Source organism: Phaeoacremonium minimum, assembly GCF_000392275.1.
Source record: "Phaeoacremonium minimum UCRPA7 unplaced genomic scaffold PA7_03_scaffold_560, whole genome shotgun sequence".
Taxonomy (NCBI): domain Eukaryota; kingdom Fungi; phylum Ascomycota; class Sordariomycetes; order Togniniales; family Togniniaceae; genus Phaeoacremonium; species Phaeoacremonium minimum.
The window spans coordinates 1-101,179 of NW_006921462.1; the positions used below are offsets into that span (position 1 = coordinate 1).

The 101,179-nt window shown below is 51.9% G+C and overlaps 28 protein-coding genes across 28 annotated transcripts; 14 read left to right on the forward strand and 14 right to left on the reverse strand.

Annotated features, from left to right (window-relative positions):
- Nucleotides 1–213: 213 nt before the first annotated feature.
- UCRPA7_7876 (putative hsp70 family chaperone protein) lies at nucleotides 214–632 on the forward strand (the record flags this gene model as incomplete). The annotated part of the gene is made up of 2 exons (XM_007920396.1): nucleotides 214–393; nucleotides 459–632. 2 exons carry the CDS (start codon nucleotides 214–216, stop codon nucleotides 630–632), a joined length of 354 nt encoding a protein of 117 aa, XP_007918587.1.
- A 4,992-nt stretch (nucleotides 633–5,624) lies between these two features.
- On the reverse strand, nucleotides 5,625–6,443 carry UCRPA7_7877 (putative pyridoxamine 5 -phosphate oxidase protein; the record flags this gene model as incomplete). Its single annotated transcript, XM_007920397.1, has 1 exon — nucleotides 5,625–6,443. One exon carries the CDS (start codon nucleotides 6,441–6,443, stop codon nucleotides 5,625–5,627), a length of 819 nt encoding a protein of 272 aa, XP_007918588.1.
- A 1,258-nt stretch (nucleotides 6,444–7,701) lies between these two features.
- On the reverse strand, nucleotides 7,702–14,629 carry UCRPA7_7878 (putative bifunctional pyrimidine biosynthesis protein; the record flags this gene model as incomplete). The annotated part of the gene is made up of 4 exons (XM_007920398.1): nucleotides 7,702–7,758; nucleotides 7,819–11,397; nucleotides 11,475–13,942; nucleotides 13,990–14,629. The coding sequence occupies 4 exons, from the start codon at nucleotides 14,627–14,629 to the stop codon at nucleotides 7,702–7,704; spliced, it is 6,744 nt and encodes a 2,247-aa protein (XP_007918589.1).
- Nucleotides 14,630–20,516: 5,887 nt separating this feature from the next.
- Nucleotides 20,517–21,110, forward strand: UCRPA7_7879 (putative cation channel family protein; the record flags this gene model as incomplete). The annotated part of the gene is made up of 1 exon (XM_007920399.1): nucleotides 20,517–21,110. The coding sequence occupies one exon, from the start codon at nucleotides 20,517–20,519 to the stop codon at nucleotides 21,108–21,110; it is 594 nt and encodes a 197-aa protein (XP_007918590.1).
- A 569-nt stretch (nucleotides 21,111–21,679) lies between these two features.
- On the reverse strand, nucleotides 21,680–21,961 carry UCRPA7_7880 (hypothetical protein; the record flags this gene model as incomplete). The annotated part of the gene is made up of 2 exons (XM_007920400.1): nucleotides 21,680–21,842; nucleotides 21,912–21,961. The coding sequence occupies 2 exons, from the start codon at nucleotides 21,959–21,961 to the stop codon at nucleotides 21,680–21,682; spliced, it is 213 nt and encodes a 70-aa protein (XP_007918591.1).
- A 2,472-nt stretch (nucleotides 21,962–24,433) lies between these two features.
- Nucleotides 24,434–26,793, forward strand: UCRPA7_7881 (hypothetical protein; the record flags this gene model as incomplete). The annotated part of the gene is made up of 3 exons (XM_007920401.1): nucleotides 24,434–24,436; nucleotides 24,488–25,321; nucleotides 25,384–26,793. 3 exons carry the CDS (start codon nucleotides 24,434–24,436, stop codon nucleotides 26,791–26,793), a joined length of 2,247 nt encoding a protein of 748 aa, XP_007918592.1.
- Nucleotides 26,794–27,146: 353 nt separating this feature from the next.
- On the reverse strand, nucleotides 27,147–28,244 carry UCRPA7_7882 (putative type 2a phosphatase-associated protein 42 protein; the record flags this gene model as incomplete). The annotated part of the gene is made up of 1 exon (XM_007920402.1): nucleotides 27,147–28,244. One exon carries the CDS (start codon nucleotides 28,242–28,244, stop codon nucleotides 27,147–27,149), a length of 1,098 nt encoding a protein of 365 aa, XP_007918593.1.
- A 1,417-nt stretch (nucleotides 28,245–29,661) lies between these two features.
- On the forward strand, nucleotides 29,662–34,506 carry UCRPA7_7883 (putative rnase3 domain-containing protein; the record flags this gene model as incomplete). Its single annotated transcript, XM_007920403.1, has 5 exons — nucleotides 29,662–30,219; nucleotides 30,269–31,243; nucleotides 31,377–32,064; nucleotides 32,395–32,858; nucleotides 32,911–34,506. 5 exons carry the CDS (start codon nucleotides 29,662–29,664, stop codon nucleotides 34,504–34,506), a joined length of 4,281 nt encoding a protein of 1,426 aa, XP_007918594.1.
- A 6,671-nt stretch (nucleotides 34,507–41,177) lies between these two features.
- UCRPA7_7884 (hypothetical protein) lies at nucleotides 41,178–41,669 on the forward strand (the record flags this gene model as incomplete). The annotated part of the gene is made up of 2 exons (XM_007920404.1): nucleotides 41,178–41,535; nucleotides 41,614–41,669. 2 exons carry the CDS (start codon nucleotides 41,178–41,180, stop codon nucleotides 41,667–41,669), a joined length of 414 nt encoding a protein of 137 aa, XP_007918595.1.
- A 293-nt stretch (nucleotides 41,670–41,962) lies between these two features.
- Nucleotides 41,963–42,770, reverse strand: UCRPA7_7885 (putative ubiquitin carboxyl-terminal hydrolase protein; the record flags this gene model as incomplete). Its single annotated transcript, XM_007920405.1, has 2 exons — nucleotides 41,963–42,333; nucleotides 42,401–42,770. 2 exons carry the CDS (start codon nucleotides 42,768–42,770, stop codon nucleotides 41,963–41,965), a joined length of 741 nt encoding a protein of 246 aa, XP_007918596.1.
- A 468-nt stretch (nucleotides 42,771–43,238) lies between these two features.
- Nucleotides 43,239–44,555, reverse strand: UCRPA7_7886 (putative atp-dependent rna helicase suv3 protein; the record flags this gene model as incomplete). The annotated part of the gene is made up of 1 exon (XM_007920406.1): nucleotides 43,239–44,555. The coding sequence occupies one exon, from the start codon at nucleotides 44,553–44,555 to the stop codon at nucleotides 43,239–43,241; it is 1,317 nt and encodes a 438-aa protein (XP_007918597.1).
- Nucleotides 44,556–46,202: 1,647 nt separating this feature from the next.
- On the forward strand, nucleotides 46,203–46,888 carry UCRPA7_7887 (putative vesicle-associated membrane protein 725 protein; the record flags this gene model as incomplete). The annotated part of the gene is made up of 2 exons (XM_007920407.1): nucleotides 46,203–46,217; nucleotides 46,280–46,888. 2 exons carry the CDS (start codon nucleotides 46,203–46,205, stop codon nucleotides 46,886–46,888), a joined length of 624 nt encoding a protein of 207 aa, XP_007918598.1.
- Nucleotides 46,889–47,952: 1,064 nt separating this feature from the next.
- On the reverse strand, nucleotides 47,953–49,227 carry UCRPA7_7888 (putative retinol dehydrogenase 13 protein; the record flags this gene model as incomplete). Its single annotated transcript, XM_007920408.1, has 1 exon — nucleotides 47,953–49,227. One exon carries the CDS (start codon nucleotides 49,225–49,227, stop codon nucleotides 47,953–47,955), a length of 1,275 nt encoding a protein of 424 aa, XP_007918599.1.
- Nucleotides 49,228–49,607: 380 nt separating this feature from the next.
- Nucleotides 49,608–50,303, forward strand: UCRPA7_7889 (putative g-patch domain-containing protein; the record flags this gene model as incomplete). The annotated part of the gene is made up of 1 exon (XM_007920409.1): nucleotides 49,608–50,303. The coding sequence occupies one exon, from the start codon at nucleotides 49,608–49,610 to the stop codon at nucleotides 50,301–50,303; it is 696 nt and encodes a 231-aa protein (XP_007918600.1).
- Nucleotides 50,304–50,648: 345 nt separating this feature from the next.
- Nucleotides 50,649–56,748, reverse strand: UCRPA7_7890 (putative activating signal cointegrator 1 complex subunit 3 protein; the record flags this gene model as incomplete). Its single annotated transcript, XM_007920410.1, has 5 exons — nucleotides 50,649–52,438; nucleotides 53,030–55,781; nucleotides 55,840–55,942; nucleotides 56,039–56,227; nucleotides 56,339–56,748. 5 exons carry the CDS (start codon nucleotides 56,746–56,748, stop codon nucleotides 50,649–50,651), a joined length of 5,244 nt encoding a protein of 1,747 aa, XP_007918601.1.
- Nucleotides 56,749–57,343: 595 nt separating this feature from the next.
- On the forward strand, nucleotides 57,344–58,522 carry UCRPA7_7891 (putative snare ykt6 protein; the record flags this gene model as incomplete). Its single annotated transcript, XM_007920411.1, has 8 exons — nucleotides 57,344–57,364; nucleotides 57,449–57,531; nucleotides 57,606–57,688; nucleotides 57,889–57,929; nucleotides 57,981–58,042; nucleotides 58,101–58,257; nucleotides 58,317–58,431; nucleotides 58,482–58,522. The coding sequence occupies 8 exons, from the start codon at nucleotides 57,344–57,346 to the stop codon at nucleotides 58,520–58,522; spliced, it is 603 nt and encodes a 200-aa protein (XP_007918602.1).
- Nucleotides 58,523–65,227: 6,705 nt separating this feature from the next.
- Nucleotides 65,228–65,960, forward strand: UCRPA7_7892 (putative profilin protein; the record flags this gene model as incomplete). Its single annotated transcript, XM_007920412.1, has 4 exons — nucleotides 65,228–65,247; nucleotides 65,375–65,459; nucleotides 65,599–65,745; nucleotides 65,826–65,960. The coding sequence occupies 4 exons, from the start codon at nucleotides 65,228–65,230 to the stop codon at nucleotides 65,958–65,960; spliced, it is 387 nt and encodes a 128-aa protein (XP_007918603.1).
- A 546-nt stretch (nucleotides 65,961–66,506) lies between these two features.
- On the reverse strand, nucleotides 66,507–67,202 carry UCRPA7_7893 (putative got1 family protein; the record flags this gene model as incomplete). Its single annotated transcript, XM_007920413.1, has 4 exons — nucleotides 66,507–66,803; nucleotides 66,858–66,873; nucleotides 66,933–66,981; nucleotides 67,175–67,202. 4 exons carry the CDS (start codon nucleotides 67,200–67,202, stop codon nucleotides 66,507–66,509), a joined length of 390 nt encoding a protein of 129 aa, XP_007918604.1.
- Nucleotides 67,203–68,140: 938 nt separating this feature from the next.
- UCRPA7_7894 (putative yl1 nuclear protein) lies at nucleotides 68,141–68,752 on the reverse strand (the record flags this gene model as incomplete). The annotated part of the gene is made up of 1 exon (XM_007920414.1): nucleotides 68,141–68,752. One exon carries the CDS (start codon nucleotides 68,750–68,752, stop codon nucleotides 68,141–68,143), a length of 612 nt encoding a protein of 203 aa, XP_007918605.1.
- A 301-nt stretch (nucleotides 68,753–69,053) lies between these two features.
- UCRPA7_7895 (putative dash complex subunit dad4 protein) lies at nucleotides 69,054–69,509 on the forward strand (the record flags this gene model as incomplete). Its single annotated transcript, XM_007920415.1, has 5 exons — nucleotides 69,054–69,056; nucleotides 69,110–69,166; nucleotides 69,231–69,275; nucleotides 69,334–69,418; nucleotides 69,481–69,509. The coding sequence occupies 5 exons, from the start codon at nucleotides 69,054–69,056 to the stop codon at nucleotides 69,507–69,509; spliced, it is 219 nt and encodes a 72-aa protein (XP_007918606.1).
- Nucleotides 69,510–69,970: 461 nt separating this feature from the next.
- UCRPA7_7896 (putative aaa family atpase protein) lies at nucleotides 69,971–72,223 on the reverse strand (the record flags this gene model as incomplete). Its single annotated transcript, XM_007920416.1, has 1 exon — nucleotides 69,971–72,223. One exon carries the CDS (start codon nucleotides 72,221–72,223, stop codon nucleotides 69,971–69,973), a length of 2,253 nt encoding a protein of 750 aa, XP_007918607.1.
- A 1,308-nt stretch (nucleotides 72,224–73,531) lies between these two features.
- UCRPA7_7897 (hypothetical protein) lies at nucleotides 73,532–74,161 on the forward strand (the record flags this gene model as incomplete). The annotated part of the gene is made up of 1 exon (XM_007920417.1): nucleotides 73,532–74,161. One exon carries the CDS (start codon nucleotides 73,532–73,534, stop codon nucleotides 74,159–74,161), a length of 630 nt encoding a protein of 209 aa, XP_007918608.1.
- Nucleotides 74,162–74,662: 501 nt separating this feature from the next.
- UCRPA7_7898 (putative gtp-binding protein sas1 protein) lies at nucleotides 74,663–75,993 on the reverse strand (the record flags this gene model as incomplete). Its single annotated transcript, XM_007920418.1, has 3 exons — nucleotides 74,663–74,979; nucleotides 75,077–75,344; nucleotides 75,964–75,993. 3 exons carry the CDS (start codon nucleotides 75,991–75,993, stop codon nucleotides 74,663–74,665), a joined length of 615 nt encoding a protein of 204 aa, XP_007918609.1.
- A 390-nt stretch (nucleotides 75,994–76,383) lies between these two features.
- On the reverse strand, nucleotides 76,384–77,655 carry UCRPA7_7899 (putative atp synthase regulation protein nca2 protein; the record flags this gene model as incomplete). The annotated part of the gene is made up of 1 exon (XM_007920419.1): nucleotides 76,384–77,655. One exon carries the CDS (start codon nucleotides 77,653–77,655, stop codon nucleotides 76,384–76,386), a length of 1,272 nt encoding a protein of 423 aa, XP_007918610.1.
- A 2,640-nt stretch (nucleotides 77,656–80,295) lies between these two features.
- Nucleotides 80,296–81,411, forward strand: UCRPA7_7900 (putative c-4 sterol methyl oxidase protein; the record flags this gene model as incomplete). Its single annotated transcript, XM_007920420.1, has 4 exons — nucleotides 80,296–80,306; nucleotides 80,376–80,481; nucleotides 80,545–80,688; nucleotides 80,758–81,411. 4 exons carry the CDS (start codon nucleotides 80,296–80,298, stop codon nucleotides 81,409–81,411), a joined length of 915 nt encoding a protein of 304 aa, XP_007918611.1.
- Nucleotides 81,412–83,601: 2,190 nt separating this feature from the next.
- Nucleotides 83,602–85,214, forward strand: UCRPA7_7901 (putative amidohydrolase protein; the record flags this gene model as incomplete). The annotated part of the gene is made up of 3 exons (XM_007920421.1): nucleotides 83,602–83,813; nucleotides 83,979–84,565; nucleotides 84,721–85,214. The coding sequence occupies 3 exons, from the start codon at nucleotides 83,602–83,604 to the stop codon at nucleotides 85,212–85,214; spliced, it is 1,293 nt and encodes a 430-aa protein (XP_007918612.1).
- A 10,607-nt stretch (nucleotides 85,215–95,821) lies between these two features.
- Nucleotides 95,822–98,298, reverse strand: UCRPA7_7902 (putative chromatin remodeling complex subunit protein; the record flags this gene model as incomplete). The annotated part of the gene is made up of 4 exons (XM_007920422.1): nucleotides 95,822–95,848; nucleotides 95,925–97,678; nucleotides 97,732–98,052; nucleotides 98,118–98,298. The coding sequence occupies 4 exons, from the start codon at nucleotides 98,296–98,298 to the stop codon at nucleotides 95,822–95,824; spliced, it is 2,283 nt and encodes a 760-aa protein (XP_007918613.1).
- A 1,090-nt stretch (nucleotides 98,299–99,388) lies between these two features.
- UCRPA7_7903 (putative eukaryotic translation initiation factor 2 alpha subunit protein) lies at nucleotides 99,389–100,534 on the forward strand (the record flags this gene model as incomplete). Its single annotated transcript, XM_007920423.1, has 5 exons — nucleotides 99,389–99,466; nucleotides 99,522–99,684; nucleotides 99,734–99,791; nucleotides 99,852–100,001; nucleotides 100,051–100,534. 5 exons carry the CDS (start codon nucleotides 99,389–99,391, stop codon nucleotides 100,532–100,534), a joined length of 933 nt encoding a protein of 310 aa, XP_007918614.1.
- Between the last annotated feature and the right edge of the window lie 645 nt (nucleotides 100,535–101,179).

The window sequence follows — 101,179 nt, forward strand, 5'->3', positions numbered from 1 at the left end:
AAAAAAAAAAAAAAAAAAACATAAATCCGGGAAGACTGACATATCTCGGAGGATTATTTGATTCTGTCAGGCGGACTGGGAAGCTCAGAATATGTCCGAGATCGCCTTCAGCAAGACTTGGTGGCACGACCGCATCCTTGCGCTGGCAACCTCAAAATCATCCAAGCTCCTGACCCTCAGCTCGTGGTTGTCAAAGGACTACTCCTTGACCGCATGCAGAGGCTCGATACAGGGATCAACTCGGTGCTTCTCACGCGCAAAGCGAGAGCGAGCTATGGCGTCATAGGGATGGTGAAGTATAACGCCGAGAAGCATTTCAATCAGGATATCTACGAGGACAAGTTCGACGGACAACGATATGCGTTGAATCAAATCAACTGGCTCATCAAGAAGGTAAGCAGGCTTACTTGAAGTGAGCGTCCCGTCTTGCCATGTTACTTAACTGACCGGCTTGTCAGGGGGACAACGTCGATCCAAATGTGCCTGTTGCCTCTCCTTATACCTACAACATCGACTCTAAGAAGAGTATACGCGAATGGGACTGTACATTCGTGATCTCCCAGAGCGACCCGGCATTTCTACCTACTAGTGCAAAAGACAGTAAGCAATCCATTGACTCCTTCCCGGTATGAGGAAGTGTTCTGAGACCAGGCTACACAGTCGCAGCTAGCAAACTCTGTACTGTCAAAAGTAACCTAGCTGGCATAAACGAAGACTCCTTAACGGTCGAGAAGAAGCGAGTTTGGTATGGCTTGAGAAAGAAAAAGTGGTTCGTCTGCGAATTCGAAGTACGTGCTATCGTAGCCCCTGCCGACCTACGCTTCGAGCTGTGGTTCGACGGGCAGAGATTCTCGGGTAACCACGAGCCCGTCAGCGTGACTTGGGAGGAAGAAGGTACTCAGCTAGGAAACCCATGAGTGGGGGAGAAGAGAGAAGGAAGAACGCCTATAGAACGAAGCCGTGCCTGTAAGCGTAGATGTAACGACCGATCAAAATCTATAGACCAAGTGTGGTAAGATGGCCTTGAAGTACATGTTCGTCATCAGCATTTGAACATTACCATTATTTCCATCAACGTGGCTCGACTATGAAATTCTCCAAGTGCCAATAGTAGCTTGTCGAGTCCACTAGATACTTACCATATGGGTCTAAGACACGCGTCTGACGATTCTCCAAAGCCCTTCCGTTCCCAAAATAGCGCACAACTCGGTAACTTCCCAACGGCCGTTGAAAGGGCCCACCGATGGCCGAGATTTGGTGGCCACATCTATGCAAATGGCAAAGTAGTATACTATGCATGTCGTTAGTTATAATGGTACGAACTGTTCACTGGAATCGGCTGAAATGCCGAAGTAGTCGGTATGCGTGACACCTTAGTAGACCATATTCGCCGTTCTACGGGGGAAAAAAACATTGCCAGATAGCCGTAATGCGTTCGTCTCATCGTTGTAAGCTTGAAGCGATATTTGATTACGTGCGCGGTCACTATGCCCAGGATAATTGAAATTTGCACTTGGGTGGCGTATCACTATGTCTTGCATGTCAGTTGCAGCCGGCGGCGCCATCTGGGATCGATGCCGTGGGAAGAGACTGCCGCAGAGACCGAAAGTCTTTTCATTGGACTCCCTGACATCTTCCAGAAACTTTTCTGGGCTGATGCGACCTGGAGTGCAGCGTGTCTCACGGTTCAAAGTCCCGAAGTGTGCTGCATGTTCGATCCAGTGGCGACCTGACAGCGGCATCCCGGCAAGACCGTGAGGCTCTGGCGGCTGGCTAAGGTACCTATGGAGGTATGTAGCAACACTTTTTGCTTCTGCGAGCGAGGATGGCTGGCGAGTTGCAATACGAAGTGGCTTTGTCTCTCCGAGACATTCAAAACCAAAAATGCGAAGAGCCCTTGAGAGAGGTGATATGTCTTGCAGTGCAAAAATAGAAACGGTCTGGGCGATTGGGGATACATTTGTTCGAGGATCGGCACGTGGATTAAGAAAGATTTCGATGCAAAGCACCGACGATCTGAGGTCGGCTCAGGGCTCCGGCCTCAGGGGTGCCCAATTGGCTGTGGTCATGCTGTGAATTTCCTGATCTGGATAGGTATGAATCTCAGGTTTGGAGCACCACGGAAGATTTAGCAAATCCCTCTTCATTTCCTGTTCCTGAAATATACATCAGCCTTAGGTAGTCGATGCCGAGATTCTTGCGTCATCTCTCTGGCAGATATTGAGGTAAGGTAAGCACGAACCTCGTGTACACGTATTATGGAATTATGGGCAAGCGCGACTCGCCATCCTTTTTCGTGATCGGAAAGGGCGGCCATTGCAATACGAAAAAGCGACACTTAGACGCCAGTAATGGGCCCTTGCCCCTTTTGGCCGTCTTTCTTTTTTGGCAAGAGCTTACGACTCCAAGGGATCAAATCTTCCCTTTGTCAATTGTACACACCTTTCACGCATAGTAGGTACTTGGAATTGAGGAGCGTCAGCTGTAAGCAAAAAAGAAAGACGGGGAGAGTTGCCAGAATCAGGCCAGGTGGCCGATGCTCGAAATTTCCACTGACGGCACAATATATTCTGTTTAAGCAGCAGCAGCATGGTAGTAGGTAGTGAGCATCTTATGTAAAGTAGGCAGTCGTCATCAGCTCTTTATTCAATGCATCCAATGCAGGCCCGTTAGTGTCTCAATACCCGGTAGTTGCGACCTTCCAAGCCTCTTGTCCTTTTCTTGTCCCTGCAGTGGTTTTACTCTACACTACACAGCATAGTCAGGTCTCACCACCTGCCTCCCTTCACCACCACAGTACTCTACTTGTACCTCCCTTGGACTAATTTGACTCATTTGGCTTGCGTGTCAACAGAGCGGCCGCAGACTGACAACATCGACGCATATCAGAGGCTTCTGGTACTACTTTCGCAGTAACAGTAGCAGCAATAACAGCATCGGTCAGGGTCAGGGTCAGGGTCAGGGTCCTGGTTCAATATCTCCACACCTCCCCCCTCCGCCCTCCACATCTGCAATGGCCGAGTGGATCGTGGCACCAAGAGTCTGCCTCACCGCCTGCCCTAACGCTATCCATTTTGCGCCGATCAGCGACACGAACTGTGTGGTTTCAGGGGGTCGAGAGTCTCCAGCTCACTCTGGCGTGACTGGTGACTGGCAAGACCGGGACACGACCAGCGCACTGACGGCTGATGCTGCCCTAAGCTCGACACTGCCGCCCGAGTTTCCAAGATATTCAGAGGCGCTTTTCCCTCGTAATATTGCTCGGACATGATGCAAGACCACTTCCCATGCTGGCTTGCAGAAGATCACTTTATCCGCGTATTTACGCACATTTATTCTTCCCAATTGTTCCCGGGAACCCTCGACCTTCCCCGCAACCTTTGCCGCCCTGGTCGATTCACCCGTCCCGAAAAACGAGCTCTGCCGTCCCTGCTTGCTATAAGTCGGGACATCTGATGCCGCCTCTGTAGCCATTGAGTGGGCTGCATCGCGAGACGCCACGGCTGAAGGCCATTGTCTTATAGCTGCTCGCCTGTCCCATCGCCGAGGCTGACTTTTTCTTCTCCATTGCCCTAAAGAATCGCCATTGTCTGAGACTACTACGCCCGAGCTAGCGTTGCGGCGTCGCTGGGCTTGCATACAGCTAGGTGGAGAGCCCGGACTCCCTCTCTGCACACCGACCACACCTCTCAGCATCCCCCGCCCAGTCAAGGGCTCAATCCTCAAATACATTGTGTACACAACTACGCTGTGGCCATAGCTGCTTATGCACGGTTCATAAGCTGTCATATATCCCTTTCTTCTCGACGCGAAGAGTATCCCAATCAATTCCAGTTCCTTCCCCTCTGCTTCCTCCTGAGCATATATCACCACCGCTTCTCCACGCGAGCCACGAGACCGATTTCCTTCCGATCAACGACTTCATATGCTTGCCTACCCTAGGATACCAGATATATTGGTCTTGCACTAATATGAGCACGGCTCTTGCTGGTATTTGATCAAGGAACGGAGGTGTTGGCAAATCCCGGGAACGGGTCAGCCGGACTCATGGCTTCATATAAATACAACTCGGTCGACGAGGACAAGTTCGACGAAGAATACTTTGCCCGTACCTACAGGCCGCTTTCAAATCTACCAACTCCTCCACCGTCATCTAGAAATTCTTCTGCCGTTCAAAGTCCCATCGCTGGCTTGGACGATGGCAAATATCTCGATCCAAATTTGTTGGGTAAGTTTTCTGCAATTTCTGTCTGGTGTCTACTTTATGCTAAAAGTATTTACAAAGGGGCGTCTATTCACCTCGTCAACTTGCTTCCCCCATCAGCTTCCCTGGTCACCCCTTCGGTAGCTCTAGTCCACACAATCCTCGATCGAGCCAGGCTACCTCAAGATATCATAGCTTTGGCAGTCTGTATCATGGATACTCTCGACTCAAAGTTCTCCTTGAACTGGAGATTAACCTGTCCGTTACGTTGCGAGTCCTTGTTAGGTTCTTCAAAGCGGCACACCATTCCTGCGGGAACAGTCTCGATTGAGCAGTTGCATATTGACTCTGTCAATCCTGAGGTTATCATCTTAAGCTCCCTCATGATTGCTTTCAAATTTTTGGAAGATTGCAATGAACCAACACGATACTATGCGTCGGAATGGGGACAAGGCGTGTGGTCTTGTGAGCAGATCAATGCTACAGAACGGTGCATTATGAATTGCCTCGAATATCGAATCCTACCGCTGTGGGACAAGGATCTAATCGATTATGCTCTCGAGGATATGAGAAGAGCCGGCAAACAAGCCGAACAGCAAAGAATTAAGGCATCAAGTTACGAGACCGCCCGTCCTTCGAGCAGCCCAATGAGCTCAGGGCAGGCCGTAGTGGGACTTGGTCTTCAGCTCACACCGGCTGACACGCCGACTGAGGAAGTGCCCTATAGCTTACTCTTGTCTCCGGTTATTCGTACAGCAGACGTTTTCACCATGGCTTCTACGAAAGTGCAAGAATCTCTGTATATCCCCAGAAGAAAGACGGTTGCTTCACGATTGGAAGGTCTTATCGATGGGATGACACATCCTTAACACTGGCTTGCTTTACGACTATCATCATATAATGGCGTTAGGGTTTGAGCGCATTGCCTTGCTTATATCCTTATTTTAACCGACGATTCACAATCGGGGCGCAGGACTCAACAGATTGCAATTCCGCAGAGCATTGGTGCTTTAGGCGTTCTTATGAGAAACAAATATATTGCTCCTTTCATTCATGACGAGGTGGAATCAAGGCGCTTGCACAGCATGAAAAACTTATACCCAGTATCTAATCATAGTATAGTCTATTCTAGCATCCGCGGCATAAGCGACAGTCGCTGTTGAGCAATAATATTAAGTTCAGGCTCAAAAGTATTGCTTTAAAGACCTCGAAGACCATTTCCCAGTTCACCTTTCTCTGCAAGACAATTGTATGACATTGTGATATTGTATAGAATATTTCAGTTCGAAGCACCACTCTCAACGCCTTCCATGCAAAGACTCTCTGGGTTGAAAGTAGAATATGGTGCCTGCAAAGCACCCCTTTAAGAATGCACTCCCATCTCATGCTGCACGGCATAACATCATGTACTTTGCTGTCTCTACGGGCTTAACCTCTCAAGCGTCCACTTTGCCGCTTCGCCTTCGCCCTCCTTCTCGTACACAAACCTGTCGTGCAAGCGGCTCTCGCGGCCTTGCCAGAACTCCACCCGCTCCGGGACGATGCGCAGGCCGCCCCAGAACTCAGGCACGGGGATCTCCTCCTGGCCCTTGAAGCGCTCCTCCGTCTCGCGCACCCAGCGGTCCAGCTGGGCGCGGCCGTCGTCGCCCTCGACCGCCGGGTCCGGGCGCAGCACCTGGCTCTGGCGGCTCGACCAGGCGCCGATGCGGCTGCCGCGCGCGCGCAGGTCAAAGTAGGCCTGGCTCTCGTCGCGCGGGAGGCGCTCGGCGCGGCCCTCGACGCGGACCTGGCGCTCCTGGGCCTCCCACCAGAAGACGAGCGACGCCCAGGGGTTGGTGGCGAGGTCGGCGGCCTTGCGGCTGGTGCCGAAGTTGGAGTAGACGACGAAGCCGGTGGCGTCGAGCTCCTTGAGGTAGACGACGCGCGAGGAGACGCGGCCGCTCGGCAGCGCCGCCGTCGACAGCGTGCACGTCTCCGGGTGCCCGATCTGCCCGGAGCGCTGCGCGAGCGTGAACCAGCTGTGGAACTGCGTCACGGGCGACGCCGGGTCGAGGTCCGCGCGCCGCAGGCCCAGCAGCTCGTGCTTGGTGAACTGCTCGGCCTGCGTGTTGACGGCCGTGCCGGCGGGGGCGACTATGAGGCGCACGGGGTGTGAGCTGCTGATGCTGATGCCACTGGTCGTGGTGTTGGGGGCCTTGAGTTGGGCAGAGAGCTGGGCCAAGCGCTGCTTTGCGGGCATGGGAGGATTTAAGTGTAATTGAGATGCTTGACAAGAGGTGGGTAGGACTAGGCTATTCCCAAAGATTGTAGGGCTCAATAGAATTGAGTACCCCGGGGTTGTAATTGCTAACTTCGAATCACTGGCTCTCACTTGAGTAGGGGATTGAGATGTAATGAGCCAAAAGGGGCGCAGGGGCAGCAGTAATAGTAACACTCAGGGTTGAATCTCGTGACACTTACAGATGAGTTTGGACGAGTCTGCTTGGTGGAGAGCCATCTTTCTAATAGTCGGGGCGAGGCGAGTGAGGCGAGTCGTAGAGGTAGCGTAGCGCATTGAGTCTCACGACTATGTTCTTCGAGTCGTGAGATGTAGGCCCTTTGAGAAGAGGCTATCTGTATTACAAGAAACCTCCCTCTAGTCGAGCGATTCGATGATTTTGAGGACGAGAGGATTTTCGATGCCTGGAAGTAAGCGGCTTCTAATTGCCAGTAACAAGGCGTTAATTCATCCAGTCCAGAGAGTGAATACTGAGGCAAGTGCAATGAATGACAAGGCTGAATGTAGAAGGCCGACTCTCATGACCGTCTCATGACGTTTGCATCTAGCGTGCGCCGAATTCGCAAATCAGATGAGTCCTCTCTTCTCGCAGCTCAACCTGCCTTCTCGCCCCGGAAAATGGCCTATTGCTACCGCCACCCACAGTGGCCGTTCCGACTCGGGACCGCTATTCTCACACTTTCGGGCGGCAGCGCTAGGGCTGTTCTTAGTGGAGCAGCGATTACTCATTGAGACACGAAATAAACGGTAAGACACACTGCACGGAAGACGAATTCTGAACGCCACGAAATAATCGTTTGAATTATACATAAACGTACGTACACAACGTACAGACCCAATACCCAAACCCAAACGTACGGAATACACGTACGCATGCCTACACATAACGCCCTGTAAATGCTATACACGTACGTACATAACGTACTTCATGCTGGTATCATACTCATATAGATATCCCCAGAATCATTCACTCATAATAGAGGTTCGCCTGTGCTAACTTTGATGTTCTAACCTTTCGCGTGGCCTTTTACGTAACTTTATATCGGTTGATGATGATGTTGCAGTCTTCGGTGAGAAGAAAAAGCAGAAGGAATGACAGAGAAACGAAAAAATGCTAACGGAAAGATCAACAACTTTTCTATCCCGTCCCGGTACAAATAATCAAGCAGATCTTGACAATCTGGTAGATGTGTAAACGAAGAATGAAAAGGAAATCTCTCTATGAAGACATGACAAGAGCCAAGAGAGCCATTCTCGTGTAGAGACCGTATCTCATCTGCACATTGTGTTAGTCTGGAAGTGCCCATGCACAAGCGCAAGGGGATAAACAACATACCTGTCTGAAATATGCCGCCCTCTGGTCAAAGTCCACCTCCTCCGCAATCTCATCGTTCCTAGGCAGAGGATGCATGACTACCATCGAGCTCTTCGCGTTCTTGAGTGTAGCATTGTTAATGACATATGATCCCTTGACCTTCTCATACTCCGCCTTGCTTGGGAAGCGCTCTTGCTGCACACGAGTGCAGTACAGCACATCGCTCCTCGCCAGAATCTCATCAGTGAGCGTCTCAGACTCGCAGAGGAGCTGTCCAGACGCGATAAGTTGCTCCCGGACCTTGGGCGGCAGGGCTAGAGAATTCGGTGAGACCAGCTGCACCTGCACCTGGTAATGTCGCAGAAGATACACTAGGGAGTGTACTGGGCGACCATAGAGGAGATCTCCCAAGAATGTGATTGTCAAGCCTTGCACAGTTCCAAGTTCCTCACGAATTGTGAAGAGGTCGAGGAATGCCTGGGTTGGGTGCTCCTTTGAGCCGTTTCCTCCGTTGATGACGGGGACGGGGCAGAACCTCCGAGCGACGTCCACGGACTTCTCATCAGGGTGACGGAGTACAACAGCATCTCCGTAGCATGCGAGGGTCCTCAGAGAGTCCTGAAGGGTCTCGCCCTTCTGGACTGAAGAGAATGAGGTTGCAACCGCGACAGTCCTTCCTCCAAGGCGCTGCATAGCAGCGTCAAATGAAGAGGATGTACGCGTAGAGGGCTCGTAGAACATGGTGCAGAGTAGGCGGCCAGAAAGGACGTTCAAGATGCCCTCACGCTGAACACCCATCCGCATCTCCTGTGCGACAGTGAAAAGGAGATGCAGGTCTGTTCGGGTGTATTGTGTCACGGAGAGCACATGAGCATTCTTGAATGATGATGGTCCAGCAAGCAAGTCCTGGAGTGATGAGCGGACAGGCGGATGCACTTGTAGAGCAGGGCCAAACTCCTCCGTAACAGACCTTCTCGCTGGGGGAGGGAGGATTCCAAGGGCTGTATCGAGCGTCTTAGGCTTCGCGAAAGACCTGGAAGACGAAGCAAGAAGTGACTGGCGTCGTCCGCCAAAGGGGCTATCCGGTATTTGAGGTGATCCCTTGATCAGTGGCGACGACGGCAGTGGCGGCAATGCTCCATGAGTTGACATGTCCTTGCCTAGAGGCGGCTCATCAAGAAGTTGTCCATCCAAGCAGACTACCTTGTCCTGCAAGGTAACTCGCTGAACAGCTCCTCGCATGACGCGGCCAGCAAACGGAGTCCAGGCACCGCTATCAGAGACAGTGTATGGGCGCTCAATCTCCACTTCAACAGATGTACCGACCTGGTCGTGAAGTTCGAAAATCTCCACTGGCTTATCATGCAGGCGAGTCTTGATGTCCTCAATGGTCAGCTTGCCCTCCGAAACTGATGTCAGGAGTAGAGGCAGAGCATCGGCGATACCGATTGACAAATCCGCATTCTGACCCATGGTGCGAGCAAGCTGGTATGGCAAGCTGCCGATGGAGAACACATCAATGCTGTCCAAGTGTTGCCACAAAGCCGTTTGATCTTCGATCGTTGGCAGCAACTGGCAACCTGGGAAGTCCTTCTGAGAAAGGTAGAGCGAGTAGATTGAGACATCGCAAGTGACCTTGAGACCCTTCTCTTTGCTCAGCGCGATGAGTTTGATGTCATCCTTTGTGGATACCGATGTGACGTGGATGCGCCTATTGTGCAGGCTAGCCAGGAGCAAGATGGATGCAAGATCAGTCGTCTTCGCATCGGTGATGATAGGCTTATGCGTTGGCCAGGCATCAAAATGAGCAGTCACAGCAGCCACCTTGCTGATGTTGTCGGACAGGTGGTTGAAGGGAATGAAGAGAGATCCCACTTCACCGGCCACATGGCTGATCTGATTAGCGTTCGTCGAGGTAGCTGTAACCGAGAGGTTGAAGTCACAGTACGCGCCACGTTTGCCATTTTGCTGGGCAATCTGCAGGCTTCGCGCGTCGGTGATAGAGCCTTCGACACCAAGGGGCATGACCCTGATCATTCCGAACCCAGCAGCGATCGAGGCCCTGGTGATGCTCTGCAGATCTTGGCTCCTGTCGGAGACAATGCCTGGGACGAAGGCGGCAATGTTGACGAGACCAGGGAGAATAATGGTGCGATGGCTCGTCTGGTAGTCTCGAACGCTCACATCAAGCTTGAAATACCGAGCAAGAGCTTCAACAAGGATTTTGGCGTTCTTGACATTTGTGACCAGTGGAATTTGGTAGTCGACAGCCATTCTTCTTGTTTGGTATCCCTTGCTCATGTAATTTGCGGGACGGCGATATTTGTTGTTCGATGGGAGGTTGATGTAGAGATCGATCATATTCTTGGCAAGATGCTGGGTCAGTGAGAACTCTGACTTCTGATCGTCATCTTCCTTGCCAAGAACCTCAAGGTACTGCACAGGGATGTTGTGCTCCTGCAAGAAATCGGCAGTTCCTGCAGTAGCGAAGAGCTTGTAGCCCATCTTCTGCAACTTAGCAACAGACGGCAGCATCTCCTTCTTGTCCTTGTACGATCCAATGGACAGCAGAACATTGTTCTTTGGGATCTTGAATCCAGTTGCCATCAAGCCCTTGAGGTAGGCTTCGTACTTGTCGTTTCCAAAGCAGGCGACCTCACCTGTCGAAGCCATTTCTACTCCGAGAACCGGATCGGCGCCTGACAGACGCGAGAAACTGAACTGAGGAACTTTGACACCAACGCTGTCCGCAGATCGCTCTATTGCTGGATAAGCTTCGAACGGAACACCCATGATAGCCTTGGTGGCCATCTCAATGAGGTCTACACCCATGACCTTTGAGACGAAGGGGAATGAACGAGATGCTCGGACGTTGCATTCAATGACCTTGATATCGTTATCCTTTGCAATAAACTGGATATTGAAGGGACCAGTGACATTGAGGGCAGCGCCAATCTTCCTTGTAGCCTCCTCAATGCGCTCAATTGTTGTCTTCTCCAGATCCTGAGGCGGCAGGATCAAAGTCGCATCACCGGAATGCACGCCTGCATTTTCAACGTGTTCCGAGATGAAGTGGCCGACCATTCTACCATCATGTGCGACAGCATCCATCTCAATCTCCTTGGCATTCTCGATGTACTTGGTAATCACCACAGGATGCTCCCTAGAAACATCCGCAGCTTGCTGCAAGTATGATTCAAGATCTGCCTCTGAGTAGACCGTGTTCATGGCGGCACCTGAGAGGACATAGGAAGGTCGTACAAGCACGGGGTATGACACGGACTTGCAGAACTCCTTTGCCTCTTCGAAGCTGGTCAATTCCTTCCAGGTTGGCTGATCGACATCGATTCTGTCAAGCATTCGAGAGAATTTGTAACGGTTCTCTGCAGTGTCAATCATCTCTGGAGATGTCCCGAGAACCTTGACTCCAGCACGGAAGAGGTTGAGTGCGATGTTGTTGGGGGTCTGACCACCCATGGCACCGAGAACTCCACTGGCTGCCTCCATTTGATAGATATCAAGTACAGTCTCGATCGTGATGTTCTCAAAGTAAAGCTTGTCCGCCTCGTCATAATCTGTGGATACGGTCTCTGGGTTATACTGTTTGAGCCATGTTAGTAGTGGTATGACAAAAGTAGTCAGACGAAAGTAGCTGAGAATGAAATCAAGTGACTCACATTGACCATGATTGTCTTGAAGCCTGATTCGCGAAGAGTGCGAATTGCTCTGACAGAGCACCAATCGAACTCGACCGATGAGCCGATTCGGTAGACTCCGGAACCAAGGACCATGACTCCGTGATCATCGAAGCTGACATCGTGCTCTGTGGCGTTGTATGTCAAGTAGAGATAGTTGGTCATGGCAGGGAACTCGGCAGCAACGGTATCAATCTGTTTTACGAAAGGGGTGATCCCAGCCTCCAGACGCATCCGACGAACAGCCAATTCGTTTGAGCTCCAGAAGTTGGCCAATTGTCGGTCAGAGAAACCCAGCCTCTTCGCCTGGAGTAGAAGGTCAGGGTGGCCAACCATCTCTGTTGTGTTGAAGTTGCGCATCTTCCTGCCGAAATCACTCAAACCCTTCAACTTGTTCAGGAACCACTTGTCGATCTTGGTCATCTCCCAAATCTTATCGACGGAGTATCCTTGAGCCATTGCGTTGGCAATTGCGAAAAGACGTTGATCCGATGGCGTCTGGAGCTCATCATCGATCGACATCAGGGCCTTAGTCTCACCAAAGCCCAAGTTGTGGAAGTCAATTGCACGAATTGCTTTCTGAATGGCTTCCTCGAAGCTTCTACCAATGCTCATGACCTCCCCAACGCTCTTCATAGAGGAGCCGAGTTGAGTTGACACTCTGGTGAATTTCTTGAGATCCCAGCGAGGCATCTTCACTACAACGTAATCCAAAGACGGTTCGAAGCATGCACAGGTTGACCTGGTGACCAAGTTGGTGATGTCCTTCAATGGAATGCCAAGTCCCAACTTTGCTGCGATGAAAGCAAGAGGATATCCGGTTGCTTTGGAAGCCAATGCTGAGGATCGGGACAATCTGGCATTGACCTCGATAATGCAGTACTCCTTTGAGAAGGGATTCAAGGCATATTGAATGTTGCATTCGCCAACCACTCCCAGGTGGCGAATGACATTTACTGCGGTAGTTCGAAGCATGTTGTAGTCTTCGTCCGAGAGCGTCTGAGATGGGGCAACCACAATAGAATCTCCGGTGTGGATACCGAGAGGATCGAAATTCTCCATGTTACACACAGTGATGCAGTTGTCTTGAGCATCTCTGACAACCTCATACTCAATCTCTTTCCACCCCTTCATACTCCTCTCAATCAAGACTTGAGGGCTAGCGGCGAGCGCCTTGTTGCATAGGTCGAGGAGTTCGGCTTCGTTGTTTGCAAAACCACTGCCAAGACCACCAAGAGCATAGGCAGCTCGGACGATGACGGGGAATCCGATGTCTTTTACAACCAGCATTGCCTCATCGACACTGCTGGCCGAGGCAGACTTGGCACACTTCTCACCGATGGACTCCATGCTTCGAGCGAAAAGCTCACGATCCTCGGTGGTAATGATTGTGTCAATGGGTGTGCCCAACACTTTGACACCAAGTTCTTCGAACTCATCCTTCAGCTGAATACCAACTGACAAAGCTGTTTGACCTCCAAAGGTGCAGTAAATGGCATCCGGGCGCTCGTAGAGAATGACTTTCCGAACGAAATCGGCATTGACAGGCAGGAAGTAAACCTTGTCCGCAAGTCCCTTGGATGTTTGAATGGTGGCAATATTGGGGTTGATAAGAACGGTATAGATACCCTCCTCCTTCAGGGCTTTGATGGCCTGACTTCCGGAGTAGTCGAACTCTCCAGCTTGGCCAATGCTGAGACCACCACTTCCCAGAACGAGAACCTTCTTCGCATGCACACGAGGATTAAGTCTGTCATTCTCCTCGGCGGTGCCGCCGGGAAATTCAACTGGCTGTGCAAGCAATTTTGAATCAGAGGCGCATTTTACGACCGTGCTGATGAAGACATCAAACAGGAACTCGGTGTCCCGAGGCCCGGGTGTGCTTTCAGGGTGGAATTGAACACTGAAGTACGGCTTGTCTTCGTGCATAATACCCTCATTACTGCCATCATTGGCATTCACGAACAGCTCTTTCCAGCCAGTGGGGAGACTGTTGCTGTCCACAGCGAAACCATGATTTTGAGAAGTAATATGACATTTACCAGTAACCATGCTTGTGCAGGGAATGTTATGACCACGGTTACCGAACTTCATCTTGGTTGTCTGGGCACCTGCAGCTCGAGCAAGAAGCTGATGGCCCAGGCAGATACCAAAGATAGGTGTACGGTTCTTTGAAATGGCAGTAGCAATGTTGCTGACCGTGTTCTGGAGAACAGCCGGGTCACCAGGTCCGTTGGAGATGAATAGACCATCGTACTCATCGCCCGCCTGGGCGGCGAGGTCATGATCCCATGGGCAGACCAGAACCTCAACTCCGCGTTTCAAGAAGCATCTCAGCTGGTTGTATTTCATGCCTACATCGAGACAGAGAATGCGGATGGGGCGTCCAGACGGGTGTAACAGAGCAGTGTCGACGGGGGGCTTATACAGCTTGGGGGTCTTAATGGACACTAAGTAGAGTAAGTAGATGTCAATGCACAATGCCATCGCAACTCACCCTCTGCTACAAGGTTCTTCTCGTTGGGGTTGACCCAATCGATCGTATCAAAATAAGGTCTCCATTCCTTCATAGCAAGAGGGCTGATGGTCCCGTTGGCGCCGTTTGTCACGCCATTGGCGGTTCCATTGGTCAGATTCTGCTTCTGCAGCAGCATCCGGCCAAGCATACTTCCCTTCTCTCTTATCCGCTTTGTGAGGGCTCTCGTGTCAACTCCATACATGGCAGGAATGCCCTGCTCCTTGAGCCATGTGCCGAGCGATGAGGCGGCTAGATAGTGGGAGTAATCCTCGCCCGAGTACGAGGCAGTCACGAGACCGGCAATGTGGATTTGAGACGATTCGAAATGGGCTGGGAGATCACCGAGGAGTTCGTCCAGTGTCTCCCTCGAAGGCACACCATAGTTTCCAACAAGAGGAAACGTGATGACGAGGATTTGGCCGCGGTATGAGGGGTCTGTCACGGACTCAGGGTACCCCACCATGCCCGTCTGGAAGACCAATTCGCCGGCAATGTTCTTGCGAGCGCCGAAGCTGTAGCCCTGGTAGGCTGAGCCATCTTCGAGCTCGAGACAGACAAGACCATCATCGTCTGAGCCGACGACGCGTGCCGATGCTGGAGGGAACGATGTGATAGACATCGTTGCGGTAGCGGCAAGGAGCGAGGGTACGGTACAGGTACGGGCTGAAAGACGGCGGGGGAGTAAGCAAGCCCGAGGACGAGCTCTCCGTTTGGCGGAAGAGAGGCGCCTTCAGAAGAGTGGTGTTATTAGATGGCAGCAGTGTGATTCATGCTTCGTCTTCCCGTGACCGCTCTACAACACAAGAGAACAGAATTGTAAATAAAGAGGAAGAAGGATGTTTTCCCAGAGAAAAATTGAGTCGTCGGTGTAGAAGAGAGCCAGGGAGTACCTAGGCCCCGCGAGACGCGCCTAGCACGTACCTGCACTAGGAACCAAAACTTTTTTTTTCTGCCCGCAAGTCCGCCTTCGTCACTGGTCAATTGACCCGCCCAGCACTGAGGGGCGATGACGGTGAAGGCAGGTTAGGGCACCCAATAGCAAGCAAAACTTGACCAAGCTGGAGGGGTCGGCGGGGCAAGATTCGCAGTGCTGTCCCGCCTAACCTCGTCCCCAACCAGAACTGCAGTGCAGGGCAGATGCATTTCACGGCGATTTCCATGCACCTTATGCACCACCGATCGTAGGGCGAATCAAGCACTGCATCTCGCATGGGAGCAGCTGGTTTGACGGGCATTACCGACTGGAGTGCCAGCCGACAGGCAACTGGTACCCAAACTTGCACATTTCGATTAGGTAAGTCGTGTCTAAATATATTAACAGGCAATTTGATCACTCTCTGCCATGCTATAACGTTGTTAAGAAGCCAATATCGTGTACTGGCTAACCCTCCAGGTACTCTAAGTGGGCACGCGCGCTTAGGATCGGTAGCCCTTGTCTTACGTGAGAGGTCACAAGCCGGGCGCTGACCGACTCTTCCATTCAACGCACGCCTTGGCTGGGGAAGCATCTCGCAATCACAAAATGATACATCACCCCGACTTTGCGGTTGCAGCTCACACAAGTCATGGGATGTAGAATAGATATGCCATTGAGGACCTTTCGGTCACAAAATCCTGTTGATAATATTTTGCTGGGCCGTGGGTCGAAAGACTTGTATGACAGCAAACTTGCTGTGTTAAGTGAGGGAGCATGAACCTGAGCTAACAGCACGAGTCAGGATACTACAGGGTAGGCGTGTTTCGGGGCGCTCTTTGTTCCAGACAAGATTGACCGTTCTTATATTGAGATTGCGCTGGGAACTCAATCATATTGTGATATAGGGCAACAGTGAAGCGCAACCTCTATACACTCTGATCCGAGGTGTCCCAAGTTCACAATGGGTGAGGGACCCGTGAAACGGGACCGGGCTTCGGCTCCGATCCCAAACTGCAACCATATGCCGAAAACTAAACGTCTGGGAAACTATTTATCAAAGTGAAATATGATGGTGCTGCAACTGTCCTCTTTCGGACATGAACTTATCTCACAGACCATCGGAGAAGGACCGCTTAGACGGAGTGTCTGAGTCAGGAAAAGAGCAATAGACAGAGAGCTATGCTGCATGTCGGCACGGATTGGTGCTTATAGTGTGGCGTCCTAAGTGCCCTCCATAAGTGAGTCTGTTACATTAGGAGCTTTCTCTCCCTGCCTAGATACTTAGCCTCTAGGCTCAAGGATGTCTCAATCATGCGACGCAACACCTCTCCCAAGCAATTGAAAGGCGTCTCTTGAGGTGAATAACCATGTACTTAACTATCTTTCTCAAAAGTGCCGGGCATATAACTCCGCGTGGAACTTCATGGACTGCATTCCAATCTACGTTAGTGAGGACAGGTATTCGACACCGCAAGTTTCGGTCTCCAGATCCACTGGCACCAGGTGCTTGATCACAGCGAATCATCGCGCCGCATGTCGACCTGCCGCTGCGACTCGGTCGCCTCATGGTGTGGTAGCGGTCCAATGACTGGCTGAGCTGCAGCAAACATGCATATTGGAGCACACCTTACGACGTCTTGTCTCACAGTTAAGCAACCCTAAGGCAGAGGTCATGCGCTTCACCGTGAGGCAAAAGTTGGGGGAAGTATGGGGGCAGGGCGTCCTAGCGCAATGCAAGATAAAGCAGCTTCAACCGCGAAGAGAAGACTGTCCGGTTGCAGCGTGATTCTTTTCTTTGCTGGGAAGCGGTAAAGACGACGACTGTGTTTTTTTCCTATTTTGGGTGCGAGCCTGCTCGAGGATTGGCCGGTTCTATATCAGTCTCCAACATCCCGTCTCCATTGAATACAGGTAATCTGCATCTCGGTGGGCCACTGATGTTGTAATGCAAGTAGGCCAAAGTGGACGCTTTCCTCATGTAAGTCACGACGCCAGCATGCAATGTAAGTCAAGGCACCCCGGCCTCACGCTAAGGGGGGACTGTTATTTCGATCTCCTCCTTATCACCAACACCACCCCAGGCCCCCCCAGCATTGGTTTCATTACCATGGTCGCGCTTTAGGCGGCCTTTTCCCTAGGATCTTGGACGATCTAGCATTGTGCTAACCCTGTCAGTGGTATATTTGTAGTGGTTCCCGGCATCCGTGCAGTGATTTATTTACTTCGTACATGTGGGGAACTCGGCTCAAGTCGAGCTGCACCCAAGCATTGTCTTTGCAGTACACGGCTTCTCGCAGCTGGGACACAGCACAAAAGCCCGATTGTGCTTCGGACGTTATTTGCCTCCTGAGGCCTTCCTGACGTCCCCGTTGCCTTTTGAAATCCATGGAGCGGTGATTATCAAAGGCGTTGAGCTGGGCTTAGACTAGCCGGCCGACAGAATGCTCTCCAGGCTACTGTCTCCCTTCGCGTCCGCATCGCGACGCGACGGCGAGGAAGATGAAGACAGCCCTTCACCTGGAGCCTCGAACCGCGATTATGCTCGGCAAAGACATGCCACCGCCGACTTCACCGAAGCAGATGATGACGACGACGAGTCCAACGAGGATGAGCAGGAACAGTACCGTCCCAATCGCCCTGTCCAGGAAGACGAGGATGGCCTGCCTCACCCCGGCGCTGTTTTGCCGCTCTTTTCCTCAACACACCTTGGTACAGTCCATCCAATGGCTCTGAAATTGAGCTTACTGACTCCTTGAACAGACTCGTTGCCTGTCTACAGCATAACACATGCCATCCGAATGATCGTCCAAACCCGAACCGAAACCACGTTGACCTGGGAGCAATTGAGATCACCCCAGGTCTCCCAATTTCTTGTCAAGCCAATGCAACAGCAGATTCGGACCCAACACTTTACTCGGGCTACCATTTACGCGCTCATGGCCAACTGCCTGCAGTTCGGCAAGGAAGGTCAAATGTACCCGGGCAATGCAGGAACAAGCAGCACTAGGGCGAAAGTCTGCGAGCTCCTTGCAATAAAGCTACTGAAGGAATACAGCACGCGGGAGCTCATAGATGCTCTTTCGTATGACTTCTACCCTCTCCAAGGCTTACCAGGTAACCAAACGCCCATTGCGCCCCGAGATGCCAAGGGAAAGCCACGGCCTGCTGCCGCCAGGACATCCACGCTGGAAGTCGCGATACGAGCCTCTGCAAAGAACTTTCTGGCTCACCCCCTGGTTGTCCAGCAACTTGAGGCTATCTGGAATGGTGCCATTAGCTTTTATTCTGCTGCTGACAATATACATCGTCAGACATCTGTATCATCAACCTCCAGCGGCAGCAACTCAAGGAGACAGAGTGGTTTAAGAACGCCTCTACTAGGACAGCAGAACCCGGGCAAGGAAGACCAGTCTCGCATGCCATTCTATGCAGCAGGGCGGCGAACTGTCACCCTCTACGATCCCAGAAATGCGTCTCTATTCAAGCTATCAAGGCTCCGAGTACCACGCTATAGGCAATTTCTGTCAACATGCTCATTGGCTGTCCTGATCGGTCTATTTCTCGCAGTCCTAATAGCGAGGTCAAATCGCATCACCACTCTCGAGCTTATCTTTTGGTTCTGGAGTGCCGGCTTCATGCTGGATGAGCTTGTTGGTTTCAACGAGCAAGGCTTCTCGCTCTATATCATGAGTTTCTGGAACATTTTTGATCTTGGGATCCTGCTCCTGCTCATCGTTTACTACTGCATGCGTCTATACGGAGTATTCCTTGTCGATGCTCGAAAATGGAATGACAATGCATACGATATGCTGGCCGCCAACGCCATCCTGCTCCTTCCGCGGATATTCAGCGTTCTCGACCACTATCAATACTTTTCACAGCTTCTCATCGCATTCAGGCTCATGGCCGTCGATCTGATGGCCGTGTTTGTGCTCGTTGTCATTTCTTGCAGTGGCTTTTTCGTATTCTTCACATTGTCGAGGAATGACAATGATGCCGCTGAAGTTGCGTACAAGATATTTCAGCTGCTCATGGGATTCACCCCTGCCGCTTGGGAAGTGTGAGTAAAGTTCTTGGAATGCAACTCTCCACACCTGAAGCACGCTGCGTTTTTCTATATTCTGTCAAGCCACAGGTACTAACTTGGACATAGTTGGCCGAATTATGATTGGCTTGGGCGAACATTGATGGTGATCTTTCTCATCATCTGTCACTTCGTCATTGTGTAAGTCCTACGGTGCTGTCTGGTACTATATATATTAATCTTCTACATCTAGTACCATTCTGATCACAGTTCTTACGAACTCGTTTATGGCGGTTGCCTCTCATGCGAACGAGGAGCATCAGTAGGATTGTCCATTTTGATGTCGTGGAATTATGTCTGACAGTGACCAGGTTCTTATTCGCCATCAATACCATTTCAATGGTGAAGAATGACGCGCTGTTTTCTTACGTCGCGCCTGGCAACATCTTTGCATGGATATTGATGCCGCTGAGATACTGTATGCCTTTGCAACAGTTCGTCTGGCTCAATCGTTTATTTATCAAAATCACTCACTTCCCTCTATTGTTCTGCATCTATTTCTATGAGAAGTACTTCTTGGCTTCCTCGATGTACGAGCCTACAGACCTGGTGGAACACCCAGGACGAGGTCGTCCAAGACAATTCTCCTTAGCAGATCCAACAAGCAGAGCCGCTCTGTTCAGTCCCAACGTTCGAGTACGTGAAGAATCGGTCGCAGGGTTTCAGAAGGACCGCGCCTTGGAAGAGGTGTTCCGACGAGCCCCTGACTACGCGACTTTACGGACTCAGCGTAGGGAAGAACGTAGGAAGGCCCAGACGGCTATTAGAAATTGGATGGACCAGAATGAGACGATTGCGGAATCCCCTAATAACTATTCGACCATTGACAGCAGGGCACAGCAAGACTGGCGCCGAAAGCTCAGTCTGGGCCGGGATCGCCAGAGCAAACTTCGTCAATTCTCAGAAGCAAGGTCCGTTGCCAGCGATCCGGCAGACTTGTTGTCGAATCATGGCTTCCGTGGCGCCTCGAATTACTTTGATAGCATATCTCGGCATGATTATGCGATGCAGACTGAGATCAAAGACAACACCGATGCGGATGGTGACGACGAGCTTGTTACGAATGACGAGGACGAAGAGGACAATGCCACAAACACCGCCGAGAGTAGAAGAAGCCACCGACCGCAACCAGTTGAGGAAGAAGATTATTTTACCACTCCCATTGCAAATCGCTTCAGCAGAAATCCTCCAATGTCGGCATCTGTGCATTCATCCACAGCACCACTGAAGCAGACTCCCCCACAGGCATCACCTCGTCCACCACGCCGCAACATGCACAGTCGAACGCTTTCTACGAATACGATTCTCTATAATCCGCCAGGGCAGTCACAGCACCAGCAGGACGAGAGCTCGGCATCACCAATGCCAACTTCTCAGGTGCGATCTCGGCCGATGAGCAGCCGTCACACGCCGGCTGATAGCCCCGGACCTGGACCGGGCCGCCGGTCTCCTCGCCGCACCGTATACCTGGCTTCGCGTCCAAGACCAATCCTTCCGCCTCGTGACATGGCACACACAGCTCCCAACCGAGCGGCACTGGGTCTGCCCATGGAGCCGCTCGCCAGACGCAGTCAGCCTAGGAGATTATCGTCGCTGGACCTCGCAGTGGACAACCAGTCAGACCTGGCCGGGCTGGCGGCGGCGAACGACACATATGGCGCAGTGCCATCTAGTTTCGCGACGCAAATGGCCATGGCGACCGGCATGATGACGCCTGCCGGTCTCGGTGGGGGTCCTGGCCTCGGCCGGCGCGACAGCGACCGCATGAGCCGGCTGATGCTGGCACGTATGAAGACGCTGGAGGAAGGGTTCGCGGACATCGTGCACGAGATGCGCGTCATGCGCAGCAGCGGACACCCAACGGCGAACAACTCCGCATCCGAGGGCAGCTGGAAAGGCAGGTCGGTGCCCGGCCTTGCCACGATCGAGATTGCGGGACACGACAGGGGCGAGCGCAGTGGGCTGAGGAGGGTCAAGACTGTGACTTCGAGACCTGGCAGCGGCAGGGGCAAGGGCAAGCAGGTCCAGCAGTCGGACGCCGACGACTCGGATGATGGCGATGGCAACCAGACGTTTGCCACAAAGGGGAGTTCTTTATAAGCTTGTGCCATCTTCTTCTACAGGGAAACGAATGGAGGCGTAATCTGCATACATGTACACGGCGTTCAGTTTGCGTTTTTGTTTTCGGACCGCAGTATATGCATTGGACACGGGGCGTTTTGGATCGTTTTGAGCATTGAGAATCTCTCCATTCTAGATACCTATGAGAGCACCCATTTGGCAGCTCCGCTTTGGCTCGGACGCAGCTTTGGGAGCAGCTTCTCCATTTGCAGCACATAATTCATAATCAGACATTGCGCCACTTGAGCACCCACGACTTCCTTCTAAAGACCACGACCCGAGACTTTGTCTAATATCGTCATTCGCCGAATATCCCCCCGCCATGGTTGATTTCTCTAGGCCTGAATCCGTCCTCCTGCCATAAGCGTTGTCCGCGTAGTTGCGCCTTTCAATTGATTTGAGCACTTGAAATCCTGATTGATACTCCTGACTCCTTCCTTCCACCTGTGGTATAAGCCGTAGACCAGTATATCACCATCCTTCCTCTCGGTCATCATGCTCCGGCATGTTTGAAGTGTCCATTGGGTCCGACTGGGTTGGCTGTCTCTTCAAATTCCGCCTCCGCTGCGGTCTACGCTGACGTAGAAGTTGGGAATGGCCGAGTTCTTCTGGGCGAGCTCGTTCTTCCTGATCTGCTCGGCCTTGTAGCGGACGGCCAGGGCCACGCCGGTGGCGGCGGCGGAGGCAAGAATGAGGCCTCTGTGACGGGTGCTGCTCCCAGCAGCATTAGTTACGTTCAAGGACAGACAGATTTGGGTGTTAGGAGACCAGGTTACTCACGTAAATGGTCGGACCTGGCCGCCGTTCATGTGTGCTCTCGCCGAATCCATGTCGTTGTGTGTGGCGACTTGTTTTGTTTCGAGGCGGTGTGTTTGTCGAACAGCCGAGGTTAGGTCGTTCCGTTCAAGTGAGGGATAGGCGAATCTCTTGGGCAATCAGCTCTAATAACAAGCACATGTGGCTCCCTTTTAAAGAGCTTCTACAATTGAGAGTTGGAGAGACAAGAAGGATCGGGACAAGAGATGGGAGGGTAGGGAGGTAGCTTAGGAGCTATGATAGGGTTTCTGTCTGCCTACTTATCTTGCCGGCAAGCAATCGATCAAGTAATGAATTGTTGGGGATGTGGATGGCGAAAGATCGGGATCGAACGATGCCTGGGGGCTTGAGGTTAGTGAGCACGCGACACCACACTGGGGAAAGCTGGAGATGGGTCTCCGACTCCCAAGCAGCACCCTGATCTGCCCACTAGCTCTGGCGGCCGCTCTGATTTGCGGGGAGGTGCTCCGGGCCAGTGGCTTGTGGAGAAGATAGGTAGCTGGTAGCGTAGCATATAGGAGGTAGGTACTGTAGCACAGCAGCGAGGCGGCGGTATACACATGATGGTAGATACAAATTCAATACATAAGGCGGCGCAGATGCATGCCTCATTAGGTACCTAGGTAGAGACAGCTGCAGCAATGCCGTGTCAAGAGGGAGGCCAAGCTGCTCCGTCAACTCCCGAATGTTTCGTCCACTTGCACATTTGATGAAGCCTCTTCACTTCCCATGTCGTCTTAATCAACTTGCCCTGCTTTCATTTGTGTTATCAATTCGGAAGCAGAATGAAGGTCTTGGGTCTGGGTATTCGACTTTAAGTTCAAAGTATCTCCCTCTCCCTTGACATCATGCCCTGGGAACTGCGATTCAGCTTCTTGATATGAGACAGACGTTTGCCACATTGAGTTCGAGACCTGTTGAGACCACCTGGGCACCGGGAGCTCATCCGCGCCATACTGTGACCGTGGCTAGCGAGGGGCGGGGGCGGTAGTGATAAGGAGAGTCTTGGAGCTGATTAGCGTCGTCGGGTGTCTTGGTCAAGAACTGCCCCTCTCCTGTCCTTATAACGGAACCTGGAAGCTCACTAGAAATGTCTTAGAACTCATTGGCCAACATCTTGCATAGAGCACACCTGCATCTACCTCCACCTGCAGGTGGGCTGCTACCTACCAGCCTCTAGTATCTCACCGATCGCCTGTTTCCAACGCCGTTATTGCACAACCTACAGCTCTTCTATCCCGCGTATAACCATTCGCCCACCACCTGCAAAGCTGCGGTTCACACCTTGTGTAAGTGCGCGGAAGCCGGGGTCGTATGAGTAGCTCCTACGAGGTCGGTCGGTAGAGGCTCGAGAGGGTACCGGTAGCGTACTTAGGTATATATGCGAGTATGCGTATGTGGCCGATCATCTCTCTACCTACCTACCTACCTAGGTACAGTACACAGTTGATGGGCCTCACGCATTCAATCAACTGCAGCACGCCAATGAGAAGACTGGGGAGCGGCCAGGTCACCATCATTAACCTGAAGCAAGTGCCAGGCACCTCTCCTCGACCCGAAAGCCGGGCAGACTTCCATTGGCTCGCTATGCAGACCTGGGAGCTCCAGCTGCACCTGGGCATGCGATGAACCCAGTCATTGGTAACTGCCCTCCTGCTCTCACCTGGGCATGTCTGACTCTTTGCAACTCTGGAACCCGCAGGCACTCGGCTGTGCCTCATTGATCGGTACATGTCCCAGTGCCGTACATCCAATGCCCAGAAATGCTCGAAAGAGGCCAAGTAGGCTGAGAAAGTCCCGTCACATGGCAGCTTATCCGAGAAGCTTTCCTTGCCGCAATACAACCAACATACGTGGTACAAGCCATGTCAGATCTTGCATCTGTCCATTTCATTTAGTCTATCTCTTGGGTCAAATTCTCGGATTGAACTACCACATATCAGTACTGTAATTCAGCAGAGCTTGATTCTCTCCTGGTGTCGCGTTGTGTGTACCAGATCCTCGACCAAGCAACTTCTTTCTTCTTCACCAGTCTGTCTAATGAAATGCCGACGAGCATTTCTCAAATTCATCATACACAGTCTCTCTATCTACCGTAGCCAATAGACAAAGTCGCCTTCTCCACACATATCTTCCCCGTTACCAGCCCAGCCGACTCTCCTTCCTTCAGGCTGCTTGGCTGCCTTGCGGCTCGCAGCACCCCTGTCCCCACGTATCCATCATCTGACATCCCACCTCAGGAAGGCTGCCTGAATTACGGGACCATTCTCAACAGCACGCACACACAAAACATCTCTTCATCGGGTCTCAAGATATTCAAAGTGAAGCCAGATCAAGATCTAGCAAACGAAGATACTGCAAGTATTTGCATACGATTTACACCATATAGCAGGCAAGAAGAGACGATAGACACTTCGCCACACTAACCTCCGCCTGCCCCTCACTTGTAAGCACTTCACTCGGTGTGATTGAGCTGGCAAGTCGCCATGGTAAGTTGAACATATCATTCATCCCAATCAGTATATGCTCACAGATCTCAGGACCAACAAGATCACATGGTCTCGCCAGAGGCCCTTGATGCCGCCATCCGAGCTCAGTTTCCTGATGCGATACCTGAGGCTCACCCCGAGACATTCGCTGCCAGACACTTTCATGACCAGGAGCAGTTCAGGACACAGAATGGCCTGCAGAACTCACCCACCGGCGACGTGCTCGTCATTGTCAAACCGCCTGACTATATAGAGAAGAGAACGAGCTGCAACGGAGCCCCGTTCAAGGAGGCCCGGCTGCGCCTCGACTACGACGCCATTGTCAAGACGGGCTCCACGGATCTAATAGACAAGCTGCAGAGCGCCAAGTATCAGAATAGGATGAGGCGGCGCATCAATGACATTTCAGAGGGTGTGACACATGTCCTCGATCTATCGCCCTCCCTGGAAGAAGACGACTGCTCTCTGGCGCTGCAGGACCTGACCATCACAAAGGGTATCAAGCTATGGTATCGCACCATGTACGGAGCCGAATCAGTGTCCGCCCGTCTCGTTGGCGGCCACGACGATGTCTGTTTCTGCCGGGGGGAGAGCGATGTGGTCGAAGCGCTGCCAAATCCCATCCGAGTCACCCCTATGATGAACCTGCAGTCTCCGCAGTCTTCTTCATCGCTGGAGGAGTCCAAAGACGACTGCATCTACGATATGAAGCCTCTGGCAGTCTACCGCGATATCAACGACTATTGCCCGATACGGCAAGCGGCAAACACCATACGGCTCTTCCGAGCTATCGCTGGCGAGGACCTGTTGATCGACTCTGCGCCGAGGATGTGGACCTTGGTTGGATTGTTCAAGATGTTTGGCATGACAAATCATGATTTACTCGTAAGTGGTTCAATTTGGAGGTTTTGTAAAGATATCTTTTGCTGACTGAATCCAATGGCTAGCGCGACAGCATCACAGCGTGGCTCATGGCCGATCCGAATTCCATGTTCATGGAGATCCTGCCGGAGGAGACGCTCCATGTTGCAACAGTGTTGGAAAGCCAGGCGATTGCCGAACCAGCTTACAGGATTCTTGTTAACGAGAGAGCCATAGCAGTGGCCGGAGAGCAGTTGACAAGACAACACTTAGCGCAGACCGTCTTCGGTCGACGGTCGTCCGACTGCCTCTCTGGATCAGAGTTCGGCGATTCGGTGCTGCGGATGGTGGAACATGCCGGAGTCGCAATGGCAGACCGTGTAAGGACCGCAGTGGACCGCCTCCTGAGCGACGAGTGCTTCAGCGTTCTTGGAATCCAAGAGTGGAAGAAACTGCTCGCAGTGGGCTTTACCATTAAACAGATAGGTCTGAGCCAAGACCTCCCGTTCGTCAAAGCCCTCGGGGTTTTGATAGAAGGTCTACGGTACTCCTTCCACACAGACGTCTATGATGCTCTCTCCGATGTGCTGCCTCCGGGCTCGGATATCTTCGCCGACAGAGTGCGTCGGCATTACATCTCGCCTGTAACCATGTTGAGCTTCCGCGATGTCTACAAGTTCCTGAAAGAGCATCAGCGCGCTCTCACACCGTACTTCTGGCAGCAGCTATCCAACAAACCTGCCGGCTGGCTCAAGTACAAGTCAGCGCTCGGCCCGACCCACTCTCTCGAGTCGCTCACCACGACGTTCAACAAGGAGCTTCGGAACGCTCTGGAGCCCGCCGGTATCAGCATCGGCGAGTTCCACCTGTACGAGTTTCATACGCAGCTGACAGCGGCTGTCCGTCGATACATTGCGCCTTACATCAAGCAGGAAGGCCAGTACCTAATCACACCGCACCTCCTCTTGACTCTCAATGACGAGGAGATGAACTTTCTACGGCTAGGCAGCGAGGCAGTCTTCGACGACAATGTTCCTCCCACGTGGATGGGACCAAGCGGACCCGGCCCCGCGTACCATACCGGCCAAACAATCGGTAGCGTCTCTGGCTCGTCCACTACGAGCTTCGGCATGGGAAAGCTTGCCATTGACGATGACGACGACGATACGGCGACCGCGACAGGAGTTCCTGGGAGCAGTGTGGCCCAGGACGGAATCTCGACAGTCTATGGACGACATCGGGTTATTGCTCCAAGTGCGCAATCCATTGTGTCCGAGCAGTTCTCCGCCGGCGACAGTGAGTATGCGCAAGCGCAGTTTGCGGTGCCGGACGAGCGGCAGGGCCGCGGTAAAGCCCTCGCTGCCCTGGTTGAGGAGGATGACGATGACGATTATGAAAAGGAGTTTGAGATGGCCGACGACAGCGACGACGAGACGATGGGAGATACCTCGGGGGAAGAATCAGAGGCCTTCTCCTTTGTAGAGAGTACGACCTAGGGTGGCTCACTCAATGAACCGGTAAAAGAATGGCTTTTATGGGCTGGCTAGCTACGACGGAGGCGTTAATAGTGCATCGGGAATCAGAGCGCTTTATGATCACGAATCTTCTCTTCACTGTACATATAATAATACTTGGGAACTTTAGCATGAAATCATCTCCCTATTACGCCCGAGCTTTTCTAACCCATTTTTCCACCGAGCAATAATGCTACGCAGAATGTACCCCTAAACATATGCTATGCCATTCCTATTTGGTATGCTCCCCTGTTCTCGTCTCGCCGTATACTCCTAAATGCACAATCATCAAGTTGTTTGATTACCGCACTGTCATACAGGGGAATACTGTGCCGTCAACCCCTGTTCAATGTGTTACCGCTGCCTTTTGGGTTCGCCTCGGTGAACTCATCCCATTCTCTGGCCTTCATAGTCTCTGCATCGGCCTTCTCGTAATTGTCCTCATCTGGCGTCGGTTGTCGGCCGCTCGCCTCACCACCTCCCTCAATGATGCCGCCTCTCCGCCTCTCCTCATCCAGGTACTCGTCGATCGTCATGGTCGGCAAGTTGTGGCTCGGCCTGAACACGCCTCTCTGGATCTCCTGCCTGTTACCCAGCAGCGTGAACGGCCGCAAGGGCTTCCCGTCCTTTGCGAGGAGCGGGCCGTTCCCGCTCAGCGACCCCAGCCTCCTTAACGGCCGGTCCAGCCGGTCCGAGAAGCCGTCCTCCTGCATGCTGTCGGCGCGCCGTCGCTCGTCCTCCTCGACGGACGACGTCTGCGGCAGCAGCGGCACCGGCGCCTGGGCCAGGATCTCAAACTCCCTGTTCAGGCTCTCGAGCGCCTGGAAGGTCATGTGGGCGCAGTAGTGGACGTTGGCGACGTGCACCTCGCGCACCGCCTCCTCGTCGCCGCCGCCGCCGCCGTCCTCAAGGTACTCGGGTCGCCGCCGCAGGTACTCCAGCTTCTGGCGCAGCTCCTTCTCCGCCTTGAAGTTTGCAATCTTGGCGTTCCGCCTGGCGTTCGGGTCCGAGGTCGAGACGGTGGAGAAGGAGCCGGGGTCGTCGGCGTAGCTCTCGAGCAGCTTCGCGTACGACGGCGACAGGAGGGAGTAGCTGTCCAGCATGTGCAGGAACCTCTCGTACGCATCCCGCGCCCTCTCCAGGACCTTCTTGCGCTCGTGGGGCGAGGTCGCGGAGATCTTCTGGGTGAGCTCGGCGAGGTAGAAGTTGATGAGGAGGTAGGGGAGGTCAGAGGTCGAAATGTCCTCGAGGCTCTCGTTGGGGCTGAAGATGGAGAGACTGCCGATCAGCTGCAGGCACTCCAGGTAGTCGTCGATCGCGGCGGAGAGGTCCTCCCGGTACTGAGGCGAGGCCGCCTCGTACGTGTTGTCGAGAGCATGCCGTTTCTCTTCTGCCTCTGCGAAGACGGACTTGAGAGTCCTAGGCTCGTCCATTGCGTTGCACAAGATCGATCGATGGCTGTGCTTGTTCCAGGCTTCCCTCGGTGAGTAGAAAAGAATAGAAGGCCTCGTGCCCTACGAAACACGAGGAACTGGGAGTCTGGTTGGAAGCTGCAGGACTGAGGCAAGGAGGCTTCTTAATTGCTTAGAAACGTACTGGTGGCAATGGTTGATTTTTGAGCCACAAGCACAAGTGCCCCGCACGCACGCATACGGAGCTTCCTTTGCGCAATCAACTGGGGCCAGGGGTCCCCTAAGCATCTTATCGATAGCGCGATAACGATGCCAGTTGTGGTTGTGGGGCGAGGACCCCGTTTACGGGTAGGTCAGAGCTTAACTTTGGATGCCTTGGACCCCTGTTTCCCCTAGATTTAGCGGCCCCCCACGCGCAACTTACAGTACGAGCCGTATAAGTGGCTTCGACAGACTACCTACCGTACGTAGGTAAGTATTCATAAGGTTGTCACCAACTGTGCATTGACCAGCTACGCCTGCCGTTCCCAGATTGTCCTGGTCTTGGCTTCGATATCGTCTACATGTCATTATTTCCAGAGGAATAAAAATGAGGCTTCCGTGTGATGGAATGGGAGCTTGGCATGGTGCCCTGTTGTTGCTATGTTGAACCTGCTCCTGTGATTGAAAATGAGCCAACTGATTCTTACAATATTCAGGTATAATGTCTCTTGTGGGGACCGGGAATTAAGTGTGTCAATAAATTTGAGATGACAAGTGGAGGTGTGCTTCTGCTTGCCTCTGCTTCTTTGCCCGGTATCCAGTGTCCACACAGGGAATTCGGAAACTGTTCTCTTGATAACACAAGATCGTCACCATAAGTTCAGAAGCATAAACATGAATACCTAAAGGAGATTTCTAGATCTTTAATTTGAGTTATATGACCTAGTCGTGTACCGATTTGTTGACTGTATTAGAGAACAAAGCTTGCTCACGATACTACACAGTGGTAATTATATAAATCTGCGGCAACGCATAATTCTTCAGAGATGGATGTGTTGTGAAATGTTTGCTCTGCTGCCTTTTTTGGTCGTGCTTTATTTGGGTCATTGAGGCGTCACTTGTCAAAGCACCTGTCGCACTTCTACGTCCTTCCAAACAAATCGATATTCGCGGAGCTGCTCCCTTTCTTTTCCACACCCCTGCCTCCTAGTTTCTCCTTTCCTCCGTGGTGAATGTTTTCCTTCCCTACCACACTCGACATCCGTGGCAACAAACATCCCACCGCTCCCAACTTCACGCTTTGAAGCAAGAATTGTTTGACGATCTCACGTCAAACACGACTGCTCGAGAGCTTCACAACAGCTTACGGCTGAATCCTCCTGAACCATTCTCCTCAGAAATTATCACCTTTCTCACTCGCGTATCACATCCTTCTCGCTTGGCTTCCCCACTCAAGATGGGGGATCTCATCCCGTCCGACCTGGACGTGGCCCTCCCAAAAACAGAACCTACAATGTTGAAGGACGTGATTGGAAGTTTCAAGGATGACCTGCTACAGTATATCGGCTCCGATATCACAAAAGAAACGATAGACAGGGATTCTAGCAACATCAGCGAAGATGATGAGGATGAAAATCATCAACTTGCATGGAACGAGCCATCCAAACCTCGCAAGATCTCCCAGAAGAAGCGATCGGAGATCGCGGGCTTCGATACGTGGCTAGAAGAGCATCGAGAGCAGGTCTCGAAGGAGACGGCGGAACGCATGTCAGGAACCTATGATGACAATTCTGTCAACTACTTGGTGAAGGGCATGGAGGGCCACAGAATCATCACGAGTCCGCGTGACTATCAAGTCGAACTATTCGAGAGGGCGAAGCAGATGAACACCATCGCCGTACTGGACACTGGCTCTGGCAAGACGTTGATTGCCGCACTTCTCCTCCAGTGGGTGATTGACCATGAGCTGGAAGATCGCGCAGCGGGACTGCAAAAGCGAATTTCCTTCTTCCTCGTAAGTCATGCTTCTTCAAGGGGCGGTCTGTACTTAACACTTCGCACAGGTCGACAAAGTGGCATTGGTCTTCCAGCAACATGCCGTTCTGGATTGTAACCTGGATCATCCAGTCGAGAAGTTCTGTGGAACTACGCTGAACCGCGGCTGGAAAACCAAAGCTTTCTGGGACAGCGTTGTGAATGACAACATGGTCGTTGTGTGCACGGCAGAGATCTTGCGGCAGTGTCTACAACACGCATATATCCGATTAGACCAGATCAATCTACTCATCTTCGACGAAGCTCATCACGCCAAGAAGGAGCACCCTTATGCCAAGATCATCCTGGACTTTTATATACACGAGGAAAACAAGGCTCGCCGTCCGAGAATCTTTGGTATGACAGCCTCGCCTGTCGACGCCAAGACCAATGTCACGGTGGCAGCTACGGCACTAGAAGAGATCCTGCATAGCAAGATTGCGACTGCTTCGGATCCTACTGTTCTGCAGAGAACAGTCTCTAAGCCAAAGGCGGAGATTCTCCAAACATACAACAGACTGTCTTCTCCGCATAATACTGAGCTGACATTGAGGTTGATGGGACCATTGGGGTCGAACAAGGCCTTCAGGAAGTTGTTTCAGTTCTCGCGAGACGCTACATCTCAGTTGGGCCCTTGGTGTGCCGACCGCATATGGCAGAAAGTCTTTCTAGAAGAAGGCGAACAACTGATGAGACTTGAGGCCAGAGGCGAGAGGGATTTTGCACAGGACACAGCATTGGGTGTCATATCGAAGGAGTACCAGAGTGTGGTCCATATAGCGAGGCCCCTTGTCTGTGCACATTCGTTCGAATCTGTTCGACCGACTGTAGAGCACCTTTCACCAAAGGTTATGTCACTTCTGAACTGCCTTTCAGCACATTTTTCCAAGTCGGAGGATACGAAATGCATCATTTTCGTACAGATGCGACTTACTGCTCTGATGCTCATGGATCTTCTGCAGCAGCCTAACATCAGAATCAAGAATGTGAAAGTCGGCACTCTCGTAAGTATATTTTGACTCAGGTGTAGAGTATATGCTGATAGCAGTGAAGATAGGTTCTGGAAATGGAGGCAGAGAGGATGGCTTCTCTGGCAATTCGTTCAGAAGTCAGATTTTGACAATCATGAAATTCAAGAAGGGGGAACTCAACTGTCTGATCTCGACCTCGGTTGGTGAGGAGGGCATAGACATCCCAGATTGCAACTTGATAATCAGATTCGATCTCTACACTACCATGATCCAGTATATCCAGTCACGGGGTCGCGCCCGTCACGAGAATTCGACGTACATCCACATGCTCGAAATAGGAAATGGAGAACATCGCCGCAGGCTTTATCAGAACACCTACAATGAGGCCGTCCTGCGCGAATTCTGTAGTGCCTTGCCGGAGGACCGGAAACTCGAGGGATACGATTCCAACATGGACTACTATCTCAAGCAAGCGAAGAACAAGAGACAATATATCGTGAAGTCAACAGGCGCCAAGTTGAACTTCAAGCAGAGTCTAGTGACTCTTGCAACATTTGTCTCTTCATTACCACATGCTGATGAGGTCAATCTGGTCCCCGAATATGTCATGTCCGCGACTGACGAGGGCTATGTTTGCGAGGTCATGTTACCACTCACATCGCCAATCCGGAGCGTGACAGGTCACTACTTCCCCAGCAAACAGGCTGCCAAATGCTCAGCAGCATACGAGATGTGCCTTGAGTTGATCAGAAATAAGTATCTCGACGAACACCTTCGTCCTATATTCACAAAGCAGCTACCCGCAATGGCGAATGCTCGATTGAACATCTCGTCTAAAAAGAAGGACCAGTACGGTATGCGTCCGAAGCCGGAACTCTGGAGGAATCTTGGCGAGCCTCTCTTGCTCTACGCCACTGTTATGATTCTATCAAAGCCCGAGTCGATGGACAAACCATCACGTCCATTGATATTACTCACTAGCAGTCCGATGCCGATGGTTTCAAGCTTCCCTCTGTTCTTTGGAAAGGGGAGATCTTCTGCAGTCGAACTGATTGGGATCTCTATCCCTATCGAGCCTACTAAAGGGGACTTGAATACCTTTGCGAAGTTCACACTGAGGATCTTCCAGGATGTGTTCAGCAAGTGGTATAAAGCCACCGTAGCTGACCTGCCTTACTTCATAGTCCCGTCAAAGGAAAATCATCACTATGATTTCTCGACTTGTTCCCATCCCAGCAAGATCATCGACTGGAAAGCCACACAATATGTGCAGAGTACGGAGCGTGTGACCTTCGATGGCAACGAGCCAGATGACTTCTTCGTCGACAAATACGTGACGGACCCCTACGACGGATCTCGCAAATTCTACCTTCGCAAGGTGAGGCGGGACCTTAAGCAGCAGGATCCCATCCCGGAAGGTATCAAAGTACCGACAAACAGGGCGTGGAATGATGTCCCGCATGACATACGCAACTACAGTCTGCGTATGTGGTCCAACTCACGAAACCGCTTCCAGTGGCAAGAATATCAGCCTGTTGTCGAGGCCGATCTGGTCCCCCTTCGACGTAACCTCCTAGACGAGAGGCTTGATGCAGAGTCGACCATGCAGACATGCTTCCTGGTTCTTCAGCCACTGGAAATTTCACCTGTATGTCTCTGTCAACTCAAACGTTTCCTAGGTTACAAGCTAAACTTTATAGCTACCCGTAGATGTAGTTGCAATGGCATACAACATCCCGGCCATCATCTATCGACTGGAGTCGAATCTTGTTGCGTTAGATGCTTGCAAACTGGTCGGCCTTGATATCCGGCCGGATCTGGCTATCGAAGCATTCACCAAAGACAGCGACAACACTGACGAGCATGATCAAGAGCCCCTGAACTTTCAGGCGGGTATGGGCAAGAATTACGAGAGACTGGAGTTTCTCGGAGACTCGTTTCTCAAGATGGCCACGACAATTTCTTTGTACACCCTTATCCCCGACAAGAACGAATTCGATTACCACGTTGAGCGCATGTGCTTGATCTGCAACAAAAATCTCTTCAACAACGCCCTGGATCTCAATCTTCAGGAGTATATCCGCTCCAAGGCGTTCAGTCGCAGAACCTGGTATCCCGACAATCTCGAGCTGATCAAGGGAAAGAAGACCGAGGAGAAGAAAAACAAGAACACACACATTCTCGCAGACAAATCCATTGCCGACGTCTGCGAAGCGCTCATTGGAGCTGCTTACATGACTGGACGGGAGAGCAATGACTTTGACATGGCGGTTCAGGCGGTCACAGTAGTTGTGAATCACAAGAATCATCGAATGAAATCTTGGTCTGAATACTATGCTGCATACGAGAAGCCCAACTGGCAGACTGCTAGCGCCTCAGCCTCTCAGCTTGCTCTAGCGAAGAAGATCAAGGAGAAGATGGGCTACGACTTCAAGTACCCTCGCCTACTGCGCTGTGCTTTCCGACATCCGTCTTATCCTCGTCATTATGAGAGCCTGCCCAGCTACCAACGACTGGAGTTCCTCGGTGATGCCCTGCTCGACATGACAATCGTGGATTATCTATACCAGAAGTATCCAACGAAGGATCCCCAATGGCTCACTGAGCACAAGATGGCCATCGTGTCCAACCAATTCCTCGGCTGCCTCGCCGTTTCACTCGGTTTCCACAAGCACATGCTCTCCTTCAGCAGCACCCTGCAGAAGCAAGTCATGGAGTACGTAACAGTGATCGTCGAAGCCAAGGAGCAAGCAGAGGAGGAGGCGCAGCGAACGAAGGAGGGCTTCGCATGGGACTACTGGGTGAACGTCAACCACCCGCCGAAGTGCCTCGCCGATCTGGTGGAGGCGTACGTCGGCGCGGTCTTTGTCGACTCGCAGTACGACTACGGCCAGGTGCAGGCCTTCTTCGACACGCACGTCCTGCCCTACTTCAGAGACATGAGCATCTACGACACCTTCGCGAACAAGCACCCCGTCACCTTCTGCTCCAACCTGCTGGGTCAGACGTTCCACTGCAACGGCTGGGGCGTGCAGATCCAGGAGGTTCAGGTCACCGAGGGCGAGGGCTTCATCACGGGCGCGACCAAGGTCGTTGCGGGCTTCATGGTCCACGGCCAGGTGGTCGGTCATGGTGTTTCGGAGAGCGGACGGTACGCGAAGATCTACGCGGCCAAGGAGGCCCTGAAGAAGCTGCAGAGCATGACCGTCTCGGAGTTCCGAGATGAGTTCAAGTGCAACTGCATTCCGGAGGAGGCGGCAACAGACGATGTGCTGGAGCATGCTACCGCGGTTTGATGTGTGAGGCGTCCGCGCGCGAAGATGGGAGACGTAGCCTCTCCATTTCTCTTTCTATGTTCAAGATGATGTATGTACAAGTCACTACAAAGTGCTACCATAGGACTCTTGACTCAGCTTCACTCTGCGGAACGTTTGTCACTTGGTGAAACGGAGCAAGGTTCTCTAATCGTCAATGCGTGACCATAAGAGACAGTTTATAGCATAATGATGAACCAGATATCTGATTAGAATTCCGTTCTTATTGATCCAACCGTTCCTTCCAAATCCGCCTCCCTAGGGTATAAGTATCCACCGATCCACCGGAAATGAGCCAGTCGCTACAGGAAACAAAAATCCATACAAATGAAAGCCAGTCCCTGGCTAAGCAACCTCTCTACTAACCAAGAGAGCATATACTAATCTCTTAAGGCCCTTGTACATACAGAAATGTACTGTGATCGAGATCTCGCGAAAAGCCTACAGCTCATCTCAGTGTATTTAAGCCAGCCCTTGCGCTCTTGTCAGTGCCTCAATTCGCTCCATCTCGTTTTCCTTCCCTTTTCCTTTCTTCCTATGATCCATTGTCGCGGCTCTCTTGCGGGCCTTCGCCTCTTTTCGAAGCTTCACGGCTGCGTTGACATCAATCTTTTCATCGCGTTCTTCTTCAATCACATCATCCGCAGTGTTGTTACCGTCAGAAACCCCATGGCTAGGGTTTAATGCTGAAAGTCTCTTTGCGCTACGCCGTGGAACTGGGGGCATATCATCCTCATATCCACCATCGGAGAAGTCGTCAAAGCTGGATCGGTCTGCGCTTGCATCAACAATGTATCGTCTGGTCTTTGATGGGGGTGGAATGGTGGTATTGTTGCCTTGAGAGATTCGAGGCGCATTGGAGGGCAGGGAAGGATTGGATCTCTGGTGAGGTAGTAACCTGGTGCTGCGTGACTTGCGGTTGTCCACAACTGGCGGCGGAGCGGCGTCATCGTCGATAGGCTCAACAAGACCTGGTAAAGCCAAACCACCCAAGCCGTAGCCGTCTTTGAACAGAAGCTCTTCCTCGCCTGCTCCACGTGGCTGCCGAGGTGGAGTATATGCATCATCGTCGTCTGAGGACAGATAGTCGTCGAGGTTGATCTCATCTGATCTAGTCATGGTTGGTGAACGAACATGTCTGCTACCATGAATGCTCTTTGCTGAGCTCCCACTGTCAGCGGAGGAAAAGTGATGACTTGGGCTGAGGTCTAACGAAGTATTGGCCGTATGGCGAGATGTTGGTCGCGGAAACGGGTTAGAGCTCGTCTCAGATGCAGTACCGGAAGCAGATGACATTGACCAGTGTCGTAGACTGCTTGTTCGTAAAGGAACATATTCGTATATTTCGCTCAGCTTGGGCTTTCCCGCCGAGGACATCAAGCTGCGCGACCGCTGGTAGCCGTATAGGTCCTCACGGTTATTGGTAAGTGAATGCCACCCTGACGCTGTGAGAATCGATGGGTTAGCAACGACACACTCATCTAACACAATAAAAACAACTCACAAGAAGACGGTCTAGAGTGGACTGTATCCCTAGCGAAGCCTTCGAAACTTAAGGCATCAACTCTACCCGTCCCCTCGTCACGCTCCTCGCCTTCGTGTATGCGGTAAGCCAAAAGGGTTGGATTATTGGCAGTCTCCCGGCTTGCAATGGATGATGCAGCAGAAGATTGGCGGGAGTGCATGTTTTGCCTCGCTATATGAGGCTTGGGTGGCGAGGTGTGGGTGTCATTTAAAACTTCTTTGCGAAGGGTATGTACCTCAGTTGACAAACTCCTCCTATGCTCTGATATGCTTCCCTCCCGACTGTGAGAGGGTAAAGACGAGCGCTTCCCCTTTTGTGACGTTACGGCTAAATCTTGTTGAAGATCAGACGACTTATTCGTGATGAAATTTACAGGGTGGGATGCCAAGGGACTTCTTGGAGTCATGTTTAGAGTCGGTCCCTTATCCGCTCTAAGCTGCGATGCAGCTTCAGGCATTGGCGGATGTTGGTCTCTTTTGGGATGGTCGGGATGAGCTGCATTTTGAACCATGAGACCACTATGGAAACTCTTTGCTCGTGTGCGTCCACGGGACATGTTGGCTGTTGCATTTCCATTGCTCAAGGTGTACAGATTCTGTGTATCAAGTCGGAGACCATGTTTCAATTCTTCCGCACTCTTGTGCAAGTCTGGCACTGGTGGTACAGTCTCCCTGAGAAGAAGAGAATGTGGAATATGAGACGACGTCCTTTTAGGGAAAGTATAGTGGCTGGAAGAGTTTAATGACTTTGTTCGAAGACCTGACTCAAGCAAGCCATGCTGTTGGGTATCCATATGCGGCTTGCCACGGGTTCGAAGATCCTTTGTGTTCAGTCGCGCTGAATCGCCTCGTAGCATCTGATGTCGTTGATCGTCTGGTGTCGAAAGGGCGTGAAACGCCTGTAGGTATGACAGTTCGGAGTCAACTCCATTATTAGGGATATTCCGGTCCGCAACATCCTCTCCATAGTCCCGCGCACCAGTAGCTTGAATGCGACCGCGAAAATTGGCCGGTCTGATCTCCGATTGAGCATCGAGAATATCCACGAAGGTCTTGCCCCCGTTACTCTTAAGAGAATCCCTGCGATTTTGAGCGAAGGGAGGATTGACAGGTATAGGTAGTCCTTGAAGCATTTGCTGGGACTCTCGGAAATCTAGAGATTTCCGGCGTGGCCCGGGAGCTGGAGAGTTGGATTTTGACTGGCGACCTGGTGATGATGCTCCTCGACCCCATTCTCTCCTCGCCCGATCTAAGAAACCTTGGCGTTGAGTAGTGGATTGGTTCCCATTTGGGGCGCTATTGGGCCGATGTCCCTCTTCAATATAGCGAGGGACAATAGGGGCAGGTGCTGCTGATTCATAATGGTTGAGGGAAACTTGAGATCGACCCAAACGAGACTGTGACTTGGACAGGTTCTCTAAGACGTTGGGGCCGTTCCCCGCAACTGGGTAAGTTCCTGAGACGGTTAGAATACGTTCATAGCTCTACAAGATGTATCAATGCCTACATACCTCTGACAGGAGGATGTGACGCTGATGTTGCATCATAAGCCTGAGTCTTCATGAGATGGCCATTGTCTCTCTCGGGCTTCCTCGAGAAGATGCTCAAGACACCCATTGCACTGGGTCCTGTTTGCCATCAATCCTAGAAAGGTTCCAGCAGACGACGATACGACAGAACAAGATCGTTTCACCAGCCAGAATAGTGAATCCAGAGGGGCCTGTTCAGTGAGTAGTGAACACAGTCTAAGGAAAGATCGAGTTGGGTTCGAAGTATTAACAGCTTGAACGTTGGGGCCGCCAACGTAAGACAAGACACAAAGAAACAGGGTGAGGCCGAAGACAGCCTGACAGGTTCCGGGAGGACGGTCAAGATATGAGACAGCGGGAAAGACAAGAGATATGGAAACGGAAGGAGCAGGGGGACTTAATACAACCGGGAAACAAGCCGTGTTAAGGCTGGGAAGGAGCTGCCATACGTGCCTACCTCATTTGTATGTAGGCACATTTGTCTATCTTATGCAGCAAAATGGGGAAGGGGGGCCAGAGGGGCAGCTGTCTGTTGCTTAGACGCGCTACTGCGAGGGATGACGGCTTGGTGCTTTTCTGAGGACGGAGCAAAGATGCAAAACAGGGTCGCAACAAGCCCAGAGGTGCGTTTGTCCTCTGTTCCACTGACGCAACCATCAGCGGCGCCGCCATCCTATGCGTGGATTTACACTACTGCATGGTAGAGGACTGCACCGCAAAAGAGTTGAGAACCCGAGGCGCAAGACGGCATTTTAGGTGCATACAGGGGCTGTTACGCTATTGGTCTGTCAGGGGTGGCCCGCGCGAAGAAATGTATGGAGAGACAGGGTACCCCGACCCAGGCAAAGACAGGCCCCAACTGCTGCAGAAGCACGGGCACTGACATGCGGAGCAAGACGTGCAGCCGGAGAGCTGCAAAAACAAGTCACCACGCAAGCCATGGCCCATGGCGCACTTCGCCGGGACGGGGAGACAGGAACATTAATGAGCCACCCTATCAAGAGAGCGGCTGAACATCACGGCATGCAGGTCCAGGCTAGAACGAGGCGGGATGGCTTATGCCCTGAGGGCGAGTTACAACTAGAAGGTTGCGGGATATTGTCTCGGGTGGACAATGAAGGTGCCGTGAGCCGTGGGGATGCTGTTTGCCTTTCATCACAGCGAGATGGCAAGTTGGCAACGAACTTGGGTAGGCAGGGTGGCTGCACACTACCTGGCTAGTCACTCTTCACCTGCACCAGAAGACTTCGACACCTTCGATATGTTGGGGTGTCCTCCGAGACATTCTCCACCAAGGGCTCCTGCCATGAACAGGGCCGTGCGGAGCGTGATGATCTCAAGAGTGATGGGCTGAGAAGAGTACATCCGGAATAACACCTCGACGTGCGAAGCTGGATCGGGCAAGAACAGCCCTAAACTCGGAAGATTTCATATTCTAGAACCTTTTGCAGATCAAGCAAACACAATTGCTGATGGCACAAAAAATTCGAGCCAGACACAGCATATCGTATTGCTTCCTGGGTCGTGTCACCAAATGAGAACGCAAAGTCACTAGCTACTGATAGACACACAAGTGCGATAAAACGGTAGTCCGGCGGCGGGACCACAAAAGCGACGGCTGACTTCTACTTAATTTAAACCAAGATGACATCTACAAACGCTTGCGACCCTTAGGGTAGCATGGTATGACAGCATGCGCCATCGGGAATCGGCTACGGCATTTTACATTGGTGCTTTCTTCACCCAGCATAGCTACTAGAAAGAAACAAACGAAGAGGCAGATATACCAAGGTTATGACAAGGACTCAATGTCCAGATCACCCAGAGCCTGCCACTGCGCCTCATTCTGTGCGACCTCTTTTCGGTGCGCCAACTCGACCTCAGCTGAGTGATCTGCGAGGATGGTCCTGTCTCCCAGCAGTAGCTCACAATCACTAGATTAACGACTAACACCAAGTGGAGCGACTCTTCTGAGGCTGGTGTATTACTGAGTACGGCAATACCCCCTAGTCTAGCTTTAGGCCAGGGGTAATGACACTACCACCCATTAACGCCTTCCAGCAAGCAATCCTGGAGGGCCCCGGTGAAGATCATAATGGCGCCGCGTATTGCCCTGGCCAGGTTCCCCAGCACACGATGCCAACATCTGGACAAGACTCGGCCAAATCGCGAGCTGGAGATAACCAGCTAGAGCAGGTATGGTCCCTGCTCAGAAAAGATCGCCAACCCGTCTCTATCATTGACTGATCGATAGTCTAGTCTTCGCAAGCTTAGACCATCTTCCTCGTCGATCTTTTCAGGAGTATTTTACATGCATGAATCCATACATGAAAAAAGGGCCAGCATGGAGGGTGCGGGACGGGATGCATGAGGGGCCGATGGGAAACAATCAAAAAGTAGGCAGAGAGATGGCGAAATGATGTGGCATCCAGATATCAGCGCATCAAGCATCCACCCACACCTCATCTTGGCTGTCAAAAATTACTCCTGGTTCGGCATGACCTATATTCCCATCGCCCCCAGTCAGTATTTGCCGATATGCCTTCTGCCCTGTTATATTACGCCTGCCGAATATGCAGCATGGTTCATGTCAGGTACGATGCGCTCTCCCAGGATCGGTCTCATCCGTAATGTGACAGTGTGATAGAGTACGATAACAAGACTCGATGGCTAACCAGCCAACTTGCGAGCTTGGTCAAAGCAAAGGATTCAAACTGCCTCCCAAGAACACCCAGAGCGGATCAATGTTGCCTGTTAGGTTAAATCCACCTTTGCAATCCGAGCGTCGTTTGTTCTTTAGTAGGAACGGTCGATGCACTAACATCTTCAGCGGCCGTGCGCAGTCCATTTCGAGCCAACGCTGGCTTCCCACAGAGCCTACCGTGTCAACGAGCGATGCTCCTGCAACCCATTCCGTTTGCATTGACAGTCCATGTGCGCCTGGCCTTTTCCTCATTTATCTAAAAGCGCTGGCGCCGTTGTGTATGTGACGCCCCAGCTCTTGACACATGACAGCGCAAGGACGTGCGAGAGTGAGCCAGTGGGACTTATACGAGCCATCAGACAACTTAAGACTGTGTTCTCATAGGTCACAGTAAGGGACCAGGCAGTCCATGTTCCAGGTTGACACCAAGTCGCTACTTCCCGCCATGCTATCCACTTGTTATGTGATGTTTTCTTATTCCTTTAGACAAGGCGGAATATTGTTTACTTCGGGATGTTCGCTAAGCCCCAAGACTTTTCAGTCAAGTCTAGTTCACAAAGGCACGTTGAAAGGTGTATCAAGCATAGTTATAAGACTTACCATACTGTTTCCATGTAACCCAGTCACTCAAGGAAAGAGCGTTAAGACCTCCCATACTTTGCCCAACGGGTCAGGAAGGAGCAATGACATATGAATAAAACCAGGAAAGTCAACAAAATGATATGACATGCACTCTGTTCGCGTGAAGTGAACGCCTCTCTCTCCTCAACACCATAAGCATTTTACCGACCTAGGTAGTATTTCACAAGATATCCTATGCTTCATCCCTACCGCGATACCCAAGATATCCTAGTCTACATCTCAGCCTTTCTCTTCCGTCTTATCCCTCAATCAAAATGCCTTCTTCGCAAACATCGAAGACCTCGAAAGAGCTCGTCCAGCACGAAGACAAGCCAGAACAACCAGCCATACAGCCAGAAGAGGACGCCTCGAAAGCTGCAAAAATCAGCAATCCACAAGCACAAGAGCCGCATTCTCTAGACAATGTACTCAACGAAGTTGACCAGGAGTGCCATCATGATTCAGACAAGGAATTAAACGAGTTCATGGAAGGCGAGTCCAGACCACCCCGACGAGCCAGTGCTGCAGAGAAGCGCGGAACGAAGCCCGGCGAGGACCCGGACGTGTATGACCCCAAGCCAGAGGACTTCCGCAGGAAACGGTCAACAACAGAGCCTACTTTTAAGCAAACAAGTAAGCGTAAGGGCTGCGCCCTTGGGATTGGCTTATACTTAGTCCTGGAGCAGAGTTGCTAACACAACACTGCTTCAGAGACCAACCTCGACAAGAAAATATCCCCGTCTCCCACGCCAAGTGACTCGGCTTGAATGAGCTAGTATGTGAAGAGCTGCGGTATCACTATGGTCAATGGTTGTGCACATCCTGCTTGAGCTTGGTTCACGGCGGCGTCTTTTATGCCATTACGGACAAGTGAATAGTTCAACAACTCCTAGAAGTACATGCGTATATGGTTGAGATAGCCTTATAGCACGCCTACGATATCACTTTCATCCGTCTTGTTTCTCATATGAACTGCGACTTTCAATGTTACCATTCATGCCCAGAACTCCATTATATGCTCCCTATGATGCCGTCACTTTGCCCTACGAGCCTTCTAATCCTATTCCAGGCTTCCAGCCAGAGCAACGCAACTGAAGCGCATGTCTCCGCCCTCCCGCTCCAGAAATTTCAGCGGGCCCAGAGTCAGCGCCTTTTGGCTCAGCACGTCCTCATTACTCTCCAGCTGACCCCTGGCCAGAGGGCCTTTGCGCCGGCCATCGAGCTCCCATAGCGTCCCGTCCTCGGTCTTCACGAAGCACACGTAGTGGAGGTCGACGTCGTCCTCCGCCGCAGGGGCCGCAGTGTCTCCCTGGCTGGCGGCCGAGTGGTGCGCTTTTGAGAGGGCGTTGTTCGTCTCGAGGATCTTGGCCCGTTCTGCCGGCGCGAGAGGAATGGCGCTCTTGATGAGCTTGTCGAGATCAGAGTTCTCCTCTATAGGGCGCAAGATCAGTATCCGCCTCTTTTAACAAGAACGAGGTGTCATTTTATTAGTACTTACCAACATAGCCCCGCGCTGGACCGTTCGCGGTCGCATGTAGCAGGCCCATCAAGCCGCAAGCATTGCGAATCGTTTGGCGGAACCAGAGCACCGGCTCGCCCTCGCCCTTGCCCGTGTACTCGGGCAGCGTCGCATCTTCCGCCAAACGTTGCGATTCGTAGATAGCAGAGACCGGGAAGACAAGAAGCAGTGCTAGAGCCGGGCGCGGGATGAAAGCAAGCATCTCTGGGTCGTCGAGCGAGTAGACATCGTGCAGCTGCAGAGCTGTGCTGAGGCCGAGCGTGTGTAGCAAGGTGCTCATCAGCTCGGGATTCGCCTCGAGGGGAATGAAAGATGTGGCGCCAGCCGGTGGATCTGGATCGGTTGACATCTTGAATCGGTCGTGCTGGTAAAGATAACCTGAAAGTTGAAGATGTTGACCAGAGATGAGAAAGTTGTTGGCTTGCACCGAGCCTGTCGGAAAGCTATGGTGGGGTCATGCTATGATCTCATAAGCTCATGGTCTTCGCCTGCTGCCGTTACGAACCGGTCGAAAGCACCCCGCAATAGCGATAAACATATAGACTGCCCCTGTCAACGCCACCAGCTCGCGAACCCCTTAATATCTAGCCTAGTGTGACAGGTTTGTGATCCCTTGAGTTTGTTTTCTAAAATCTTTGTTACAAGCATTGCCTTTCTACTGTGACATGCTAATTGATCGTTATATCATATTATACATTCTAAAATGTCCGTATCAGGAGTCGGGAAACCAGGTATATACCAACATCCATACTCCAAACCATGCTCAGTGATGTACAGATATCGTTACAAAATAACTCGGTGTCTGCTAGATTGTGACCTAGACTTGAGCCCCAGCTCGCGTCTGATCCTGGTTACTGTCTGTGGAGATGATACCTGAGGTCCTCTCGCTGGACGGAGTAACCGTTTGAGCTTCCTCCGGATCTTCCAGCAAAGGCTCCTCGTGGCCCTCTTCTTGCCAATTTCCGGGGCCTTCATGATGAGGGAGATCGTCGCTGGGGGTTTCTCCATGGAACACCTTCTCTTGCTTGACACGCCTCTGCTCGGCCATCTGTCTTGCTCGGCGAGCGTGCTGCAGTCTCGCCTCCGGAACGAAGTTCAGGTGCTCTAGATAATCATTAATCTTCTCCTCCACCAGTCCTTTGACATGAAATGCAAGATGTTGGCTTTCAAAGATCCCCAAGTATCTGTAGCTCAGCCACAAGTATAGCGTAATAGACTTATGGAGAGCTTCCAGATGGCGCAGGTATAGCGAAGAGCCGCCTGGGAAAGTATCTCGGTCAGCATCCAAGACTTCGAGGTTTATCTCTTCTATGTCCAGTAGATGGCCGCCCGACATGTCGGACACGCATTTAGCAAAAGCCTTCAAAACCTCCTTCTGTCCAAAGTCCCGCAATGTAACAGGGGCAGAGAGAAAGATGCAGCGATCACTGATGCTCATCGGGTAAGGTTGTATGATGTCGGCAACTTCAATCATGTCATCGCTTCTGCAGAAATGGAATTTGCTAGAAATCTTTGCAAGCTCCTTCAGTCGAAGAAGCATGAAGCTCAATGGAGTTTGTGGTGGGAAATATGACGAGAAGCGCTCAATAATGCGCGTTGGTGGAAGTATGCCTGCCGTTTTCAATGGTTCAGCATCGGTCGAGAATGATCGTTGAATGACTTTCAAGTCTTCATCCTCCATAGTGGTCACAAAGCCAGCAGTTCCCCATTTGACTGCTGCAGGTGATCCCGCTGGCGGGGATGTGCCAGCCGATGCCTTCATATCCTGTGTAGCTGTCCTATATCGTCCGGCTCGGCCGCCTATTTGCTTCACCTCAGGTATATGCAAGGTGCGATATTGCATACCGTCATGCTTTGTGGCAGTCTCAAATACCACGCGCTTGATTTCTAGATTCAGACCCATTCCGATGGCATCACTCGCGGCGAGATAGTCGTAGTCATTGTCGGGGTCGTTGAATAGCGCGGCTTGCTGTGCTCTTGTTTCAGGAGGCAGCGAGCCGTAGACGATGGCGCATCTTCGGCCCGTGGCCTTTTCGATGCCAGCTTTCAGGGAATGAAGACCAACCCGGGAAAAAGCAACGACAGCATCGCCCTTCCGCAAATTTCGGAAGTCACCTTGCAGGCTTTCTCGCATAGGTTGCAATGAGCTCAGTCTCTTGTAAGTGTGCACAACACATTTGTCCCCTATTCTAGCACACAATGCTTTGATGAGGTCGACAGATCGTTCTTCTCCACAAACATGGAGCTCTTTGGCCTGGACACCGAGAAATGCTTGAGTCCAAGCCCAGCCACGTTCATCATCTGCAATCATCTGAATCTCGTCTATGACGGCAACATCTACACGTTTGTTCAAAGGTGTCATCTCAACAGTGCAGCTGGAAAAGTAGCTGTCGTCGCCATCGGGAACGCGCTGCTCCTCTCCTGTGATCAAAGCGCAGCGCCGGTTCTTTGCTTGGAATCGAGAGTAGATTTCATGAGCCAAAAGCCTCAGTGGCCCGGCGTATATTCCTGTATTGGACGCCTCCAACGCTTTCAAGGCGTTATAAGTCTTTCCGGAGTTGGTAGGACCCACGTGTAGGTGTACAGTACGTTGCATCATCCTGGTCTCTGGATACCATTCGTATGGGAATCGAAAATCTGCAAGCTTTTGATGCGCGGCGGTGACGGCTGGCGGAAGTCTTGAACGTAGCGCAAAGCTTTGGAATGCCTGCTTCAACTCCCTGGTGAGACCGCTCGCATCTCCACGAATGAATGCATTCCGCAAGTTCCAAAAGAGAGGATTCTCGGTCCTCCCGATTTTGCCCTCAACATTGGCCAGTTCGAAGGCTTCGGCAATCTTTTGCCGGAACAACCGCGCCTCCTTGTCGAGAACATGTTGACTAAGTATGCCGAATGCCAGGAGATTGTCGTTTCCGGGGCCTGACAAGAAGGTCAGGATCTGTTGTAAGCGTCCATCAACCAGACTCTTGAACAAGTTGTACTTTCGGTGCTCTGGTCTCCTCGATCGCCCTTTAAACTTGAATCGCGTCCCATCTTCCAGATCTTGGCGGATTCGACCAAGCTGCAAGTCCTGATACTAAAGAGAAACAATGTTAGTGAAAGACATTCGCAATAGAGTAGAAGCAAGACTGACTGATCTATCGGCTACCCTCCGGAACGCAACTGGCGCCTGGGATTTAGCCCGTTTGCTGATGCGAACAACGCATTGTCTAGGTAACCAGGAGATCCTGAGCAACGTCATGGCGGTGTTCGTTGGGCCGTGGAACCATACTGAGTTCTGTCGAGATGTCTCGAGCCCAGTGATGGTGCGCTGCCGTGGGTGTGTCTGGACGAGAGAGCTAGGTAGGTTTGATATCGAAAAAAAGATTGATGTCAGCTATGATAGGCCCGTCAAATTGCGCCGGACGCCCTGAATGATCCGCTCCGCGGGTACCCCAGAGGGACCGTGGCAGGGATGGCCTACAGGCGGGACAGGGCGGTTTACTCCACCACCAAGACGTTCGTCATCATGCGTTGGCTGAGGTCCTGCATTTGATTGCTTTCGCGGCTACCTGGAACTCGCGAAACACAAGGCCTCTACTCTTCGCCATCTGCGACCAGAGCTTGTCTCAACGATCACTCAATTACATCAACTAAAGACGAGAAGTCTTCGAAAGACTAATAGTACATGAGCCCCATCAAAGATGGCCTCCTCATCAACTCCGTCGACGCCGCTGCTCTAGTAAGACACCATCGCAATGGCGATCATGGCCCCCATCATCACAGTCCAGACAAGCTGACCATGCCACCCTACGCAGTGCCTGCATAGCGCATAACACAACAATTCTGACAGAATGCACCACATCTGCCTCATCGCAGACGTCCTCGCTCGCCTCGATTATTCTACCTAAGATCGAGCACAGCACTCCGCAGAAGCTAACCTACACCCATGGCAACAATCACATTCACTACATCTCCGAGGCACCATCCGACCATGGCGAGTATTCCTCCGCCGGCGGCCTGACATTTTTGGTTATTGCGGAGTCCGCCCTTGGCCGCCGCGTGCCCTTCGGCTTCCTGTTCGAGATTCGCAAGCGCTTCTTCGGTAGCTACCCGGCCGACAGCACCGACTTCGCCGACATGCCCAACTACGGCGCCGGTAGCTTCAACGGCGAGCTGAAGAACCTGATGATCGAGTACGGGACCACCAGCCACGGCAAGGACGATGCCATCACTAATGTGCAGCGCGAGATTGATGATGTCCGCGGCATCATGACCCGCAATATCGAAGGCCTGCTGGAGAGAGGCGAGCGCATTGATCTCCTTGTTGACAAGACCGATCGCCTGGGCGGGAGCGCGCGTGAGTTTCGGGTCCGTAGTAGGGGCCTGAAACGCAAGATGTGGTGGAAGAACGTCAAGCTGATGAGCTTGCTCGGACTGGTGCTGGTCCTGATCATCGTCTCGATTATTGTGGCCGTGAAGACATGATGTGAGGAGTACAGACTCCTCTAGTATATCACGGCGTCATGGTTGAGTTTGAGGCTTCAAAACACACAAAATTCTTCGACTTTGTTATTGTATTAGTCCTATCTAGGATTGAGAAAACCGGCGGCTTGTCTTGGAAACACATATATATATCAGACAGCAGCCAGGAAACCTCACCAGACGATATTTCCTTTGTCGATACCCTCGTCTTTCCCCAATTGGCAGTTCTGCTCTCTCTTCACTTAGCAGTTAGGATGATATAAGCAAGCAATTCATCATTGCCTGTTCTCTTTTTCATTTCGCTTGATCTGAGAGTTGTCCCCTTTTAGGCGTAGATCCTCTATTCTGCCTTTCGTAATGCCTGCTACCACTCATTCATACTGAGTCCCGAGTGATTCTCATAACTTTGCAGCTTTTCCGTCTGTCGTTCTCTGAGTATCCTGGTAGACGTATCCATGAGCCACAGGGCTGTGAGGGTTGCTTGGTTGAAGTCCGGCCAACGGTTTTCGTAGTCTTTCTGTGAAGAAGACGGGATGACGGTTTGATGAGTTGTGCAGATGCACTGTATGCCTCTCCCAAGCCGCCTGGAGAGGTGCTATTGTTGTTGCCGGAAATGCGCCGAGAGGAGGGCCCATTGGCCCTTGTGAGTGAGCCATTCGAAGGTTGAGGGGCGTTTGTAGGCTTGGCTGGCAATCCCTCTTTGCGTAATAAGAGAGATGTATGTGTAAGTGTGTGATATGTTTCCTTGTGAATACTTGTAACCTGTAAGTATCGCGGCTGTTGCTTGTCGTCATCTTCACGTGTGGTCGACCTGCATTTAGTGCTCGTAGTAGATACCCCACCATAACGGCAGGCAAAGCCGAGGGTTGCGATTTCGCAGCGAGCTGCTGCCCCAACTAAGTCGTCTAATTGCTATCTAAGCCCATCTCACTTCTGGCTCATAGAGAGCTTCACGACGGTTGCCATTGCGATATGCCCTTGAGCTCATATGTAACCGCATGTCAGCCGGTATATGTCATTGATCCAGTTGAATGCCTAGACTTTATTTACGCTCAAAATCAAATCTATCAAGGCACCGCTTTCCCTCCAAATTGGACCTTCTTTCTGGCCTTTGCCTTTTGCGCCTCCTTTTGCTTGCCTTTCTTGATAGTATCTACTAGAGCCTCGACCTCCTTGGCCTTCTCAGCTTCTTTGTCTTCCTTTTCTTGCTGCTCACGCTCCTTTTTTTGCAGGGCTCTCTTCTGGGCGGCTTGCTTCTCTACTTTCTCGATGAGCTTGTCGGTCGACTCCCAGAGCTTCTTGGCAACTTCGTCGTCTTTCACATCTTTCCTTGCTAGATCGACTTCCATGCATTCTTTAATAAGCTTTCCGCCAGCTCCTCGTCCGAGGTCCTCGCTCATGGCAGCGAACAAGACGGACTGTGCGCCCATAGTTGGACTTTTCAAGAAGAGCCAAGAGAAGAAGTAAAACAGCAGGTAAACGAACAAGCCCCATAGCGAGCCGCGGGTGAGCCATCGCCTCATCCCAGGTGTCCTCGACAGTCCAGGGTCGACAAATACCACACGAGCATTCATGGGTAACTGATCTGGTCTCTTGTATGCATCCAAGTGCTTCTGAAACGCTTGCCCAAAAGTCATCAGCGCCAGCTTGCTGCTTCCGTAGGCGCTTCCTGGTGACCAGTCCTTCTTTTCCAGGGCAACGTGCGCATCCTTGAGAGGAGGCGATGATATGTAGGAGGAGCACGTCGTCATGAGTATGCGTACATCGCGGTCGAACGGTTGTGCTCGGATCGCCGGGCTTAGAATCCCCAGCAGATGGAAGTTTGCTAGGTAGTTGATCATCCACGTACTCTCCACACCCTCTGGCGTCTCTGTCCTCTTCTTGCCCGGCGGCGTGAGCGTCGCCGCGCAGAGTATCACCATGTCCAATCTTCTCGGCGGCGCATTGTCGATCCACTTCGTCGCAAACTGACGGATGCTGTGCAGTGAAGACAAATCGACCTGCTCCGCATAGATCATGTCATTATTGGTCTTCGCCCGCAGATCGTCGATGTATTCAACGAGGAAGTGGTCGGTCGGTGGCAGCTGGGTCAGGAGGATGATCTGGGCGCCCCGTGCTGCGAGATCCAGGACCACCTCTGCGCCAATGCCGGACGTGCCGCCGGTGACCATTACGACCCGGCCGTACATGTTCCTCTCGGTCGTGTTCCTCGCGCCGCTGGTGTACCACTTGACCAGGCCCAAGGCCGCGACGGCGGTGCTAATTTTGAGGAGATGCCATGGCTCCGGAAACCACGCCGGGAGGCCGTACTCGATGGAACCCCGGATGAATTGAAGCGGCATGGTGGCTGCTAGAAGATGAGAGTTGATGTACGTGTATTATACCATCTCTAGGCTAACGGCAAGTTGTTTGTTGTGGGTGGTCGTGTTATTCGGTGAATGTTGTCGACTTTTCCTACATCCCATATTAGATGGTGTGCAGATTCAGGCACCAGAGGACACACTGAGGTGAAGCTCCTACAGGGGGCCATACTAGGGGTGACGCAACGGTGGCGTGGGGCCGTGGCAGTACCTAAGCTTCTTGAGCCTCATCAATCCAGTCACAATCCAGGCACCTCTAAAGGCTTCTAGATTCTCCATATAAACCTCAGCATATTCGAACCTCGAAATGCGCCGCCAGCCAACCTAAAATTTCTGGACAGAGCCTTCACAGGCATGCCAACATGGCATCAGACCACGAAGATGACGACTTTGATGATGTTCCACTTCACCATAAGAAGCCCTTCGGCTCTGGCCTGAAGCGCAAAGAGATCAAGTTCGTGCGCGCCTCTACAGGCGAGCTCAGCACCACAGATCAGGCCCCGAAGATTGCCTCAGGAAAGTCAATAAGCGATTTGTACCTAAACTTAGTGCTTCCGAAGAACCAGAATCAGCCCAAAGCTGAGAGTGAGAGTGTAGCGCCTGAACTCTGCGCAGTATGCAAGTTGCCACTATCGTCGAAGCCTTTGGCCAGAGATGATGGTTCCGGGAGCATCGCAAGCTCACTGTCGCATCACGAAGCCTCGTTGGCCCACCAAGTGTGTCTCACCCACTCGCATCCACCATCGGCTCTGGACCGCACTCGTATGGGTCTGAGGAATCTGGAATCTTACGGCTGGAATCCCGATGGTCGGCAAGGCTTGGGTGCTTCGGGAGAAGGCATCCAATTCCCACTGAAGGTAAAGCCAAAGGATGACACGCTCGGCCTCGGTGTGGTGATACCTAAGGATTTCGAACCCAAGAAAAAGGAAAAGCCACAGAAACTAGATGCGAAGAAAATTCGAAAGATGGCCCAGGAGGACCGAAAGAAGACCGAGAAATTACAGCAGCAGCTCTTTGGCCGCGTTGACTTGGACCGGTACTTGGGAGATGGATCCTGATGCAGCTGAGCCATCAAAGTCTTATCATGATATCTTATTATGCTCTACTCCAAGAAGCGAGTATATGCCTGCTTTTCTCTTCATCAAGCGTGAAGACGGTATAGGGATGAGATGATATGGTGCCTTTCGTCTCCTATTGATAATCCTTACAATAGCATCAGCCATTGTCATTAGATGACTACGAAAGAAGACCGCATCTTGGGGTTAGGACAGCACATTTAGATCGCTTAGAGATACCCATATTCAATTTGGAATCATAACAGAAACATTCACATGAACTTAATATTTTTCTAAAGTGTTCCGTCTACATAGACGTCTAAGCCGGGTACTTGCGTTACTCTCTACTCAGGCACTTCCTGATGAGCCTACAGCCGCTGATTTCTTCGACTTGTCTACATCGTCATCCACCGTCGGCGGCTCGGGGATGTCAACTCCAAGCACTTGATATTGTAGCCCAACATATCCATCACTCACCACCATCACATCGAGTTTCCTTGACTGCCTGTTCTCCGCATCTGGGAGCTTAATGACAGCTCGAGCAGACGGCTTCGACCCAATGCTAACGGTCTTGCCAGCTCCTGCACTCCAGCCAACTCGCTTGACCGCATACACCTCGTCATTTGCAATGTGTCCAACTACTACGAACCAGCCTTCGGTCTGTGGCTTGGGGAACTTGGGAGCATATATTCGTGCTTCGCGTTCCACGACTGGGTTTAGACGCCTCAGGTTGACTGTGATAGACAGTGCCGTGATATCGTCCACCGACACCTTGACATTCGGTAGCATAGAGAGGGCCTTCGTGAAGCGCTGCTGCTGAGAATGTGGAACACCTAAGTCCTTAGCCAGTTTATTCCACCCTCCTTGACCCATGGAGCTGAGCTTATGCAGCGGTGTAGGGTTCTCTAGCTTTTCAAGCCTCTCCTCCATGATCCCTGGCAGGATAGAGACTGCGGGCTCGGTTGGCCATCTAGCAGACTTGATGCTCTGAAGAAGCTGTATCATTTCCAGGGCGCTCGATGAATATCCGAGCTCCGTCAGGACATCAATGGATGCTTGAATGATACGGATCGCCTGGTCAAGCACACTGGTCTGATCACCCACATAATCAGTGATAGGTAGGTTAATACGCGACATGTGTGCCTGCAATAGAAGGAATGCCTTCACATGGGGATCCCACATTGGCAGTCCAAAAGACGTCCCGGGAAAGGCCAGATTTTTGGATAGCTCGGCATTGATGAGATCCTCGTTGTGGCGTACGGGAAGCTCATCGTACTCAGTCGCTCGACACATCCACGACAAGACGTCCAGAAACGACGCCTTCGCCTTCGCGTGACGTACTAGATACCGGATGGTCTTGTGCGAGAGGTAGTAGTAGCTCATAATCTTGCCCAAGGGAGTAGAGTCAACATCGCCATTGGGGTAGACTTCGACACACTTTGATTGTGCGAGCTCTCCAAGGGATTTGTCGACCATCTCGATCATGAAATCATTAGCAAGTTGTTGAGCCGTCATGCTATTGTGCTCTTCTGCCGAAATTTCCAAGCCGTAGTAGGATGGGTTCTTATGTAGTCTTCGGAAGAAGAAAGTCCAAGTAAGGTAATCGAGCGCATCCTGCTTCGTGACAATCGTCTCTGCCGAAACTTCAGCAGCAAGATGGTTGTCAAGCACAGTATGGAGCGAGGATTCCACGGGGAATCCTGTATGAAGAAAGTGTTTGTAGAAGTCTTTCTTCGAGTCTTGGGTAAAGATTCGAGCCACTCCTGAATTGTCAAATTGGGGTCGTCCCGCTCTGCCAAGCATTTGTAGGACATCAGTCAAATCCATGTCTTTATATCCTTCAATTTTGGCGTCATAGAACTGGGTGCCTTTAACGACAACCAGATGAGCTGGTAGGTTAACTCCCCAAGCAAGCGTGCTTGTTGCCACGAGGATTTGTATCTTGTTGTTCAGGAACAGCTCTTCTGCCAGCTGGCGGTCTGACTCTACAAGACCGGCGTGATGAAGACCAATACCAAAGCTTATTGCTTCCTTCAAGGCATCGTCCTTCACCCTAGAAAGATTGAGCTGCAGGTCATCCTCGTCCATATTCAAGAAGCGTCTAGGATTATCTTCCATGCCACAAAAATTGATAAGGCCTTTGGCAGTCAAACGTGTCTGTCTTCGTGACGGGACGAAAACGATGACGGGTTTATTGGGGCTGTGATTCTTGACTGCCAAGAAAGTTGGACGGTTCATAGACTCCATCAGTGGGCAGAAACCTCTGACCTCTGGGAACCCGTCGATATAGAGCTCCAGTGGCACAGGTCGTACAGAGTGTCTAAAGTTGAACAGCCCGTTCTTTACGCCGAGCCAGTTTCCAAGATCCGTGGCGTTGGCACAGGCGGTAGACATTCCCAGAAGTCGTACCGAATTCTTGATTGATGCAGCGATATAATTCATACCTTCGAATCGTCAATAATCCTTCGTGGTGAAGCTTAGGAGAATAACTTACGGGACACAATGATCTCAAGAATTGGGCCACGATCCCCAGCAAGCAGATGAATCTCATCGATGATGACGAGACTAACTTGACGGACGTACCCTCTTGTCTGCCAGCTTCGAGATATACCATCCCACTTCTCAGGTGTAGTGATGATAATGTCTGCGTCTTTGATGGTCCGGGTGTCAGGCGTGTTGTCGCCTGTATTTGTTAGTATGGAATAGTAGAGATCAATAGGGGAACTTACCGGTCAACTCTACAAGTTTGAGTCCCAGAGGCTTTGCTAGGCGAACACCCCAATCCTTGACACGCTCCCGTACCAGAGCCTTCATGGGAGCAATGTAGACGACCTTCGAACCTGGCCGCTCTCTGAAAGCCCACCACATTGCAAGTTCAGCAGCGACAGTCTTGCCACTACCCGTTGGCGAGCCCAGCAAAACATTTTCGGATGTGTGATAGAGAGTATGGAAGATTTGAGTCTGCATCGGATTGAAGAACTGAAAGCGCTGGGCATACAATTCCTCCAGACCGGGGTTCTTCAAAGCAGTGATCGAAAGAGGCTGCAAGTTGAGGAGATCCGTATATACACTCTCCGTATCTGGCCTTATCAGATGCTGAAAGGATACCGGAGTGACAGTCTCAGCTCCTAGCCAGCGATCGGAGACAGCCCGAACATATATCTGGTTTGGCAAAGGATCTGAGAGCGGGATTGTGAAATTGAGCTCATGCTCATCATGTAATTTCCTCCTATTGAGTATGAAAAACTCATGATGATAGATCTCTGAAGTCTCCGAGTTTTCTACCCAGATATAGAAAGATTCAGAAGTGCCATGAACACGGTCGTTCCAGCGGAAGTCAGGGTAGATGAACAGCTTGATTCTGAGGACATCCCGATTCAGTGGTGCTATCTCAGCTTCCACACTTATCGTGGGGAAGTTGTCAATGATCCTTGCAATGTTTTTTCCAGCCCCGTGATTGTGGACAAGACCACCAATCTCAGCTGGTTCCATGTCCCGCATCGATTCAATGCTTAGAGCCTCCTTGGCGTCAAGTTGATTGAGAATGGTTTTGGGCAGATCAAATTGGTGGAGAGGATGTTGATATGGCCAGACTCGCTTCTCAATCGATTTAGCCAAGGTGAGCAAGACGAGGCACTGGTGTCCCCATCGGCGGTTGAGAGCGATCATGTACAATGCCCGGCAGATACGACCAGCTTGTTGAGCCACATAATTGAGATCGTTAGTCAAGGCGAAGTCTTCCGGCTGAGCTTTCGAGATATACGCCTGGAGAAGGATGTTTGTCTTTGTTTGAGGAGTATCGATGCCTCCATCGATCGCACATGGTACGATATTGTCGTTCTCTTTCATTCTCGACAACTCCTTGCTTTCGTTATCACGAGATTGTATGTTGTCAAACTCGCCGCTCATTGCAATCATCTTCAGGATGTCGGCCTCGGTGGCCTGAGGTCGCATCATTGCGTTGAAAATCTCAATGCTGGTGTGGAGAATGTAGTACTGGCTGGCAATGCGTCCGATATCCTTGCTCCTGAGCTCTTCCGTCGCTTCATTGTAGATGATCATCTGGCACTTCTGAAGAGTTCTCGCAGCCTGAATGGCAAGCTGACGACGTCTCTGCACCAGAGTCGGATCCTCGGAGAACTCAACCCAGTCAATCCCATACGCCATTGGGTTTCTCCTCATTCGTACGTAGAGGTAGGAATATCCAATCCATGCCACAGCCTCCGGTATCGATGTGACTGTTCCAAGAGAAATTTCTGCGTTTAGGTTGTCCACTAGCTTCTTCGAGAAGTTAGACTCGATGGGCAACTGGTTTGTCACAGCCGTAAGGTAGTGAGCAAGCTTATCCTGCGTCGTACAAATCATACCGATACCGGTATCCTCGAACTGAGGACGTCCGGCACGACCAAAAATCTGAAGAACATCGAGAATGCCAAGATCGACGAACTTGCCGTCCTGGGCACTGTACACTTGAGTGCCTTTGATTACAACTGCCGCGGCGGGAAGGTTGACACCCCAAGCAAGGGTCGCAGTACAGCATAAAACCTTGATAACTCCCTCTGAAAAGAGTCTCTCCATCATATTACGATCTGATCGAGCCATGCCAGCATGGTGAATTCCCAGACCTTTGGGTACTAAATCTCGAAGTTCCCGGGCCTTGCTTGATTTCATATCTCGTACTGCGGCTTCATATTTCGGATGGAAGCTGGGATCGAACAAGTCCACGCAAACCTCGTCAACGGCTTTTTCATGGAGCATCTTTGCCGTGAGAAGGGTATCTCTTCGAGAGTGTACGAAGACCATGACTTGGTGGTCTTGCTCTAACATCTCTCGGACCTTCTCAAATGCCACTATATCTAAGTTTTCCCTGGACTGTTTGGAGCCGGGCTTGCCTTTGACACCAAGAAAATGCTGCTCTAGTGGAACGGGACGAAAGGATGCATCGAAATAGAATAGGCCCGCATATCGGTTGACTTTGAGGAAATCGGCCACGTCGATGTAATTTGGCAAAGTTGCACTGAGGCCGACAATCCGAATCAGGGACTGTGTGCTCTCCACTTGTCTCTCTGTCCGTGCCACAAGAGACTCAAGGACAGCACCGCGCTCGTCATGAAGCATGTGAACCTCATCAATGATTAGGAGCCGAACCTTTTGGACAAGTTCCGTATCACCCGTTCCCTTTCGGGTCACGACATCCCATTTCTCAGGGGTCGTAACAATTATTTGCGTCTGTACGATTTCCGACTTGGTGAGATGCATGTCTCCGGTGTATTCACGACATTGGACTCCCAACCAGGCCAGACGCTTGCCCAGCTTTTCCGTGATTTCAGCAGCAAGGGCTTTCATAGGGGCCACATAGACAATTTTGAAGTCTTCAATGTCTACTGCAAAATCTGTTGCTAGGTGGTCTTCTGTTGGACTCGGTGTTAAGTATTGGCCGATTGTATGAAGTATAGTCAACATGGCCGCATCAGTTTTACCCTAATCAAGGTCAGTTGAAATTTCTTGTGACAGATTGAGATGGTAAGAAGAAACATACAGCACCAGTGGGAGCGCAAATCAGCATGTTCTCGCTTGTCTTGTATGCTACCGGATAAACCAGGCTTTGCATGCGGTTGAGGGTTTTGTATCCCTTGAACGTCCTGCGACACAGCCCGTCCATGTCTTCGATCTTTACAAGTTGTCGCCCGGGCCCCAGTGTACCAGGTTTGCCAGCTGGTACGAAATATTCTTCATACTTTTCGCGCTCGAATCTTTCACTGCCAGTGGGAAGGGCATATTTCTTGCCAGCATGGCTGAGCGTGTTCCCTGCCTTGTAGTCTGTGTACACGTGCGGGTATACTGGTTCCTTGGCCGTGGCAGGTCCGAGAGCAGCATTCTTGTGCCTGAAATCTTCTCGGCGGAGAGCCTCATCTCTCTCGGCCTTACTTAAGAGTCTGGTCCCAGTAGATTGTCCTGTGGATTGACCATTTGACAAAGATGAGGTGATCTCTTTCCTATGAGAAATAAGTTCAATGATGAAGTCCAGGTCATCAAACCCAACAATGTCGGTGAGGAGCACTTGGAGTTCGTCTTCGGGCTGGGAGGATGCCAGGGCGGCTGTGATCTGATCTTGAAATGCGTCGGCTGACAAGCCATTCTTCCGTCCGGCAATCTCTGAACATCTTGAAACCAGCCATGCTGCACCGTAAGAAGCATCGCCATCAGTGCCATCAGCTAGATCTCCACTGTCAAATCCAAGCTCGTCAAGCTCACTATCTGAGATATAATCCCAGACATCATGACCGCCACTCCCGGAACTGTAGTCATAATCGTCGTCATCATCATCCATGTAACTGTCTCCGTTCGGGGCCTGGGAGGGTAGCTTGAGCTCAGCTATTGCTGCTCTCATGGCTGCGACCTGGGTCCGCCATTGGGCTTCAGCTTCAGCCACGGAAGCAGCCGTCATGATGAAAACCCTAGAATATAGTTCTTAAGCAGCCTTCAAAGGTGAACACACTGCCATAGACTTCCTCTTGGTCTGTACAAGCGTGTGTAACAAGAATCAAGTCACATGAAGCACCTGATTCATCTCTTTTCTGAGGCTCTTCTCAACAAATACACTGAAAAGAGCCAGTGTTCAGTGTGGCAGCAAGTCCCTTAGTCACACGGCGTGGAGGGGCACACAGGCACAATCGGAAGTGGGCTTTGGCGGGACAGGCTCCCACTAACATTAAGCTCATGTGGCTTGCCTCCAGCGCAGGCCCAGGTCTAGTTACGTAGTGGTCCAGGCGCCGAGGGATAGGGAGCCGCTTATTGGATGCCTCTGGGCATTGACGTGCACATGCCACCACCAGATAGAGCAGGCGGGAGCAAGGAGTGCCGGGTCGATATACATCTCCGAGCAACGTGCATCCTTCCAAACTCCCACCTTTTCAGTCGAACAAGAAGCGAACCGCAGACTGCGAACACATCGATTACATCACTGGCGACTTACCATCCCGAGCTCCACAGACCCGATTGATAGCACCCTTCCGAGAGAATAGAATCACAGAGTCGCCACCATGAAGTTGCATTACATCGGCGTGAGTCCCTGCCACCGCCTTCAATCCACTCGCCCTTCCACCACCGGACTAGACCGCCCCTTGGACTGACAGATCTCGCCTCAGATCCTCCGAAACGAGAGCCGACCTGCCCACGAGATAGTAGCTGAGAAGGAACTGAGCGCATACTCTCGATTTACTAAGAACAAGTACGCTTAGACTTCCACGAGGCCCCGCTGTAACAGACAAGTTGGGGGGTCTAGATTCTGATACGGGGTAACAGCTATGGCGAGTTTATGACTCTCTTCGCGAAGACGGTCGCGGAGCGCACAAGGCCCGGCCAGAGGCAGGATGTTGAAGAACAAGGTATGGTTGGGTCTATTTCGGGCATGATCATCTCGGGGGCGACACCTCTGGCAAAGGTTGCCGCCGACATGACTTGAGCCTCAAGTGCGGCATCATTGGAGATCAGCATCAGCATAACTTGGCAGCGAGACTGGAGAACCCCGAGATCGAATCAGAGAGTGTGGTATTATGATTGAAGGTGGGCTGACACTGTATCATAGACTACACCTTCCACGCTTACGGCAGGACCGAAGGCATTTGTGTATGTCCAGGCATTTCAGGCTCCATCATCCAGGAAGACGACGCTAATTAGGGCATCAAGGGCATCATCATCTCAGACCACCAATATCCGGCTTTAGTTGCGCATCAGCTTCTGTCAGTCAACCACTAGGTACCCATGGCTGAAGGTCAATACTGACTTCACGTGCTCTAGATCTAAGGTGGTCGACGAGTTTCTGTCACAGAACCCGAGGTCGTCGTGGGCAACAGGTTCACCAACTGTGGTCATGCCGGAGCTCAAGGACTACATCAACAAGTATCAGGATCCCCACCAAGCAGACTCAATCCTGAAGATTCAAAAGGAGCTTGACGTATGTCGCTTCGTTGATGTTGCTATTTAGGAGCAAGAAATACTAACAGATTATCATAGGAAACCAAGATTGTACTACACAAGACAATCGAGAGCGTCCTGCAGAGAGGTGAGAAGATCGATGACCTAGTCGCCAAGTCAGACGGTCTCAGCGCCCAAAGCAAGATGTTCTATCGTGAGTGTCAAGGCCCCTTAGTACGAGCTGCTATCTAACCCTGTCTGTAGAACAAGCCAAGAAGCAGAACAGCTGCTGCGTAGTCATGTAATTAGGGCGGCGGGTGTCCTCTAGCGGCGTTATTGTGGGATCTCGATTTGCGAGGCATCGCCAAAGTCGAGGCTTTGGTTTAAACTGAATGCGGACGTTTTATCCTATTTTTGCCAAATGGACTTTATATCCAGCTCTGCGTTCACTAGCCCTTGCCGCACATAAAACGGCTTTTTGACGGACGTTTGCCTTAGAGAATAATTCAAGATGACGATCTTTTTACACTCGCCACACACACCCAAAGGCTAGCTGCGGTGAAACATGTTGATGGGACAGATCGAGAGGGTGGGGATGGTGAAACACCCTCATCCCCTTCATCTATGCCCTTATCGGAAAGGTAGCATGAACGAGTCAATGATGCCGTTTCTATAGATGTTGCAAAATGTCCCGTGTGCTCACACTAGCCCTGCAAGGTTTTCATAATACCCATGTTTGAACATATGTCATTGAAAGAGTCTATCTGACTTGCCCATGGAGGTTCAACATCCATTCCGATGCTCCAATTATACCGACCCAATTAGTCCCAAACCGCCCAAGGTATCGCACAAGAGGTATCATTTTGACCAACCGTCAAGGTTCTTCGGCCTAATCTAACAAAAGAGATCATGAAGGTGGCGCGAAGGTCCCAGACCGACAATTTTTTCGCCTGCAATGCCACCCCGGAAAATGTAGAATGTCGTTCTCTAGAAGTAAACACCCATGAAGCAGACCTCGCTCGCTCCAAATCGAACAAGAGAAAAAAAGTGATAAAAGACACTAAGGTGTAGTTGAGTAGAAGATTAATTTGAAGTTCACGTCGGCGATCAAGCAGCCTCGAGGACGATTCGCTCGCTCTTGCGATGTTGCTGGAGCTGTGAATCTAGTGTCTCCCTCGGATGGACAAGAGTCGGCGTAGAAAACTTCGTCTCCTGAATACGCTCATCCCTGGTGAGCTTATTGACGGGGCTCACTCCTGGTTTGTTTGGGCTGGCCATCCTGCCTCGAGCTTGGAGAGAAGATGCATTCGTCTGCAGCGGCCGCAGCAACTGTCTCTGCTGCCGTGAGATGCTGATCTGTCGTGCGATGGAGATCTCGACCGCACTTTTCAGGGCTGCATCGGCCTCATCAATTGCAACATCGACAGATGGTCTCGTGACATGAGTCTGCACGGATGATGCCGAAGAGGGCGATTTCTTCATGCTGCTGGCTGTTGAAGATGGAGCCGAAATCATCTCCCATTCAGGTTCTTGAATAGCCGGGCGGAAAGGCTTAGAAACAATTACTTCTTCCTCTTCCATTTCTGTTGGAGAATCTAGGACCAAGCTTGACTCATTCTGATTGAAATAAAACCCATGGTTTGGTGACTGATTAGTAGCGTCGTCACGACGTCTTGTCTTAGACACGTTACGTTGCTCACTTGGCCGAGGCGTTGGTGCAACCAGTGTCCTTCCTCTGGAGCCCTCCACTCTGGACTGATCGAGATCAAAGCTTGGCTTTGAAGGTGATGGCAGCAATGCTGGTGAGGTATTGGAACGCATGCGAGGAGACAGCTTCCGGGGCGTAGGCGGATTCAGGTGTGTTCGACCAGATGGAGTTGCTGGAAAGAGTGTAAAGGCAGGTGACTTCGTCGGCTGTGGAGAGGTCGCGCGCCGCTGTCTGGTTTTAGATTTGTCCTCCTCCTCATGCATGATTCTATCATTGATGCTTTTCAACTTATCCAGGGTTGCTTGCCGCCTTGCCAAGAGGGACGATGCTGGTTGTGGCTGATTAAGGAGGTTCCCGAACATGACACTATACCGCTCCATCTTGATGTCTGGAATTTCTACATCTAGGAAATTCCGGCTGCTCGAAGACATGGTTGATGGCATAGGCGGGCGTAGTAGGTCTGCTTGGGCTGCTGGCCGGCGCACTGATGGCTGGAGAGGCGTGGGATCTTGCGTCCGCTGACTCCGAGTCTCGACCGCTGGGCTTTCCGCCTTGAATGGTTCTGTATTAGATCGAATTATGATGGGTTTGTATTTAGGCGCCTTGCGGTCTGCAATAGTGTTGCTTCTCGTTGGGGTTCGACTATCTGCAATTCCAGGTGTTCCTGCTGGTGAGGCCATCGCAGAACCCTGTGGGCTGGCATATTCTCTCGGCTCGGCTTGTTTAACAGGCTCTGCATGTTTTCGTCCACCAAATAGCCCGCCAAAGAGCTTCCGTCTGCCTGTCTTCGTCCTCTGCAGGGTTGGTTGCTCTGGTGCCGGTGTAGTCACAACCTCTGGAACCGCAGACAGATTACTACTAGAGGGAACTTGCGGCTGCCAGCTTGTGTAAGACGCTGGAGGATGAGACGGACTGCCCAGCGCCATGCCAATCTGGATCTCGCCTGAAGTCAATGATTCTGGAGTAGCGACCCGGACCGGGACAGAAGCTTGAAACTGAGGCTCTGAGTCTGGGCTATGTACAGGCGTGAGAAGTTGCCCGCGAGCTGGAATATGAAACTGTGCCATTGAAGCCATCTGGCTTCTGATGTACATGTCGTCCCTAGATATCCTCTTGTCGAAGTTCGTCCTTTCCCTGGGGGCTTTGCTGGTGAAGAACATATCGTCCTTAGACATCCTCCTATCGAATTTAGACGACGGCGCCGAGGCCTTTGGGCCGCCGGACGTGCTTGGTCTGGCAGACATGGCGGCGGATGGTGTTTTTGGAGGAGGTGGAGGAGGCAGAGGACGATCGAGGTATGGGTTTCTTCCTCCAGGAAAAATATGATGGGCGGGAATGTCAGGATTATGAAGAAGATGCCTACTAGCCAGTGCTCCTCTGTTTGAAGATTGCAGGGCAGGACCTGATACAGGGCCTGGTCCACCAGCGAAGGAAGCATCAACAGGGCCGTGCGCTGTAAGGCCGTCTGCATGTTGCCCACCACCCTGCAACCCCCTCGCACCAGCAGATCTGGAACTGGGACGGTTGACTGCCATCCTGACCTGCAACTAACTGACCGACCAAACCAACTTAACCTTCCTGGCCTGGTCTTCCTTGGTCCTGGTCCGAATACCTTGGCCGCTAATGCCGGACGCAATACCACTTCGTCCAATGCTTCCGCGGTGGAGGCGGCGAATATGCCCTGGCAGTGCGGGGTTTTGGTTTCGAGATAATGATGCCAGGGAAACAGCGCCAGCATGAGTGGACCGTATGGATCGCAGGAGATAGATCCAAGATGAGAGAGCAATTAACGAGGGAATGGGAGGAGAGCAGCTGGAAGGTCCGCTAGACCAACCAGAACGAAAAAGCCTCCTCTGAGAACACATACGGGAAATGACGCCTTACATATTCTCTTCAGCCTTCAGTTTTGCCTCTGGACATCTGAAGCCGTCACTCGAGCGGGATCATCTCAGAGCCCAGCAGCGAGGCGTTATCGCCCTCTATCTCGTGTGAGTTGTTTGAGATTGATGGGACGGTTATTTTGAGCAGGTTGATCAGCAACAAGGGTAACGGCCCCATAGGTCCCCCCCAGGGGCTCCTGACGAGACAGGGGATGACTACTGAGGATCCTGAACAGGTGGCCTAGGTGGCTTGACGGGTTGTCGCGACCCCTGTCATGGGCTGATGAAGAGGACTGAGGAACACTCCACGATCTGGCGCGATGGCGTTAGCGGGGCCAGTTTGAGGTTTCAAGTCCCGAAGACAAGACGTCAGCCAGCTCGGGTCAGGCGGCCAGCATAATTTACGGACAAGAGCCTCAGATTCGGTAGGCACGCCACCGGAATTGTGTATTTGCGTAATCCGTCGAACAACTCCTAATAGGCTCAATGGCTAGGACAGTTTGGAATCCAGGAAATCGCTCTCGCCTGGTGCTGGATTTCAAATTAGGGCAGCCTTCGGGTCGGCCTGCATATTTCGCCAAAGTAGAGGCACAGGTTCTCGGCACCAGCGAACAGATGTAGAGGTGCAGAAGACTAACTACTCCTTTCGTCAAATGTTCAAACTGTAACGGCCCTAACCAGGAAGCCCCCGGTCACAAATGGCACCTCGGTATTTGCTATCAGGTTCACCGAGTCGAGGATAACTTGCGAGATATACGAGAGCATTTTAATCCACAATAGCCGAAGTCAATTCCAGATATGAGCGTCGTTGAAGAAGTCTTGAGGCTGTAGCCTTAGTGGTCATGCTGGCTAATGACACCATCATACAGGAGGTGAAGATCCATCGATGGCTGACCACTCAGAATGCGGGACTGCATTTGTTGATAAGAGGATCCATGGCAATTCTTTTGATCTTTTTGAACGGCTGGCGACGTCTCAACTTGTGCTGGCTTCATACCATTCCTCTCTGTATCCATTTCGGTTGCAATCTTGGAATTTCCGGGACCCTCGCGCTTCTATTTTCCCGTGCCCGGACGGCTGCCGCATGGGTTGCATTGCCGCGTGTACCTGCGTCCAGCACACCCACAAGCCACCTGCAGCAAATTGCTATCCTCAGGTTCCGCCACACTTTCTGGACTGTCCCCTGCATATGTTTGAGGGATGAGGCTTCGCTAGGATGTGTCTCGCCTCGCAGCTGACAGCTTCACATATAACATAGCTACGTCGAGGATGACGAGAATTGTTGACATCAACAGGATATTACTACCCTTATAGAAGTTGATGGACTTTTTGTAATTAACAGAGTCTTCGTGGCCCCAATGCGTATTGCAAGTCTTATCATTCAGCAATTTCACCCTTAGGGAAACAACGTTCATTGCCATGGTCGAAGGAATACTCTTCAATGTGAAGAAAAACCACCGTGCTCAGCTTTGTTATCACAGCTTGTGTGTTGGCGGTGCCAAGGCGTCGGTTTCATTGTGCCAGAACGGGTATAGGACCCTCCAAGTGTCACGTCTCACGATTGCAAATCGCTCAAACCCTTACCTCCCTGACAGTCTCCTATCTTTTGCCTCACTAGAATGAAGTCTTGCGAGAGACAAAGGAATTGTTCTTCGAAGGGATGAAGGGATGAAGGAGCAACATTTTGCGGGCCAGTGATCGGGTCTGAAGTTGTCCGAAGAGTTTAACCGCTTGAATCTGGCCATTCGCCTTAGCGGCTGGTAAATATGGCGCAAGTCCTTCTCAATATTCCAGAAGAATGATCAGTGTCGACCACGCTCAGGGTTCCTCTGGTTGGGAGATCTCCGTGTGAGCCCCTACTTCTCCTTCTCAGCCATGACGAGCCACAGTTCATGCGATCGCAGATTTCTTGCTTGAGCATTGTATCGTCTAAATAACCGAACTCGGATCATGATCGCTTCGATGGACGTTTATCCATTCGCTCTTATCTATGGATGCGTATCTTGTGGTTCGTGGAAGCAGTGTCTGGGCTTCCAGATCATCTTCCAGACATCTGCCACGTGTGAGACCGGCAGATGTATCCTGGAGTTTAGGGAGGAGGTTAACCTCCTTCTGGTCCGTGGTCATTTATGCCCAGTCTCTCCTCTTATCTATTGATTCTAAAATTGAGAGGAGACCCTTTGACGGCGAGCTGAAAGCTACCATATATTGTTATTAGAAAAATAATAATAATAAAAATAAAAAAAGGGCAGTACATCAATAGATCCTCCCAGCTTCCGCAGCATGTGAATCACTTCAAGAATACTCAGTAATGTGAAGAAACGGTGTGGAGGAACCTAAGTCGCTAACTCACTCTGATCATAACAAGAAACAATCACAACTTTATCATGTAAGGGCAGGTAGATATTTCAAGGATATAATGTTACAATATGCTCTAGACTTATTACAAAAGCAGTAAGCATAGTGAGTACAATGGAAATTTGACAACATATGCCTATCTTCCAGCCACCTACACCTCCGCCGGGGTAATATTTGTTATTTCTGAGTGGAAATCGTGACTTTTCAGACAAGGAAGTGGCGTCCTTTGTCAAGACCAGCGGGGCTATAGAAATAAATAGAATCTTTGAAGCCCCAATCAGGTATTCTCAACCCTGGTTTCTGGTATGCTCAACTCGCTGGAATAATGTTTTATTACCCTGGCGGAGGTGTTATGTTAAGGGATCGATTCCCAACTAGCTTTATAAGACAGCCAGCGGAAAGCCTGTCGACTCAGAGCGTTATGGTTTGAATAACCCCACCATATCACGTCAATAGCGGGGCAGTCAGGTTTCTTGAGCGGCCGAAACACGGTCGCATAATAACAATCATGCTGTGGCCTGATATGGTATTGCTGTTGCCTTGGTGGGCGGGTGAGATACAATCTTTTTTATCGAATAGCTAAAAATGAGTAAACATGTATCCTGAAGCCTGCATAGCGAGAACTATCAAAAGATGGCATCACCTTGTTGGAAAGCGAGATAGTTGTTACCTGGAGAACGTGCAAATTGTGTTGTAGATCCTGGCTACCCGACATGGGATGGAGATGCCGGTCTAACACTAATGTGCCTTAACGCGCAGCTAGTTCGTTATGTACTTATCTCAATTTTATCTCGCTTGCGGTAAAGAAATCCGTTGACCGTGCTCAGGCGGCGGCGGGATCCAAGAGAAGCATCCACCTATCCACTTACTCGCCCAACCCGACCAAACAGCTTCTCCTTTGACGATCTCCCACCTTCTCCCCCTCCTAAAAATAATAAACAAAAACTCGAGAACCGAAACTTGCTATAATCGTCCTATTCAGCTTCTTTTGTCACAGAACTCGATCAGAATAACTCGTCGCAATGTCGTGGCAAGGTTTGTCATTCCCCTCTGCTTGCTACATCATGACCCCACCCCACTACCCGTTGTCGTCGTCGTCGGGAAGGAGATGAAGCTAATTGTGTCACAGCTTATGTTGACTCCAGGTAACGACACATCACAACCGCAAGGCTCGATCAACATGGACGCTAGACTAACTCTTGTTCGCAAAGCCTCGTCGGCACCGGCCACATTGACAAGGCCGCCATCATCAGCGCTGCCGGCGACAGCACCTGGGCCTCATCCGCCGGCTTCACGGTAATACCCCGCCATATCCTCCTCGCCCTCCTGCGGCGTCCGTTGATAAAAGATGTTGGATCACATGGAATGGTCTCGGAGGCTTGCAGGAGAGATTCTATACGTTGCACGCTAGATCACTGACCGACTGTCTCCGTAGCTCCAACCGGCCGAGATGAAGAACCTCGTCAACATCCTGAACAGCACTGGTGATGCCGTCGACAAGGCTCACGCCGAGGGAATTCACGTTGCTGGAGAGCGGTATGTCGTCACCCGCATTGAGGAGCGGAGTGTCTACGCACGACAGGTACGGATACAGTCCCGCACTGGTTTCTTTGAATGCTGCCTGACTGGGAGTGCTGACGAGGTTTTGTTCCTCTTGAACAGGGTAAGACCGGTATCGCTGTCGTCAAGACGAAGCAGGCCATCTTGGTGGGACACTACGGCGAGAACGTGCAAGCCGGAAATGCAACACAGACCGTCGAGGCGCTGGCAGACTACCTCATCAAGGTCGGCTACTAGAGACTGGGCGCAGATTCCGCCGGCCTGGGATAAGATTGTACACGTTCGAGGACGTCAGCGGAGGCTACGAGGTTACGAATATTGCAAGTGAAAGAATATGGCAAGCCCATACGAGCCCATAGAACGGCGTGGAGGACTCCTTTTTTTGGTAGCAGGAATTTTCCTTTTCGCTTGGCAGAGAGCTCACGCTCAGCAAGCATTCTGCATAGGCAAGCTATAAATGGTCGTTACGTGACGACAATTCCCGCGCATCTCATCTTGTTGTTCCTGAGAACTTGCACTCTTCTATCATTATCCTTAGGACCTATCTGTCCCTATCGTGACGCCGGAAGGTTCAGCATATTCCCCATTCAAGGCTGTAATAATTTTACATGATGGCCGCGGTCCCCGGGCTGGATGTGGGTATCTGTTGCCAACAACGCCAAATGCCTGAGACCGTCTATTCCTCGTACATATCATCACGCCGCGGGTCGCGGCGAAAACCAACCGGCTCTCTATGAAACCAACTTGGCCCGTTCTACTGTAAACTCCTCGGACGAAGGCGATTCATACAGGAAGCTCAGCATTCCGTCGTCCCAGCCCAGACCGGTCGACAGCAACACCAATATAGGGGCCAATCACGGGAATGTTTCGTGCAAACCCAGCAATGGTACCCAGGAAATCGCCAAAGAGGATCACGATTCCGTATAGCTCGACGCAGAATCCTATAAGGGGCCACCTCAGGAGGATAAGAATTAGGCCGGCGAAGAAGGCTGCCGTGCCCTTTGCTTTCTGTTTCCTTGCGAAGAAAAGGAGGGTTTTCTGCGGTCCGATAATTATCGTCAGGCCGATTAGGAAGAGAATCTGGGTGCTCGGTCAGTTGCCATGCAAGGCATCTCTCGAAGTTTTAGTACGCACGTTGCCCATTGCGAGCCTGTTGGACGCATTGTCAGCTCCTATCTACTTGTACAAGGAAAGGGGGTGGACCCGTACATAGCTCTATCGAAGAACAGCATCACGCCTCCGATTAGGAAGAAGCCTCCTGCATTCAGGATTGACGATTAGCCTTGAAAAGGTCGCGGAACGAAGTTGAAGTTCATTTACACACCGCCGGAGCAGAAGGCAACCCCGATTTCTACAAGTTTGTTAGCAGGTTTGAGCCATGTTGAAGGTCGTGTGCTTTGCGCCGAACGCAGATTGCTCTGCGACGCGCGTTGGCTAATCTCGAGACTTACTCTGGGAATCCGATAGCCACATAGACATTTTGGCGACAATGAGTATATAGGGCGAAGGTTCGCGATTGTGGTCTTTTGCGTCTTTGAAGGCTTTCAACAAAGAGGAACTTAAAGTGGTGGTTTTGGACAGCGACCAGATTTAATTATTGGCAAGGTGTTTTCAATAGGGAGCAAATTGGCAATGAGACACGCAGACAGGGGTCTCGATTGTCCTTGCAGCCAAGCATCAAAGTCAGCCGCCCGTGCTTCCCGTCCCTAGAGAACGCGAATCAGGACGGTCCAGAGCGCTGTGATTGGCCCCTGGGGCGACGTTTCCTTAGGGCAGAAGCTTACCTAGGGGACCTGACCAAAATTTTGAGGATCCATTTGCTCTCCATTCCAACACCTGAACCACAATGAGAAGAATGATTGCACGATAGCCTCACGAGAGCGCCACCTAATGCTAGCCAGTGGACTCAGAGGTTGCCTCTCAGCAAGATGAGTGCAGTTTGTCACGATTTTATCAATTATTGAGGGTCAGTTGGATTCAGCAAAGGAACAGCAGGTAGGTATGACGGGTACTTTTCACTTTTTCAAGTTGCCTTCCATTGCCACGACGACCTAGCTCTATGCTACGGTAACTGAGCTTTCGTCCTCTCCATACGGTGCTCGGTGATCAGTCGCTTTCCGGCAGAGAACAAAGGGATCACGATTAAGCCGGAGCGTCAACTTATCTCCCGCTGCCGAGAGGTTGCGGGTGCATAGTCGAGGTTTGACTTTGTTGGTCTTACACATTCATTGCTCGTGTTGTATAGAGGTGATGTGCGGTCGTGAGACCAAGAATATCCTTTTCCCTATCCGCATCCATACCACAAATCTCCACGAATGCCTAAAGCCGCAAACCCCCTATATCCAGTAACGCCTTGCCTGAATGTACAATAACATTGTCTGAACGTAAAATCGCTCCCATCTTCCGATGCTGAAATCTTACTTCAGCACCGTGTGTGCTCCTCTAGCCTCTAAGAACTGCTCCGCAACGCCCTGAGGGAAGGTTCGGATCATGCCAAAGACCTCCTTGTTGTGATAGCGTAATCTGGTCTTCGGGTCTGTGTATGGTGCCGGCAGGCCAGTGATGTCGCAGTAGCGCTTCATTGGCGCCAACGATGGAGCGCTTTCAATGTTTGTGTACGTCGCACTCGGCGCTGATGACAAGCCGCCACCGTTCGCCGGCCGCAAGCTCTTTTCCAGCACCAGCTTCGAGAGGCTACGCGAGGCCTGGGCGAGGTTTGGCTGGAGGCTCTCGTTGCCCCTGGCCGAAGAGACGGCCGGCGTGCTGGTGCCGCTGGTGGACAGGCCGGAATCATTGGGGTCGTTGGCAGGGGTGACCGCGCCGCTGTCGTCCTGAGGCGTGGCAATCACTGAGGCCTCTTTGCGCGAGGCGTCGCCGAGGATCGTCTTGATGTTCTTGTTGCGTCGCTGGTTGGGCCGCCAATGTGCGTTGCGAAAGGTCTTGTGGATCGAGTGCACATCGAGCTGCTCGATCAGGGCCAAATGCGCCGCCTGCGACTCCTCCTTTGACATGTCTGTGTTCTTTGACATGATTGCGAGATGATAAAGTGAAGACACTCTCGTTTGCGGATTTGGTGCCAAAGTTGGAGAGCTTCGAACGACGAACGTGCTCGAACCAGGATCACCACATGGCTGGGAGGTAGCTATTGTGCCACTCAATACCGCCCACTTAAGGTACGGCTGATGCATGGCGGCTTAGTCCCGGTAGACGCGGTAGATACTTGCTGGAAGCGCGATTCCTGTGGGCGAGCTTTTGGCGGGGTACCGCCGCAACAATAACTGAGACCTTTGAAAATAAAACCAACTCGACAACAACAAGCAGATCAACAATATGGTAAATCAGAGTACCAGCCCTAGGTTGAATTCCCCTGCTAATGTTGTCATCAGGAGAGTCCGCATGAACATCAGCAGAATCTGCTGCTTTCCCGCATCATCACGAACGTGGTATGTTTGGTTTGGTGTTTGTGCCCATCGTGTTTCCAGGCCCCATGTTGACACATTCATGCAGGAGAAACTAAACGAATCGATTGTGGTGATGAACAAGGCACTACAGGTAAGAGACCCCAGTAACACACTTGCGTCCATCTTTAACTTGGTTTCACCATTTCTAGGAGATCAACATTCAAAACATGAACATCGAGTTGGTTGCCCAAATGTTCAAGAACTACCAGTCCAATGTTCTTTTTCATCTTGAGGGTGGGTGTCTGACGATACCTCTCATAGCTCTACGACATACTGACGTGTTACCAACTCAATAGCCACGGACAGTTTGAAGGATCCGTCATAAACCTCCGTCAATGGTGAAGATCAAGAATTATTGGGAGTACGGCATTAGAGGATGATGCCCATTACGACTACGTAGGATTATACCCCTGATGTATAGTGTCGCGCTTTGCAGGTGCTCGTGGCCACGACTCGATTCACGACCATGAACTCCAGCATCAGAAGGATCCGTGTTTGTAGTCCCGGAGTCATCGGGCATCTTGTCGATAGATCACTCTGTTGAAGAGTCAGACTTACACGTGAATAATGCAAGTAACCATTTCATGACCATATCGAGATAAGTTCTTCATGATATCAACGTTTAATTCTATCCACTCTATTGGTTTCCATACCGGTTCTCCCACTATTCATAATTCCTAGCCAACTCTCGCGTAATGAGCTCCGCATGTTCCTAGTCGACCTTCATGAAGTCGTTCATATAATTGCCGTCCTCTGCCATAGTCACGAGACTAGTTCTATCCTGTATTAATTCTTAAACCGTTTCTCCCAATCTCTGTACGCCTGGACCATCTCTCGTGTAATGAGTTTCGCCTCCTGCTGGATCGCGTTCATCATATCATCCATGCCAATAAGGACCTCCTGGGCAGGAGCATCCTTTGTCTTCCTACTTCCGTCCGGATACTTGCGGCGATATGCCGCTATTCCAGCGGCTTGACAGATCCTCATAATCTCGGCACCTGAATGTCCCTCTGTGAGCTCCGCCAGTGCTATAGCGTCAACGTCCATCTTCCTGCGTGCCGCCTCTCCGCGGAAGATAGCCTCACGGGCAGCAGTATTAGGTGGTGACACATAAACCCGTATGTCAAAACGGCCAGCCCGCAATAGCGCTGGATCCAGAGCCTGTGGCCGATTTGTCGCCGCTATCACTAAGACGCCCTGCGTCAACTCGAAGCCCTGCATTTCATTGAGCAGCGTAGTGAGCACATTGAGACCGCTGCCACTAGCAGCCGAGGTATTGCCACCGCCAAAACCTTGCCGTTGCCCGCCTATCGAGTCGATCTCATCAAAGAAGATTATGCTCGGTGCGGCATCCCGCGCGCGTTGAAAGAGACGACGGATCGCTCGCTCGGATTCGCCTACGTACATATTAAGAAGCTCAGCTCCCTTTACAGCGAAGAAGTTGAGCCCAGACTCTGTCGCCAACGCTTGTGCAGCCATGGTCTTGGAGCATCCAGGAGGGCCGTATAGAAGAACTCCCGTGGGTGGATTGCTGACATATTCCTTTAGGGTTTCCTTCGGCTCGGTGGCTAAGACGACAGCAAGCTGGAGAGCCTCCTTGACCTCATCCTGGCCGCCAATGTCATTCCAGTGAACTGGTGGCGGCTTCAGGCTTATATCGTGCATAGCTGCTGGTTGGACATTTGTCAGAGTCTCAGTAAAGTATTCCGCGGGAACATATAAACGTGAGTAATCTTCTGGGCTAACATTGCCATCTTTTCGGAGCCGACGTGACCACCTATTTGTCGAGATCATCACAACTTTTTGCAGATCTGTGCCATTGTATGCGTGAGTCCTTTCACTTAAGCTGCTGAGTAGCTCCTCCTTCTCGGCTGGGTCGATATGAGGATTGAAAGATGAGAGGATAGCCCTGCGACGATCCAGGTCCGGATATGGCAACGTAATAATTGTGCCGAACCGCCCCATCTCGAGCAGCTCAGACGGTATATCTGTTATGTGATCTTGACAGGTAGCGATGACAACTACTTCTGGCAGCTGTTGTTTCTGGACAGCTTCCCTGGATAATGTATCCAACCAACTACCGATGGTTTGAATGACAGCATTGCGGTTACTGCGATCCTTGTCGACGAGCCGTTCGAAGTTGTCGATCATAATGAGACTTGGTCGATGGTCAAATGCCTTTTGGAATGATTCCTGTATAGATGATAGTTTGTCCGCTGGCTGTATTTGATGAACAGTGCCCCATCCAGTCTCGGCAATCTGCTTGAGCAGCATCGTTTTGCCAGTACCACGCCCACCATCGATAATCAGGCCGCATGATATGCTTTCACCTGCGTAAGGAAGTGGCCCTTGAAAGTCAAAAAAGAAATCGTTGATTTCTTCCATTTGTTGCGCAAGTTCGGGCATTACAGCGAGCTGCAAGTGCTTTGGGTGGGATGGGATAGCATCTTGGTGCTGCTCGGCCCCTTTCTGAGCCAAGCGAACCTGCGTTTTGCCGAGATGGAAGCGGGCGTTGCAATTTGGTTGACCGTTGACGGAGACGACTCTGAAATTTCTCGTCTGGTCGCGCTGATATATATTCTTGAGCATCAGCCCGGGGAAGACGTCTTCGGCCACCTTGAGGCAGCCTTCAAGATGCCACTCCCAGTGATGCCGATCACTGGAATCGATCGCTGCCATCTCGGTCGTGACATCTTCGAGTATTACCTCTGTGGCATCAGGAACGGAGGTTCCATTCGAGGAAATGACCTTGACCACATCACCGAGCTTGAGGCTGCATGCTTCCTGAAAGAATTTGCTCATCTGAACGACACCCCGGCCCAACTTGGGATCCTGGGCAACCCAGAGCGTGGCCTCTTTTTGTATAGATTGGCCATCGACAATCTTCTCAATGGAACAGGGCTTCCCGCTTTCGAGCGATCCCGTGAGCTCTAGTATAGCATCTTTGCCCACGTAGACACGGGAGGCGGCCTTGATTGTGCCCCCAGACTTGTCTGAGGGGGTGGGAAGCGGCCGGACCTTGACCTCTACCGACTTCATTCTGAGATTAATATTTTGAGTGACGGAGTGAATTTGAGGTCGATGTCCGTTTGCGAGTCCTCATATTCGAATTATGGAAATTCCTCCCGTCCAGAGCTTTCCCAATTTTATATGCTTGAACGGCCAAGTAACACTGGTGAGTCGGGTATCTTGTATTAAACGATATATAACCATGGGGAAAAGAGTACCTGACAGGGACCACAGTAAACTTTTTTTGGCAGTTAGACCCACACTAGGTAGATACCCGGTTCTTCAGATCGCTGAGCCGCAACTGCCCGTTCCACCACCACCTTTTGACTCTACAGCGCCAGAAGCAACCTCGAATCGAATGTCTCGATTATAGCAGCGATCCGCCTTAATGCACCGGACAGGATTGACGCTATCACGGGCGCAATTCTCGAGATGCGGAACCACATCATGCGTCTATCTCACTGCGCGCCGTGACTATTCTCAGAACCGGGGAAAGTCCAACAGCGCTATTGCAACGCACAACCATACCTCGAAAGGTCCTGCGCGATTGCCGACAAAGAGACGGGGACCCGGCAAGCTCGAGACATCGGATAAGAGACTGGAAGAGCCTTCAATATTTGCACAGCTTTTCGAGAGGAAGCCTACCAGCAATGAGGAACCTTCCCAGCAATTCGATCTCCCCAAGGCGATCTCGCCCGCTCGTCAGGGAAAGAGAGGCGATCCCATAGTACCAGCGACGCATCCTCGACTTCCACATGGAGATGACACCGCTGGAACATCTATATTTGAGCAGCTCTTCCCGGGCGAAGAGTCGACGGCTTCGAAAGACATGACACACAAGCGAAGAGTGACGAGACTCGCTCGCCGTCCAGGCGAGAATGTCCAGGACGACAAAAACAATGCTGCCGAACGAGAATACGTGGATGACTTCTCATCCGAAAATACAATTAGTATCTCAATACGGAATCACTTTCGGAATTGGGCCGTGGAAGAGGGAATATTGCCAGAGACGGCACCCAAAATCCGCGAATATGGCTCCCATTCGACCGTCCTCGTGCTGTCTTCCGTGAGCCCCAATTTGCAGGAGAGTGACTTTCATCGGATCGCTCCACAGGGCCAGCATCTAGAGGGATGGTCGAATGGTCTAATGAAAGGTATGTGGACTCCTCTGAGCTTCAAGTGTCAAGCCACCGTCGCTGATACCATGTAGTCGTCCAAGTCCATGATCCAGCTACGTACCAACCTCTCGGCCAGTACTTTCTCTTCTTTCACTCGAAACCTGCCGCGTTGGACTACAGGGAAAGGGTTAATTATCTACACGCATTATCTAAACGAGCCATGTTCTCCGGACTCGGCAAGTCCGACAGAGGAGGACTGAATTCCCCTTATCCGGAAGCAAGTCCGGAAGATGAGGAGGCCTTGCGGGCCTTCACGCTTGTCCCCCCCTCCGTCGATGTGGATCTCGCCTTACGCCTATGGAACTCTGACTTTGTCCGCGAGGCCTGGGCCAAGTCCAACATCCGAGATATCTTCCAGGAGTCAGGGGCTGGACCTACCACGGAGTGTAAAGTGGTCCTTGCCCTGAGCCGTGGAGGTCTAAGTCAGCATGACTTGCGCCTAGCGATAGAGGAGGACGGCAAGAGTCGCAATCTCGCCTGGAAGCTGCGAGATTCTTCGGATAGCATCATTCCCATCAAGATGCTAGTTTCAGGCGAGCAGGAAAAGGCCCAGCGGCCGAGGGACATTGAACGAGCCGGGGCCTCTCTTGCCGCAGAGAAGGAGGATACTTCTGGTCAGAAAAGTAACGAGGAGACGGAGAAGCTCGCGACGGAGCGATTCCCGCGATACCTCCTGACGTTTGCGAACGCGATAGAGAGTCGACGATTTGCGAGGAATTGGCACAAGCGTACTGTGCATGATGACGTGAACAAATGGACTGTCGAGGCAGAGGCTACGGCTCTGTGGTGAACACAGCCAAATGAAAAGATATCTATCCACATGACGGAACTCGGACTTTGCTGCATTGATATACATACATTTCGTAGACCCTACCCGCTCCGGTTTGCCCCTATCTCCTAGAGTAGAAATCCGTAGGGTCTAATGCAGAGTAACAACGTGAACAAAACAAAAACCGACAGGGACATTGAAGAAAAGATGTATTAGAACCCAGATTTCAAACCAAACTCCTGGACCCCAGTATTTGCATTGCACTGTCCACCCCAGGGGCCTCCTCTGCTCTCTTTCTACGAAGCAACAAGAAACAAGCGTGGGTGATGGGCCTTCTCTTCCTCCTCCAGATCCCTGTGCGTGATATTATGCAGGGCGGGCTGATCCCATCGGCTCTTTACAAACCAGTCTTTATGGACACCGCTTTGGCTGAACCTGTCCGTATCTGAGCTGGTGATTTCCTTCGCTGTCCGATCACCGTCTATAGCCTGTCTTCCTCCCCAGTCGACATCCGCCTATCCTCTAGCAGCACTTGCCTCCACCGCCGGCGCCGCTCTGGCTGCCGACGTTGACGCCCGAGGCGGGCGCCTGCTCGTTCTTGGACGTGTCGATGATGCGCTTCTTGATGTCCGCCGCCAGGCTGTAGAAGGCCTTGTCGATGTTGATGTTGCTCTTCGCCGAGACCTCGAGGAAGGGGATGCCCAGCTCGTCGGCGAGCGCCTGGCCCTGCTCCGTCGTCACCACCCGCTTCTCCTCCCAGTCGCACTTGTTGCCGATCAGGATCTTGTTGACGCCTTCTGTGGCGTGCTGCTCTACGTTTGCGAACCACGTCCGGATGTCTGTGAATTTCGGCGTCAGTACTTCCATTTCAGGTCCTCGTTTTGCCGCTCATCCTTCCCTCCCCGGCGCCTCTCTAGTATATGAGGGAAAACATACTGTTAAATGACCGCTCGTCGGTGACGTCGTACACCAGCAGGATGCCCATCGCACCGCGGTAGTAGGCGGTCGTGATGGTGCGGAAGCGCTCCTGGCCAGCCGTGTCCCAGATCTGCAGCTTCACGCGCTTGCCATCGAGCTCGATGGTCCGGATCTTGAAGTCGATGCCGATGGTTGTGATGAACGACGGGGTGAACGAGTCCTCGCTGAAGCGCAGCAGGCAGCAGGACTTGCCCACGCCCGAGTCGCCGATCAGGAGCAGTTTGATCTGTCGTTGCGAGCCACGAGGGCCATCAGGTCAGCCGGCCGGTCTCATCCAACGAGGTGCAGCACGGGGGAGGCGATATGCCTCATCCCAGGGGGCAAATGAGACCTCGGGATTATAGGACGGAGTTGCCTACCAAAAAGTCATAATTCCTGTTGCTCGCCATGGTAGAAAGCGTAGGCACCGTCTAGGGATGCCGTCGGCGCGGTTCGGATAGATGGTGATGTGTCGAGGTTCGGTGTGAGGAGTAGCAGGCAGGACGGAAATGGCACTAGCTAGATAGCACGCAGAGTATGGGTGGGTAGTGGATGAAGAGCAGACGCTTGCTGAGCTCTTGCGATGCGTTGGGATATCCAGGCGACGTGGTTGTTGCGTATGTCTTCTTTTATTCGCCGTGCGATAGGCTTGCAGGCTGCTCCGGGTTTGAGGCGAGGTGAGGCAAGGCAAAACGTTGTCGAAATGTGTGCAACCCGTGCAGTGCGTTGCGTTGCGTTGCAGTCGCGCTACGTGACGTTGGGACAAGGTTTCGGTTGGCGGTGGTGGTGGTGGTAGTCGGGGGGGCGATTGAGGCGCTGCACACCCCGGGGCCACGGCCACTGAACACGCCGATCCGATCACTGACTGCACCTACGTATTGTCCAGTACCAGTCATTTTACATAGTAGATGTGCCGAATTGAATTACTCGCTCAGCCCTCTAGTGAGCTCTTCAGTTTGATAAGATTCAATAGAAGGAATGACAATCGTTTAAGGCGTTATTTCTAGATTTTGGTACTAGAAAGACCCAAGACTATCGTTGTGAGGTTACGTATTCACTTGCGAGTTACAGTATTTTCGTTCAATGCCTCCCTGGGTTAAAAGCGTTACTCCGAATATACAGACAAGCTCGGGTAGCATGTAATGCATGAGACAGTCACTTTACTCGTTTTCAATTTTATGTCAGCTTAGGCTAGCTAATACATCGCTCATCGAGTTCTGTATATCCTCTAATAGCGCTGCAATCCAAAGATGAGATACCTATTTTACAGACACTCTTCTTGACACTCATTGCAACCATTTAGCATACGCCCACCGGATCCTCTCCAGTGCTCTAACTTGAATCTGGATCCCCTTGACGTTTGCCATGTCATCCAGGTCCTCCAGGAACTCCTTCTCGATCTCCCCAGGCATGAGGCCATGGGCAATCTTCCGGAGCACGTGCACCTCGGAGATGAGCAAGCCGTGGTCCTTGTACGACAAGAGGTTGTTCTGGGATGGAGTCGCCTCAGAGAAGATGCGGTCAATATTGCGGAGGACGCGGATGCTCTTCCCGGCACGCTGGTGACGTCCTCTGCCTTTCCTACCGCCGGCAATGCTGCGCAGGTACTGGAACATTCCGATGGAAACGAGAATTCCAGGTGTCAAGCCGATGAATCCAAAGACAAGTTCTTGGCTCTTCAGGAGCGAGTCGATCCCGCCAATAGCAACTTCTAGGTCGACTTTGGTCTTCTGGACCTGGATTAGCAGTGACCGTATCAGATCACCACGCACCGCGCCGTAGAAGGGTTTTCGCAGGTCTTTCTCGTAGGCGCGGAGCACCGGCGTAACGTCTCCTGCTTTGACCTTGGCTCTGATATCCTCGATCTGTGCATCCGTCAACTTCCCACCTTCGGTCGCGAAGTCGGGCTTCTCCACAGCAAAGTCAACTACCATGCGCTCTAGGCTCTCGCGGTCTGCCTTGAGACTATCCTTGCTCATGATGGCTATTTCACTGTTCGAGTCATGGCGAATTGTGCCGATGACTTTGCGCGTCGGTTCGACAACCCAGTTGAACCAGAAGTCCTTCATTGTGGCGCCAAGGTCTGCGATCCAATTCAGAATCTCCTGCTTCCTGTGGACCAAGATCCGTAGGATAGTCGTTGACGAAAGAAGAAGCACGCCAGCGGGCAGCCAGTATCTGACCAGTCTTGAGGGTCGTCCATTTTCGTCGACAATACGCTTCGTAGCAGCGACATGTTCCGGTATGCCCGTCTGCAACAAGGATAAGAGCCGTCTTGCTAGAACTCCTGGTTTGTTCACTCCACTCGCGTCCTCGACGTGGATAGACAGCTCCGGGTCCTCCTCAACCCCAGCAAAGACTTTATCTTCGAACTCAGACACACCAGCATCAAGAATCAATACGTCTTTCAGTACCATGTCCATCAGAGCCACGCTACGCTCGACAACGCCTTTCCACTCCTGGCTGCTCATGTTGACAGTCGAGTCTCCCTTAGCCTCGTCGTCTGTGTCGAAGCTAAGACCTTCATCGATCAGAACACCAAGACCACTCGCTGTCATCTCACGCAATTTTTTCAGTTGCAGTTGTTTTCGCCTGGCCTGAGAGCGCGCCAATGCTACCGGGGACAGAATCCGCCTCTGCACGTCGGAAAGTGACCGATCGGCAACGCTCTCACGAACGATGGAGTAGAACTGCCGCCATCTCTGGGAGAGGCTTGTTCTTATCCTACCCGAGTCCAAGGCCTCTGCTGGAGACTGTGTCACGCGACGAATGCGCTGACTGCTCTCATGGTAGATATCCTTCGACCAGGCCCACCATCTGAGAGGTGAAGTCTGAACTGCATAAAGACTGCTATTGGTGTAAGAGCTCAGCACGTCATCCCAGTACCATATATCATCGTTCAGAGGGATGATCTGGTCCAAGAGAGTATTCAATATCAGTCCGTAGGTCTGCGTAGTAGCTTTGCCAACTAGGAGCCATTCAATCTCAGACTCGTAGTGGTTCTTAGCTTCCAACGCCTGCGAGTGCTCTGCAGCGTCACCTAGCCCGGACCTGTTTATGAGTTGCTCGATCCGCCATGCTGGCAAGAGAGACTGTGATGCTGAAGTGGTGGAGAGTGTCTTGACTATCCGGAGGAGCTCATTCACCCTTGGCGATGAGAATGCGGCGGCAGCACCAGCATTCCCGTCAGCGTGTGCATCGAAAGTGGCAGCCTCCCTCTCATTTTCACCATCTGGGGCTACCAGGGGGTTCAGAAGGATGCGGTCTATCTGGCCGTCTATTCGGCGTACCTGGCTGTCATGAAGAAAAGAGGACCTGTTAATCGCATGCGCTGGGGAGATGATGGGATGGGTGGCACTAACTCGGCTACGATGGACATGTTTACCATGCAGCTACGGGAGCTATCCCGGGGGCCGGGGCGTATCCGGGTCCAGTTGCAGAAGGGACCGGAGGTATGACGAGCGGCACGGATGGGTGCAGCGGTACTTGGAGCCTCAGGAGAGAGGCAGAAGAGTGCCCAGCTGTGCACGCGTGGATGGTGGCGAGGTCGGGCGGTGGATGGGGGGTTGAGAAGCGTTAGGATCAGGCCATTCGATTTGCACCGGATGGCAGCACAGCCGGGGGGCAACAACCGAGTGTTGACGGATATACGGGCACCAAAGGACTGCACTGTTGGAGTAATTGTGGGTTATCGAGTGACCCGGATGCCCCTATCACCGCTGAGATCCCGAGGGTAAGCAAAGGCGGGCTGCGTAGACTATTGCGTCAGTCCAGTTTTAGGTAAGTGGATGAAGCGACGGAAGGCGCAATGAATCCTCAGGGCAAACGGGTATGATTGCGTGTGAACCGTAGATGCTGTGAATGTAAGTACGTGCACATGTCATCCACAAGCTGGTGGGAGGTTTTGGCATGGTGCCCAGGGCAAAAAAAGTGATGGACAAAAACAATGTCATCATAGGGCCCCGGAGCTTGTTGAGGAACGGCCTCTGACTGGCTGGCAGTGCCGTCTTTGTGCCTGGGAAATGGGAAAGACTAAAACACCACTACGATTGATCGGCTAAGAAAATCGCTTTATCAGATCGGCGATAACATCCAGCAGAGCCAACCTTGAAACTGACCAGAGCAGTATGGATACTGTTAATTCTACATGTTTAATACGTGTGCCATAGTCTAGCTAGCTCATTCCGAGGGTATGTAACCCAAAAGTTATGACTGGACAGAGAGCAACATTCGTCTGTATCGCCGAGGCATTCGGGTTTGGGTTCGGGCTGGTGAAGAGTCGAGTGGAATTCAGTAGTCAATCAGATCCCGCAGAATGGCACGATCTGGATAATCAAGCTCCGGCAGTAACAATGCCTTACCTAAGGCCATTCTGAGGCAGTGACAGTGGGAAACTGAGACAACTTCTGCCCTGTGACAGCCCATCAACGGACCAGACCTCACATGGAACATGGCTCTTCTTCACCGCCCAGCATTTAGTTAGTTGGGTATGCAGTAGGTACATTAGTTAAGGCGAGGTCCACTACGAATGCGAAAAAGGGCCAACCCGAATACGAATAGGGAGGGCAGGCGGGTTTTGGGGCTCAAGAAAAGGTGCTGACCCGCCTGGACGACGAGTTTGCAGTGTGCAGCGCACGTTAACAGCCCAGATCTGGCAGCACGTCTGTCGACCGGTAATTGCCGCTGGGAGAGGTACCTGCTGGCTACGTACCTTGGTAAGGAGAGAGCGGGCTGTGAGTGGCCCGGAAGGCGGAAACGCATGTCAACGCATCTGCCCATCTTCAAATCTTGCCCCCCCATTCTTGTGGTCCTGCCCGCCCATTCGCTGGTCGACCCCCCTTTGCCCCACAATTCCACTTGCGCAGGGGAGGGCCAGGTAAATCGTTCCAGAAAATCAAAACCTCCCTAACCCAAATGTTAAGGTACGCTACCAGCAATCCGCTATGCTACAGTACGCTACGCTACATGCCGGCCTTTATCTATCTCTGCGACCCCGTCCGTCGTCCCCTTAGACCAGACCCCGTCCCAAACACATCTTCTCGTCGACACCGCCCACAGCTTTGTTGAGCGCACCGGAAAGCAGGAGATTTCGGGCCAATTCTCTCGTCTTTCGTGGGGAGTCTTCTCTTATTCCCTCTCTCGCAATTTTCTTTCTTCTTTCGAGGTCGCTGTACCAGTTCGGCGAACCAACCACAAACATGGAGGCAATGTAAGTCTTCTTGCTCAACACTTTCTTCACGCGTCTGCAACCGCAATCCACTGACCATTGGCTCTCCAGCAACTCGACAATCGCCGGCCTGAATACGACCGCCGACTTTTCAAGTGTTTTCGAGGAGGTTTCCAAGTACAATGTTCAACTGAACGTCGTCGAGCGCCTGTGGGCTGTATGTCAAACCCCCTTTCTATCGACTTAATTTTCCAGGCCCTGGCTCTAACACGCAACTCAGGCTTGGTATCTTTGGATGCAAAATGACACACTCGCTACCGGTATCATGAGCTTCGTCATGCACGAGCTCGTATATTTCGGACGCTCTTTGCCGTGGATCATCATCGATGCGATCCCTTTCTTCAACAAATGGAAGCTCCAGAATGTTGGTTTTTGCCCACCCCTACCCGCGCGGCAATGCTCTCTCGCATAACTCGACTAACACCAACATTAGCAAAAAGTCCCTACATGGAAGGAACAGCTCGATTGCGCCGCCCTTGTCCTCCTCCAGCACGTCACCGTTGAGCTGCCCCAGATCTGGCTCTTCCACCCCGTCGCGGCTTGGCTCGGCCTGGAGTATGGCGTGCCCTTCCCCTCGGCCTGGAAGATGGCTTTCCAAGTCGCCGTCTTCTTTGTGATGGAGGACACCTGGCACTACTGGTTCCACCGCGGGCTTCACTACGGCCCTCTGTACCGCGCGATCCACAAGCTGCACCACACATACTCGGCTCCCTTCGGCTTGGCCGCCGAGTACGCGTCTCCGATCGAGGTCATGCTCCTTGCGGCGGGTGTCATCGGGTCGCCCGTCGTCTGGGTGGCTATCACCGGTGATCTCCACCTCATGACCATGTACGTGTGGATTGTCCTCCGACTCTTCCAGGCCATCGACGCCCACAGCGGCTACGACTTCCCCTGGAGCTTGAGGCACTTCCTCCCCTTCTGGGCCGGCGCCGACCACCACGACGTGCACCACGAGAAGTTCATTGGCAACTATGCCTCCAGCTTCAGGTGGTGGGACTACATGCTCGACACCGAGGCCGGTGCCGAGGCCAGCAAGAGACGCCGGGAGAAGAAGCTTGCTGCTATCAAGGCCAGGAAGGCCCAGTAAGTCAGCCAAGTTAGACCGCGTACGGGAACCCGGAACAAGCGGACATACTGTGATACTTTGTGTGAAAGTGTCGCTCCCGCTCCTGATGGCCACTTCCACAGGAGCAACCAAAAGCACCCGACCTTCGGGGTAATGTGAGGAAGAGCATGGGGAGAAGGTCGCTGTACATAGCATCATGACTAAACGACATCCCCTGCATGTCGACAAAGATAGACGGTCACTGGGTAGGCCAGGCGCGCAGCCATCGCAGGGTTTTTGATTCCGGTACATACTCCGACTACCGTCTATCCCTCGTAATATTAGAATAATTACAATATTAATACATGAAATGAGCCGGTTATGTTCTGGTTTTCTTTTGAGTGAGCCGTGAGTCCGTTGAATATTTTCCGTCTGGATGATAGGTATTCCTAGGCGGACTTGTTCTTTGGTGTGCAACAATCCTCTGCAGCAGAGGTCACTTTCCCTGTGAGGTCTTGCATGGCACACGCCTGGTTGGCATCAGCAGATTCCGCCGTCTCCCCGAAGTCTTTCGCAAAGGCATCGCAGATGGCTGCCAGCTCGACGTCTTTAGACGATAGACCCTTGGGGCTATGTGTTGTCCATCTTATGAAAGTCGTGTTGTAAACCTAGCATCCGTCAGCTCGACGTGAAGATACATTGACATTGTGAACGCTGCTTCTGAAGATCCTTCAAACTTGAGGAGAGGGAAGTGAGACAGGCTCAACTCACATTAGACCATTCCGGATGGTGGTTCTTCACTTTGCACTGCAGTGAGACAGCTGTCATGAAGTCCTACATATCTGAAGTATCAGCACCAGCTTTCAAGACGATTGAACAGGAATCCTGATGCTATGGAAGCGGGACCCCTGGGATCAGAGACTCTGCAGGCGCTGCTTCGACTCACCCATGTCTTAGCAAACGTCTTGAACTTGAACGACCGCTCGATCCCCTGCCCGTCTGCCATGAGCGCCCATCGACCTCCAGACACAGAGAGCAAAGGCGACAGCGCCTCTTTGACGGCCGTGGTGTCCGAGCCCTCGGCAAAGCTGGGCTGTGCGGCCATGCTGGACATCCAGCAATGGCTTGTTGAAGCGGCGAATTTACTACTGTGTCGCAGGATTGGTGATGGATTTGCTGCGCGGAGGCGCCCTAGCAGCATGATGGATTCGTGACACAACGCCCACGCGACGATAGGTGAGGGAGTGCGTCTGCTGCTGATGCTGCTGCGTATGCATGAGCTGGTATTGGTCTGTGATACGGAGCTGGCGGCGCGGTGGTTTGCCGGCAGAGCTCGAGAGAGAAGCTCCGACAGCCTCCCCCACCTTGAGCTGAAGAGCGCTCTGCTCAGGTGAGCTTGCTACCATTTTGAATTTTCGGAAGCAACAAATAATGGGCGCTAATTCAATACTCGATAAGTCTAAAATGAAAGAATGATTCTGCTGTTATTGAATTTTTGAACTGCTTTAGTCACATTGAGCCTTTCGACAGCGCTGGCGTTGTGAGCGTTGCTATTAGCATATACAGCGCCCGGGACAAGCATATCAATCCGCCTCACGGAGCTTACGTACAGATACAGGCGGCAGGGCTGGCTTAAGCTTCACAGAGCTTATCACAACTTCTGCAGGCTAATCATAAACCGCGTGTCTCCCATGTCATACAGCAGCGGAGGGTGCCAATGTAGGTACTATACAGCGGTCCCGCTCCCCTCATGTGGTATAGGCAGGTCAGGTACAATGTAAAGATAGACACCGAGTTCCCCTCTCCCCGCGCGGATCCTAGGAGCCTCGGAGCTGCACTAGGATTTCGCACGTTATGCCTGCTTTGGAAGGTTCCAACAGCGGCAAGGAGTCGTTGGAAGCCGATTTATGTTGTCTGGATAAGCTCTATTGACTCTCTTCTTCATATAAATCATCAATCGTTGTCCAACTACTGTCTGAACTGCGGCTTTACATTTATAACAGACGTTCTTGAGTATTGGGAAAAACCGAGCACAAGCTCCTTTGAAAACCGAGCCGGTACCCAATTGGTATTGTAACACAAGGCTTTATAATCCGGGCGCAGAGTGTAGATTGTTAACGTATCCATTGATCCAGAACATCCAGGTCTTTATGTTGTAGAGCATTGAGGAGTGTCCAAGAGAAAATGAGAATTCCTCACAGACCTTCGCAGACGCCACTAGCGACAGCTCCCATGGCTTCTCAGCCATCATGGACTCAAGATGAGAAGTCGTATGGTGTCCGTTCTGAAGTCGTGATCCCTGGCCGAGGAGAGCCAGTCTCAGACGGCGCCATAGTTGTCGAGGATGGCAAGATTCAGTGGGTTGGTGAATACTCCAAGTTGCCAGACAAGTTCTCGGCTGTGTCCTTCACTAAGTTACCAGGGGCTATCATGCCGGGTATGTGGTAAGTCACCTTACGCTCCGCTTATCACGGCGACATCTATCATATTTTGAGTGCCCAAAATATGCATTTCATTGAGATCGAGACTTAAAGAAAGACTTTCTCATCACCAATCTCTTTCTGGTTCTGAAGCGACCTAAATCGAAATTTGCTAATTGCAAACTGAAGGGATGTCCATACACACTTCATGGGAGCTCACGTTGTGTCCGGCCTCAACGAAGGACTACGCAGCTTCCTACCGGGCACCGAGACCATGGTTGGAGCCGCTACCGTGGATGACCTGAGAGCCACGCTCATGGCCGGCTTCACATCAGTTAGAGAGCTCGGAGGCTACGCCGGCTACCTCCAGCCCATTGTCGATAAAGGCTTCATCGTCGGCCCGACAGTGTATTCGGCGCTCGCCGTTCTGTCCATCACCGGCGGGCACGGCGATCAGCACGATGCGCCGCTCAACACTGTCCTCGAGGCGTGCCACCATGGCGTGTCAGCGTTCGCCATATGTGACGGCGTCGATGACTGTATCCGGACGGTGCGCAAGACTATTCGGGCCGGCGCCAAAGTGATCAAGGTCTGTTCGACCGGCGGTGTGCTGTCCATTAACGATCAGCCGGAGGACAGCCAGTTCTCGGACGCGGAGCTCGAAGCCATCGTTCAGGAGGCAGCTCGGTCAGGGCGCGTGGTGGCGTCGCATGCTATCGGCAAGAATGGTATCCTGGCAGCACTACGAGCAGGTGTCAAGAGTATCGAGCACGGCAGTAAGCAGCTTTATGTTTCTCCTTTCACCCTTCAAACTCATGCTGGCAGTCTTGAAGTGAAGCCTTAGCTCAAAGTTCCTTCATGGATACGGCTTCAAGACATTCCCTGTTTCCATACTACCCTCGCAAGGATATTCTAACTCGACGTGCTGTAGTGTACCTGGATAAGGAGGTCGCGGATCTAATCAAGGAAAAGAATGCGATCCTCGTTCCCACGCGACACATTGTCGAGTCGCTCGCAGCAGATCCGTCAGAGCTGCCCCCATCTCAGTATAAGAAGCTCATGCGGATGCTCGAGCTCTCACGCGAGAGCTACAAGTTTGCGGTCAAGGAAGGAGTGCGCATTGCACTCGGTACGGACACACTGAGTAGTGACCGGAAGAACAGGCTCGCCCACGGCAAGAATGCAATGGAGCTTCACTGGATGGTGGTCGCGGGCTTGACGCCGCTGCAGGCGATCGAGGCGGCGACGGCGACGCCCCCCGAGACGCTGGGGCCGCAGGGCCCAAAGGCAGGCCAGCTCAAGGCGGGTTTCGACGCAGACTTCATTGCGGTGGCTAGCAATCCGCTGGATGACATTGACGTGTTGACTGAGCCGGATAACATTACACATGTGTGGAAGGGCGGCAAGATCTACAAGTCGTCATAGTAGCTTTTCATTTGATGAGGAATCATGCACCATAGGGCGAGCAGTACTCCTCCGCCAGGGTAATAAATGTTAGCTCGGCAAGGGTACCACTACATCCTCAACAAGGGGTTGTTATCTGTGTAGAAGTGATAGACCCATTGTAATAAGCGGAATATTCGAGAGCTTGATCAGTATCACGACTCTTAACATTGAGTATCTTCACCTTTCAAGGATTAACGTTATTACCCTGGCGTAGGAGGAGATACACACAGATCACATAATCTATTGGCCAACCTGATCACAAATGTCGGACTAATCAAATGATCCAACCTCCTGTCGGCGACGACGCCGAGGGCTAACTTAGCACCGCCGGGTAGGGAAGTGATGGTCTAGCGCAACAGCGAAACTGTCCCGTATCTGCAAACGATCACTCAGCCTTTCGAATCAAGAATTACTTCTTTCGACAAGATAGCCTTTTGAAATACCCCAGAATACCATTAATATCCCGTCGGGGCTGCCGTAACAAGGGAGGCGTTGCATCTCGAGCCGTGCACGGGCCCGCACTCAGGGGCCCACGGTCCTGCATATTGGATGCATCCCAGGATAGTAGGTCCGCTGTCAACTATTGGAGTACATGGTTTTGAAGGCTTGTTGGACTTAGTAAGGATGGCGTCTTCTTGAGCTGAACTACAGCAATTAGTGTTGATCTCTGGCCATGTCATATTGACCATATGCCCCTTGGGGCAAAAGACTACATTTGCATCCCTGTTGTGAATACTGAGGCGTTTCTTGGCGGCTTGAACAGCCTCGCCGAAAAGACTCGGCTGAAATGATGAAGTGTTGAAGGGATTTCGTATGGGCTATCTTCAAGGCTCCATCAATTTCCTCTACCCGCGATTTGCGTAACCTTCACGTTTTGTAACAGACGGCCGCATCGTCATCGGTGAAGCAGGCGGCCGACAAGCGGTGCAACGGCCGCCACGACGGGGAGGAATAAACGGCGACTGCGGTAGGAGTTCGATTCTGAAGAGGTCTGCCGGGGGGGCAGCACTTCGTGTACGGTGTCTCGCCGATAGAGGCGGCGGGATGTCTATACGAAATCAACTATATGCGCCACAAGTATTCCTGCCGTTTATAGCAAAACGATTTGTGATAGACAATGTGCAGATCCATTTCAGCAGCCTTTTCAGATGCCATGTAGTTGTGCTCATGATTGTAAAGATATGAGTCAGGCAAAGCAGCCGGCGGAGTTCGTGCGGGATGTCCGCAGATGGTCGTGAATCCTCTCAGCCCCTGACCCCGTGCCATCTCAAATCTGCGCTGTCCTAGGGTTCGGTGAATGTCGTGACATGCGGAGGGTATGTACTTCGACGATACTGGCCCGAATTCGGTATACGAAGTATGCATGCTCTGATATCGCCGATGAAGCTATATTTCGTGGCAATGTCTCACGCCTTGCCACTTAATAAGTCACAAGGGCCAAACAGCCGTTGCAATTGCCTCTTGTCGTCTTCCATGCCCTAAAACCGCAGATACATCGGTAATATCGTATGTTTCGGCGTTTCTTTGTGTGTAACACCGTATAATCTTGACATACGCCACGAGGACTTCCACTAGTCTTCGACGTCAGGAACGCCTTCTTTGAAACGCAATCTCAAGCTGCTGAGTGAGCACCGCATCTAGAATGAGACGAGTGCAATTCAAGAACACGAAAGGATTCAACAGATGCGCGGAACATTGACCCTTATTTCCGTCGGGGAGAGGCGCTTTGATGCTTTGATTGAACCCGTCATTTGATATGCCGCCCGAAGAGGAATATAGATGAGAGCGGCAACATACACGTTTGAAGAAGTGATCTCGAGAAGAATTAGAAAGCATTTCGATAACAGGGATATTAAAAGTATGCAGTTCGTGATAGACGCAAGATGCTCTGTTAAGATTCAGATGTGTGACTGTTGAACCAGCCGCGTAATGGTTCTGACCACCCCGGCCTGGAACCATGTCCTGGGTCCTGGAAAGACTAAATGCATTTAATTTACTCAATATAGCAGATATCTAACATTCAGATTGGTATTATTCAAGTGACTATACAGACCTGGCATTTGTTCATGTGAACTAACCTTTACTATTGAAGATGGTGAAAGAGATATCCTGCGCTTGCGAACCACCTAGACGGTTTATGTGCTTGCAGGCTAGGATGTTAGTTTGGAGATCTGGGGGTAAGTTCACTCCCTTTTCAGGAATTCCAAGAGAAATCTTTGAAAAACAAGAAAGGTATTCCTTAGGGGCTTGGTCTAAATCATGTGGGACAGACCAGACCAGTTCCTCAATTAAGAGCATGCGCGAACCAGTGGACCATGGAGGTGACGCCAAGTGACCAACCGGTGCAGTCTATAACTGTAGCGCAATAGAGGTCATTACGTGGAAGAAGTAATGGTACAGTCAGCAGATATCGTGGCTAGGTCTTGAGCTCAACGCAGTCGTATCGAAAGCCGAACAAAATTATCGGCTTCGTAGATGGCGAGGACCAATCTAGCGGTTTCTGCATCAACCAGCAATCGTCCGCAGTCAGTGCTATAGGTCCGGGTTGAGCTGATATCACGAAGCACCCTAATGCAGCCAAAGCTATGGGAGTCATCCTAATGATACAGTGGAGGCATATATCAGAAAGTATAGGTGGTCCTGCAAGACGGTCTTTGATCATATCTCAATCCTTGGCAACCTCATCGCAAGACCGCCAACAAGCAAATACCTGGCTTAGTGGCTCGGAAGCGGTAGCACCTCACGATAGGATATCAGTTACTGTCCTGCCAATTTCCGGGTGTGAGGTACCAGAGAAAGGAAAGCTTACTAGATACGGGAGCCATGAACATAAGCACTGAACAACTTCGTCCAACGGAGTAAAGCTGTGTGATGTACCGCGGTGCAGACAAGTCGACGCGCCAAACGTAGAGCTCACCTTCATCTAGCGCTGAGCATACAGTATTCCAAAAGGTCAAACACTCTGAGATAGCCTAAGAATCATGGTTGGCCCCCCTGGCGGCCGCGCACATGTTTCATTAGCTGGCGCCAGCAGCAAACGGCCGCGGAAGACTGGCCCCGTCCATGTTTCCTTGGTGCTCCATGCGCGAAGCATACTACCTTGCTCATAGGTCAGCGAAACATACGAACCTGCAGAGTCATCCAAAGGTTGATCTAGGTGTCGTAATGACCAAGTGTGTAATCTTCATTGACCACAAGTTGACTACTGTAGTGCCAACCTCACCATTCACCGGTATGTGGGCTTCGAACCCGGCCGTGGCCCGACACAAGTCAGTATCCACAAGCGGCCTTCAAGGGAGTGTCCAATAACTTCCGTAACTCCGGTCCCTGTCAGTGGATCGACTTTTTCTGTGTTTAAGCACACCGGGTCGGGTATGTCGCGGGAAGTTACCAGAAGAAGTGCATCAGATCCAGCCGTCTCTCCATTTGCCTAGTTAATGTGAAAGAGACTACCAATCACCACGACATGCTTGTGACCCCCCGGCAAACAGCCTGCCGTGCCCAGAACGAAGGTCCGATGGGCCTTAGTAATGCAGCCAAGGTCTCCGACCTCTCTAATCTCCCGAGCCAGGGAGTGAAGAGTCATTGGAACGACAAGTTTGGAATCCGAGTATCCCACGGAAGAACTCCGGGGCGTCGACAAGCCAAGACTGAGTGGTTCACGTTATGTCAGCGGAGGTGTTGTCAAATCCTGTACTATGCGCCGATGAGTGCGTGGCAATTAAACAGGGCCAGCCAGATATTGCCTCAAGTAGAAAGTGCTGACAGGTGATTCCAACACGGGCACGCGTGAGTGTGACCCCTCCCCCTGCGCGACATGCGAGGTAGGCTACTTCCGCAACATTTCGGACAGGAGACTGCTTTAGTCCCAGCATACCCCAAGGCTGGGTTCCAGCTCTAAGAGCGTATGCCATGTGGAGAAGCTACATCCTGCTGGACTGGTCGACAAAGCTGGACCGCTTCTGAAGGATAAGGCAGACCGTCACCGAATGGGCAGTAATGTCAAGTATTTGCGATATGTCGCCGGACGCCACACTGCTCATCCTGCCCCCGAAGAGATTGCCCGGTCGCTGCGGCCGCTGCTGTGTTTCTGGAAGCGGCGGCGACTTCGGAGGTCGGGCGTCATCCTGTGGTGAGCAGAATGTTGCTCTCGACCAAGAGAGCAGGGCGATTGTTGATTCTATGAGGCGCCTCTCCTATGTGCCTTATGAGCCCATGTTTCGGGAAGACGCAGCTAGGATCTCGCAAATCAAATCCAAGTCCACGTGACGAGAATCGCGGCAGATGAGAAGATGAGTTGTTGTGTATATGCAATATGTCTGCATTTCCTGCCGTCTCAAAGAGTAGTCAGACGGCTGCGACTTCTCCCTCTGGCCTAACCGCCCTTGGTACCTGAGACTGTCCTACGAGATCAGAAACTCCAACCATGATTGTGCAGAACCAGACCTTTACCCGCGCCACGGATCGGTACTCCACGTCTTCCACGGATGATAAGAGAGACGTGGTGCAGTGGAGCTCCGCTGGCGTGGGTGAAGACCAGTGGATCGCATGCAAGCATGCCTCGCTCGGGTGGTTTGTGCAGGCGATGGTATGCTGTATCTGGCTAACCCGCCTGAGGTAGCTTCTTGGTGAGGGAAGACACCGTCGTGCATCTGCCCTTGTGAGTGGAGGTGCTTCACGATCTCTGCAGGTGGTTTACGAGCTGGCGCATCCCATACGTTTTCGGGAAAGTAGCTTGCCTTGCTACAGATGCTAAATTACTTACCAACCTTAGCTAAGGCAGCTAGCTACAGTACCCTACCTACCTCATTAACGATGGAAATATTTCTTTTGGCACTTCTAGCTTCTTAACGGCAGGTCAGGTAGGCTAAGCAGCTAGCAGGGTGCTCATTAATAAGGTAACATACTAAATGATGGATACGCATCCCGAGTAAGGAAGAGGTCAATGTCCAAGTGACCGGGCGCGGAAGTGATGCTAAGTAATCAGGCGTAACGAGCTCGAAAGAGGCAAGCACCTTTGTCCTACATCGGCGGCCGCAGGATCATCTTCAATGATTACCTACCTACCGTCCAGCAATAAGTGATTCTCCGAGACAAGGCACAAGGCACGACAAGGCATGCGAGGCAACGCTAGCAAGGCTAAGCTAGGGCAAAGCAAAGCAAACGCGGGCGGCGCCTTCCATCCTTGGGCATTGCTCAAGAGTTGCCCGCAGCCGGCAAGGAAGGAAGGAGCGTTTCTGCGACTGTCAAGACTCCAGACTTACAGGGCAACAACAGGGCAGTCCGGGAATGCTTCAAGCCGTAGCTCCGCCGCCCACCCCGCCCGGCCGAAAAAATGAGGCGCTGCTGACAAACCACATCCAGCCATCTGACAAAGGGGGCAAGTGTGGCAGGACGTAGAGCCGCTTGTGATCGGAGTTTGAGAACGCCGCAGGGCTACCGCCGTGGTGTGTTTTTCACTTATTGTAGATACCTTGCTATCGACGCATTCGGAAAGCGAGGGTTGATGGGCTACCTTAGCATCTAGCATCCTCGTGCCTGTCATCCTGCTGCCAGGCACTCTAAGGAAGCGAGCTAACAACAGTTAAGTAATGCCAGGTAGGTACAGGAGGCAGGTAGGAAGGCTCAAACAAGTTTAATATGGACTGGGACTTGGTCCGTTTATCGAGGCAGGTAGGTAACATTAGGTACGGCTCTTGGTCGCACAAAGCATATTCGGGCCACATGTGCGTACCTTAGGCTGTTTGTACAGTACATATTTGCACTGTCCGTTCCCAGGAACTTTCTCATTGCTCAAGGTGAGGTGTGTAAGTGGAAATATGGGCAGAGCCAGGATAGGTAGACCCGTGATATGCAAGACTTAGACGGTAATCCGGCAGAAGTTGATAGGACACAGTAATGGAAGCTGGTCATTATCGTCAAGCGTCGATTTGAACTCGAACATCTTGCAGTTCATGGCTCTCTCTCTATCCATCTATTCACCTACCTACCTTATGTATTGCGGCAATGCGATCTCAGGTACGGCATCCGCGGAAGGATTCATTTACTGGGTGTGAGGGAATCACTGATTCGAGAACCCAAAACTCCCGACCTCCCCGAAGCTCCAGCAGGATATCTGCGTGCATACCCAGTTCACTACTGCGTATGGCATCCATCGTGCTGTGGGTGGTGGTGTCTGGGCGCATCAAGTTACTGACTTTGCGATATCCGTTGCCGAGAGCGCAGATCAGGCGTATTCCCCTCAGGCTCCCATTTACCAGACCCCGTCGGCAAGGTTTCTCTTCCTAATTAACGCCGCTGGCTTCAAAGTACCTCTTCCTTACTGTGGAAATTAGCAGTGCTCATCTCGTTGGTAAGATTTGCGAGCAAGGTTAGGTTTGAGGAGCAGACGGACGAGCAGTCCGTCTAAGCTGGAGGGTACCTCCCAGCCACACGCTTTTTGGCTCTCCGCCGACCGCATCCGGGTACCTTGCTTACTTTGCGAGGTGCCGGCGCAGGGTGGCTCGCAGTCCAGTGGGCATTCTGGAAAGGTGACAATTGAAAATGTACAGTACCTTTAATACCTCATGTTGGAGCTATTCGAGGCAGGTATTTCGAGGGTAAGACAGGTAAGATTTGTGAGCCCGAGCCCGCCTATCATCATGTGGACATACCTAGGTAGCTCAGGTACCTTTCCCAGGTAAGGTAATGGCCCGCACGATCATTTGTTTTGAGGAATCCAGCATGAACTTGAGTAAGAGAAAAGTAGGTAGTCGAAGTTGGGTAGCATGTTACGTAGGAGGTAAGGTATGGCGGCCGTCGCATTGCGAGCTCGCGAACGAGCGAGGGAGCGAGAAAGCATTGAAGCCAAGACCAGGCCAGAGAGAGTACGCTGTGCGACGGCACTGTACAGTGCGAGCGACTAGCGCCGAGACAAGGCCCGGTCTTTCCATTTGCAAGTGGAAGTACACTCCTCCTGGATGGGGTGGTGGTCCCGCGCGCCTTCCCATTCTCTCAGTCACTGCACGCTTGTTGGCGTTGTTCCTGCCTTGTGTGTGAGGGAGATGTGTGTGTGTGTGTGTAGTAATCCAATCCCGGGGAGCCACCCATCTCAACAAAGCTAGCCAGCCTCTACCTAACCTAACACCTTACCTTACCTTTACCTCCGTCCTGTCCGTTTCTGACCTAACCATTTTTTTTTACCTTGCCATACGGCCCATGCCACACCAGAGCTCCATTTAATTTGCCTTACTTAACCACAATAACCACCACTTACATACACATCCCTCACCCCAAACCCAAACCACACCCTCGTCTTATGCTGAGTCAGAGAGCGCGGACTGCTGCTCATGCGAACGAACCTAGGATGCAGGCCGTCAAGATCGGTGAGTGACAATCAATTTCTTATATCTGTATCGGTACATGCCTCTGTCGCATCGCATCACATCGCATCGCATCGCTGCTCTCGTCGTCTCCTCCCCTGGAAATCTCCCGGTCCAGTGCGCCTCGATCGTCGGTCGCCTCTCGTCTATCTCCGCCCCTCACGGCTACATCTTGCGCTTTCTGCCCACACTCCGAGCTCCTCCAGTCGAAGAAAGCTCGTTACGCGCTGTTGGTCGTCGTCTTATGTCGTGTTGGTCAGCCTGTTGAGAGCAAGTGCACTCGCTGTCCCAGGCCATTATTCCAGAAGAAGCACGACGCGGTATACACGCCACAACAAATCTGCATCCCGTCAGTGGTTATTTTTTTTCCCTTCTCTCTCTCTGTATGTCTTTTTTGCTGCAGGTATTTCATCATCGGAGACGAGACATACATAGTACTTACCTCTCTGACGGTTCTTTTACCCGCAAACTGCCCGCCCCAACCCAGCCCAGCCCAGCCTTTTGCACCCGCGCAGCCGCAGGCCCTCCCTCACTCTGGCTTGGTGTACTGCACTGCACTGCACCCCATCCCATCCCTCCAGGCCAGTTGTCTGCTCTCCCTGCAAGCCTAACATCTTCAATGCCAACCTCGCTAGCACCTCATCCATCCCCGTGTTACCTCATTCAGTCTCTGGCTGCCCTTACATAATTGCTCCATCTCTTACACGCCAGAACGTTTGACTGACTGGGTACCTCGTACACCGGAATCTGTACATTTTTTTCAATCTAATCCGCCATAATATGTAATCATCACCCGCCCCCTGCTCTGGCTTTTGCTGTCATTGCACCGTCCTGCCTCTCTTGTTTTGTCTTTTTCTATCCCAGCCCTGCTGCCAGGAGCCAAGGGCAGTCTCTCAGTCACCCTCTTGTGGCGTTGCTGCTGCTGCTACCAGGCTGGAACTCTCTCTTTCGGAGCAATTGGCTGCATCACCTATCCCCTTGCACCCTGCGCGACCTCCCTGCACTTTCACAGATCTACTCTACCTGGGCTTACTCGCCTCATATACCCTGGCCTGTACCAGTGTATGTATGTCTGACTGCCTGTCTGTCTGTCTGTATGTATGTATGTATGTATGTACGGGCAATCTGCCGTCAGTCCTGTCTCCTCGATTGCGACCCTGGTCAACTTGGGGTTTCTGTGCGGCAGTCCGCCTATTAAACCTTGCCCGTTTCTCGATCCTAGATCCAGAATACCGTCCATCACCGACTAGTCCGTCTCATTGCCTGGCTTGTACGAGGCATGCATCCCATTGCCTAGCTCTCCCCCCTCGCTCTTTTATAATCGCGTTTCATACCCACCTCCGGGTCTTCTCTTAAACCCAACCATGCTGACATGATCGCCTCTCCACTGCAGAGCCGAATTTGCGAGGACAGCTCGCCGGAACATCTTTTTTAAACAACGAGGCCGCCGCGCCGCCGTCGCCGAGTCTTATAAACTCCCGGCCAACCTCGAACGCGCGAGGTGCTCCAGGGTCACCACCCCAACCTCAGCCGCAACCACTGCCACATGGATATAGCGACGCCTCAGCTCCCGCCGTTCCGTCAGCTATATCAACTCCTGACTCCGAAGCGCATATCCATCCCTCGCTGAGATCTTCACCTACCTACCTTGCAACTGCGAGCATGATGTCATCAGGCATTCCACCTGCATCCGACCATGGCGGCCCTGCTGCCGGTCCTTCTTCTTCAAGTGCGTCAACTGCTGCCCCCGACTTAGACCTTGATGATATCGGCGAGAACGCGGCTGATGGTCGCAAAGCGAAGCGGGAACTTTCCCAGTCGAAGCGTGCTGCGCAAAACAGAGCTGCTCAGGCAAGTTTTCCCTTTCCCCTTGACGCCCCCTTGAAACTCAACTTGGAATCTTTGGCGCCTAATGGGGGAGTACACAATGCTGGGAAAGTTTCTGGCAAATCTTGACGTCTATGCCGTCTGGCAGCCGAGAGAGGGTCGCGCCCATGCACAGTCGTCCGTCTCGCATGCATGATTATTCATCGCAAGTGTGCTTTCTCGGCATTGAGGTGGTGGCAAAGTTGCGGGTGCATGATCAACAAAGCGGGCCAAAAGTCAAAGCTAAATCAGGGGTTCCACGTTGCTTCGTAATATATTATGTAACTGACTCAAATTCTCAACAGAGAGCATTCCGACAAAGGAAGGAGGGCTACATCAAGAAGCTCGAGCAGCAAGTGCGCGATTATTCAGACATGGAGAATAACTATAAGGCTATGCAGTCGGAGAATTATGCATTGAGGGAATACGTCATCCAGCTCCAATCTCGGTTACTAGGGGCACAGGGCGAGTATCCGCAGCCGCCTCCTAATATCAACCTATCTCACCCCGGCCTTCCGCATCCGGCACAGCCCCCGGCGCCGATTCCAGCTGCCGCGAGAGCTCCGGAGCCCGCCCCGAGCACTGCCGGGCCGGCAGCAGGCACACCTCTCGAAGCTGTTGCTCAAGCTGTGGCTAATCTAGAGCGTGCTGAACATCCATATTCGACTAAACAAACGAATAGTGACGAGGCGCGAACGGCGGACGAGATTGGTCGGCAGCTGCACGGTGATGGTATCCCCGCAGCTTCCATGTAAACTCACTTTCATTTGATTCCCCCCATTTTTGGCGTTGTGGAATTTTCGGCTTGCCAAGAGTATCGATTAGGTGTTGGCGTTTTCAGGCGGAATTTGTCTCTAGTTTCTGGCCTCTTGTTGTCTTGTGCGAGTATAACTCAGGACACAAAGGCGAGTGTGTTGTGACCAGGGAGGGCGTTGGTTATTCTTTCTAGTGTCGATTGCCGCGAGGGACCAAAACAGACTATGGAACGCAGGGTGATAGGAGAAGACAAAACTGGAGACTATACGATAGCTTATGGCTTCTCTGCATGCTTTTGCCTCGAGGACCATGCAATTTAGACGGAGACCAGCATTGGTGATTACAAGTTGTTGTTTAGGCCATTTCCCCTCTGCTGTTTTAGTGTGACCGAAACACCCCATCATAATGTACATTGAACAACCGATTTCCTTTCTTTCACCGCCTGAGATAAAGCCACTGGTCTATCCTGGCCCCGGAAGCTAGACAAATTCACCGCCGACACGAAAACAAGTCTCAACGCAACGTGGCACCTGCTTTTTTAAGCCCATCTCAGCCCCAGTAGCAACAGACGTGGTCGTCTGACCTATCGACCTATCGAGATTTTTAGAAAGTGTTTCCCAGATCGTGTTCCTGCACAGTAACCTGTTAGCGTCTTGCGGCTGAAAAGGCGCAGACTGCAAGTCTACTCCGACGATGGATGACTCACCTTGAGGTACTCTGACCCCTTCTCTTGGTACTCCTCCCTCGTGATAGCGGCCGCCTGCCATGCGGGTGTGCCCGCCCAACCAGCGGCGCCCTTCCAGGCGTCGAGCAAAGCATCCTTTGCGTGGCGGATCGCCAGCGGCGAATCGGCGGGCAGAAGGGCCTGCAGTCCAGACCGGAGACGCTCGTCAAAATTCTGAAACTTGGTCAAGCCGCCTGTGAGGAAGATGTCGCGCAAGAAGTCGTCGCGGTTGAGGCCAGGAATGCCCGTGAGGCGCTGGTTCAGGATGTCACCAGCAATCTCAACGAGGCCGGCCTGGTCGATGCCCGCAATGGCAGACGGCTGGAAGACGACCTCGGGCACGCGGATGCGCTCAACGTTGAGGTGTAGCTGGTGGCGCTCGGCGGCAGATCCTTCGTCTACGGGTCGGGGGCCGTAGCGGAACGCATGCAGTAGGGACTTGGTCCAGTTGTTCTGCGCCTCGAGCGTGTGCTCGTAGGTGAAGTCAGGGTCGTACTTGAGCAGGTCCTCCTCGAGTGTCTTGACCGCCGCCTCCAGGTTCTCCTCTCCCTCCTCGTCGTCACTGTCACCGGCGTTGGCGCCAATGGCCACATTGCGGTAGACACCCCAGTCGGCATCGTCGGCGCCGAAGTCGTCGTCGTCGCCTCCACGCCGCCGCTTTCTTGATCCAGAGCCACTGGGGTTGTCAGAAGCCAGATTGGCCAGGGTCTTCATGCGCATCTGACTGGCGAGAGACTTTCGGTTACCGAGATCCTGCTTGAGACGATCTCTGTCCTTGATCTTGGTGATTGTAGCTTGGAGTGCTTGCCGCTTCTCATCCAGCCAGCCTTCCAGGTCGTTTGTTCGCCGCTCCTCGTCTAGTCGCGCTTCTTCTGCAACGCGTGCCTTCTCGGCCTCCTTCTCAGCCTTGGCGCGCGCCCGAGCCTCATGATTTGACTTCATGAGTCTTTGCTGTCGCTTCGCTTTAATACCGGCTTCATCCAGTTGATCATCCGGTACATCTAGTAGATCGAATACTGGCTCTTCCTGCTGTTCTTCCTCAAGTTCACCGCCCAGATCTTTTATCCGCGCTTTCTTGATCGACTTTTCCAGATCTCGTACCATTCGCTCCAGCTGCGTCTCGTCCTTGACTTCAGCATCGTCTAGGATCCGCTTCGTCTCCTTCTTATTTTGGTCAACGAGCCTTCGCTGGACGTCCTTGTAGTACTCGAGCTCCTGCTCCTTCTTCATCAGTCGCTCAAGGCGCATCTTTGCGGCCTGCTCCTGGAGTCGTCTACCGCTCTCCTTCTTTCTCTCGGCAATCTTGGCGAGCTCTTCTTCAGTCTTCTGGACAATGACCTCCTCGGTGAAGGGATACTGGATGATACGCTCCCTGTCTTCAAGTCCCGTCCAATCCAGATAGCCACGCAATTCCGCGTCGTAGTCTTTTGACAAGTAGCAGTGGTCCTGCAGCATGTACTCCGCCTGCGAGGCACTGAGCTTACCAGGAAAGTGATCATACTTCAGACGGATGAGCCGCAGGAGATACTCGGCTGCATGCCAGCCACCCCAGTTCAGTCTAGTAGCCTGTGCAAGCATTGCCTTCTGGTTGTAGACTGGGATTACGTGTGTAGAGCTGTAGGATGAGGAGACGACTAGACCAGTCTTGCCTCCGTTGTGTCTGTAGGAGAAGAGTGAGTCTATTCCGTATGCCACGCTTGGCGCGCCGTAGCACTCAAAGATGATCTCGGTCATCGCTGGATGTCAACGTTAGCATAGTTACATGAGATGGAGAAGCTCAAGCGCCCACATTTTCGCGAGTACGGCAAGTTGGCCACCGCCTCTGTCATGACAATGGGCATGTCGATGGAGCCCTCGGCACTGTTCAGGCCGAGCTTGATGAAGACATAGTCGAGCACGTGCTCCATCACATCCCAGTTGCTCACAATGTTCGTGCCAGCCTCAAAGGCGTTTCTGATGTGTCCTCGCGCGGTGGTGTCGGAGTAGCAGTCGTAGCCGGCGAAGCTGAAGGTCCGACCCAACTTGCGGTCTCTGTACTTGGCCATGATCGGGGGCACGACGAGCCGCGGCTTCGACTCGAACGACCAGCCTGCGCGTACTGCAGAAGAGCCTGTGGATGGTCTGGTTAGCAACGGAGGCTTTCGTGGATGTGCAAGCGCCAGGGAGGCGGCTGACCGTTGTCAATGACAATCGCTGCGCTGCCCTCGGGCTGCGCCAAGGCCTTCTCGCGGCCATCATGCTGAGGGGAGATGAACTTTTCGAAATGAACCTCCTTGACGGGATAGACGGTCGGCGGGGGCAGGTCGGCCTTGGGTCCTGGCTGCAGCACCGGCTCATCGAGCGCCATCGGGGCCATCGTGATCGCAAGCTCGAACACACACACGTGCGGGTGAGAATCAGCTGGGAGGATGTCGTTGCAGGATTATAGTGTCGATGCGTTGAACATGGTGGGTGAAAGAAATCTTTGATGTCGTGATTATTTGCCCCTTGCAACCAAAGCTAATTGACGTTCATCCCAACAAGGGAAGCTTTGGTTTGTCGACCTGACCTAAATGCTCCTGTCGCAGCAAGCAGCCCTGGCCTGGAGGCTGGCAGTAGTTGAGGCTCACGCTAAAATTCTGGGACCTGCAACCAGGGCCGGGGGGCAGCCCTAGTGTGCGGCCGGCAACTGGCAACTCGATCGCCAACGAGCGAGCCAGCACTGACATTTGTCGACAGATTCATTCCACGAAGAACCCTAACCCTACTAGCAATAGGATGATAGTTCTCTTCTTTCATTTAAAGAGGAATCATATTTACAAAAGACATAGAAGTCAGATAGATCAAGTTAAGAGTGTGTCGTCATATAAGTTGGATATCCTACTACGGTATGATACAATCCTATATGATATGACTTATCCTTCGAATATCTGGAGGAGAGAATATGCGGAGGTATTATAGTTATCAGCTCATACGTTAACAAGCCGATTGTATAGCGTTTTTTTTATTATTTATTTTTATAATTTATCCTTCATTCAGGGGCTATGAATTTCACGTCATGAGAGTCTGGCTGGCAATGGCGCCTATAGCTAAGATTTGGAGGTCGAAGTGATGATTCTGGAGATGCTACTACCTTTAGGACTCGGGTAGGAACTTTAACTTACCACCGCCACACCAAGTCGTTTTTTTGTACCCCGCCGAAAAAGCCACACCCCACACTGCCTCTCGATAATTTTCGACCTTGCATCAAAAACAGTCACCGTAGCCAACGTCACCTCTCGCGCCCGATCTTGGTCTAACTCGGCACTCTTCTCCGTCAAGACGATCTCTAGAACTGAACCCGATCAAATTCCCGCCATTCACGAGGAGCGACTTCCTGCAATAGACGCGCCGACGTCTCACCCCGAATACGGACCCAGTTTCGAACCCCGCCATACCCCTCGAGCATCACCTTAGACACAGCCAAGATGTCTTTAACACAGTGTCGGTTCTACGAGAACAAATTCCCGGAGGTGGACTCCTTCGTGATGGTGAACGTCAAGCAGGTCAGTTGGATCGCGTTTCGCTCGGTCGAGCCATGGGCTTACACTTCTCTGCCAGATCGCCGATATGGGCGCATACTGCAAGCTCCTCGAGTACGACAACATCGATGGAATGATTCTGCTATCCGAGCTGTCAAGACGTCGTATCCGAAGTATCCAAAAGCTTATTCGAGTCGGTCGTAACGAGGTTGTCGTCGTTCTTCGTGTAGACAAGGAGAAGGGTGTGTATTCTCGAAGGCAACAGCTTAGGACGAGGCTGACCCAAGCCAGGTTACATTGATCTGTCGAAGCGCCGAGTGTCTCCCGAAGATATTGTGAAGTGCGAAGAGTAGGTTCAGCATAAGCACATCAAGTTGACAGGAGGAAGCATGTGCTGATTCTGGTGCAGGAGATATAACAAGAGTAAAACGACCCACTCCATCATGAGGCACGTCGCAGAGAAGACCAACGTTCCTATTGAGCACCTGTACGAGACGATCGGATGGCCCCTTAACAAGCAATATGGTCACTCCATCGACGCGTTCAAACTGTCCATCACGTAAGAATAATCCTGGCTTCTTGTGGATGCTTGTCGCTGACAATCGTAGCAACCCCGATGTATGGAAAGACATTCAGTTTCCCAGCGACGCCGTTGCCGAGGAGCTCAAGTCATACATCAGCAAGAGACTTACACCTCAGCCTACCAAAGTACGAGCCGATATCGAAGTCACCTGCTTTGGTTATGACGGCATTGATGCCATCAAGACTGCTCTAAGAACTGCCGAGGCAAGAAACACCGAGGACACCCAGGTCAAGGTCAAACTGGTATCTCCCCCACTGTACGTCTTGACGAGCACGACGCTGGTCAAGGAAACGGGAATTCAAATGCTGGAAGAGGCGATTGTGGAAGTCCGGAACAACATTGAGGCTGCCGGTGGCAAGCTGACCGTCAAGATGGAGCCCAAGGCTGTTACGGAGTCTGATGATGCCGAGCTCCAGGCACTCATGGAGAAGAGGGAACGTGAGAACGCCGAGGTCAGCGGTGACGAGAGTGTTAGCGAGAGCGACGATAACATCCCCGAGACTATCTAAACTCTCTCTTCCACCTAACGAGCCCCGGGAGCCGTCTGGCGCGGGCATTCATGACGGGATGGGGAAAAGTTCTTTCACCGCATGTAGGGTTTTCCATCGGCACAAGCGGCTGCTTTAGAGGGACTATGGCCATCAATAGAAAGGACTCGCGTTGGCATTTGAAGTCGTGGCTCATGACGGAGGTGACGCGCGCTGATGCATGCGGCAATGAGGTTTACGAACGAGGGCGAGCATCGCAGCATTAGGGAGACGGTGACCAGTGTACATCTCAGGAGTAGTCGGCCAGGAATGGTGAAAACCCGGATGCTTAACTGCCAGGAGTTATACGCAGAAGATCTAGATTCATTAAGCCCATTTCGCGATCCAATTCATTGCTGTGCAGAAGTGCATCACATCAAATAGGCTCATAAGGGACAATATAGTGATATGATAGTGAAGATCGTCTCTGTTCAGTATCTAGTATCTGAGCGCCGTCTATTTCCAACCATGAACGCCGACAATGCTCTATATGAAAATGTACAGATATTGTACAACATTGCTACCGACAAAGTAGCCCCCGGGTATCTCGTCACAAGTTCTTCTCAGCCTCCATAGGCATCCACACCTCTAGCTTACGCAGAATATTTTGGTACAAGAACAACATGC